Source organism: Schistocerca nitens, chromosome 4 (genome assembly GCF_023898315.1).
Source record: "Schistocerca nitens isolate TAMUIC-IGC-003100 chromosome 4, iqSchNite1.1, whole genome shotgun sequence".
Classification (NCBI taxonomy): Eukaryota; Metazoa; Arthropoda; class Insecta; order Orthoptera; family Acrididae; genus Schistocerca; species Schistocerca nitens.
Window position 1 is genome coordinate 276,811,000 of NC_064617.1, and position 144,179 is coordinate 276,955,178.

General features: G+C 38.5%; 3 protein-coding genes across 3 annotated transcripts; all 3 read left to right on the forward strand.

The window, feature by feature from the left end:
• The first annotated feature begins 28,879 nt into the window (after nt 1-28,879).
• On the forward strand, nt 28,880-104,531 carry LOC126253069 (RNA-binding protein cabeza-like). Its single transcript, XM_049954159.1, has 11 exons — nt 28,880-29,010; nt 53,434-53,646; nt 63,216-63,515; nt 69,879-69,960; nt 82,424-82,452; nt 85,159-85,277; nt 85,350-85,479; nt 85,590-85,775; nt 94,839-94,967; nt 96,497-96,698; nt 104,254-104,531. Exons 1-11 carry the CDS (start codon nt 28,998-29,000, stop codon nt 104,285-104,287), a joined length of 1,437 nt encoding a protein of 478 aa, XP_049810116.1. The 5' UTR covers nt 28,880-28,997; the 3' UTR covers nt 104,288-104,531.
• LOC126253070 (uncharacterized) lies at nt 70,867-72,443 on the forward strand. The gene is made up of 2 exons (XM_049954160.1): nt 70,867-71,040; nt 71,077-72,443. The coding sequence occupies exon 2, from the start codon at nt 71,886-71,888 to the stop codon at nt 72,381-72,383; it is 498 nt and encodes a 165-aa protein (XP_049810117.1). The 5' UTR covers nt 70,867-71,040; nt 71,077-71,885; the 3' UTR covers nt 72,384-72,443.
• Nucleotides 104,532-131,906: 27,375 nt separating the features above from the next.
• Nucleotides 131,907-134,069, forward strand: LOC126251573 (protein FAM102A-like). The gene has a single exon (XM_049952098.1). It carries the CDS (start codon nt 132,450-132,452, stop codon nt 133,599-133,601), a length of 1,152 nt encoding a protein of 383 aa, XP_049808055.1. The 5' UTR covers nt 131,907-132,449; the 3' UTR covers nt 133,602-134,069.
• Nucleotides 134,070-144,179: the final 10,110 nt, after the last annotated feature.

Sequence of the window (144,179 nt, forward strand, 5' to 3'; positions counted from 1 at the left end):
GATCAAGGAAGGTCCGACTTACACTCGCAAATTCCGGGTGCAAATGGTGACAAGGTATACTGTACGTCACATATACCACCCTCTACGGACTCGCGGCTAAGCTGAGTAATAACAGTATCAGTTTAGAAGCGAGGGGATCTTGCAACGTCTTGCCTCTTGCGCTTCAGAAGACTGAGAGGACTTTTATCAAATGATTTACAGTTACAGCACACACATTTATCAGCATGTATTGTGATGTGTAACTTCACCTCATCCTGCTGCATCTTCATAATTTGTTGAAGTGTATTCGTCTTCACTGAATATCATTGCTATCGACAAAGTCCTCAGATGCATGGATACAGTTAATGTACTCGTTAAACTCCTCCCTCTCCAGCACAGACATCTCATCCACTGAAGACAGTAAACAATTACGTCCGTCCTGCCAGTCCAGCAGCTAGATGTAGACGGAGTCCTTTTCCCACCACTTTTCCCCACACTGCCATCTTGAATTACGTCATGGGAGGGGAGAGGGGGAGTGTGAGCATCTTCCTCTAGTGGCAGTGTTGTGAACTAGTTCAGTTGGACTGTGAACCTCACGGTGAACACACTGGACGGAGCTACTGTCTATGACAATATGACAACTCAAATTGTTTAAATAAACAATGCATACAAAATAAAAACTTATGTCCATCCTATCCAGCAGCCCAGCACAAACTGAGTCCTTTGCCCACCAATTTCCAGGTGGGGGAGGGGAGGGGAGCAATGCATACAAAATAAAGGCTTACATTTGTCCTATCCAGCAGCCCAGCACAGACTGAGGCCTGTTCCCACCATAATTTCCAGATGGGGGAGGGGAGCAGGGGGAGTGGAGAGGGGAGGGGAGGGGGAGAGGAGGTTGGGTAGATTAGGTAATATTGCCTAATTGACATACTCTCCCGCCAAAATTTGAACTTACCACCATGATGTCATTGCGATGTTGCCACGTCTATGGCCACCATCTTATATTACTATGGCAACAATGCAAAGTGTTGCCGCACTCCTGTTGCCCCATACTTCCATGCACGACAGTGTTTGACACCATTATGTTCCTTAAATACAATTTTTCAAAGAGTCATATCACAGTCTCTGTCGATCACAGAGATAAGGGATCAAGTATTTTGGAAAACCATTGACCTAACAATCATTTGTTATCTATCAGAAGAACACGTATTCTATAGATATCATACAATACATGGTCAAAATTCAAATATTACACATTTCCTCCTGCCCACGCAAATTTGACAAATCGGTTGGAGAGGTCTAAGGTGCGTCTTAGGCGACATATAAAAGCATTAGTTGTTCATGTTCAGTTCCTCAGAAAACCTCGGAAAAAAAACACGATTTTTAAGTACAAAATGTACCAGTTGTGGGGATGTCCACTTCTATAATTTCATCCATGGCAAATTGTCTGAATTTTTATCATATGTCTTAAGATGATATTCTCGGAGAATTTTTCAATATCAAAATTCTTTACTGAGATACAGACTTTCGAAGTTACCGCACTTATGCAGAAAACCGAAAAAGCTGGCTTTAATCATTTTGAATTCTGGGCTACAATTATCTAAATAACCAACCACAGAAAATGGTTCAAAATTGAACTGTATGTTCTATAGACATTTATCTAGAAACCTCATATTTCAGTTTTGGAAAATCTTTATCCGTTATCAAGATACACTCAAAAACCAGATATTTTCGGTAGCAAAAGTACCTATTGTGGGGTTGGCCACTTCTACAATTCCTATTCACGGCAAATCGTCGAAACTTTTACCATATGTTCTTAAGATGATTTGAAACTATTTCGATATTATTGTCTCTACCAAGATCCAGAGGTTCAAAGTTGTCATACTTACGTACCTAAAATATGCACATAATGTCCATTCTGAGGCATAAACATAGTTTTAACTTGTATAAAATGCATATTTGACCCATCAGCTGTTTTTATTTTACAGCCATCCATCTATCTGTTACAGTCTTGGGCGATCTTCACGGATGAAGGGTTGAAATGATTTAAGCCATTGTAATGCATTAGTCATTACTTAAAATGTATAGTGCATGCCATGAATATAAATATATGACACAGGACTTTAAAAGCAAACATACAAATACTAAATGTATACCAAACAGTACTCTGACAGGGAAGTAGGGAACAAGCTGTCTCAAGCTTCATTCCATCTTCCTCATCAAAAACTTTGGCATGCGAACACATACTCGCTTTTTGGTGCTGAAAGAGAGTAGCAGAGAGACAGTGGCAGTGGAAACGAGAGAAATCAGTGCTAGTGGGAGAGAAAGAGAGAGGAGACAGTGACATGGGAAAGAGGAACTGGCAGTGCGAGAGAAAAAGAACTGAATGGAGACAGTAGCTGTGGAAGCCAAAGAGAGAGGGATAGTGGTCTTCCTTGAGAGACAATGTTAGTAAAAGAGAAAAAAAGATGGTTAGAGACTTCAAATTGGTGCAAAGATGGGTAACTTGCTTTAAATGTTCAGAAATGTAAAATTTTGCACATCACAAAACGAAAAAAATGTAATATACTGTGACTATAATATCAATGAGTCACTGTTGGAATTGGCCAACTCACACAAATACCTGGGTGTAACACTTTGTAGGGATGCGAAATTGGATGAGCTCATAGTTTCAGTCGTGGATAAAGCTGGTCGTAGACTTTGATTTATTGGTAGATTATTGGGGAAGAGCAATTAAACTACCAGTTCAGAATATTGCTCAAGTGGGCGGGACACATACCATATAGGACTAAGAGGGGATATTAAATGTATACAGAGAAGGGTAACACGAATGGTCACAGGTACTGAAGGAACTGAACAGGAAGACCCTTGAAGGTAGATGTAAAGTATCCTGAGAAAGTCTACTAACGCAATTTCTAGAACTGGCTGTAAATGATTACTCTAGGAACATACTACAACCCCATATGCATCGCTCACATAGGGATCATGAGGATAAGATTAAAATAATGACTGCACGCACAGAGTCATACAAACAAGCATTCTCCCAGGTCTCGATACGCAAATGGAACAGGAAGGAACCCTAATAAATGGTACAATTGGAAGTACCCTCTGCCATGCACTTCACTGTGGTTTGCAGAGTATAGATGTAGATGTAGAGATAGTTGCAGTGGGAGCAAAAGAGGTGCAGACAATGTGAACGAAAACGAGAGATGAGTGGAGACTGTATGTACGCTTGGGATGTCTGGACTCCTTGTCCAGGCCAGAGAACTTTAATGCGAAAAAATTTGCCCATTTTCCCCCATCTCCTGTAAACATGTGTTAAAGTTTTCCAGTCTATGGGTCAAAACCCCTAACAAACCATCCCAACGAAATTTATGGAGAGGAGACTGTTGGTTGAAGGGAAAGATAGCAGACTGTAAGACAGCAACAATGGGAGAGAAAAGGAATAGGACAAAGACAATGGCAGTGGGACAGAGAGACAGTAAAAGTGGCAGAGAAGGAGATTGTGATAAGGAAGAGGGAGAGAAAGGGAAGCAGACTGACACTGGGAGAGACATATAGGAGAAAGTTCAACAGGAGAAAAAGTAGACAGTGGAAGAGAGAAATATCAAGACAGTGGCACTGAGAGCGAGATGTTTTGTATGAAGAAGACTTCACTAAATGGAGGTAGACTGGGTAAACGGATTTAGAGTGTTACAGAACAGAAGAGTGCAAATATGTTCGCATGCCAAAAGTTCTGGTGAGGAAGGGGGGATGAGGAAAGGGTTCCCCACTTATCTGTCAGAGTCTTTTAAAGAGGAGCATCTTCGTTTTTTTGTGCTGCAACAGGAGTATTTTTCATTTGGTTTCAGAATGAGAGCACTTAATGATTTGCAGCAAACTTTACAAATAATTTGAAACCTTTATGAAGCTTTTTATTTCTGACACCACCCACAAAATGATTAAAAAAATGTTCATCGCTTAGTACTTTTTTGCTGTTCGTACAATCAGATAAGTGCATAAGGTATGACTTCTTATTTCTTCTTTATTACTAACATGTATTCTAAACACGTTATGCACACAATATCTACATGTAGTACCGAATGTACAAGCAAAATTATTTCATTTTGCAACACATTTCAGGAGATATGAAGATTTAAACATTGAGATGCTTGGAAAACTAGTCTTTGCTCAAAAGAGGGTAAAATTTACCCATCGTTTGAATTTAGTGATTTCTAACAAACCTTGAACGTAAGTTCAAACCTTTTCTAAACTTTTTCTCGTTATCACACTCAGTGTCAAATATTTAACACTTTAACTCTTTTGTAAAATAATCAGAAGTTTGGAGCTTATACGTGACTGGTAGGTTCTTTAAAGAACACTGAGTGTTATTGTGCCCAGAAGTTAGCACATTCAATTGATTTAACCTTCATCTGAAGAAATGTCAGTTATAACATGAGTTTGAAGCATTCGAAATGCTGTAATAACGCTGTTGTTGACACTCTGAGGCCAATGGACGACATGGAGGTTTCCAAGAATTTTTAATCTTGCCAAACTATATCTGTAAGCTGTATGGATTCTATACTCTGTTTTGTGTCATACAATAACAAACAGTTGTGGTAATATCAGTATAAATTTTCTAACGGATTCTTACAAGAACAATTATCTTGAAATCCTACTCCTACAGTTTGATCTTAATAATTAGCTTTCCAGTATGTGTGGAAGAAGACTGTAGAACTCTGACCGATAACATTTTATTTGATATGGCTTAAAGCAAGAAAATAACTGCTAATGCAATACCAAATGCTGTCTCTGATCATGTAGCACAGTTAATAATGATATATAATACAGTGCCTTATAGTACATATTTCCCTCAGAGGAAATCAGAGTATTTAATGATTCCAGGACAAACACTTTTACGATTATTTTAAAACAAATGGCATGGGATTAAGTTTATAGTAAACCAAAAGCTGACATAAAATTTAATCTATTACGTGACAAACTGATATCAGTATGTGAAAATAGCTTTCCACACAAACGAATCAGAAATGACATTAAACAGCCATGTAAAAGCCTTGGGTTACTAAAGAACCTCTAGTATCTTGCAAAAGGAAATGGGAAATGTAGGCTATCTATAAGAATGCTCCTGCAGTTGTTACCACAAAAAATACTCATAATTACCAAGAAGAGTTGTTAAAAAATCGAGAAATGTTCACATTTTGTTGTGGTTTCTAGTAAAAAAATTTATCTACTTCGCACCACGCAAATGAAGCTACCAAGAATGTACATATAACGTTTTAATAATTGTTCAATGGAAACAGTAAACAGATATGGATAAAAGACTAATTATTCCAGTGTGTATCTGTGTCCCTTTCAGCCAAATATTATTCCCTCCTGAGTAATAACACTGACATATTTCTTTGGGAAGTGCATTGTACTACCAGAATGTGTAGCGCATTCGGTTGGTTGATGACACTGGTGTTTTGGTGACTGGAGCTGGTTGTTTAAATGGAGCTGGCATACATGACGCAGAATTCATATTCTTCAGTAAGGAGGTCAGCGTGAGTGTATTGTAGAGAAGGAGATTAGTGTTTAACGTCCCACCAACAATGAGGTCATTACAGATGGTGCACAAGCTCGGATTAGGGAAGAACAGCGAAGGAAATTGGATGTGCCCTTTCAAAGGAACCATCCCAGATTGACAGAAGCAATTAAGAGAAATCATAGAAAACCTCAATCAAAATGGCCAGATGCAGGTTTTAACCATCATCCTCCTGAATGTGAGTCCAATATGCTAACCACTGCACTACCTCACTCGGTGTGGGTCAGTGGAGATGGTCTTCTGATCATGAAGTGTCTCAATAACAAAATGTTTTTCGGAGTGTTAATGTGCCAGATATGGTCCATCATATATAGGACGTAGAGATTTCCTTTGTGCATCACATCTTATGAATACATGTGAAGAGGTCATGAATTCAGGATTGATAAAGACAGAATTTGTAGCATGATGTCGTGAAGTCGAACATTAATTGGTTTAAAGGATGCCATGTGCTGTTTCAATTTGAAAATGCAAGTTAGAATGTAACTTTCCACTGGTGTAGTATCTAACAAATCGACTGAACATCTAGTTGTCATGCCATAAGTCATTTCTGCGGTGGTCGTTATATTCTGGAATCACTTAGGTACAGAGACACATTAACATTGTTGGTAAGCTATCAGTCAAATCACTGGAAAGTCAGGCCCTTAATGCTGTCTTGATGTTGCAATGCTACCATTCAGCTTCACCTTTCAATGCTGGGTAGTAAACAGTGGTTTTGATATGTATATCTAAGATCTTTGTGAGGTAACTGAACAATTGACACTCAAACTACCGTCTTCTGTAAGTGATGATGATTTTTGTGACTTCAAAACGTGCGATCCACGATAACAATAGGATGTTTTCTGCATGGTCGTCTTTCAATGGAACTGCCTCTGGCCAACATGTAAACCTGTCGATCACTGTGAAGAGATAGGTGAAGCCTTGAGAACGAGGTAATGCTCCCACTAGACCAACATGTATATGTAAGAAAGACAGTCAACTTCACTGAAAGCACCATAGACACTCCTCATACATTTTGAAGTTTTGGTCACTGACAATGAACACACATTTTTGTCCATAGCTTTAGATCTTGTCTCAGTGAAGGCCAAATACAGTACTATCGAATCATGTCTATTTGATGCCATGGTGAACCCAGTCACGTTCTGCACGGAAGACATGTTATCAGTAGGATGCAGTAAGATATGGCCAGAGCTTACCCGCAGAATTATCACAAAATAGCTGTGATCCATCAGGTAACGATATTTACTGAGGAACAGAAGTCAAATGGTTCAAATTGCTCTGGGCACTGTGGGAATTAACATCTGATGTCATCAGTACCCTAGACCTTAGAACTACTTAAACCTAACTAACCTAAGGACATCACACACATCCATTCCCAGGGCAGGATTCGAACCTGCGGCCTTAGCAGTCGCGCGGTTCTAGACTGAAGCGCCTAAACTGCTCGACCATTGTGCCTTTACAATGCTTTCATGTGAAATGCTGGCTGGTAACATGATGTCCATAACTGTGGAACATCAGCAGGAATGTTCTTCCTCGAGAAAGGTATTGAATGACTGTGGTGAACTGACTGAAAAGTTCCAAATGATGCCATTGCCTAGGTGATGCTTTTTCTTGGCTCTCTTTAAATGCAAATGTTGATTGCTTGTGTCTGTAAAAATTGTGAACTCTCGGCCTTCCAAACAATAAAGAAATTATTTGACTGCCGAATATGATGCCTACAATTCATGGTCGTACATATTACAAACATGACATTAATACATCTTCCATAGATCATGAATACGACATTTCATAACAATGCGGAATGTGTCAGATTAACACAAGTTTTCTTTATACAACATAATTAACGTTTTTTTACAGTTACTACTTCATATCTAAAAATTCATCTACTGAGTAGATGGAGTTGTCATTCAGAAATTCTTTTAATTTGTTTTTAAATGTTGGTTGGCTATTTATCAGACTTTTGATGCTATTTGGCAAATGACCAGAGATTTTTCTGGCAGCATAATTCACCCCTTTCTGTACCAAAGTCAGATTTAACCCTGAATAGTGAAGATCATCCTTTCTTCTAGTGTTATAGCTATGCACTTCGTTATTATTTTTCAATTGAGATGGGTTACTAATAACAAATTTCATAAGTGAATGTATGTATTGCAGAGGTGCCATGAATACCCCATGTTCCTTAAATAAATGTCTGCGAGGTTATCTCAGGTGGGCTGCAGCTATTATTCTGATTACACACTTTTGTGCAATGAATACTTTTTCTCTTAATGATGAATTACCAAAAAAAGATGCCATATGAAAGCAGTGAATGAAAATTGGCATAGGAGGCTAATTTACTGATTTGTTTATCACTATAAGAAGGGGTTCAGTCTGTGTTGTTGCCCTGGATGATGATTACACGAATATTTTCTCAGGATTTGTAAGCGGTGGTTCCTTGAGGTACAGCAATACACAAACACGCGAAGTAAGTTTAAACAGTTTTATTAACAAAGGCGGATTACAAAACACGCACGCATCACTGTGTCTGACATCCTAACACCGGCTAATTACGGTCGTATCGAAAGGCTCCATGGTGGGCTAACAAAAGAGACATATTCGCGCCCCCGGCCGCGCTCGTTGATACTGACCGCTGCAGACGGCGGACAGTCGCGTACTCTCCGTCGCAGTGTGGCCGGACGCGCGTCTACTGACCAAGCGAATCGTCAGCATTCCAGAGAGGTCGGCTGGCGAGCGCGTGTTAACGTCCTGCACAGCTGCGTGCAACCCGTAGACCCTTACATCACCAAAATTTGCAGTAACTCTTATACCATAAGCAGCTGAATCTAATCATTTCAGCAGAACATCAATGTGTTTCTTCCAATTCAATTTCTCGTCAATGCACAGACCGAAAAATTGGAATATTCTGCCTTAGTAACAGACTTCTGTTCAAAGTCTATATTAATCAATGATGTTATGCCGTTTACTGTGTAGAATTGTATGTTCTGTGTTTTTTCAACATTTAACGAGAGTCCATTTGCAGAGAACCACTTAATAATTTTCTGAAATACGTTATTTACAATTTCCTCATCTGATTTTTATTTGTTTGCTATGATTACTATTCTTGTATCATCAACAAAAAGAACTAGGAACTTCCTGGCAGATTAAAACTGTGTGCTGGACCGAGACTCCAAATCGATACCTTTGCCTTTCGCAAGCAAGTGCTCTACCAACTAATCAACCCAAGCCCGATTCACAACCCGTCCTCACAGCTTCAATTGTACCAGTACCTCGTCTCCTCCCTTCCAAACTTCACAGTAGCTCTTCTGCGAACCTTGCAGAACTAGCACTTCTCGAGGAAAGGATATTGTGGAGAAATGTCTCAGTCACAGCCTGGGGGAAGTTTCCAGAATGAGATTTTAACTCTGTGGCAGCGTGTGCGCTGATATGAAACTTCCTGGCAGATTAAAACTGTGTACTGGACCGAGACTCGAACTCGGGACCTTAGCCTTTTGGGGGCAAGCGCTCTAACAACTGAGCTACCCAAACACAATCCATGACCCATCCTCACAGCTTCAATTCTGCCAGTTTAGTTTTAACTACATTCAAACACACCCACATAAACGTATTATAAAATTTCTACAGTTTTAAAAAATCCTATTAAGAAGTTGTCAAGCAAAGAAATGGGTTCATCTTCATGTTTTTGCGGCCTGAAGACTGTTCCACAAAATTTCGGGCGTGTAGCCGCATAAATTAAGCTTCTTCTTTTAATATTTCGGCTGAATACCGTCCAGCCATTTTCAGAGTTAGCCGAGGTGACTAACGCTCCAGCACTTGCTCCGTCCTCAAGTTTACAAGCACTTACTCCGTTCTTTTAAAGCGGAGTACGGAGTAAGTGCTGGGGTGTTAGTCAGCTCAGTTCACTCTGAGTATGGCTGGACGGTATTCAGCGCATATATTAAAAAAAGAAGCTGAATTTATGCGGCTGCACGCCCGAAATTTTATAAACAATGAGTTCAGTTTGTGTTTGAAGTTAAGTCTATTATCCATTAGATTCTTCACTTCAAACAATGGACATGGACATATTGTTAGATTCTTAACTTTGATGATGAAGTTCTGAAAGACTTTAGTGGCAAAATATCTTATTCATTTCTGTACCCAGCATTGTGGATCATTGATTAGCGTAAAGAATTTCTCTTGTAATGATGAATGCTAGCCTACTGTTGTTTTCGAACTTCAATGGATCGTTGAAAACAATTGTGTAACGAGCTGCCTTCAACAAGTTCTAGAGTAGACATTACGTAATATCCCTGTAACAAGTTTCTGTGTGACAAACATTTTCTTCCTTTAGGACAAGTTACCAAAAGCTATGATGCTATAGCAAATTAGTGAACGAAAGTAGAAAAATTAAGTCAGCTTTTTGAAATTGCAACTGCATTTCTGCTGTTACCCATAATGGGGTAAGTTGCAGAGGTTGGACGCTAAAGTTTTGTGACCTGCGAATTTCGTTTTCTGTTTTTATCTACAGGCGACTGTGTATTACAGTTTTACTTATAACCACACCAAAATGACAAATATTGTGAGCAGTCTCGATGGCCTTCTCGCTGGACAATCGTCTGTTTGAGAAAAGTTGTACTTGAAGTGTTCACAAAGCTGTGTCGGTTGTTCTTGCCTTTCAACATTACACAGAGTAAAGCTGTTGAGCACCTGATGCAGCACGTCAACATTTGAATTAAGATTTCGCTCATACAGATGACTGATCGAATCAGTTATAAAATTTATTGTGTTCCTCACAGATTTGAATGTGTAATAGGAGGCACGGTACACAAATGAATCTCATTCTTCTCAGCACTGACACGGTTTGGCAATGCGGACTTTGTTTGCCTGTCTCTGGCGCCACGCTAACACAAATCTCATCCTTGCTACCCTGCCCTACTGCTCCGTCTCTATGTGCAGAAACGCAACCCTGCGTGACACCGGCTATAGCTGTGCATCATGATCAGAAAGAACATTCTTAACTGGAAAAGTTTTATTTGGTTAAATTTATCTTGGTCTATAAAAACATTATCTATCAGTGTGTTACTTTCCTGTACCACCTGTGAAGGAAAATCAATAATTGACACCGAATTGAAAGAACCAAGTAATAATTCAATATCAAACTTTCTACTGGACTCTTTCAGAAAATCTAAATTGAAATCCCTGCAAACAATAACTTGCTTTCCCCTATCCAACAGATTGCTCAACAAAGAATCCAAGTTTTTCAAAAATAGCTGAAAATTTCCCAATGGGGCTTATACACGGCTACAATTATAAAAGTACCATTATTTAGTTTACGCCTACATGAACATACTTCTATATGTTGCTCTACACAAAATTTTTTAGTTTCTGAATTTTTCACACTATGACAGATTTTAACATATATGGCAACTCCACCTCTCTCCATAGTGTTCCTACTTACATATTGCTGAGAGCTCATATCCACCTACATTTACTTTTTCCATATCTGTGACCATATGAAGTAGTTAAGTTGCGTATCAGTGAGAGACTTGGAGAAAAACACAAGTGGTTCAGGTGTTCCTTAATGCAATTCGTGAAAAGAAGCACCTATAGCTTAGTCTGAAGCATAAACCATCAAAATTGAGAGACGATCTGTTGAGGGACAAGCAACCTGAGTTCTTCTTTTAACTTCTTGAACAATTTGTTTGTTTGGTCAGTGCATGTAACAGGGCGATTATCATTCCTCTTGGTGTTCGTGCACAAGTTAAATGATGGTTGTTGGATTTCTGCAGTAGGTTGTAGCATACATCTCCAGAAATTCACCAGTCCTAAAAAGCGATGTAGTTCTGCCACTGTTTTAGGATGAGGGAAGTCCTTGATTATTTTAACTTTTTCTTCCAATGGTGAAATTCTTTAATGTGACACACGATAACCTGAGAATGATATCTCTTTCTCTCCAAAAAAGCATTTTCCCATATCAGTGTTAACATGGAATTTATCCAGCCATTGAAGAAGCTCTTGGAGGTGCATTATATTCTTCATCTGATGCTGAAGGGACAAGAAAACCATCTTAACAGGAATACACAAGAGTCACATGATTCAAAATGCTATGCATAAGTCGCTGAAATATTTGTACTGCAATGTGTAAAGCAAATGGCATCTCAGAAAATTCGAAAAGTACAAATGCTGACATAACAGCTGTTTTAGGTACATCTTCTGTCACAACAGGAATGTGGTGATATACTCAGAAAAGTTCAATTTTAGAGAATATCTTTTAGTTGGAGAGTAAAGTTAGCAGTTTAAATCTTGTAAATACAGTATTGGATAGTGGTCTTGCACCATGACAGCATTTAAGGCTATACGGTCTGCACAGGATCGCCAAGTGCCATGTTTCTTTGCACCAAGATGGAGAGGATTGAGCAGCAACTTTTAGAAGGATGACATAGTTTATCCCAGGGTTGATCATCTCCTGAAATTCAAGTTTTGCTTTCGCTAATTTTTTTGGTGACAGGCGTCTCGCTCATGCATCCACAGGAGATCTTGTTTTTGTGATTGTATGTCGCACATTAACGTCAGAAAAATGGTAATTAGGTTTCCTCGTGACAGTTTTAGGATATCTCATTAGCAAGTCACCATATTTATGCCATGGTCAACCAAAAACACTTAACTGCCATTAGGTACACTGCTAGAGCCTGAACTAGCGATTAACCAAAAGACAATGACGTCTCAAGAAATCGGCATCAGTAATTGGCTGGCGAATATGTGCGATAAAAATGGCCATAGAGATCTTAGTTGAAGGCCTGTTTCGAGGTTCAGTAGTCTTTCACCATAAGTGTGTTATACCGAATCTTTTACAGTGTAGAATTGGCGTTTATGAACATTTTTGTAATCTAATACGTCTGCTCAAGACTTGATCAAGGATCGAAGTGATGTGTTGTCATATGTTATGAACAGATGGCGGGATAATTAATTGTTAGCCTCCGCACTCTGTGCCACACCAAATGATGAGCATCCTAGTTTTCCATCTGAGAGTTCACAGACTATTCTGAAATAAGTGACCATAGGGATGCGCATTTCTTCACCTTCTAAAACCAAGAGATGGAATGTTTCTGTGCATGCTCCGATGATTTCGGTCTGCTTCTCGATCATGTCCCAGTTCGTAGTTCCTCAATCTGGGTCGTTGGCTCAGAAAGCTGTCTTTGCAGATGGGAAAGTCTGTCATCTTGAGATGGAGACAAAACAGTTTCTGTTTTATATACGAATTGGCTGGGGTCGTAACCTCAACGATTCTGTCGGCCATAGAAACCATTGCTTCGAGATTTACATCCTGACTAGCTGCTGGTATAGATGGCGCATTAGTTGTTAGCAGGATAAGAAACTTAGTTCTTAAAAAATCATCAGTTACCTGCGATCCAGCAGGTGTGTTCTAGTTCTACTTTGGATAGCAATTTTTTAACATTCTGTGATTCTGATTCCTTAAATCCTGCTGTAAGACGCGTTTTTAAGTCCGTATATGGGAACCTGGTAATGGTTGGGACATGAAATCTGAAATCAACTCAGTAATATCGTTATCAAGCGATTACAAAATCTAATCATAATTTATGAATTCGTTACAAATATTTGCGGTAGTAAATTGGGACTTCATTTGCAAAAACCATATCCTTACGTTTCTATGCCAGAAATGTGGTATTTTCACTGTCACACACGATAATTCCACACTGGTATCGTTTGATGAGAGTTTTCCATTGAAAAACATATTTAAACTGCCACAGTAAAATTGAAATAACAATTGGAGAGATTCTTCTGCAGTCACTATCACGTCAGGGTTATCAGTTGTGGTTTCTTATAAACATAATTATCTATTTCGCATAACACAAATGAAACTACCAAGAACACATATACACATATAACTTCTTAATAACACATAGCCGGCCATTGTGGTCGAGCAGTTCTAGGCGCTTCAGTCTAGAAACGCGCGACCACTATGGTCACAGGTTCGAATCCTGCCTTGGGCATGGGTGTGTGTGATGTCCTTAGGTTAGTTAGGTTTAAGTAGTTCTAAGTTCTAGTGGACTGATGACCTCAGATGTTAAACCCCAAAGTGCTCAAAGCCATTTGAACCATTTTTTTAATACGAGGGCAGTTCAATAAGTAACGCAACACATTTTTTTTCTCGGTCAATTTTGGTTGAAAAACCCGGAAATTTCTTGTGGAATATTTCCAAACATTCCCGCTTCGTCTCGTATAGTTTCATTGACTTCCGACAGGTGGCAGCGCTGTACGGAGCTGTTAAAATGGCGTCTGTAACAGATGTGCATTGCAAACAATGGGCAGTGATCGAGTTTCTTTTGGCGGAAAACCAGGGCATCTCAGATATTCATAGGCGCTTGCAGAATGTCTATGGTGATCTGGCAGTGGACAAAAGCACGGTGAGTCGTTGGGCAAAGCGTGTGTCATCATCGCCGCAAGGTCAAGCAAGACTGTCTGATCTCCCGCGTGCGGGCCGGCCATGCACAGCTGTGACTCCTGCAATGGCGGAGCGTGCGAACACACTCGTTCGAGATGATCGATGGATCACCATCAAACAACTCAGTGCTCAACTTGACATCTCTGTTGGTAGTGCTGTCACAATTGTTCACCAGTTGGGATATTCAAAGGTTTGTTCCCGCTGGGTCCCTCGTTGTCTAACCGAACACCATAAAGAGCAAAGGAGAACCATCTGTGCGGAATTGCTTGCTCGTCATGTGGCTGAGGGTGACAATTTCTTGTCAAAGATTGTTACAGGCGATGAAACATGGGTTCATCACTTCGAACCTGAAACAAAACGGCAATCAATGGAGTGGCGCCACACCCACTCCCCTACCAAGAAAAAGTTTAAAGCCATACCCTCAGCCGGTAAAGTCATGGTTACAGTCTTCTGGGACGCTGAAGGGGTTATTCTGTTGGATGTCCTTCCCCATGGTCAAACGATCAACTCTGAAGTGTATTGTGCTACTCTTCAGAAATTGAAGAAACGACTTCAGCGTGTTCGTAGGCACAAAAATCAGAACGAACTTCTCCTTCTTCATGACAACGCAAGACCTCACACAAGTCTTCGCACCCGAGAGGAGCTCACAAAACTTCAGTGGACTGTTCTTCCTCATGCACCCTACAGCCCCGATCTCGCACCGTCGGATTTCCATATGTTTGGCCCAATGAAGGACGCAGTCCATGGGACGCACTACGCGGATGATGAAGAAGTTATTGATGCAGTACGACGTTGGCTCCGACATCCACCAGTGGAATGGTACCGTGCAGGCATACAGGCCCTCATTTCAAGGTGGCGTAAGGCCATAGCATTGAATGGAGATTACGTTGAAAAATAGTGTTGTGTAGATAAAAGATTGGGGAATAACCTGGTGTATTTCAATGCTGAATGAAACAACCCCTGTTTCAGAAAAAAAATGTGTTGCATTACTTATTGAACTGCCCTCGTAACACATACAATGGAAACAATAAACAGAGATAAACAAAAACCTAATTATTTCAATGTGTAGCTATAATCACAGAGTTCACATTTCACTCTGTCTCTTACAGCCACAATGTCATAGATCAGTGATTCTGACCACAGAGTCAATTCAGTGTCAAATATAAAGATATGAGAGATGGGAGAACAGGTCACAGAACAGGATAATATAAAGCTCATAGATAGCAGATATCTTAAATAATCATTTACAAAAAGTGGGAGATGTTGGGACAGTCAGTTCAAGAGAAAAATCAAAATAGTGTGTTAAAAACAGTTCTCATAAAACAAAATGTGTATCTTTCTCACTACCCTTTCTGAAATTCAGAAAATTATATATTTTCCTGAAACTAACGGCACCCTGGGATTTTATGGTGTTTCCAATAGTGCAATGAAGTATTGTTTCCACATAATAAGCACTGTTTCTTCTGAAATATGTAATGCACCATTAACTAACTGCTTAGTCTCCCAGAGAAATTGAAGTGTGACAATCTAAGCCCATCCATAACAAAGGTGTTAGGAGAGATATTAATAAATACTGACATATTCCACTATTTACATAATTTTCCAATTTTTTTTAGAAAGTGATTTATCCCAGAATAATACTCTTCCTCTGAAACAATGATCCTTAACAAATTAGTTCAGGTTTCAGGATAATTGCTCAATTTAGTTATCAAATTTTATAAGCAAATAAATAAAAATAGTACATATCAAAGGCATTTGACTGTGTGAATCACAGTTTCCTCCTAGATAAACTTATGTTTTTGGAATGTGAGATCTTACCAACAAATGGATAATGTCAACCTAACCGAAAGAATGTAGAAAGTTTTACATAATAATTCATCCAAATAAGGAAGGGAGATTCTTAATTCTGATAAAAATCACTTATGGGGGCCAGAAGGCTCAATCTTAGGACCATAATTGTTTCTCAGATATGTAAATGACATTTGATACAAAACACAAAATGTGGGATTATTTGGTTTTTGCAGATGACACTACTATTGTCATGAATGTAATCATATATACAGCAACAGAAACAATGGTGAACAATGTTCTTAAAAATATTATTGAGTGGGCTTCTGCAAATGGTCTCAAACTCAATTACAAAAAGACGCAACTTACTTACTTCTGTCCATCTATATGTGCTACACCAGTGATAAATGAAACACTAGATGGGAAATTTCAAAATTCTGAAGTAACCATAGTGATGAGAAATAAAGTTTTCATTGCTGAGATTACACTGTAAGAATGATATATGGTGTTCACCTACAATATTATTTTACATATATGTTAAGGAATTTGACATTTTGACTACAGCTTCATGGTATATGTATTCCCTCATGATATCTGCTGTACACAAACGAACTATGTTGCACACAGTTACCATACCAGAAGTAATTTGACAGATGTTGTTACAAGCACAAAAAGTGGTGTACTATGCTGCCAAAAATTTTTTGGTCTCTTACACAATGGTATAAAATGTCTGACAAAATCCATAGTTAAATTTGAAAAGAAAAAAAAATTTCTCCTTGACAAATCCTTTTATTCCAAACAAGAATTTCTATTACATAATATGTAAAACCCGATAGGCAGAAATTACTAATTCTTATATACATTAAAAGGAAGCTTGTAAATGTTCAACATGTAGCCATGTAAACATCTGAGTTTGTATATGAAAATAAAATGATTGTTTCTACATCATTGTGGTACATTAATATATGGAACAGTAAATTAATTTGAAACATCTGTAAATGTAAATTAGGCCATTTTTTTCTTGTTCTTAAATTGTAATACTATGAAATGTTCAATACCTTTATAAAAGAGATCCAGGAATAAAAGAAATCGCTACTATTAGTACTACAATCATCTCTAGAAGCCACAGTTACTAGAATATGTGGTACATATCACATGCAAATTTCCTGTAAGCAGTGATGTAACACTTGATTAATTCACACAAAACTGTGATTATGTTCAGGATATTTCATGCTATAGAGTATTACAATGATTAAATTATTTATTTGTTAAATAAACAAACAAAAATGCCTTTTAAATATTTTTCTCTGTGTAATACTTTGTTTAAGGTAGTTTGTTTTCTAACATTCATCTATGTTATTTTTCTGTGATTGGTGAAATGCTAGTATAAAAGCCTCTGAAGAATGTCAACCAATTTCACCATTGAAGGTAAAATCTTTTGGGATGTTAGGCCATGTTATGTTCTGTTTCTTCTCAATAATCCACATTTCGAGCCCTCTTTAGGGATCCCAGCACAGGAGTAGAAGTGTCAATGGTGTGGAAGAAATCTAGATTTTGACCTTCAATCACAATATCCATGAAAGCCCGTAAACTTTTATATCTTTCACCATCTTGGGGGACAGATTATCAGTAATATTTATAACAATGATACAAATGGTGTTTTCTAATTACACATTAAAAACATTAATTATATTAATGGGCTTTCCTTTCTTTATTCTAGAAAGACATGTTGTAGCTTTTCTAATAGTGAATGTTTTTCTTGCTAGTAATTTCTGAAGTCGTTGGTAATATATCCACTGCTAAAATCTCTTCCACTTCTTTATGGTAACTTCGATTTTGTACCAGGTTTTTCTGTCATTATTAAGCTCATTACTACGCCCTGCTTCAATGCGGGGTCAGCCTTTTTACTATGGCTTTGGCAGTGTTAATTGCAGAGGGTGGAAGGATGCCCTTTCTGTCGCCACCCCGAACCCCATGGTATGGAATTAGTGTACCCCAGCTGTCGACATCTAGTGTAAGCCATGAAATAGTGCGAACGTTTTTTAAATGTCTGCGAGTTGTGTAACTGAGGTGGAATGTGTGGACTAGCCTGGTATTCACCTAGTGGGATGTGTAAAACCGTCTAAAAACAACATACAGGCTGGCTGGCATACCGGCTCTCGTCGTTAATCCTCCGGGCAGATTCAAACCGGGTCCAGTGCGCCTACCGAGTCCAGGAAGCAGCGCATTAGTGCTCTCAACTACCCTGGCTGGTTACTACTCCCAAAATCAAGTCTGGAAAATGCGAAATAGAGAGGTTTAACAGCATCATCTTTCAACTTGCATTTTTCAGAAGGATTCAACAGTTCCTTTTTCAAGCCTCTCTCATAATTTTACAGAAGGATTCCACAGTTCCCTTTTCAAGTTTCTTTCATAATACGAACCAGAAAAATATACTGAACACCTGTAAGCACCATCAACTGAATACAAATCAGCATTTTTACAGTATTTATCAATTTTTGTGTTGTTACTTTGTTCTTAAGAAATATATGAAACTTGATTCCTAAATTTTATTGTTGTATGCAGTGGTTAGTACAACTGGCCATCACACAACAAAATTGTTTTTCACTGTAAAGAATTAAAACAACACAATGCATAATGGAAGTGGTAGGCTACTGAATGGTGACAGAATGAGCTGTGCCGTCAACTAACAGCTTGCAATTGTGCATGCTCCCCATGAATGTATGTTCTAATAACCATAACAGATCAGGGTTCCCATCATTGTTGCCATACTCTCTACAAGCAAGAGTAATAGAAGCTAGTTCACAAATATTTGGATTCATTCAACTGTAGGACATTACAAATTTACTATCCATTGAAAAAATTTTCTAATGTCAAAGTTATAGACAGTCTGGTACTTATTTCTCTTAAGCTGTAGGACAGCACAGAACGTTTTCTAATACTTTATTTATATTTGTTTACTTTTTTCGTCCATCTTTAAGCATTGCATTTGCCTACAATTGGTATCATTATGAGTAATGTACAATAGCTTTCGTAAAATATGACTGGCATGTTTAAAACCTACTTATGTACACTATGATACTACACATGAAATGAAATGATCATATGCCATTAGCAGCTGCGAGATAGCAGCTAGGGTTGTCCAGCCATCTAGAGCAAGTCTTTTTATTTGACGCCACTTCAGTGAGTTGTGCCTGAGTTATAATGAAATGACATCAGGACAATGCAACATCAAGCCTGAAAACGGATTAAATCTCCAACCTAGCTGGGATTCGAGACCAAGACCTCTGCATGCACTCAGCTACACTGACCACTCAGCTATGGAGGCAGACGTAGTACACGTAATTAAAGTATGTTAAATAACAGAATATACATAATGTAACAATATAGATGATACACAAAGATTTCCATATGTGATTAATAGATATATATGGAACAAAACGTTGTTAAGATACTTACTAAAGTACAGACAATAAAAAAGAAGGCATACAAAAAAAATTCCCATTATGGTTCACAGTAAAATACTAGCCAAACATTATTTAGTGTCATGCATATTTATTATGTGCATAAGGCAAGATACCAGAAGAAACAAAAATGCATAGAAACAAGGTACAACCAAACAGTATTATGAGTTATTTGGCGAATCAAGTGAACTTTTAAACAGTTATGAAATCATTTAAAAGTGTTAAACGCTTTATTTTTCAGCCATTTTTGGTCTTATCTTTAGGGAAACAGAGAGAGGTAGTATTTGCCTAGACAGGTAATATGTTGAGGTATTTTATACACACATATTTTTAACTCCTTAGTGTTTCTTAAAACTGAATGGCAGGTATATCACTTTTAATTTTCCACAATTATTATGATTATGAACAGACTACTTTTATTTAGAAAAGGCACTTATATATAAGAAGAGGTAGGACTGTCATTATATATAATTCTTTGAAAGAAGGACTATATGATATGTTACTATTGGTAACACCAGAGATGCTCCCACTCACTTTATTTTTTCACATAAAAATTTTCCTGGCCCCTCGGAAATAATCATATGGGAGAATGCTATATCTTAGGTGATAATGAAAAACTTTTAAATAGTAGGTTTTCAGCAACAAATTTGCATACTTTTTTCGGTAGATAGATAACTTGTGAAAGCTTTTGGGATATGTAGCCTGTGTCACTCTCTCTAGTTATTTTGGTCTTTACATATATGCCAAGGAGTCTGATTGCAGTGGCCTCAACATCAACATTGGAAAAGCTGAAAGAAATGTTTATAGTCTGATCATAGTTAATAGGTAACTCACTGCCTTCAAGCCACATATGTGAATACATTAGGTAAATCTTCATTCTGCTCCCTCAGTTCGCTTATGCCCTTTACAGAACTGGTGGAAGTTCTGTTAGCTTCATAATGTACAGATTTACAAGGCATGATTCTGGTCAGGTCATTTACAAATATTATAAACATTACTGGTGGAAGCGCTGATTCTCGTGGGACACTTCCAGTAAAATTTAGAAGCTGTGACTTTTGATCATATTAGCTTACACTTTGTTTGCTGTTACTGAGAAAGAATTTAATGAGGCAGAGTTCCAGGTTCCTAAAGCCACAACACCATAGTTTCTACAGTAATATTTGGTGATTTACAGAACCAAATGCCTTCATCATGTCCACTATTGTGCTTTCAGCAGATACTTTTGATTCAGAAGAGCACTGCACAAAATAAATAATATTCTCAACAGCTTTTGCTGTTGGTAGCTGGGACTTAAAACTATATTGAGACTTAGTCAATAGATTTTTTTGTTTTAGAAACATACAGGCAAATTTTCTTTTATAAACAATATTCAAATATTGTGCAGAAAATGTGTACCAGAGAAACTGGGCGATAATTATTAGGATTTATCACACATTTTTGTGTTCTAGAATGATTACTCTCTGTTTTAGACATTCTGGAAGAATATCATTAACAATCTTTCAGTTTATAAGTGTGTAAAGAAGGAATGATATTAATTCCATTATATTCTTAGTCACAAAAATTTGAGTCGCCATAAACATAGTTCCTGACAAATGGAATTCAAAATTAAACTGTGAGAAATTCATTGAGTTACATTCTACAGTGAGTGCCATATGTAGCAAAAAGTGTATTGTTATATTTACTGTAGATTAAACTACAATTGCAATGCAAATTTTTATCGTGTGCCTGCAGATTATAATTCCATTTTTTTAGCTTCCTCATGTTTCCTAAGGCACTATGTTTTTAAATAAGGTGTGACTCATTACAGAAGGTCTTTGAAAATTTTAAGAAGTTCTGTATGACATGTTTCAGAACAAAGTGGAAGTATGTTACACACATCTACTCCTGGAAACTGTCATCACATTCTGGGTAAAGTTATCTTCTCTTTGTATTCTCTCATACTGACACCATCTAGAGACTTTTATTATCATATAAGGGCAGAAATCTGTTCTAGGAAAAATTTTGATGCTTTTCAGCATTGATTAACATGGAATCATAATAATTCCACTAAACAATAAAACATACTCCTGAGCTATTGGGCTGTTCAAACTAAACAAAAATGGCTCTGAGCAGTATGGGACTTAACTAAACTAAACAGAACCCATAAGGAGAAAGGTTGGAATAATATACTGTCTGCTAAAAGAACAGGACATGGAAAACGCCTCCAATTTCAGGGAGAATAAAATTAATTTTGGGTGTCCTGTATAATTATTCTTGAGAGATGAGTATTTTTTGCAGTATCACTTAATCCTTTTATGGTTCTGCTTTTGACACATAAATAAAAATTGCTCTCTAATTCTGTAGCAGTAGTAATACAGGAATATAAAAATGGTGAACTGGAGATAAATTTGAAGTTCTTTCAGCATTACTGTTCATTGCTCCCATTTTATTTACAAAATAGAACTACTCTTACAGAGATGTGACATGAATGTTTGAAGTAAGAAAAAAAATTAATCCCAGTTAATGTCATGTGTTACAAATATAGTAAAGAATGGAATTATGCTGAGACACAGGTGCAGCTCACCAGTCAATCACATGCTAAAATTTCTTACTTGCAAGATTAAAATGACTGGATACAGCAACCTTTGGCAGGTGAGATCCATTTATAAATTCAGGTTCAATATGTTCTTTGAAATAATGTGTCTATTTTTGATTTTCATTTCCTTTTCCAGTCTGCCATTAAGATCCATAAAATCTCATCACCACTGTATGATTCTACAGTTATTTTTTTATGCTCAACAAACTTATTCTTCTGATCGCCTGTCTAACCCAACCCAAAGTCGTCAAACAGCGTATTTCGAGTTTATATTTTAGTTAGATACTATTCCATGCTGGTACAATGTAGATCCCACACTGTTTCGAGAATAAAGGTTAACCAACAGTTTGTGCAACTGGTTCAAAGTAACATATGACTGTTTTACTGAATTCATTGTATTTTTCATTGATACCGAGATTGTTGTGTACCTCTTTCCAGCTTTTATTTACCAAATACTTCTGTAATACCTCAATTCGCAATTCGTTTTTCATTTACAACCCCATCAGTTTAATTCCTCTTATTTATGTCACACACACTGATTTTAAACATTTGTAGTTCTTACAATTCTTGTTGAAAATTATGTGTGCAGAGTTAGATGAAATGAAATGACAAAAAGTTGAAGTATAACACTAGAATAGGCATACACTAAAAATTTGAAATTACAATCTCAGTTTAATGCCACCTCACTTTACTTAAAAGTTAACAAGCTTTGTAATGGATCAGGCTGCTTAATAAATAATTAAAAATTGTTGTATGACCCATATTATTTTATGTGCACATCTGTGTCTGCTGCACAATCTCCAAAATGCTGGTTTCTGTGAAATCTGCCAGTTTCTTCGTAATCGTTCTTGATGCAAGTGAAAGCTGCTATTTTTCCCAAGTTTAAGATACAGTGACCAGATGCCTCGATAATATATCAATCCATGTTCAATATTCCTATGTCAGTGGTCAAAAAATGCTCAGAAACACATTTTACATCAGCATGACCTGCAAGCTTCAATTCATTTAAACATATCACAAGTTCATTGACATTATTTTTTTATCACACAATATTTTCATGCATTAATTTTACTGTAACCACCTTTTTATCTTCACAGATTTAAGGATTAAAATTTTCTATTATGTTTACCACTTTTAATACTATTAGCTTGAATCTGAGTTTCCCTAAAAAGGTCCTGCATTTTGCAAACTGATTACTATTACTGAGAGTGCCAATCTTATCAATTTCCCTTTCCCATTTCACTGACATATAGTCCAAGTCTTGTAAAACAGCAATAGTAATATCATCAAAAGCAGCCAGAGCTATATGTACTGTGGTGAAAAAGTCAGATCTTAAATATGAGTATTGCATCCTGTGTACATACTCCAAACACTATCTTAACACTACATTTGTACTACACATGAAAAACGATTGAAAATTTAATATCCATTTGTCAGTTTAAATGAATTTCACATATGAAAAAACCATTACACTCTCGCAATCGCCTTTGACATGACAGTATTTTATAATATGTTTCACTGATGCCTTGAGTATTTATTGTATTTTGTGCGAAATTTATCTAGCCATATTGTATCTTTGATCAGTCCTGACAGTTCATAGCTTTACTATTTTCAACAGATGCTGCAGTCTAATATTTTAAACATTCACTAATGACCTGAAAGGCAACGGCCTTGCTGCAGTGGATACACCATTTCCCAGGAGATCACCGAAGTTAAGCGCTGTTGGGCGTGGTCGGCGCTTGGATGGGTGACCATCCAGCCACCATGCCCTATTGCCTTTTTTCGAGGTGCACTAAGCCTCATGATGCCAATTGAGGAGCTACTCGACCGAATAGTAGCGGCTTCAGTCAATAATACCATCATAGCGATCGGGAGAGCGCTGTGCTGACCCCAGGCCCCTCCCATCTGCATCCTCCTCTGGGGATGACTCGGCCGTCGGATGGTCCCGGTAGTCCACTCATGGCCTGAAGACGGGGTGAGTACTGATGAGTCAAAACATTATCACCACTTGCTTAACAGCTGGCTTGTCTGTCTCTGGAACGAAATACATCATCACTGAAACTGCGTATCGGGGATCTGATAGTTTGGTAGTAGGTTTGTGGAGGTATGTGGCATTGAATGTCTACACTCAGGTCATGTAATTCACATAAACAATGGGCCACTGATTTGCGTACTAGATGGTGGCGTTCGATAGCGATACGGATATGTTCCATATGATTTACAACAGGCGAATTTTGTCGCCGAGACATCAACATGAGTTCAAATGTTGCTTCTCAGATCAATTATGCATGGTTCTGGCATTTAGCCAAAGACAATTATACTGCTGAGAGATGATATCGCCATAGGGGAAGACATCAAGCATGACGGGATGCAAGTGGTTGCAGCTGTCAGTGTGTCTTCGACTGCTACCACAGATCTTACGCAAGTGGAGGAGAATGTCTCCCACTGCATGATATTATTTCCACCATCCTGCATCCGTGGCACACTGTACGTTTTGAGTCATCTTTCACTTCAGTGATGGCATTTGTCTAGACTGTCATTGACCTAGTGTAGCAAAAATATGATTCACCCAAAAAGCCTAAACGTTTCCATTGATTGACGGTCAGATCCTGATAGTACTGTGCCCACTGCAATCGTAATTGACTCTGTCGTTGGGTGGTCTGCTGCAGAGCTCCATGTTCGACAATGTATGGTGAACGGTGTGCTCCAAAACACTTGTGCATGTACCAGCATTGTGCCCTTTTGGCAGATATGCCACAGATCACTATCTATCCTGCTTTACAGAGCAGACAAGCCTCTGGACCGTATGTTCTGTGAAAAGTCACTGATGTCGAACCATTTGGCGCCTAGTGATAGCTTCATTATCCTTCTACCTCTTGTAGAAGATGCGCAGGACAACAGCATGTGAATATTTGACCAATTTCGCCGTTTTCGAGATACTCGTTCACAAGCTCTGCGTAATAATAACCTGCCTTTGTCAAAGTCGCTTATCTCAATGGATTTCCCATTTGCAGCAAATATCTTCGTTAGGGTGATCCCCTTCCAATATCCGCTCTGCTTGCATGCTTTTGTTACTGCATCACATGCCCATAACGCCACCAGGTGACATCCAACAGCACAGTGGGCAGTGGTCATAATGCTTTCGCTTATCAGTGTATGTATGATAATGTTATGTGTCTGAGTAAAACAGTGAAAATTGTAGTGTTTGATAGTGAATTAGCTTGCTAAAATAATAAGTGGGCTAAAATGCAAATTTTTTCAGTTTATCCTCATGTTGCTCCTGTATTTACTGTGATGTTTCACTGTCAACCATGGTTTTTAAGCAGCTCTGACCCACACAACATTTACTGTTTTACATCACAGTCACCTCACATCTGTTTCATGCATTTTGAGTCAGTCCCTTCTCTTTGGTTTTAATTTTTTTTCTCGTTCTCTCAGAATTCACAAGCAACAGTCTCTCTGAGTAAACACCTGCCCACAACACATTTGCACTGAGAGATATAAATCACTATCACAATATTAAAAGTAAAACATTTCGTATGGACTCTGAATCCTTATCTAGAGCTGCGAATAGAGTTTTATATTCTGATGCCAAGACTTATTATGCATGCTAATAGCATTCAGTCAAAAAATTGCAAATTCCCATATTTTCAGAAATAAAATGAAAGATAGCACTCTCATATAATTTGTTAGAATATATGTAGTTCAAAATATGTTTAAAATATAAAAACGTTATCTGTAACTTGTAACAACTGATGTATTATGTAATTCCAATGCTTTGTCTTCGTGAAATACTTATTCAGCATAGTTATATAGCTTCTCATGCATCAGGCATTGTTTGCTAGTGCTTGTCTGGAAATCGCTGTTAAAAATTCCAAGTGACTTCTTTTTGTTGATAGCAATCGCAATGTCGCTACCAATCTTTGAAGTGACGAAATTATCCTACTCAGACAAGTGTTTTTCCACATTACATGAGGAGTTGAGAGCATCATTAGATAATTAAGGTGGATTCACACTTGACAAAACGTCGCCATCACGTCCGTTACGTCAAAAGATTCTCCTCTGTTGTTCAAATGGTGGCATTTACACACTCCATCAATGGAACGTCATCGACACGTCACATTATGTGAGCGTCACGACAAGGTTTCTCAGGAAGAATATTGTGACAGGTCATAGTGCAGCCCACTTGCCGAGCAGCTGTGTGAACTAATACGATGTAGTTCCCACTGACTGTTAAGGCGAAAAGGTCTTAATCTGTACTGGAAGACAGTACTAAGCTAAATTATTTTATTTTATACACTGAAGGAATCCACTGCAAAGTAAACGATATACATCTTGTTCAATGTGCTTTACTCACGGTTTTTCCTGTGGAATGTCGAAAAGAAAACCTGGGAATGAAGCTGATGTGGCATGTGGAAGTTTAAAATAAGAACTGTAATAAATTGATGACGAACAACAGGTAGTAGAAATATATGTAAACATTGTTGAGGTACACAAAACTGTCCATCTTTACATATTGTAGGCAAACCATTGGCATCTGTCGAGGTGATACTGGACGCCTAAATTTTGAATTTCCCTTCGTCATTTTTATTTGTATCTTGCTTGACAGGTAAAAAAACTGTTATTTAGACATTCTGAAATATTTATAGAACGGTGACTCCTCTTCTAGCAGTACCTTGTAACGAGTGTGGAACTCCCATTCACAGTCTCGATTTTTTAACATTTTTATAACCCAGTCACATTTTGCTCTCTGCTCCTAATCATCAAGTGCAATAGCAATCGTTGCAAACTGCTTAAACTAAATTTGACATTTTATGACGATCTACCATGGATTACGAAATAGCGCCTCTGGTGACTATGCAATGAATCAGCTGCAGCGTCACGACATTCTTCGACTTTGACGTGCCTTGTAATGTGAATGCTCAGGAGTTCCTCAGACCATCGACGTTAATAAACGTGATGGATACGTGGCGGTGACGTTAGAGCAAGTATGAGTCCACCTTTATGTGCCTCCATGTTCATTTGCAAATAATTTAGCCAATCGTTGGTCTTGTTTTGTAACCCACAAAGTAATTAATATGTGAAAACTGCCATGACTTAAGGAACTACTGTCTTGACTATTTACATTGTCTTTTCTGCCTCTAACAATTTACTTAGATTTTTAGGGTTAGTTGTGAACACAAACCACAGAAGAAATTTTTACATTATCAGGTAATTTCCTGAAAAGAACTGTCCCTCACAACAGAGTAACTGCATACAAGTGAAAATTGTTTAGTAGACCAACTGTTTGTGTGCTAGCTTTAGACTGAAACTGTATTGTGTAAACACACGAGATTTTCAGTGATTTATTGCATGCACAGACATTTCTACAGATATTTGAACAGGCAGGTCGTTTAGTGTGGCCAGGCCTTAAGTACTTGAAAGTTCTATTTTTTCCTATATATATTTGTTCATCTTATTTCTAATCTTAATCCTGCATTTAACCTGAATTTCAGGTCTGTGACAATTTTACTAACGTAGATGTCTTACTCATCTCAGTCGTGTTGCAAGGGTATGATTTCTAGAGTCCGCATACTGGTTTCGTGTTGCATCCAGTGATCTCTGCTGCATCCATCGGGAAATGCTCTCTAAGGAAAAAGAAAACGACAAATCACGAATGAGTTATCTGAATGGGATGGGAATGTGTAGATATCATGTACATATATGGTACAGGTAAACAAATAATTACAATTTCAGAGGAGTTGACGATTTATTCAAGAGAAACGGCTTTAAAAATTAATGAGGCAATAACGAATTGGTCCATATCGGATCCTTATGCAAGTAGTTACTTGGCTTGTCATTAATTGATAGAGTTATTGAATGTTCTGCTGAGTGATTTCGTGCCATACTCTGTCCAACTGACCTGTTAGACAGGTAAAATCCTGAGCTGGTTAGCGGGAGCTGCCCATAATGTTCTATACTTTCCGATGGGGAGAGATCCTGCGACTTGGGTGGCCAAGGTAGGGGTTGGCAAGCATGAAGCAACTCTATTCGTGAGTAGGTGGACATTATGTTGGTGAAAGATAAGTTTAGGATGATTTACCATGCATGGTAACAAAATGGGGCATAGAATGTTGTCGACACACCATTGTGCTGATAAGGTGGCGTGGGTTACAAGCTATGTGGTCTTGCTATGAAAAGAAAGAGCACCACAGACCATTACCCATTACTCCTGGTTGTTGGGCCATATGGCAGATGACAATCAGATTGGCATTCCACCACTGTATGGGGCTCAAGTCGAAGCAGGACTTATCACTGAAGACAATTTTATTCCAGTTAATGAGATTTCAAACCGAATGTGCAAGACACAAATGCAAAAAAGCTAGTTGGTGCACAGCGGTAAGGTTACTTTGCATAAAGGGCATCGTGAGCTCATCCTGCTTTCTGTGAGCCGCCTATTAACGGTCCTTGTAGTATCTGACCACCAGTTGCATGTCGGATGAATGATAAGGATGAATCTGGGGCTCTGAATTCCTCCCCCTCTAACGATTGCACAGTCCTATCGTTCTAACGTGTCTCTAGGTCGACTGCTTCCTTTTCAACACTGTGTTCGGTCATGGACCAGTTTTCTTGCCAATATCGTCGAATAGTAGCATCGCTCCTGTTCAGATGTCGAGCGACTTTCCGATTACTCCAACCGGTTTCTTTGAGTCCAACTACATGTCCTGTCTCAAGTGCTGACATCTGCGAATATTTTTCAGGCGCCTATCTACGAGTTACTGTCCAGCTGAGTACACGGAATGAAATGCTCAATGCCCTCGTATCGACATGTCCCCTGTTTACTATCCTTGCCAGCTACATGGTGAAATTACGCTGCAGCATCGCCCAGTGACCCATCGGCCCCCTAAGATCATAATTTTACATTTTCCGTCGATGCCTGTATGAATATCAATTTGTGAACAATTTGGTAACTCCTTCATGGTGCGTCCATTTTTTTCTATCTTTAAGTACATTCCCTATGTCAGAAGGAAGAAATCGCGTGTCTTGTAGTATTTCCACTGAGCAGAAAATTTGTACTCTACGAGTATTTCGATACAGGGTTTCGATTCCCTTTGCTTCTTCCGGTCAGAGACTAATGAAGTGAAGCCCTTACACTGACGCTTCCCGCCTGTGGAAGGACGCCATTCTGTAAAGATGGGTGATAATCGTAAGTAAAATTTGATCATTAATAAAATTTAGATAAATTTACTTTGAAAAGAGTTTGTATATGTGTATGTCATTCAGAAATATTTTGCTAAGCGTGGAATGTGGTAAACTAGCAATGTGTGTATTTAAGTTCTTGTGTTAACAACGTATTCCGAAATAATACTTTACAACAAAATGGACGCAGTTTTGAGTATATTTAACATTAGGATGTAATTAAAAGTTGCGCTGGAATGTTTGTATATTTGTCTGGTTGCTGGAAAGTTTTGTCCAAATTTAAATGTTATGATCAATATCAAGACAGCCGGTATTAAGGTGTGGTGTCCGTTCACCTTGCTTGTTGAACTTTATGTATTGATGGGAGAGAAAATTGGTGTAGTTCCCGAAAAGAAAGGAGTCTATACAATTTTTAACAGTTGCGTATTTTCTTAAAACTACGCTTATTCCTGGTATATGTTCGTCTGAAAGCAGTTCACTTATTTTGATGACTTGGTAACTTTTGCAGTTTCATTGAGTAAAACTGCAGACTTATTTTTCATAATTTTGCAAGTAAATCGTATTTTCCATTTATTTGTATGTTATTGATGTAAGTAAGTTAAACGGAAAGCCTGTGTCATGAGTAGTTTGCTGGGTGATTGTTCTCAAGATGATTAAAAGTTTTGGCGAAAGGTATTTGAAGTAATGGCTTTGTATGTATTAGTGGTATAGTCTTACAGATTTGATTATACGTTTTATCTTTTAATGCATCCTTTTCGTCACCTAACGTGTAAGAAAGGTGTAGGGAAGGTTGTAATGTTTCACTGCGTATATGTGGTTTGGGACAACAAATTTCTGGCTGCAACAGATAGGGAGGCATGTACATTACCTTCAGTGGCAAGTTGAAGCCCTTTGTGTCTAAAATACTTTTGATTATTTAGGCACATTGAAGTGATTTCAAGTGCATATTATATACACGTAGTCTTGTACTTGGTGTGCTATGTTATGTTGGATAGTAATATATTTGTGTGTGGTGCCGCATGGTAGTTCTAGACTGTTTAATCAGTAAGAAAACTGCATTTGATGTTGTGGTTTCTGTAACTTTATTAAGGTCTCGTCGTCACTTTGGCAAATGTGGTACTGCTAATGGTGTAAAGACACTAAAAAGCAGTTCTAGTCAACCAGAGGGGTCCTTTTTCTCCTGCCTTAATGGAAGATTCATTTTCAAGACTAGTAAGCTTTTCCTGTTTCAAAGCTAGCAAAATCTCAAGTAGTAGACGACGTTATGGGGCATTTATGTAAGCCATGGAGAATTAAGTATCTTTGTAAAAAAAAAAAAAAAAAAAAAAAAATTGTGTACTATTTGGTAACAAAGCAGAAATGAGCCAAAGTGCACTTCTGGTGGTGTAGCTTTTTTTGTGTGCTGCTGTTGACAGTTTGTCACTCATAGCCAAATATGTGATAGCATATGGTAGCCAGTGAGAAACAATCTAGGCTAATACTTCCCCCCCCCCCCCCCCCTTCCATGAATATGGCTCATTTGGGATCAGGGAACCCATATGAGTGAAACAAACAGCTAGGCCTATATCATCATCATATTGGTTGTTTCTGTGTAATATATCCAGGTTTATGAGGTTGTGATTAGGGTGGAACCTAGTGGCACAGCTTATATTGTTGCAGGTGAAACCATATAAGCCTATACTTTGTTGGTGAAATTGTGTGTGTGTGTGTGCGCTTCTGCTACAGAAAGTTAGTATGAATATTGTTTACATGTTTTTTAATGTGGCACATGTGTCAGCTATTGGTGAGTGGTTGCCTTTCCTTCATTTTATTTATTCTCGGTTCTTTGAAATCTGCACTGAGAAAATGTCATGAATCAGTCACATACTTAAACATGACCAGGTACACTAACCAGTATATTATACTGTTTCCTAATATGGATGAAGTTGGTCTGCTAAGCCAAGAAATAAAATCCAAGAGACTGTGAAAATTGATACAAACTCTCATCAGACAGGAATAAAAGAAATGGGCTATGAAAATTTAAGGACAGTTAAGTGCCCCAAATGAAATGAAACATTTTATTAGTACACTTACTTACCACATTTTCTATTTGCTGAGGAACACTTGAAGTGCCCCATACCTATATTTGGGTCGACAGAAGCGTCCGATCCCACGCGTCGGCTTTGACCCGTGATGTAAGGGTGTTGTGTGTGACGTCATGACGACGCGGAGTTTGGGTTGTGTGTGTGTGTGTGTGTGTGTGTGTGTGGCATGTTTGTAGATTTCATCGTGTTGTGGTTTGTTGTGCTCTCTGGTGGTATGTTCAGGGTTTTCGTTTATGTGGTGTAAAGGGCTCAGTTCGCTTTTGCTCATTATCCAGAATTGTTAGTGTCGGCTGTGTTTGTAGTTGAATTCGTTTCAGTGAGTTAACGATTTTGTGTGAAGGTTAATTTAGTGTTTTCCGCTGTACATCATGTGGTAATTTTAGTAAAATTAATTGGTTGTTGTTTTGTTCAGGAATGGGTATGACGGATAAAATTAAGTGCGCAGGTCAAGGGAAGTGTTCGGTCCCAATGTGTGGCTGTGTATGTTGATATTGGTATCAGGAGATGTTTTTGAGCTCTATAGGCCAAGGGAAATGTTTGATCCAAATTTATGGGATCGGGAGCTGCTGTTGAGCTATATAGGTCAAGGGAAGTGTCCGATTCCAGATGATATTGTGTTTAGTGGTATTTGGGGAGTTTTGTGATGTCGGTTTTTTTTTCGTGTCGTTTTGTGTGGTTTTGTATGGGGGTGGGTGTCTAAATTTGATTATATTTAGTTTGCCCTCACCCAAAAACACCCCATTTCCCATGCTTGTCCCGTTAGTGTCATTAGGCTTTTTGTGGAAAGTGTGTGTGTTTGTTTTTCGATGTATTTTCGTCCTCATAATGTGTACGTACCGACTTTATATGCGCCATATTGGAATCGTGGTTTATGGTTGTTTCCGCCATATTTGTGAGGTCATGGGTCAAAGCAGACGGGTGGGATCGAATGTTTCCTTATGAGCAGCTTTCGTAGGGATAAGTTTAATCAAATATAGGTGCTTCACTCATTTTACTAAGGTTTGTGTGAGATTTTACTTCATTGTCAAGTATCGTGTAAATAATGGTGAAACTCATAGCAGTCTCTTGACCCCCTGCCTTTTTGTTTCTGAAAGGATAAATGATACATGTTATGTAGAATTTTCAGCGATTCTTTATTGTGCAATGTTATTGATGCGCTTATTTAATTCCAGTTTATAGTAGGCATATAGTGTGTTTTGTGTTTGCATAATTTGCGTTTGCTTTAGCCACTGCAGGTTTCTTTCAAAGTGAGAACGAGCATGTCCGTCGCCATAGAGGCCTTGCCCCATAGCTGTACAGCAGCAGCCACATGGTTTCTGTAAGCCAGTTTCCAAAGCCTGTTTAGGGTTTCTTTACACAGGATCCCAAGCTTGGTATCAGAGGCCAAAGCTAGAAGAGGTTTCCTCTGATCTGAAGTTTATATTTACTTGAAGTACTTAGAATTTTTTACAGGTTTCATTAATGTGCTGTAGAATGTGAGGAAAACTGTACAGCCTGCCAGACCATGTCACTGATGGCGCTAGAATAACTGTAATAATGTGCTGTTTAGGAACCCAGCACCTTTCATCCCTTGATAGCCAGTAAAGTGAATTTTCTGGGCTATTTGGTTGCATCAAGCTTATTGAAGCACCCTTCTGTTCAATAGAAGTCTGATATTTCCAATCCACCACACACATTTTTTTTAATTTATTTTTTTAATACACATCGTATTGTGCTGGTTTGAGGTCAGGCATTAATATACACCCTAATTAATACACACTAATTTTGACCAGGAAAGGTGATGCATCATTCGAAATCAGAGGCAATCGTCTGCTCGTGTACAGTAGCAACCGGCAACAGATCACTATATTTGTAAAGACCTGATATATTTCTGATATGCATCCTTATTTCCAACACAACAAAAAATAAAATAATGCTTGTTTGGTATCTTAAATTGGGCAACATCTATTCTGAGAAACAAAAACTGCCAGTGTATTGCAGACATCATTTTGTATACTGTAATATGTATGCACAGATTGAATTCTAGGTATGTACTTTCTTTGGAATTAATATTTGGTAATGCCGCCATATTAAAATTTCAAAACTTAGTGTGGATTAATTTTGTTATGCCAGTATGTAAAAGTGCAAACTGCACACTCCAAACGTGTAGCTGAATCTGTTTGTGCTGCATCTCTATGTGGATAATGGTAAAACTCCACTGACGTCACTCTCGTCGCTATTACAGGCACTAGAAGTTTCGCTGGAACTGTTGTTGTTGTCTTCAGTCCTGAGACTGGTTTGATGCAGCTCTCCATGCTACTCTATCCTGTGCAAGCTTCATCTCCCAGTACTTACTGCAGTCTACATCCTTCTGAATCTTAGTGTATTCATCTCTTGGTCTCCCTCTACGATTTTTACCCTCCACACTGCCCTCCAATACTAAATTGGTGATCCCTCGATGTCTCCCGCTGGCACTATTGTCATTTAAAGTGATAATCATCTCTTCCACTGAAGTCTCCAAAGCACCTTCATCCTGCCATGCTCTTTCCATAATGGTGTTTGTGTGTGTGTGTGTGTGTGTGACGGCTTTCTTCCAGTCTTCAGAGGGAATGTGAGTAATAATAGCTTCTTTAGTGCGTGCTTCTACTGCGGAGAACGTAAATATTTGGTTGTTCCTGGCAACGTAAATTTTAATTTGGGCCCATATCAACTCTATAGGGTGGAAGTGGCAGTGGTATGGTGACATCCTGAAGATTGTAAGCCCATATTTTTTTTGCCAGTTCGTCGACTTCTTATTTTGGAAATTGCTGTTTATGGAAATTTACTTTTCCCATAAGCTCGACCTTCTTAATGTCACGAGATACATTTATGTTACGACGCTCAAGCCAGTGAATCATTTCCTCCTTTCGCTTTGCCGTGGTAGGTGCTTCATCAACAACTGAATGATATGGAGCATCGTCTAAAACAATTGTTGACGGTTTATCTAGATTGGGTATTAGAGCTTCTACGAACTACTTTGTGAGTGTAATGTGGTTCATATCTAAATGATGATCTGTCTTCTTCGATTTAAAGAGAAGACAGTTTTGTACGAAACCTTGTGAGGTGCCTGCATGCAGTAGAATCAATCTGCCCCACTTACCAGATGGCATCTGCATTGTTCTTTTATTTTTTCCCTGTTTGTTCCCTGATTAACTATGTGACCAGAATTAACCCACGTTTCATGGAGCCAAATGACTTCATTAACATTTATGCTAAATATTTGTCTTAAAATTTGCCATCGCCATGCAGCAATATCCTCCCTTTCCATCAATAGCTTACGGCCCCAAAATTGTTCGTAGTAAAATCTATGTTGTGCAGAACTGTGAATAACGATGTTCGATTGCCCTGAAAAAGCTGATTCTTTAAGTGTCACCGATAACTTTGGGGGTGTGGGATATTCCTTTCTGCACTAATAATTGTAAACATGGCGATGAATTGCATCCTCTGCAAATGAATCTAAATTCGTAACACACTTATCCATAGAACGTTTCTTCGCGGGAGTACGAAGTTGGATGGGTCTCCAACCTCCTTTTGTCTCAAACAGTTCCTTTCAAATTTTTACGACCGTGTTCTTGTTTATATTCAGGGCTGCTGCTGTTCTGTCTATCACCTTGCTAATGGAGAGTGGGCCACCATTAAGTTTTTCACTCTCAAAGTAGGCTCTTAACGAACAAACCATTTCTCTACACTGCTCTTGTAAAGCAACCCCCTGTCCACGAGAATGGTGTTTAACTTTTCCACTTCTAACTTTTGGTGTACTTTCTTCTGAGATGTTAAATAAGACACAACAAATAGCTGTCACAGAAACATTACGGTAACTCCTAAACTGCAATGAAACAAACACAGCACGCAGCAATCGCACAGACATACTGCAACTAAATCATGGCACAAGCGGTAGTGTTGTGGACTGAGATTTGGCAACTCAGGGTGTACGTGGCTGCTGGCCTGCGGCTACAGACATCACGGGATTGGCTGAATCCGAGCCGTGCCTCCGGCGTGACCTTCTCCCTTTCCGTTCCAGCTGTTAGTACTAAAGTAATTTTGAATTGAGTATACAGCAGATTTATGAAACCTGTAAAAAAAATTAAACCACCCTTACGTAAACATAAGCTTGGGATTCTAAGAAACCTATTCTACTTTTGGCCTGACACTTCAAGAATTGTATCATTCAACTTTGGATCCTGTGTAGAGAAGCCCTGATCAATATCTGGGGTTAAGAAACCTATCTTTAGCTGCTTCTGAACTGCTATTGGGCAATGTCCCTATGGCAATGGAGATGCTGGTTTTCTCACATTTAAAGAAATCTGCAGTGCAAAAGCCACCATGGACCATTGGCGTATAGCAATAGATTTATACGATTTTTCATCAGTACACAAATCTTCCGCACAAACTATGCAAGCTCCAAAATGTGCAGTACTTCAAACTGGAATTAAACTAGCACATTGATAGCTTTGAACAGTAAAGAGTTCGAAAATTCTCTGTAACATGAATCCGTTCCAAAAATAAGTCAGGCAGACTGCTGTGAACTACTCCAAAATTTGCATAACATGATAGTGGTGTAAAACTTCAACTTGTGTTGTTCATGTATATGTGTTACTGCTGTTATGCAGCAATTTTACTATTGTGATCTCTGGTGTCTTGGTAGTACATAGTTAAATTTTGAACTTTATAATCACTTTTATCCTGTGGTATAGCATAAAAGCAGGCTGAAAAGTCATTACAAGTTGCGGCAAAGGACACCCCTGTTTTGAATTTAGTTCTGACTCACTTCCTAATCAGAGCTTCTGATTTAACTTTCCTTGGAAAGCTCTAAACAATCGTAGACCATAAAAGATGTCAGAATTAAGAGTTTAAGCAGAATCTTGGCACATTTTCAATGACTCTACCTTGTCGTTCATTTCTACTTCCCTATATGCTCATATTGCAGAACCAAATAGTTCATGGTTTGGAACCTGATGAAATGTTTTAAAAGATTTTACAGAAGACTCTTCTGCAAAAGTGGGCTAAGAATATCAATTTTGACATTTTACAAAAATCTTTAACTTTGGACTCAATTCGCTAACTATTGGAAAGGACTGAGAGATTGATATTTTACATTCTGGGACCTTGTCTTGGAAAGTTAGCATGTGAAAAGTATCAGATTTATCCTGCAGTTACTTCTGGAGATATAAAAAGCCAAACTTATCATTTTTGAATTATTTATTTTTAATCCAAGTTTTGTTTCAAATTACCCATTTGAGATTATTCATGGAATCTTTTTGTATTATATCACTAAAGAGAGTGGTGAAAGTTGTACAAGATGGAGTTTTTTAAGACAATATTGCTGGAGATACTATGTCTCCAAAGTTGCTGAAAACCCAGGGGTGCCCTGTTGAAGGTTGTGCTATGAGATCCAACAAATGAACATATCTTGGAAATTAATATTTTGAGGAAAAATTAAAACTTTACTCATACTCACTGGGAACATGGGCAAATGTTAACATACAATTTCAGCAAAGCCTGTGATAAGTTGTGTGTAGGAACTTTTCTAAAATTAGACCACTTGGCATGGAATGGCCCAATAGGAACCTGAAGGAATATGCTGAAAACTTTTTGAGAGACATTTAAAAAGATAAGTGTATGAAGGAAACTAGAAACTGTTTCATTTTGCAGGATTGCATCATTTAAGATGGCAGGTAACTGTGATTAACAGCAGAGAACATATGGTGCAAGAATGTGGAGTTTTCTTCAAATTTTCATTGGTTAAGTCAGAAATGACAAATATTTAGTAACAAATGACAGAAGATTCAGTTATATAGAGGGAATGGGTGTATTTCATATCACAGGTAAATGTTCTTCACGTACACCTATCTCTCATAACTTTGACCACTTCCATTTCTTTCTCTGTTGGTCCATAATGGGCAGGGGCCATCAGTTGGTAAGTAATTTTGAATGTCAATAAAATTCACCAACAGCCATATACTTAAAGATATTTTATTTTATTCTGAAAGCAACCAGTTCCAGCATTTTGTTTGGCTATCTTCAGTCCCTATACATGTCTATCAAAATAAACTAACTTCTTGTTTAGCACCATAAATCACTGGATATCATGAATTCCAACTTCATATTTTTAAGTTACATGGTGCATGAGAGTCTAGCAGCACATTGATACAGCCACACTTCCGTATATAATTTTCCTGCATTGTTCAACTCCTGGTCAGTTATCTTCAGACACAAAGTACAAATGTTGCCAACTTTTAGAACTTGTCCCACGTCTCCCCAAGTTTTGTAGTTAATCTTAATTTCCATTCATGTTAGTTGTTTCTAATTGTGTTAAGTATGAGACTGTGAAATCAGAAACAGTATAAGTGTGCAAATCTTAATTTTTGCAATCAAAAGTAGTTATTTGCTCATTTGTGGACTGGGATTTTTGCATACGGAAACAATGCGTCAGGTGTGTCAATTTTAATCATTATTTTCACTGAACAAAAACGTAAGTAACACAGATCATAACCTTTGAAGCTAACATGAGCAATTAGAATGTCAAAACAAAATAAAATGATAACTGATCTTAGTGATAAGAAGGTGCATTTGTTATAAAACAGTTCTACACCCCTTCATAGTCAACATATCAACATAAGAAACTGGTCAAGCCTTGAGAAAGATTCACCGTAGTCACTGAAGAAATTCGAATCGCGAAGTTATTTCAGTTGAAGCATGACATCTGACCTTCCGGAAAGAAAGGTACAGATTCCGATCAGAACATCCATATACTAATTTCAATATGATTGTGTTTGAATGTTCGGTTAGTTTCGTTCTTTTGATGCTGTTTAACAGTGTTTCTAAATACTGCATTGTGCCTTGATTGTGTTATGCTTTGAAATATAAAGTTTTTGCAGTACTCTGGAAAATCAATTTTGTGAAGTGGTATTTCAGTAATCATGAAAACACAGTTTTTAGGTACTTTCATATCATATGCTACAGTATAGCTGGGTCAAATGGAATGTGCAGTATTAATCGTCAGCTTTGACCCTTATGTAACCAGGGTTGCCACAACAGGCTGTGTACAATGTGGGAAAAACCCGGGAAATTTTCGGAATTCCAGGAATTTTTCATTGTTTACGGTTTTCAATTAAATTAACTGGTAAGAATTGAGTCTCTAGCAAAGCTGCTGGAGAATGATACTGCAGCAATAAAATATAAACGAGAGGTGAAAAAATAATAAAACTTCAGTGGCAAAGGAAATGTGCCATTTGCAATAACAAAACAGCGTGCATGCACAAGCGTCTGCAAACAGCAAAAACATGTCAAACGCCTTAGGGCGAAGACTATGTAATACTTCGTAACAATAAACTGCTTTCTATGAGCGTGATGTCTCAACTATTTACATTAGGCTAGTTAACTAGTTGCCATCGGGCTCATGCGCATGGACAGTTGACTCGCATTTGAGCAGTACCTTCTGTCGCTTCCTGCTAGTTGAAGTGTGGCTGTTAGCTATATCAGCAGTAGCAGCCAGATGCCAACAAGAAACATTTTTCTCATGCGCTCTAGCTGCTAGATTCACGCATGCACAGGGTTGTCTTGAGTTGTAGTGGGGAGGGGGTTAGTCTCCACGTGACCCGTGTCTGCGTTAAGTGATTTCGCTGTTTCTTCTTTGTTTACAGCTCCCACGTCAAATGAAAACAAAACGGATTTCTGTGGCCAGTAGCGATCAAGTGAATTAAAGTACATTCACGTAATTACAGAGGGCAAAAATATATTACTGGTTTCAGTTTCCCGATTTTATTTTATTTCCAAGTTATTAGCAGTCAAGTATTAATCGCCTTGCAGAACTCTGAAGTTATTTTTGTCAGTTTGCTAAAGAAATTTGGCTTTATTAATTTTTCGGCTGAGGCAATCAATTTATTTCAAACGAAGTGTTTCATTCCACAGTATTGGCTAGTTCCAACTGTTCGCTAAATTTCAAGTGCACGTTTTCATCTTCTGCCGTGTATGGCATTATGCCATGATAAAGAACCAAATATGAGTTAGTACATTATTGGTACTCCCAGAAAATTTACGTCCCAAAAACCATACTGAAAAGCTTATGTAGATGTAGATCATATAGGACCTACTTCATTGTGAATTTGGAAAAAACCAATGTGCACTTAAAGCCAAATTATGCATTTTAGTGTGTTTACAAAATTCCGATACTCTTAGAGTATCCTCTAATGTCATGTTTCTTTTATGGCGTAATGTAAACTTTCTTAGTGCTTTATACATATGAACAAGCGGGCTTCCCACACCACTGCAGCTGCTCACGCGCAATAGCACCTGTTTTCTGGCGTGTTCTGGCAACTGTTAAATCGAACCTATTTCTAACAGTCTTGGGATAGTGTCTGAAACGGTGGTTGGAAAAGCGTCACTTTCAAAGTAAATTTCTTTTTAAGCAACATAAATCGTGTTACGCGTGAGAAAGTGGGATAGATTTCTTAAATCAGAGAGTTTAAAACTTAACGCTTTGAAGACCAGCCACTTACAAGAATTTCGAGCCCAGAAGACCATACATGTATGCCTCTATTTTAAATTTACTGGCACTTTTGTGTGCAAAAAATATCAATATTACATGTGAAAGCTTAGCAGTTCTTGTTGCTATACCCTGTATATTAATGTGAACCATAAACTTTTCCTCTTTGTGTGTTTGTGCTACGTAACAGCGATCTTGCTGTTGGCTGACTGTAACATGTGTCTTATGCTCTGAATATCTGCTGTCATCAGCTGGCGAAATCACGTTGCTTGAGATAAGACTGGCTTACAAAAGGACATCGTAATCTCGATTTCAACGCTCCAGAAACTAACGTCATGTGTTTGCTGCAATTCGAATTTATACTTTCGTAATACGAAAATATGCAGCTTATATGTTGCTGCACATAAAGTCTTTCCAAAACTTCTCTCCTTTTTCTTCATCATAAGTATTTCCAAAACTTCTCTTCCCCCTCCCCTTTTCCGGGAAGTTCTACGCCAGCGTATAAAACATTAACCATTCAAAGGATTGATAAGTTTTACAGTTGCAGGGAATAATCTGTGGAAAACCTACTGTCACTTAGTACGGAAAAAGTGTATTTTCGCCCAGGAAAAAGTATATTTTTTTGAAATGGGATATCTGGGAAAAATCCGGGAATTTTTTTTTCCTTGTCCGCGTATACACCCTGCACGAGTTCTGGAAATCTGGGAATGTCTGGAAAATTTGAGGAAAACACTGGTAAAATCTCGTTTTTGTCTCTCTAAATGAAATGGTTTGTTTACTGAAATGTATTGCATCGTTGCTGGCTGGGCACAGATGAGTATGTGTGTGCTGCTTCCCTACTCCCTCATTCTTATTGCTTCTCCCCTTCCTACCATTCCCCTCAGCTTGCAGTCAGTGCTGCCACCATTTCTTGCCACTGGCATAGCAGGTGCCGACGAGAGGCAGGGAGATCTTGAGGAGTGATGTGTTGAAATCGATTCTCGGAGGTTGTTGACACGGTGGCCAGACAGTGTGCATGAGTTATCTGTGTGTGTGTGTGTGTGTGTGTGTGTGTGTGTGTGTGTGTGTGTGTGTACACATGCGTTTTCTGACAAAGGCTGCGGCTGAAAATGTAGTTGAGTGTGATTGTCATTTCTGTTTGCCTATTGGTGGCTCAGCGATCATCTTTTCGATAAGTTGCTACCTATTCTCATTAGTATTGCCTATTAGAGTGTTTGCGCAAGTTATCCGTTGCATGGGTTGATCACCGTGGACTTGTTTCATCAACGTGGTGTCTGTGACGTGGATAGCTGGTCACGTGATTGGACTTCCATGGCTCGCTAAAACTGCAGGCCATTTCTGCAGATATCTTTAATGGATTGGGCCTTCTGATCTGAAGCCTGTCATTTCCCACTAATGTGCAAGCCCTGCCCATCAGATCTAGTCTCACCAATCTGCCTCCGTCCAGGTCTGTTTGTGTGTGGCATAATGCAGCGGATTTTAGTGGTGTATCCAAGGACCCAGGACTGCACGCCAGAGGCTACAGGTGATGGATTTCAGGAATTGCAACTGTCTCACCACCAAGTACATTGTACAATGTGTTGTTTTATAGACATTTTATTTGTTCTAGTACATTTTGGCACATCAAAATAATTTAATATTTTAGAAAGTATGGATAATAATAAGAAAATTTTGACAGTCACTGGTGGTTTGTACGCTACATACTCATATTTCTCAAAAGGAAAATTGCACAATACCTGTAAAACAATAAGACGTAACACAGTGGCTAATAACTGACAATAACTGTCAATAATGAACATAGTGGAACCAACATTTTATTGGGGTCATCTATAGTGTTGGCTTGCACACATCTTCCTTGCCTTATATACACTTCTTTCTAGAGGCCTACTTTTTTCTGAGGTTATTTCTGAAATCAGTGAATGTATTTTACACACATCTTGCAACTCCAAGGAAAAGTGTATTTTTGTCACCAAATGTGTGTTGCTTTATTGACGTACAATAATAACAGTTGTCTTCATGAAATGCATATACCATTTTGCTTACTTTCTCCATCTAAAACAGTACATTACGAAAGATGTTGATGTTATTACTTAAGATTTTAGCTCACATGGGGATAAATACACAAGGCCTTACATTTTGTCGCCTTACGTTTTTACTTACACTTGAGATTTCAAAATTTGCAGGTGAAAAAAATTTGTCTGAAAATCAGGGAATTTCACTTAGGAAAACTTGCGACAAACCTGGTAATTGTTTTACGTGACTTCCTGATTGGGCGTACTTGAAATTTACTGTGTTTGAAGAGTGTGTTTTGTAGTCTTTATTTATGTAGTAGCTTTCTCTGGTGTATATTTCGGATTAGCTTTTGAATAGTGTTAGTGTGATTGGTCTGGTGGAGTGTTGTTACATGTTGTATATGACTTATGTGCTTCATATAGGAATTGAAGTTTGGAGCTTTGTTAATGTTATTGCAGTGCCAGTAGCTATTGGTAACAGATTTTATTCCTGGATTTGAAATTGTTTGTTCAGCGTATTGTTATACCTTTCGCTGCTACAGACATGCTCTGTGCATTGTGTGCTGATTGCAGCTTTGTTGTGACTACTGTTCACCAAATGCTGAAACCTGTGCTGAAATCTGATGATCCAACTACTATGAAATACTAACCATCTGATTTCAAGAAAAGTATTAGCTGAAAAATTAATTTGTGCACTTCTTATGGTCTGATACCTTTGCATGATAAAGGGCTGAATTTCCTTTCATTACATATGTTACTGTGCTGCGTCAAATGAAGCAGAACACTGCACCAAACTTAGAGACCTCGAAGAGGTAAAAACAAATTGTGTCCAGTTTCTGTGTGGTTGCAATATATGAAATGTAAATATCAGAAATTGTGTGATCCGAGCAATCGTCACATTTTATAAGCTGTTAAAGATATCAAAACAGTTTTTTTGCAAGTGATACGATGCAAAGAGGTACATGTGTTGTATGATAAAGACTCGAAACTTTACATTTCACCAGAATATGGAAGTAACTTGTCCGCAGCAGTGAGAGGTTGGTGTCTCAGGACGCGTACAGATGTCAGTAGCACTGTAGGTAAACCCAAGACATTCACAGCACGTGAGGAATGTTGCAATAACAATGTGTATACATGTCCACAACAGTGAAAGTGTTAATGGTTGGAGGTTTAATTTTTGCTTTTATTTGTTTTGATAAAATTCACTAGAATGCCATTGCTTCTCAATGGGTGAAGATTTGGCAACAAAGACAAAAGATTCTCCAGTTGTATGGCATGGAGGCAGAGTATGTAGTGTTATGGCTGCGTAGAAATTGAGCTTAATCAAGTTACTATGTTTTAGATCTGGGGGTGGGGTGGGGGGTGGCCATACCCTTTACAGTGTTCAGCGATCTGTTCGGATTGGTACCTGGGCTGAGAAGTGTAGGCTGGCTATTCATGATTTCGTTACATTTACTTACGATGGTTTTTGTTTTGTTTCTTAGTGAATGTGCATGTCAGCTGATTTTGGTTGGAGAGTTATTATTATTTTTGAAGAAGTATAATTTTCGTTTTGTTTCAGAAACTGATTTTAATGATTTTTTAGTTTATTTGTTATTAGTTGCAGTTACTAAGTTGGGTTTCTGAGAAGTTAGATTGGGCCATTATCTAGTTGTGAACTGAGATTTTGTGTACTGTTTTTGTATCTAATATTGTGAACTTCGGCCAGTTTTTATTGCTTTATATACATTCTGTTGGTAGCAATTGCTGAAAGTTTGATGCAATGTGTTACTTCAAAGCAAACTGGAAAATTTTGAAAATTGGCTGCAGTTTTTAAACAGAAAATGGTATGCTGACAGTTTTTTCCTGAATATTCTTTCGTATATGTTGTTTCTGAAAATGTTGGAATTGTCCAATTAAATTTTTGTAAATTAATTTTATTTAATTTTATTGTTAAATTAGAAAAAAATATTTTGGACGATTGCCCCTCTAGAAAAAACTGAAAAAATTGGAAAGTGATCTACGAATAATAAATTTTCATCACACAAAAATCAGTTTTGAGAAATGAATGGCACTGGGGGGGAAAAATTTATATCCTGGAGAGAAATGAAAGTACTACCCAAGAGACATTAAGAACTTGAGTACACATAACAATATCCAAATTGAACAAAAATTGCAGTATATGAGACAAAATTACACATTATAAAATATAGGGCAATTTGTATATTACATGGCATATGAACACTTTCTTACCTCTAGCATAACCAAATTAAGTCAGTGTAAGAAAATTTTTGTCTAATATTTATGGCTTTTGTCAAAAGTCAATACTGTCAACACTTCACAAAATGCTGGTGCTGCAATCTGCATTAAAGTTGATTTGGAACCACACGTGACGAGGCTCTTTGATGCTTCAATAATATTTTTTGTATGAGAACCACTTTTTTTCCATCATCTTTGAGGACTCGTTTGTCAGAGAATAAGTATGGCTTGCTGCTGTGGTGATATCAACTTCACAGATTATGAGAGAAAGAAATATCATTATCTGGCTAATAGGAGGATGGAGGGTCCATGAGGATGCATGAACATCTCCTTTGCAGTTCAACTTCTCAACAATTCCCAAATAGCAATAAGAGATATGCACATTAAACAAAGCATTTGTGCTGCACAGTGCATTCTAGCATTTGTGGCGGAAGTGCATCTGCACTGTACTAAAATCCATACCACAGCTCAGCATTTTTGCTCCAATCTTGGTTGGTGATACTGGTACATTGTGATGCCAAGATCGGTTCCAGGAATTGTTTTTGCACTAGGGAAGTGCTGAAAAAGATAATGTCTGACTTGTACCATTTCAGCTTTTGAAACGAAGAGAACTGAAATGCTTTGCTGGTTCTCATGACAGAATTCAAATACCTGTGGAGCTGGAAGTATTTGATCTTTATAAACTCTTTGCAAACTTGTTTTTGTGCCAAGTCCTAACAGTGCCACCAATACCATCACAGGGGGATTTGTCATGGCGGGTAGCAAAAAAGGACCAGCTGCGCTTTATATTGAAGTCTTGTTCATCGTAGCAGATATTTCTGAAATTCTTAAAATTTTTATATTGTGCAACACAACGTACGAAAGATGAATTTCTGGAAATTCACACTTTTAAAATTCGGTACTGTCTTGAGTCTGGTACACCAAGGCGGCAACATGTTCTAGATCATCAGAAACAATACAAATACTTTTTGCATGCAACTGTTTGTCATGTGTGTGTGTGTGTGTGTGTGTGTGTGTGTGTGTGTGTGTGTGTGTGTGTGTGTGTGAGGGAAACATTCCACGTGGGAAAAATATATATCTAAAAACACAGATGATGTGACTTACCAAACGAAGCGCTGGCAGGTCGATACACACACAAACATCCACACAAAATTCTAGCTTTCGCAACCCACGGTTGCTTCGTCAGGAAAGAGGGAAGGAGAGGGAAAGACGAAAGGATGTGGGTTTTAAGGGAGAGGGTAAGGAGTCATTCCAATCCCGGGAGTGGAAAGACTTACCTTAGGGGGGGGAAAAAGGATGGGTATACACTCTCTCAAGCACGCGCGCGCGCACACACACACACACACACATATCCATCCACACATATACAGACACAAGCAGACATATTCAAAGACAAAGAGTTTGGGCAGAGATGTCAGTCGAGGCGGAAGTGCAGAGGCAAAGATGTTGTTGAATGACAGGTGAGGTATGAGTGGTGGCAACTTGAAATTAGTGGAGATTGGGGCCTGTTTGGTAACGGGAAGAGAGGATATATTGAAGAGCAAGTTCCCATCTCCGGAGTTCGGATAGGTTGGTGTTAGTCGGAAGTATCCAGATAACCCGGACGGTGTAACACTGTGCCAAGATGTGCTGGCCGTGCACCAAGGCATGTTTAGCCACAGGGTGATCCTCATTACCAACAAACACTGTCTGCCTGTGTCCATTCATGCGAATGGACAGTTTGTTGCTGGTCATTCCCACATAGAATGCGTCACAGTGTAGGCAGGTCAGTTGGTAAATCACGTGGGTGCTTTCACACGTGGCTCTGCCTTTGATCGTGTACACCTTCCGGGTTACAGGACTGGAGTAGGTGGTGGTGGGAGGGTCCATGGGACAGGTTTTACACTGGGGGCGGTTACAAGGGTAGAAGCCAGAGGGTAGGGAAGGTGGTTTGGGGATTTTATAGGGATGAACTAACAGGTTACGAAGGCTAGGTGGACGGCGGAAAGACACTCTTGGTGGAGTGGGGAGGATTTCATGAAAGAGATCCATCCTTCATGAAATCCTCCCCACTCCACAAAGAGTGTCTTTCCGCCGTCCACTTAACCTTCGTAACCTGTTAGTTCATACCTATGAAATCCCAAACCACCTTCCCTACCCTCTGGCTCCTACCCTTGTAACCGCCCCCAGTGTAAAAGCTGTCCCATGCACGCTCCCACCACCACCTACTCCAGTCCTGTAACCCGGAAGGTGTACACGATCAAAGGCAGAGCCACGTGTGAAAGCACCCACGTGATTTACCAACTGACCTGCCTACACTGTGACGCATTCTATGTGGGAATGACCAGCAACAAACTGTCCATTCGCATGAATGGACACAGGCAGACAGTGTTTGTTGGTAATGAGGATCACCCTGTGGCTAAACATGCCTTGGTGCACGGCCAGTACATCTTGGCACAGTGTTACACCGTCCGGGTTATCTGGATACTTCCCACTAACACCAACCTATCCGAACTCTGGAGATGGGAACTTGCTCTTCAATATATCCTCTCTTCCCGTTACCCACCAGGCCTCAATCTCCGTTAATTTCAAGTTGCCGCCACTCGTACCTCACTTGTCATTCAACAACATCTTTGCCTCTGCACTTCCGCCTCGACTGCCATCTCTGCCCAAACTCTTTGTCTTTGAATATGTCTGCTTGTCTGTATATGTGTGTGTGTGTGTGTGTGTGTGTGTGTGTGTGTGTGTGTGTGTGTGTGTGCGTGCGTGTGTGTGTGTGTGCGTGCGTGTGCGCGCGCGCGCGTGCGTGCGTGCGAGTGTATACCTGTCCTTTTTTTCCCCCAAGGTAAGTCTTTCCGCTCCCGGGATTGGAATGACTCCTTACACTCTCCCTTAAAACCCACATCCTTTCGTCTTTCCCTCTCCTTCCCCTCTTTCCTGATGAGGCAACAGTTTGTTGTGAAAGCTTGAATTTTGTGTGTGTGTTTGTGTTTGTTTGTGTGTGTATCGACCTGCCAGCGCTTTCGTTTGGTAAGTCACATAATCTTTGTTTTTACATATATTTTTCCCACGTGGAATGTTTCCCATATATATATATATATATATATATATATATATATATATATATATATAGAGAGAGAGAGAGAGAGAGAGAGAGAGAGAGAGAGAGAGAGAGAGTGTGCAGAGTGCAGCTGCCATTGTTTCAATGGTACCCCTGTACTTATCTTGAAAAACAAAATTGAGATTTTCAGATAATCAGATTGAGTGAGGAATAGCAGTGTGGAGTAGGTTTTTCAATTTTCTTAGTGTGTCAGAATTCTGATAAAGAAGTGATTTGAACACACAGTCATTCTTTCAGTTGATAACCATTGACTGTACTGAACCATCTCAACGGGATCATAGTCATAGTGGGTTTATTTCGGGATCATAGTCATAGTGGGTTTGAAGCAATGAAGTAGTGGGGCATTTTTCACACAGAGGAAGCATACAGGCTTGGTTATTTATTTCACATGTTGTTATGTTTCTTTAGTAGAAATTGAATTTAAAAGCACTTCAACTTTTTGGTAGTAAATGTACACACCATACGGTATGTGTTCTTGTTGATCCTGCAAGTATACACTGTTTTGGTCAAAGAAAAGCAAATGTTGAGAATCCAACTTTGTATTCAGGATGCTTTTTTTATAGAGAGAATACAGTTCATTTAAATTACTTCAAACAAAATGTTTTTGTTCATAGATATTTTGCTGGTCCTCACTTGTCTTTTTTTTCCCAGGATTATTGTGTTTTTGTCATCCATGTAAACTCTTTACTTTTTGCACTGTATCATGTGGCAACGTCTTTCCTCTTTTCTGCTCAGTCAGTGATAATATACCCTTCTCCATTAAAAGAGCTCTTGCTTGTTCTACCAAATATTCAGAAACCTGAAATTTGGAACTGACTTTCTGTCGAGGTCAAGTGGACTGCACAAAAGTAACTGAATTTCTTCATGATTATTTGCATATTAAGTTTTCTGTTTGATTTTGTGTGTGAGTTTATGATGAGGATCTGCCTTTTCTTCCAGTTCTGTTAAATCACTGTCAGGGATAGTGCTTGCATCAGCAGCCAGCTCAACTCCTGTATGTGAAATTTTAGTTTTCAGAGCCCCAGCTGCTGGTTCCAATTTTTGTTTGGCTGCTGCATACCGACTATGCTGAGCAACTAAATGCAGCTTTGCAGGAGATACTCCTAAGCTAGTATTGAGCACAGATTTTTCAGGAGTCTGCATCTTCACATTTCTGTCATTTATATAGTCTGTTGCTGAGTCGTCACTTCCTTGTTTTTCACTAATAAGTTGGGCTGATTTTCTCCCGAATAATAATGCTAAAGCCTCTCATGTTGAAGGTCTTTGCCTTTTCTAAACTAATTTCGCGAATTCCAGATGAAACTGATTGTTTATGGCGCTTGAAGGGATCACAGCAAATTTTCTTATGTAGAGGGAATCTGGAAAGGTACCTGTCTTTTTGTTTTACACACACACACACACACACACACACACACACACACAACACTTAAATCATAGTATGAATGACTGTTACTTCACCATAATAAAAGCCCTTGTTCTTCACTGGTCAGTTCATTGACACAGGGCATTATCATATATATCTTGCCGATACTGTCCAAGAAAACACTGCCTACTTGTACTTTCCATACTGCTTCAGTCATAGAACCAAACGTTTCTGTAAATAATTCAAAAGATGATTGGATAATGAAAAATTATTCTGTCCCTTTGTTTCATTACAAAAGTATTTCACATTATTATTGAAACATCAGGGGACTTAATTTTGTTTTGGAATGAGTAGTTAAAACTGCAACAATTGAATTTTTATCCAATAATTGACTGTACACAACTCAGTACAAGAGCTCAGAACTGCATGCTCAGTGAACACAGGACTCAAAACAAGGAACTGGATGATGCAATACATGCAGTGGCAATAAAATAGTGTTCTCAGATATGATTTGTTCCTAGGGAAGTCCAGTGTAGCCAGCTTCAGCAATTTAGTGAAGACAATGGTAATCATGAATTAGCGACTTCAATATTTCTTTTATAATGACATTGTTTTTCACACTTCCCATTATTTCTACAAACTGATTCTTTTTGTGTGACATAATGGAATATGTAAATTTTTCAAAGGTATCTATGAGGGGGCAATACCTTTAAAAAATTGTAATGTCCTTGCATGGATTTTGTTTAAAAGAAATTATTTACAATTTTTTCTGAGATGTAGATGATTGATATTCACTACAAGAAGCATGACTATAAAAATATAAACCTTCCTCTTTAAGTTAAAAAAAATCAAGCTTCCAAACTATTGCATTCTTAAATGATAAAGGATCTTGTCTATGAAACCCTGAATTCCTGACTATACAACTTCTTTTTAACATAGGTGAAAAAGTAATTGACCTGCAACATTTGTTTTGGAAATGTGAATATATCTAGGTAAACTTCCACTACCCAAAAATTTCAAGGATTTGCATGACAATATGTGTCATTTCCTAAAATTTGTGGGTGATGTGACATAGAATGACCCCTAACTGTTGTGGTTAGTGAGGCTTTTGATGACTTGGAGAGAGAATTTTGATCTTGCAGAGTTTGTTCTAGCCATAAAAGTGAAGTGAAGTTTCGGATATCGACTTTCGGAGCAAGTTGTTGTACTGTACTCTTCATTTGAACTATTTAGTTAAAGTGAAATTTCCATTACCAATGTTGTGTAATAACAGTTTATTGGATTTTTGACCAAGTTTTGTTCTGTTATGTTAGGAATGTCATTTTGTTTGTCCCAGTCAAAACCCACTGATTCCCCCATGGCCTTCCTTTAGTACCATGTTATTTTTCGAATTATTTTGGTTATATTTTGTATAGCTGGTTTGTTTTTGTCTGTTTGCTTCTTAAATGAGTGACGTGGTAGCCAGATTGTATAAGGCTGAAATGGCAGTGTTCAGTATTTTGATAATGTCACAGGTCAAAGCGGACAAACCAGTATCAGATGCTTGTTATTCCAAACAGCTGGTGTACTCCCCATTTTGAGGATGTGGCCCTGGTAAACTACCAATAACAATCATGTTTTTCAAAAAGCTTGTACACCTCTGGAAAAGAATGAAGCAACTGCAAGGTTCTTGCTATGGGTTTGACCTCTAGGCAACCAAGCCAACCAGAATAGTAGAATAATTTGTGGTGTGTGTCTTAGATTTATCCAACTCTGTCATATCATGCCTTCAGTGTGTACTGTAGCAGAATGTTGTCAATTGATATTTTACAAAATCCAAAGAACATCTAAGGCTTCTTGTCGTTTGTAAAGGCTGCTAGTGGCACCAAAGTCCTTAGCGAATGAGACAGGAACTGAAATTGAGGGTTGCAAAGAAAAAACTGAAATGCTTTACTTAGTTTTCAAATGTTCCTTTACAAAGGAAATCTCAAGAGTTGCCCCAATTTCTCATACCACTGAAAAGATGAATGAAATCGGTATTAGTGTCAGTGGTATTGAGAAACGCTGAAATCATTGAAATTGAACAAAACTTGAGGCCATGATGGAATCCCTGTCAGATTCTATACTGAATTTGCAAGTGAGTTAGCCCCTCTTCTAACTATAATCTATTATAGAACCCTTGAACAAAAAACTGTGTCCAGTTCTTGGAAAAAAGCACAGGTCACATCTGTCTACAAGAAGGGTAGTAAAAGTGACCCACAAAACAACTGTCCAATATCCTTAACATTGATTTGTTGGAGGATCTTAGAACATATTCTGAGCTCAAACACAATGAGGTATCTCCTCAATGCCAACTAGCTTGGATTTTGAAAATATTGTGTGAAACCCAACTCAGGCAACCAGGTAGATACAGTGTATCTTGATTTCCAAAAAGCATTTTATCAGTACCGCACCTACACTTACTGCCCAAAGTACAATCATATGGGGTATCAAGTGAAATTTGTGACTGGATTGAGGATCCTTTGGTAAGGAGGACACAGCATGTTATCTTGACTGAAGAGTAATCGTCAGATGCAGAAGTAACTTCAGGTGTGCCTCATTGAAGTGTTGGAACCCTTGCTGTTCATGTCATATGCATGACAGTGCAGACAGTATTAATTGTAAAATCAGGCTTTTTGCAGATGATGCCATTAGTAATGAAGTATCATCAGGTAGAAGTTGCATAAATATTCAGTCATATTTACAATACCAGTGAGTTGCTGTTGGATTTGGCCAACTCGTACAGAAGTGTGGGTGCAACACTTAGTAGGGATATGAAATGGAATGCACATAGATTCAGTCATGGGCACAGCAAGTGTGGTTTATTGGTAGAATAGTGGAAAGTGCACTCAGCATACTAGAGAGATTGCTTACTAATCACTCGTGTGATCGGTTCTACAATATAGCTCAAGTGTATGGGACCTGCATACAGAGGACAGCATGGATGGTCACAGGTTTGTTTAAACCATTGGAGAGAGTCACAAAGATACTGCAGGAACTGAACTGGCGGACTTTGAAGACAGACATAAACTGTTCCGACAAAGTCTTAACAAAGTTTCAAGAAGTAGCTTTAAATGTTCACTCTAGGGGTATACTACAGCTCACTACATATCACTGACAGGGATTGTGAGGATAAGATTAGAGTAATTACTGCACACACAGTGGCATTCAGTCAGTCGTTCTTCCCACACTCTTTACGTGAATGGAACAGTAAGAAATCCTAACAACTGGTACAGTGGGGTGTACCTCTGCCATGCTCCTCACAGTGGTATGCAGAGTATATAGGTATAGTCATGAATAAAGGGAATTATGTTGTCCTGTATAATGTGACATGAAACATTAATATCCAGTTGGGTGAAGGATAGTGGAGGATGTCTTAAATTGTGTGAGGCAATTTATATTGTAATTGATAAAGCTAACCTATAGCAGGTGCACTTACCAGAGGAAGCAACTTACCACAGTAATTAGAAAACTGACTGATGGTGTAGCAAAACTGGGAAGAATGCTTGGGGAAGTACTCATGAATTAACACATTTGACATTCTCATATAGGTAAGATTTAAGTTTTATTTGGATTATTTTATTAGGGCATACCATGTATTAGGTGTACTGTTATGTTCTTGTGCAACCCAAGCCCGTGTCAAATGTGAGATGATCAATATAGTTTTCTGAATTGTGATGCATTTAAGATAAAGAAATATATTTTGGTTTGGTTGGCACAGCATATGAAGAGCGGAAATGGAAAGCATTCTAAGTTGCATAATGTTTGTTTGTTTGTTTTTTTTCCCCACAGAATGCATTTTCAGTGCTACTGTGTTTTTTGTACACTGTTGTACATCCCTGGAGTTTGATGTAGGTGCCAAATCGTGGAGAAAGTCCTTCAGACATTGTATAGGATGGCACAGTTAAAAGTAACCTCCCCTTTGAATGCGAATGCAATATTTAGACTTATAAAATAAACAACTATGACAATGGGCAGTTTTATACAATAATTGTTAGTGTTCTTCTGTCAGCAGTTCAGTTTATTTCATCATTCAAGTTAGACATTTCTCTTTGTGGTGTGCAAAATGACTTTCGTGTTAGAAGAAATAATTGAAATTGTGAAAGCATATGTGAAAACAGGTTCAGTTAAGGAAACTCCCATTACATCATGAAGCATAGTTTTATTTTTCTGATCATGTGAATTCACAGAACATAGTCACTTTCAACCTCTTGCATAAATATATTTTTCATTGTAAATAAATAAGTCCATTCCAGCTCTTCATTTCTGTAATTTCACTGCATTTCCTTTATACTTAAAGACTACTTCTATCTGTGCCACCCTGTATTAGCAGATGGCACATGATCTTTGCCAAACCGTGCTTGCCTCGGAGACATGAGGGTGGTTCTTGTTGACTACTGTTGTACTAATAAAAACCAAATGCATGCTGTGTTGCTGTACTTAATTATTTTTATATTATCATAAATAGTCAAACACAATGCTTTAGTATTAACGCCACTTGGATAAAAACTTTTCGCTGTTTTGTTGAAAACTGGTGTTTCGAGATTGATTCTTGCAAAGAAGAAAATGGCAACTGGCCACTGTTTTCACACAGAGCCCTGTTACTCATATTGAAATGTCAGGTTCATATTCTGACAACTGTTTACATTTATATTACAATTTTTTTTACGTTAGTTATTGGAATAAAACCTACAACTAATCAAGACAATAAATAAGCATCCATGTACAGCTGTCGGAAGTTGAATGTCACAGTACTTTACAAGAATCAACTCGTAAAACTTTCTTATTGGCACTTTGAACTGGTCAGTTTCTGGTATGGCATTTAGAATGTTCTTAATAAAGTATTTACTTTGTAGTTTATCTTACATTTTGTGATGATGGGGTGAGCAGCATAGTTAAATGATATCAAGAATACAAATCATTAATGTGCAAACAATATGCATATAATTTTTTTCTTCCGGCATGTCAGATTTTGAACTAAAAACGTTTTCCATTTCCACTCTTTGTAAGTTTATAGTCCATTGCTTCTTTTATTAAACATTATGAAGGCATTATACTGAATATTTGAAAAAGGATGTGTACTTATTAAAACAAAACACTTTCTTTGTGCAGAATACGGAGGCTATGGGGGTGGTGGCTCATACGGCGGCTACACACAGGCTGCCCCTCCACCTGCTGCAGGTGGAGGTAATGCTCCAGGCTACCAACCTCCTGGGCAAGGTTACGACCAGGGTGCATACGGCAATCAAGGATCATGGGGTGGTGGGGGTGGGGGTGGTGGTGGGGGAGGCGGTCAGCAGCAAGGTTATGGAAATTACGGATCAGGTAAGCAGAGATTACTAAAATTTATGTATCAGTACTGGTCATATTATTTGTACTGTACTTAAGGGCAGTAGTTACTGTAATCAAGACTATCCCGTTTTGTAGTTGTCTTTGGATTGTTAGGCATAGGTTGAAAAGATTGTGTAGAAATCTTTTTAGTGGAGTTTCATTGGCCATCAAAAACATATAGACTGCTGAAGGTGAACAGCTAGTAAATAATACAAAACTCATTGTGATAACTGATGTATAATGTATAGATTGAAACTTTCATGGGGGTTCAGAAACATCATATATTTAATCAGACTTACCAAGGGAAGTTAGAAAAGTGTTCTAGAATTGCTGATAAAGGAAATCAGTGATGAAGCCAGCAGATGGCTATAGTTGAGATGCTATAAGACACGGTGTACACAACCCGGGAGATCTGGGAAAAACCCGGGAATATTTTAGAATTCCGGGAATTTTTCGTTGTTTTAGTTTTTGGTTAAATTTTTGTGACTTGTTGACTGGTAGCAATCAATACTCCAACAAAGAATATTACTGTATCTCTCTACTGCTGAATAATACTGCGCCAATAAAACACGAACAAGATAAAAAAAGGAAAATAAAACTTAAGTTGCAGAGGAAATGCACCATATACAAGAGTAAAACACAGTGCTCATACAAGCGTCTGCCAACAGAAAAATGTCAAAGGCTTTAGGAAGACTATGCAATGTTTCATAAAAACAAATTGCCTCTTATGAGTGTGATGTCGTAACTGTTTGCATTACATTCCTTCGAGCGGTTGTGAGCGAGCTTGTGCGCATGCAGGTGAGTCGCATATGAGTGGTACCTTCTCCCGCTTCTGGCTGGATTCACGTATCCACAACAGGCCCGGAACTAGGGGGTGGGGGGCAAACTGGGGTATCTGTCCCGGGCGGCAGTTCCATTGGGGGGGGGGGGCAAATTCATATTATTGAGGAAAAAGACCTTGTTTCACAGTGCCTAGCATCCAGTGCACATTGGTCTGTTGATTACTCAATTACTCATATGATTTTGATCGCATCCCTGTTAGTTTTTGAACTTTTTGATCAAATTCTAAGTGGATTTCTGAATGAATCATAAGTTGATTTTTGAATGCACGCATATAGTGTACACGATGTGTCTGCCAGGGGAATCCCTGTCGCATCTAGAAATAAAACTTTCCTGCAGACTGAAGGGGACGGGTCTATAAGAGCTGAGCAAATAAAGCCAAAATGATGAATGAATGACAATCGCTGTTTATGTGGTTGACTGGGTTTGCAAATGATCTGTGTTATAATTACTAGCAAATTCCATAGTTTCAGACTAGCAGAGTGGAAATAAACGACTAACAGGAATAACAGCAACAAAGATTACATATTGCCTTCTCTGTGTATTAAAGAAAATGAAACTTTGACAGAAAATTTTTGGCCTGTCCGCTACACTACTAAGGGCCAGTTACACAGTTCCCGGCTAGCAGCCGCTTAAGTTCTATTCTGGGAGTAGCGCGGAAAACGCATTGTACGAACAGCTAATAACGCCTAAACGGAGAATAAATGCGGGATAACTGAACTGGTGATAGTGGCAGTGTTAGTTAAGTTAACCAGAGACTAAGTTTTGGCACTGACAGGAATAGTTACAGAATTAGTGATGACAAGGTTGTTTGTTAGAACGAGGAAGGAGAAGAAACGGGGACTCTCACAAATTACGGAAGAATACGATGGTTCCAAATTTATATAAAAATTTTGTACTACTACTTTGATTTCATGCTTCAGAAGCTAGAGTAAGAATGAAATGTGGAACTATTTCCTAACATAAAACTTTTTGCTTGTAGGAGGCCCAATAGGCATTTGATATTGACACTTCGTGAATTATGTTCTGTTGTGTTATAAAAATGACCATTTGTACCAAAACAGTCTTGTTTATTTGGTGTGTTTAACAATTGGTGCAACATTAGGCAGGCAAGCAGACTGAGGAACCACACCAGTCTTGGGTACTATTTGTATTAACAGCTTTTCTAGTATTAGAGAATGACATTTCGTTTTTTCATGTAGCAAAATGTTGACTAACTTTGAGGTAATAGATTCTTTCCCAGAAAGGAAAGTACGTCATATAAAGCTGTGACAAGATTAGAGGGGGGGAAAAAAGCTAGGACTTAAGGCTTAAAGAAATGTATACTGTCTTGTTTGTCTCTTGTCTTTAATCTTTTTGTGTATCCTATATTTAATTTTATGTCACACAAAACCGCAAGTTATTAGCTAATAGGTAGTAAAGAGAGGGGCAGGATGTCTAACCGGCCAACTGGGAGCAGGAGAGGCACCACAGGACATTTTAATTTCCACTGGCCTGAATATAGTTTGATGGCACCCATTACAAAATATTAAACGTTTAAATTCCAGAGAGCGAAATACAGAGATGTGCAATGGAAGAATTGTGTGTGAAGAGGCATGGCACTTCACTGGAGACCAAAGAAAATGTCTTATATTCCTCGAACATATGTTTTGTGTATCGGACTCTTCAGAAAGACGTGTGCTACAAATGATATTTTTGAAAAGTCGATTTTTTAAATTTTTCGCATCCTACCTCAAACGTTCGAGGGAGGGGGAGTGCCACTACCTACTATAGCCATGGTTCGGAAATATTGTAGATCTGGACCTGATGCACAGAGCAGTCCGATTTGTAGTGGGGAGGTGGCAGTCTCCATGTGACCCGTGTTGACGTTAAGTGAATTTGCCGTTTCCACTTTGTTTATTGCTCTCTCGTCAAATGGAAACAAAACGGATTTCTGTGGCCAGGAGCTATCAAGTGAATTAAGATACATTCACATAATTACGGAAGGCTAAAATATGTTATTAGTTTCAGATTTTATTCTGTTTCTACCTTTCTGGCAGACAAGCGTTAATTGCATTGCAGAACAATGAAGTTATTTTTGTCGGTTTGTTAAATAAATTTGACTTTCATTAATCTTTCCTGCTGAGGCAGTCAATTTATTTGAAAAGACGTACTTAATTCCACATTATTGGCTAGTTTCAACTGTTCGCTGCATTTAAAGTTCATGTTTTCGTCTTCTAGCACGTATGCCATTTTGCCATAATAAAGAACCAAACATGAGATAATACGGTACTGGTACTCCAAGAAAATTTACGTCTGAATCTGGTCATACGAATGTGCACTTCAAGCTGAATTATGCATTTTAGTACGGTTTATAAAATTCCCATGCTCTTGGGGTATCCTCTAATGTCTTGTTTTTTTGACATAATGTAATATCTATTAATGTTTTACACGTATGGAGTCCGCTTCCTGCGTCATCGTAGCTGCGCAAGTGCGGTGATGCCGGTCATCTGGCGCAACTGCTGAAACGAATCTATTTGTAACAGGTCGCGGGAAAATATTCTGAATTGTTTGAAAAGCGTTACTTTAATTGAAAGTAAATTTCCTTTTACACAAGATGAACTACTCTGTGCGCGAATGTCCAATGAATTTCATAAATCAGTGTGTTTGACTCTCATTCAAAAATCAAATATTTGAGGACAACCATTTAGAATATTTTCGAGCCCAGAAGATAAATTTTAGGTCATTGCTAAAAATTTTACTGGCACATTTGTGTGATGTATCTTAGAGTGTATCACGCGCAAAAAAGGTTAACATTATATGTGGAATCTTAACTTCTCTTCCAGCTTATTAACCTTGCAGACCAGTATTATAAATGAATGCTATGTATATTAATTTAAACCATTAACTTTTCGTATTTGTGTGTTCACGCTACTTAAGAGTGATCTTACTATTGGCTGACTATATCACGTGTCCTGTGCTGTCAACTGGCGAGATCATGTGACATGAGCTATGACTGGTCTACAAAAGTGCATCATAATCTGGATTTCAATGCTTCGGAAAGTGACATTCAATGTTTGGCAGAATTCAAATTTATACCTTCGTAATACAAACATATGTAGTTTACATGTTGCTGCACATCAAGAGTCTTAAAAAACATGTCTCGTCCCCCCTCCCGTGCTTCGTTTTCTAAAGTGCCGGGAAAATCTATGTCAGTATATAAAACCATAAACATTCAAAGGATTGATGAGTTTTACAGTGCCGAGGAATAACTTAACATGGAAAAGTGTATTTTCACCTGGGAGAAAGTGTATTTTTAACTGGGAAATCCGGGAATTTTTTTTTCCTTGTCCATGTATACACCCTGTGTAACACGCACAAAAAAGATCAACATTATGTGTGAAAGCTTAGCGTCTCTTGCAGGTTATTAATCTTAAGAGACCAATATTATAGGTGAAAGCTTTTCTTTTCTTGTAGTTACACTGTGTATATTAATTAAAACCATTACCGTTTTCACACTACTTAAGTGATGTTGCTGTTGGCTGACTACATCACGTGTCCTATGTTCTGAATATCTGTTGTCATTGGCTGGTGAGATCGCTTGACATGAGCTACGACTGGCTTATAAAAGCGCATCTCGATTTCAGTCCTTTGGAAAGTAACATGCAGTGTTTGGTGGCATTCGAATTTACACTTTGGTAATACGAAAATACGCAGTGTGCATGCTGCTGCATGTCAGACATCTTTACCAAACGTGTTTCTCCCCTGAGTTGGGTTTTCTAAAGTACCGGGAAATTTTACACTGGTGTATAAAACCACAACCATTGAAAGGATTTGTAAATTTTAAAGTTTAGAGGAAAAGTATACTGTTACTTAACAAGGAAAAAAGTTTATTTTCATCCGGGAGAAAGCATATTTTTAACCGGAAAATCTGGGAATTCCCCCCCCCCCCTTGTCGACATATACACTCTGTAAGACGATCACTGACAGCTCGCAGCACTGTCAGCTTTCAGCTGTGAAGTGCTAATGGTTGCTGGTGAAAACAGTAGTTGTCTGCAGATACGTGAAAGCACTGAGGTATTGTCATAGAGGTGTTTACAAAATCATGTTGCATTATTCGTTGAGGGAGCCATGCAAAGCTACCGTGCCCAGCCTGCTGCAGGTGTCTGGTCAACTTAACATGAACTCGAGCATAGAAGCATGTCACAGGGCAGGGATTGTGAATGTTTGACAGTTGTGTGTTTTTGGTTATGAGCTTCACAAAGTACATGGGGCACTTGGTTAAGACATCTCATTAATTGCTTATATACAGTCTCTCAATATATTAGGTAGGAAATAAAGGCCCTACAAATTGGAGAATCCAGAGCGCACTACACACAGTTGTTTGTTGTTCATTTTTGCCAACATTACAGTGAGCTAGAAGCGTATGCAAGACATTTATTCCACTCAGAGGAAATGGAATAATTGTCAGTATGACTGCCAGACATTTATGATAACAATGTCCTGCATTGTATTCTTGACATCTCCAGTCCTAAATTGGAGTGGAGTGATTGGGCTGTGTTTAAACTCCAGTTACAGCATGCTCTAAGAAACCTTCCTTCCATTAGCAAAGTAATTCCATAGAAACCCTTGCCATATTGGATCGTATGAAATCAGTGCAGTAGTATTTTAACCAATGTTTCTCCCTTAATGACAATCTGCACATGCTTACTCCTGTAACTAGGTAGCGGGTAAGTGATCATGTTGGTGGTAATCATTAAAGTGTGGAACAAGTTGAGTTGCAGATTGGTACAGCAGAAAGACTGTCAAACAATAGCCTTTCACCCAAAGAGGCCTTAATCAGAATTGGACAACATACACATACACTCTCTCACAAATATAACTCACTCTGACAACAGTGTCTGGTTGCTGAGGCCACAGTGTCTGTTGTTGAGGGGGGGGGGGGCGCTATGCTTCTGAAGAAAGGCTTGTTGACCGAAAGCTTATTTGTTTGTTCCACAGTATTTTTTTGTACCTATCTGCAACTCAACATCTCCGCTATATGGTGGGTAGCATTCTATTCTTTTCATAATATTGTAATTCAATCCTTGATTTTTCTTTGTGTCGAATAAGGTTGCACAAATCTTAAGATTTCTTTAAAATGAATGTGACATCCTACTAGCTATTTACAGTTAACTGACATCTTTATCCCACCTGGTTACTTTTTTGGCAGGGTGTAACTGATTTTAAGAGTATTCATGATGTCTGTGTCATTTTTATATCCTTGGGCAATCTGCATGTGCTTTGCTATGAGCAAAGGATAATTGAGAAATGTGGTTTGCATTGTTTGCTGCTCTTTCATAATTTACACAAATACGGCAAAATTTCAGACTGTGGAAAATTGTAAAAAGTTCTACATCTGCATATGTACGCTGCAGCCACTGCATAGAGTGTGTTTGAAGATACCTTGTATCACTGTATTTCTCATTGCCTTTTCTGTTTCACCAACAAATGGAGCAATAAATAAGACTATCCATATGCCTCTTTATGAGCTCTAATTTCTCTTATCTTTGTGGTCCTTGTGTGAAAATGTAGAATCATTCTGAACTGGCTACAAATGCTGGTCTTTAAATTTTCTCAGTGATGCTTAGCAAAAAGAAGCCATCTTCTCTCCAGGGATTTCCATTTGAATTTACAAAGCTTCTCTGTAATACTTGTGTGCTGGTCACACCTACCAGTGACAAATCCAGCAGCCCACCTCTGAATTTCTTTGATCTCTTCCTTTAGTCGACCTGATAGGATCTCCTACACCTCTAGCAATACTCAAGAATGGGTTACACTAGAGTTTTTTACACTGTCTCCTTTATAGATAAGCTAAATTTTTCTAAAATTCTTCCAATAAACCAAAGTCTGCTATTTGCATTCCCTACTACCTTTCTTATGTGCTTCATTCATTTCATAACACTTTGATACTTTACACCTAGATAATTAATGTGACTGTCTAGTAGCATAGTAGTAATGTTGTGTTCTAACATTGCAAGAGTGTTTTTCCTACTCACCAACAATAACTTACATGTTGCTGTATTTAGAGCAAGCTGCCATTTGTCACACAAATTAGAAATTCTGTCAATCATCTTGTATCATCCTACAGTCCCTTAACGACAACATCTTCCCGTGAACCACAGTGTCGTTAGTGAACAGTTGCAAATTGCCACTTACTATGTCCATATCATTTATGTACACAGATAGTAAGAATACCCCAATCACATTTCTATGGGGCAACGTGGCAATACCTTTGTATCTAATGAACTCACTGTCAAGGACAACATACAGGGTTATATCACTTAAGACTTCGAGCCACTCCCGTATCTGGGAACAGGATTGATATTCTTCGACCTTGATTAACAATATTTGCGGTTACATACTCTCCGAATACGACCATTAAGTGCTGCTAAAAGAGCAGCTACTCACAGAGGTCCAGTGTGGGCTATAATTAATTGAATGGCAGCAAAACTTGGTAGATATACTGTTTGGGTAAGGTGGCACTGATTCATGTTGGAGAACAATTAGTTCCAGTTTTGGCCTCCAGGTGCAAATCTGGCACTGTGAACGTGAGAGAGGTGTATAGTAAAGTTTCCATATCTAGTTGATTAGGAATGTGATGAGGGCAGAATAGGTCAAACAAGTGAGAAAGGCATAATGTTAAAATTATTATTAACTGGCACCTACACAATTTGTTCAATATGATCACTGGAGACATTGACGACATACTGCATCCACAAAACAGTGTGATGAACAATGCCTGAGATGCATCTGGTGGTCAAAATTTGAACTAATTTTTTCCACTGGATACGGGTTCCCAATGAATGTGTTAGCATATCTACAATCTTGCTGTGATACAATACTTACAACCCACATAAGAGCTCTGTGAGTAGCTGCACATTAATTATAACCACCTGGTACGATACAGGGTTGATGTGGCAAATATGATGCTGTACAGTCAGCAGACCCAATTTTGTCATCACATTGGCATACAAGATACGGAAATTGCTGCCTCAATGAACTAGTGTGTTGCAAATACTTACCACATGAAATCTTTACTCGTTTGCTGAATGGGTTTAATATTTAACAAAAGTGGTTGCTACTCTGTACTGGTATGGAGGTGTTGTCTCTTACCTGTTTGCAGAATAAGACAATAAGCTAATTAGGGTAAACATTCATGGATAGAATCTAGTGTTTCTATTAATTGCTGCAGATGAAATGTAAAAGTTTTCTGGTGCCTGTACACCAATAAAGTCATATGGTGACATGTAGTGCTTGGAGTTCATTAGATTATAACTCACTCAAATGCTCTGAAGATGGCTATATGTAGCATAAAATCTGGATATGCGAGAATAATGAAAAACCAATGGGATTGCAACTTATTGCTGTATACCTGTCCTTCTTTAGAATAATATATAGACACGGTGGACAAAGGGTTTCACATGGAGTCAGAGTTGGTGCTGCAAAACACTGCTAGACATGAAACCAGTTGCTGAAAATAAATATTTGCTGTTCCTCAGATCTTAAATCTTTGTAAGGACATTGCTGTGTGAGGAAACGTTACAAACCTGCTACCTCTGAACATTTTTTATTTGCCCACTGTATTACATAGCCTTCACTTCCACTTTCAGATGCTAAAAATTTTATCTTATGATGACATTAATGTTGACATCTGTATTGCCTTCACTTTACTTGTAGCATACAACATATATGAAGTGACAGAATTCATAACAATACATTTTGAAACTGATATTATTGGTTCCACAGTAAATATGAGGTGATTAATGTTCCAGGATGTTTGGTTATGTCAGATCAGCTGAACTTAACCAATACCTGGATGTCCCGTAATGTAATGATGTCGTGTGAAGTCATACGTGTGAATACAGAAAGACAATAAAAAGTGGATAATATTTCTTTTGTGTTTGTATTACTTTTAGAAATATAGTTTGTGCTGACAGACTATAGAGCATATCTCGAAGTCTAGGTTAGGTTGCGAAATGGCTATTTGCTTGGAAGTTTGGCAAAACCAATGAATTTGGTGTGGCAACTTTGAACTGTAGTATAGATGTCTGTAGAGATCTATGTTAGGTTGAAAGATGGCTATGATTGTGAGTTGGTGAAACACTGTCAGATGCTTCAGGTAATCCATCATTTCTGCAGTTGCTTTTGCATTAGCACATTTTTATTTTGTCCCTGTAATTGTTTCCACTAGTTGATTTGTGTGTCTTCAGTGCATTGTGTCTGCACTTTTTTGGTGGGAGGAGGTGTTTGTTGGAGATTTGTGTTGTGCAGTTAGTATTGAGTTAAACTGTTTGAACCAGACACATTCATGGTTTTCTGCATGTGTTAAGAAACAGATTGCTCCAGTGACCCCTTCCTCTGTTGCAAAAATTTTACTTCTTGGTAACTGCCTTAGTTCCTTGGCAGTGAAATTATTAGTCTTTGAACAATTAACTCCTCTGACAGGTGTGTTTCAGGATTCTCACCAGCTTTTCAATATTATTTCCTGTTGCTGACGTATTGGATTGAATGAAAACATTTTTAAAGGTGTGGCTGTTATGTGGGTTCTTCTGTTAATTAGGAGCAGTAATTCAGTTGCATGTTTCTTCCTGGAAGTTGATTCACTTTGTAATTTGATTCCACTTAGATAAAAGCTTAGCACAATTTTCATACAGCCAGATGGTGAGAACAGTTTGTAGCTTCTGCATCTGATGATGTTACAGGTGGCAGCTATCCGTCTTATGACCAATCAGGGGGATATGGTTCAGGACCGGCTTCCCAACCAGGCGGTGGAGGCAGTGGTGGAGGTGGTTACCAGCAAGGTGGCTATGGTTCACAGCCGCCCCCTTATGACAGTGCAGGAAGTGGAAGTGGAGGAGGAAGTGGTGGGGGTGTGCAGTATCCCAATTACAGCCAGCAGTCCAGTGGTTACAACCAGCCATCTGGTGGTGGAAGTGGTGGTTATGGTGGAAGTGGGGGCGGTGGCAGCAGTTACGGAGGTGGAGGTGGAAGTTATGGAGGAGGTAGGGCTAATCTCTGAACTTAAGTACATTTAATCACCTGTAAACTCCTCTTCAGGTGGATTTCGCTGTCAAGTCTGTAGTAATGCTGTGCTTTCTATATTCAAATACTAGATAATAATTAACTCTGAAACTGCCACTGTTAAATCCCATGAACCTATGTGATAATAGTGAATGCCTACAAAACTCAGAACTTCGGGCAATGTTTTGCATACTCCTGCTACTGGCATTTTTCCCTGTGTTAGGGTCGATGAAGTTATTGTATTGCAGTCCACAGGCTTTCAGCCTTGGCAGCACAGGAAATCTTACTACAGAGCATAATTGCACAACAGTTGAAGGAAATTTTAATTGGTGTACATGGACTGTGAAATAGGCTTTTGATGTGTGGTAGGAAGAGGTACATTATAAAACATAGTATTGCATTTGACAGTGGTAGTTGCCTGGAAAATCTAAAAAAAAAAAAAAAAAAAAAAAAAAAAAACATTTTTACGTGGAAAGGTTGAAATTTTCAGCTGCTTCTTTAATGAAATAGTAATGTCATTGTTTCAAATTACTGAGAAATTCTCCATTTTAGAACAGTTTGTAGAGAGGAGATAATGCAGTGGTCCTACTGTTAGTGTTTGCCTTTGACTTGCTTGCCAACCTCGAACATTTTGTTATAGTTGATGGGTTATTGTGCTGCCGTGCATGTCTCCCATGAGAGAGTAAGTTTGCGATTCCTCTGAAAGGGCTGAGCAAGTGTTCTTCCTCTGTCTATCCAACCCCAAACTTGTGCCCGATCTCAAATGATAAACCATGTACTTTTGTTGTTCCATTCATGATTGAGAGAGCTGTATATAAGTCCAATATATCTCGCATCATCCACGTACAAACAAATCTGAGGTCATTGAGTCATTTAATCTTTTATTTCATTGTACATATAGCTATATATGTTTTGTAGATCAACATTGAGAAATCTAGATTTGTGTTTTTTAATTTGCTAATTCCACTTCAAACGAGGACTTCACCAACTTCATTGTAATGTCATATTTCCAGAGAACAATGATGTTTGGAGCAAGATCTAGCACTGTGAAATGGCAGTTTGTGACATGTTTCTGTGGGGATTTGTCATTCAGTTAAGGTCATTAACATACTGGCAGGTTGGTCCAAAGCAGTGATGGCCGGCAGTAGGATTGGATCTCCTAAATGTGACAGAGTGAAGAAGCTTACCACAGACATAATTGTTGATAAAAATGTGGATAAATGTTGGCAGCAATCATCACAGTGTGTTCAGATTTGTGTCGTTACACAATGATTACTAGGGATAGTTGGGATGTCTTCCCATAACCAGACTATAGACAACAAGGCTTTAAAACAAAAAAAGAAAAAGAAAGAAAACAGAACAAGGTGGTGTAGTGGTTAGCACACTGTACTCTCATCTGGGAGGACGATGGTTCATATGCACGTCCGGCCATTCTGATGTAGGTTTTCCGCGATTTCCCTAAATTGCTTCTGGAAAATGTCAGGATGGTTACTTTGAAAGAGCATGGCAGACTTCCTTCTCTATCCTTCCCTAATCCAATGGGACCAATGACCTTGCTGTTTGGTCCCCTTCCCCAAATCAACAAACCAGAAAAAGAAAAAAACTGAAATAATTAATTGTGAGGGTAATAGATTGCATACATTCCTCTTGAAAGAAATATTTGATCACTTGTAATAGATTACAAGGATAGTTGATTGCTCGATTAATTGCCAATCCCAAGTCGGAATATTGATGATGTATTTGTTGCCATTATGTAAGAGAGCAGTGTTTAATCTGTTAAGAGAGCTATTGGAGCATAATTGTGTTAAGATTGTAGGGGAAACCTATTTCTTTGCATAAGCTTTCAATAATAACATTAGTGGCACATCTAAGCATGAAATAGGGACCTGTGGCTTAGTTCTGTATAAAGAAATTGGAATTCTCATCCAGGAAGTTCCAGTCTTGGGTTTTTGATGTTTATTAGCTCTAGAACCTGTATTATGCCATTCAGTTCTTGTTTGTTTTGAAAGATGAGATCCTCATGAACTTACATCCTAGTGAAACTTAGTCATCTTCGATTCGCTCATCACTTGATTTGAAGAAAATGGTATAATCTGTAATGCAATGTTTTCAGTATGTAACTGTGTGCAACAGGCCTCAAACAAATATGATTGAAAGTAGTTGAGCACACTTGTCACTGCATATTTACTTACATAATACAACACAACTGATCTTCACAAAGAGGCAGAACATTTGGCCAGTACTTGACCCTTGTGAGGTGAATACCCTAATAGAGGGTGTGGCAGAATAAATTTAGCAGTTTTGAGGAGTTACAAAAAATAATTTGGGATACATAGAGAAAAATTTTTAATATTTTTGAAGTTAGTAGTTGATGGATTTTCTATCCTTTCAGTGTTTAAAATGTCAAGATGGCAGCTAGTAGCAGCATAAACTTTTGGAGACACTGTCAAGTTCTGAACAGCTCATTTGTATTGCAGGATATGGCCTTTATGTATCTAATAATCAGCTCCCATAGCTTAACAATAGCTGTCTTTCCTTCCATCGATGTGGAGGTGATGTTAAAACACCCTTTCCTATAGATATGGTCAAAAGTCACAAATACTCAAATCTGCTGACTGCACAGGTCACCTACATCAACCCTCAGAGCCCAGAAATATTCTCTCAAAACAACATACGAATGTTGGGCTTTGGCCCTGTTCTGTTGGAGCCACAAGTCCCCCAATATCTCTGCTTCGACAATCTCTCCGATTGTGGACTGCAGAAAATTTTGCAATGTTCAAACATAATGTCTGGAATTGGTCATGCTTCCTTTCTCAAAGAAGAGTGAACCTATCATGCCAAATTGTGATGTGGCACATCATTCCATTAGTTTAGGGGAGTGTAGCAATCTTAGTGAATAATTTTGGAGTTATTTTCATCCCAGTAAGGTATCTTAACTGAGGGGTTTACAACTGAAGACACCTAAGAAAGTAGGTTGGTGTAGCCACAATTACTGACATAGTACAATCTGGAACCAGATAGGCTTCCTTTCTGCTGACAATTAGATGAACCAGAACTAGATTTACCAGTGCTACATTCCAGATCTTTGAAACTCTGTAATGTACTATTTGATTGCACAAATGAGTGTCATGTGAATTGTAATTATTTAATGTAACTAAAACAGTTTTCTTTGAAACATTTACCACATTCCAAAAAGTCCCTGTAAGGTCCAAAATTATCACCAGTCATTCAGACTGGGATACAGTAAGGTTCTAGATTCTGAATGCCAGTCATTTAGCATGTGGTATATGCTATGAATCTAGATCTTGGAGATGCACTTTTGGTTATGCCAGCACTCTTGGATACGCAAGGAAAGGTATTGCAGTTCCAGTAGCATATATGCTACAACAAACAGTGAAATGTGCCTCTTTCTGTGGCAGTTTAGGACACTTCCCTTGAATCCTTTTCAGCAATAATTTTGCAAGCATTGTATTTACCTCCTCTTATCCTCATAACTGGGCATCTATCCTGCTACGGTCTGAGTAACCTGCACTTCCTTTTGAGATAATACTTTTCGATAACAGTGGTATTGAGTTACAAAAGTTAGTGTTTTTACTGCCTTGTAAGACATATGGAATCTGTAACTGTCCACAAAGTCCCTTAAAAATTGCTTCATTGAGAACTTAGTGCTACATGAATAACTTTCCATCTTCTGTGGAAATGAATTCTAGATGAAAAAAATGGGATTTACATATATGTGATTGTTTCCAGTGTCATCTGTTTGCCTCTCTACTATGTTTTCACAATGAAAACTGTTTATTATAAACATTTTAAATATTCTCTGTTGGCTTTGCTTCAAAGTTTAACTAGTCTTTCTAAAGCAGTAAAAAATTTGGTTAGGCGTGTTAATGTGAAGTTTTGTGTGATTACTAAGGGATGTGCTAACTCAGGAAAATTATTTGACTGAACGTTGGTATAGTCAGTCGGTGCTTACAATAAACAAGGGCAATATTTACTCTTCTGGCCGTGCCATGGCGTTTTGCTTCTATCAAGAAGCTATTGGCATCTGCTAAACCTATACTAAGCTTCTGAAGATCGCAGATTAATTTGATGAAACCATAAATCATAACGACATATTTGCATCTGAATGAATTTTATTGTGAAAAGAAAAGAAAAAAAAAATAAGTAGGTACAAAATGGAAGCATTTCAACTGAACAGCAGATGACATAATGGTTAAACATGTAAATAGATCTGATCATTTGGCAATGTAGTATGTAAAATTTATGTGCTTTACTGAGGACTGAACCTGCAACCTTGTCTTTTGCAGTTATAGTTCAATTCTTTTATCTTGGCGGCTCGCGCATGCCCGCCCAGACGCGGGAGATTGCTGCGTTGCCAGTTGCACACGACACACGCCAAGAGAAGCAGCGCCATAGTATAGTTCGCAAGCTTACGTTTAGGGGGGAGCGCGCAGTTTCAAGAAGTAAAGCCACCACGGCCGCATTAACCCCTTCGCTGCTACAGAGATGTGCTCCCCGCATTCTGCGCTATGCGCAATTTTGTCACTGCACTGCTCGCCTGTGCTGACACGTGGTGTTCAGACTGCTTTGACACACTTATCATTAGATTCCACAAAAACTATTTGACCCAAAAATTAGATTTTTACACATTTTCTTGATTGATACCTTCCCTCCATAAATGACATAATTTTGTTTCGATGTTCTACGCAGTTATTATGCAGCATTAAATATAGTAAACCATTGCACGAAATTTTGAAGAGTTTGCAGAGGTAAAAGTCCGTATGGTCGATTTTAGTTGTCACATCGTTGAGAATGAATTGTGGATAAGATACCTACATTTCATATAAAATTTGATTGATTGAAGTGCTTTAAAATAAAGCCAAACGTGCCCGGTGTAAATAAAACTTTTATTACAGTCGCGAAAGACGGAATATTTCTCAACAATGTGGCAACTAAAATCGACCATACGGAAAGTATACTCTATGGACTTTTACCTCTGCAAACTCTTCAAAATTTCGTGCAATGGTTTACTATGTTTAATGCTGCACAATAACTGGGTTGAGCATCGAAACAAAATTAAGTCATTTATGGGGGGAAGGTATCAGTCAAGAAGGTGTGTAAATAATTTTTGGGCCAAATAGTTTTTGTGAAATCGAATAAGTCTGTCAAAGCAGTGGGAACACCATGTGTCTGCACAGGTGAGCAGTGCAGTGAAGACAAAATCGCGCACAGCGCGGAATGCGGAGAGCACGTGTCTGCAGCAGCGAAAGGGTTAATGAAGAGAAAGCACTAGAAATTTCAAAAAATTGCATTCAAACGAATAAAATTCTTGACGTAAGACACTTCGATATTGTTTTCAAATAAAGAAAATATTAAGCCCCACACAAGGTTTGAACTCTCCACCTTCCGCTTACTAATCCAACGCATTAACCGTTACGCTACCGCAGCTCGTCCTACGATGCAGCTCCATGAGGAGTCTAACACGTCACGCAAAATACTGACAAACACTGTTGGTATGACTATGAATTACTCACACTTCGTCGAAGTACAATAGGAAATATACAATTACCGCTGTTCTTTATTGCGAAAAAGCGGTTCGTGAGATTGATAGAAACACCTTTCCTTGCTATCGCCTGAATTAAGGGTCTTATTGCTTGTTTGGTTTAATTAATTAATAGAATATGAAGCAATTGGTATAAAGAATGCTTTTTCCAAACTTTCTATAAAAGAAAGTATGCTATCAAGAATTTTTTTTTGTTCTATTACTTTATTTATGACTGAACATTTCTAAAACTGAAGACACTCGTCCGTGCCCTGCTCTGCAGTCGAGATCTGGGAATGTCGTTCTCTGTTCATTGGCTGATTGTGTTTTGTGACGTCAGATGCGCAGAACGAACCTAAACTCGGCTGCCTACATAAATGACGCGCACTTTAATACTCTTGCAGACTGAGCCAGTCTGGTGCTACTCATAACACACCCTTATAACCACAGTTATATCAGTACAGGGTTCCTACTTCCTGAACTTCATAAAAAGATGATCTCAGTGTTGACAGTGCATTAAACCCTAATCTTCCTTCATTTTCACAGAAAGGCAAGATCTTGGGTTCAATTCCTAATTTGGGAACATAGTTTTGTCAGGGAGTTGTTATAAATTAATAGAAAAGTTATACAGGTTGACTAAGAAGTGTATGATGTTAGTGAAGACTGATCAGGCTGTAAGCCTACTTCCACCATTCTGGTCAGTTCATAAAGCCAGTAGCTCATAACCAAAATAAATTCAGTAATTTAGTTGATAAAACTGAGTTGTGAAAATTGTATAACCAAACACACTGCTTTCTTTCAGGCCGTTCATCTGGTGGTGGTGGCAGTGGTGGTGGAGGTTATGGTGGTGGTGGCGGTGGTGGTGGCGGCCGTGGAAGCTATGGGTAAGTTCCAAAAATTTTGGATTTTAGTTTTACAGATTTAGTTGGGTTCTTACAGAACAATTTGTTTTACACATCATTTGGGAGTCCATCACACCTGTAAAATTTTTTAATCAGTTTCCTGTTGCTCCCTTTGTCTATGAGCCCCCCTTCTGTATACTATTGGTCTCATTTGCAGCTTCCATTATAGCATAAGAAATAGAAAACGTTTAGAATCTTCCTTGCTTTTTAAAAAGAAATCCTCAGTGGAAAAAGGTGCCCACATAACCATGTTACTCCATTTCAGTTTTTCTCCACTCGCCTAACATCAGTTTTTATTAACACAGTGCCATTCTTCTGTAATTTGCAACAGAATAATTTTACCAGTAGTGTAGTATATGTATTTGACAGTGTCTGTAAAGTTTGAAACATTGTTTCTTCAGACAGAATGCACATCCATCAGACCAAACAATGCCAACAATGTACAGCCAAGTGGATACATTTCCAGAATAATTTTAGTTAAATGTCCAAAAATAGTGGCAGTAGAGATAAAAGGGAGAGAAAATCTGAAGTACTTCTAGCCTATTGGCTTCAGATATTGAATAATTTATCAGTGAATATAACTGTCTGGCATGTATCGAAAAACCAGATATTGATGTAAAATATAACTTCTCACCATTGTATTCTAACATACTTCCTCTTGGGAAAAATGAATTGTTTGACATGCTGCTTATTTTGTTTTGTGTGGGCCCATTTGAAGTGCTTCTTATTTTTTGTGTGGGCCCGTTTTCCACTGAAACTAATAAGACTTCCTAAGTTAAACATCTGTTTTGGCTCAATAATTCGTGATTTTGTAGTAGCATCTTGTTTTGGATTTACTGGTTGATTCTATAAAAAATGACCACCCCCTTAGAAACAGGTCAGCATAAGCTTCAAAGTAAATAAGAAATTAAGTTTGTTGCTGTTGTTATAAACAAGTTTTTCATTACTGTGCAAGAGAAATAATTGTGATGCAGGCACTGCTCATAATGTTTTGGTAGTGACAACAAGTAGGAAACTCTAAGATTGGTTTTATGGATGAGATAGCTACTGCATTACGAGATGGTTTTATGGATGAGATAGCTACTGCATTACGAGAAGAGTAATGGAAAGAGCTGAATACATGAAAAGTCTGTATTGTTTGTGCTGTACACCTTATACTGCTGGTTAAGAGCTGTTGTTGGAAGCAGCTTGCAAAATGGAAATGGTAGACAAAAGATCCTTAATTTTTAACAGCTATAAAGACACTTTTTAGACATGATTTAAAAGCAAAGTGTGGGCAGTGGGCAGTAGCAACTAAACCTCTCTTCCGTCAGCGCTCTGTCCTGATAAGGGCTCTGTCCTGATAATCATCCTCTTTGCCATAGCCATTAACCCTATTATTGCCTGTCTCCCGCCAGCATCTCTAGCTCCCATTTCATCAGTGATTTTGCAATCTATTGCACTCCTTCACAGACTCCTTCATTACTGGTGGAGCATCAACAGTGGCTTTCGTTTTTCCACTGACAAAGCAGTTAGTATGAATTTCCGGTGGTGCAATGGGTTTTTTCCACTGTCTTTCCATGTTGGACCCGTTGCTCTTCCATTTGCTGAAACTATGAAATTCCGGGGGTCATGCTCGATAGAAAACTTCCTTGGTCCTCCCACATATCTCACCTGGTCCCTTAGTGTCCTACATGCCCTAAGTGGTATTTCATGGGGAGTGGATCAGACCACCTTCCTCTATTTTTACCGATCCCTTGTCTGTTGGAAGTTAGACTAAATGCTTTATTTATTCATGTACATGTCCGTCCATCTTATGAAGTCTAAATACAATCCACCATTGTGGAATCCGTTTGGCCACTGGCGCCTTTTATGCTGGCCGGGTTGAGAGTCTATGCAGAAGTTGCCGAACTACCAGTCATACTGACATGTTCTCCTCTTCTCGGTTACCTCCTGGAGTTAATTTCCGAGTATTTCTCAGGCAGCTTAATGTCGTGCTAGCTGCCACTTTCCCAATGGATGTGAACCTCTCACAACTTTGGCTTTGTGCGGCGGCCGGTGTTCACTTTGGACTTCATTTGCTTCTTTTGGAAACTACTCTAGATGCGATATATTGCTGTAAATTTCTTGACATTTGCACGGATCTTAGGAATAATAGCTTTTTGTACACTGATGGCAGTAGGTCTGATGGTGGTGTAGGGTGTGCCTTCATCATTGGCTCAGACGATTTTTGTTATTGGTTTCCGGAACACAGTTCCGATTCTGTGCCCTTCAAAGCTTGTTTGTGCTGTACATACCGTATTTACTCGAATCTAAGCTGCACTTTTTTTCCGGTTTTTGTAATCCAAAAAACCGCCTGCGGCTTAGAATCGAGTGCAAAGCAAGCGGAAGTTCTGAAAAATGTTGGTAGGTGCCGCCACAACTAACTTCTGCCGTCGAATATATGTAGCGCTACACAAGCATGCTTTGTGGGCACAAAGATAAATACTGGCGCCAAAACCTCTGCATCAGTAAATAAATTAAAAAAAAAAAGGTAGAAGACGAGTGTTTTTTTTTTTTCCTCCGCCCCGAGTTTCGACCACTGCATTTTCATACTTCATCCAACGAAGTAAATACAAATTCCGTATTGTTCATCTTCGAATGTAGCAGAATTTCAATGTACTACGAAAATCCGACTGGCAAGACTGTTAGGGATGTTTGTCAATATTGCCAACTCTACGTTCCGAGTTTTTTCCTACCTGTGAGAAGAGAGATGGTTTCTAATAGGAACCTGATGAAATGTGAATCACATGCACTATTCTCTTCACCATAAGAATAATACGGAAATAAACATTTTGCCATGTATTCTTTCGTGTTTGCTGCTATCTCATTTAAATCATGTCTGCCTAATAAACTACAAAACTAGAGTGAGACAACAGCAAATGTGGAACACAGTCAGAAATGAAGCATGGCAACTGACTAGATTTTAAATGTAAGATGACTAATTTCTGTGCAGAATTTGATGTACTAAAGAAGCGGCCGCAAAGATTTTCAAACAGAGAAAAATTTTCGCTAAACTATCGTCCAGAACATGTTGTATCATACGCAGTCTATTATTTGGTTCTTGTTGATCATTATCAAAGAAAGCAGCAGTGCAAGTAACAACAAATAGCAGTCTCTTGCCATTGTTTCGCTAATGAGACGATTCCTCTTTTTTTTTAAGCGGCGGTAGCGCGCACAAAAGCAAGTCATGCCGCGAGCGGCGACAGGTTGTAAACACGCACTATCAAAATGCGACAAACAATGCATGACACAGTACAGTAACGCATTTTCAGCTTAGAGTGACAAACACCTATAACAAAGAAAACGGCACTTATCAGATCAAAGCAAAATAAGCAATCGATTCAAACCAGATGAAGCACGTGAAAAAGGAAGGGTACCCGTATAAATACGGACGGAGCGCCTGACGCATAGCAATGGATACCTGGTAAAGCTTAACTGCTAAGCTTACGACTCGAACCAAACCACTGTAGCTGTATCGTCTTTCATTCGACCTAAATTGTGTCTCATATTACAATGGACCAACTTTGTTTCGATTTGGAGGTGCGGCCTAAAACTTTTCTCTCCCCTTGAATTTCGAGTCTCAAATTTCAGGTGCGGCTTAGATTCGGGAAATTTTTTTTCCTTTATTTCGAATCTCATTTTTCAGGTGCGGCTTAGATTCGAGTGTGGCTTAGATTCGAGTAAATAAGGTAGGCCATCCCATAGTGCAACGGGTCCAAGAAAGCTCCCACTTGCTCACTCTTGAGGGAGCCACTGTGATGTTTGTGGGTCCCTGGTAACATTGGTCTGATGGGAAATGAGGCTACTGGCGGTGCTGCTAGGAAATGAGGCTACTGATGGTGCTGCTACCTCCGCCTGCTAGTTCATCCATACCATCAGGTAATCTCCGTGTCACTGTGGCATCACCACTGGTCTTCCCTTTATGGGAATACGCTGCAGTATTAAATGTCTCCCAGTGACTTGGCCCGACCTATCGTCATCTTGCCGCAAGAAAATCATTTTAGCAATGTTGCGTGTTAGGTATTGTCGTTTTAGCCATAGCCATTTAAGTGGTGATCTCCCACCACATTGTGCTTATTGTTGTCAGTTCTCATTGTCATCAGCTGTTGATAGTTCACCATTTCCTGACCGAACACCTGTTTTTAACCTCTTACTTTGTAGTATATGTTTGCCATCTTGAGTTATCGGCCGTTTTAGCGAACGGAGCGCGAAGTGTTGTCAGCGTTCTACTTTTTGTCTGTCGTAGCAATATGGTGAAGGACATTTAGTCTTTACTTCGGACCCTAAATTGTCTCTACTGTGTTTTCGGTGGCCCTTCCTCCAAGAGGAAGTCATTGTTCTTAGCTGTCTTTCCTTCCATCAATTGGGCTCAAACTTGTACTTGATTTTGACTCCTTTTTCATATCAGTGTTCTCTGATTCTGACATTGGTACGTATGACCTTAGTTGTTTTTGCACTCTGGAGCAAAACAAAATAAAAGAATCTTCTATTCGTGTGTTTTTTTTTTTTGGGGGGGGGGGGGGGTAGGACGTCAAATGGACCGACTTAGAGCAGGAAAGACATCACAGGACATTTTAATTTCCAGTGTCTATACTTTTACAAATAAATTCATAAAACTTGGTCAGCATCACCAGGAAGGATTCAGGATTCACGCCCATGCAGTGGAAGTTTGAAAACATAAAAAATAAATTTTTTTTACGTGTGAAATTTCATTATTTTTTCACTTACTAATGGCAGCATTTGTTGTTATAGATACACTTTTCTTCACAAGTTAGAGAGATTCTTCGACGAATTTTGCACAGCATACATACCATACTCACAGGTGTATGAAACTCTAGAATTTATTTAATTTGTGAAAAATTGAATGAACTGTTATATTTTAAACTTCATGTTCAGAAAAACACAAATTTTATAGTTAATTACCTCAATTTTTACCACGGTTTTTAATAGATTTGGAAAATTCTAGAGTTTCATACACCTTCAAGTATGGTTTGTGTGCTGTGCAAAATTCATCGAAGAATCTCTCTTATGAAGAAAAGTGTACCTATAGCAACAAATGCTGCCATTAGTAAGTGAAAAAAATGATGAAATATCACATGTAAAAAAAAATTACTTCGTTATGTTTTCGAACTTCCACTGCAATGAGTGTGAATTCTGTGAATCCTTCCTGGTCATGCTGACTAAAGTTTTATGAATTTATTTGTAAAAGTATAGACAGTGGAAATTAAAATGTCCTGTGGTGCCTCTTCTGCTGCAGGTTGGCCCATTTGGCGTCCTACCCCCCTTAATGCACTATGTGCGTTCCCAATGCTCCCTAATAATAGGCATCACGTATTTTGAGTGTGTGTACTTTGATTTTGACTTGGGAAAAATCCCATAGAATCTTTAATCCAAAATGGGAAAATATTCTTGTTTTCCACACAACTGAAAGTATTGAAAATTGTGAATTTTTCTTAATGTATTGTGTTGTTACACAGTATTTTGTACTCTTGTGAAGATGATAGTACTTGGCCATTATGTTATACATGTTGTTAATGCAAAACAAAAAAAAAACCTGCGTCCTAGGGTTTAACAGTGATGATTTTAATTTGTTATGTAAGTTTTGGCCAGGGCACTGATGATAAACTGGACCCAAGTTTGTAAATTTTCTTGCTGCTGAGAAATTTTATTTACGTATTTTTAAATGTTTACGTTAATATACCAGTTTAATTAAGAGGTTCCAATTATTGCATCCTGTGTTCATGATTTACTATGCTGAGGAGCAATATCGTTTTTAATTTGAAATTTAAACAGTGAGATAAGGTCATTCACATTAGTTACTGTCAATGCTTCTGTAAATTTTTCTGTGATTGTTTTAATTACTGGTGCATTGAAATGTCCAAGGCGTAGAAATAAAGTAAAAACTGGTTCATGCATTTAAATTTAATGAGTGTGGCCATTCTTTATGGAATCAACCTATATTTTATAAAAAAAAGTAATTTGCATTAGAAGCTTTTGGTGCTGGACAGAATTAAGGTTCTTTAGTTAAGCTATAGTAGAATATAGTTCTCATTTAAGTTTGTGAACAAGTTACTGTGCCTCTTCATAAATTTGAGGTGTGTGTTTCTTTATATTTGCTTTCAGATCATCTTGTTTCATTGATTCTGTTCATTTTTCCACATGAAAGCGTACTTTTTTGCCATATGACAAATGATTACATAGAGTATGTCTAAAAGTGCTACATGTCTCGGTGATTTCGCTTATTGTGAATGGCATAGCTAAAGTGTTGGTTGGTCATAATAGTTTGAGGTCATTGATAAGTGTTTCACTTTTGGTAGCTGAGTGTAGCAGTCCCTCATACATTCAAAATTGTTACTATGAGAAATCTTTAACTGATACTTGTTGGGTACTCCAAAGATGTGTTTTTGAGATGTAAGTTACTGAATTTTGTATTTACAAGTGCAGTAACATTTGAACTGCTTGTACTGCTTTGAAAAAAATGTTAAATGTTTTACTGCTGCTTTATCCATGATGTTTTGTTAGGGGCTTTTATATTGGTTTAAATGACACGCATTCTGCTACAGGTTCTAAACGATGGAATAAGTGCAAAATTTTTGACTGCTAAAATGAGGATTAAGCAGACACTGTGTTGAAAGTAAAGAGAGAATTCTTAAGCTTGGCAGGGCAATGTGTTTAATTTTGTAAATCAGTTGGTCTGTTTTTTCAAATGGGTATAGGAATAATTCTGGAAGGTCTGCAAAATTACCCTAACAAAGGCGACAACATATTCATTGGACTCTGCAGTTCTAAGTCGTAAATTTCTTTAGATTTGAGTGTAGATGGCAGTCAACAGGAAACACTCCCAATGAATAACGTAACTTTCCAACAATCAGCATTTAAAATCCCTTTTTTCACCCACAGTTTTGTTTGTAGATGTGTTATTTTACACCATGAGGTTTTTTCCTGGCTGCACACGTGCCTCTTGTTGTATACCTTTCATCCAAAAGGGCCCAGATATGCTGCTGTACCTTGTGAGTTACGCTTTGCAAAATTATTTATGTGAATAATCCCTTTTGCATTCCAGTAAATTCTGGTCATAACCTTTCCTGTCACTGTAATATTTTTGATTCAGGACTGCACTTGTTCATCTACATCTACATTCATACTCCGCAAGCCACCCAACGGTGTGTGGCGGAGGGCACTTGACGTGCCACTGTCATTACCTCCCTTTCCTGTTCCAGTCGCGTATGGTTCGCGGGAAGAACGACTGTCTGAAAGCCTCCGTGCGCGCTCTAATCTCTCTAATTTTACATTCGTGATCTCCTCGGGAGGTATAAGTAGGGGGAAGCAATATACTCGATACCTCATCCAGAAATGCACCCTCTCGAAACCTGGCGAGCAAGCTACACCGCGATGCAGAGCGCCTCTCTTCCAGAGTCTGCCACTTGAGTTTGCTAAACATCTCCGTAACGCTATCACGGTTACCAAATAACCCTGTTCTCACATTGTATATTGTTTTGTATGACAACATGGACCATTGTCACTCATTAAAAGTAACAGATGGCACACAGTCATTGGGATATATTAAAAGGTCCATGCATTAATATTGGAATTGAAGTTATGCTGGTCAGCATTCAGCAAATGTGGTGTACCTGTTGCGTATAATTTCTCTAGCTTGATATTTCATGTAAGGTGTACTATAACCCATTTCCTGATAATGTCATTGGCTAATTGTTTGACAATTGTCCAGTTCAATTCCGTGCCCTTTGATCTTCTCACCCGTTGGCAGTTTCGGCACATTCAACACATGTATGAGGACAGAGGAACACAGTGTCATTGACTGCAGTAACCCTTTCCTGAACTGTGGATGTTTGTCAGTGTTTGATAACAACTGACTAAAACAAGGAATGTTAACAGAAGTATGTTCTTGTTTGGTTGAAACACCTACAGTGCCAGTATTTAAAATAGGTATACGGATTTTTCTGTAGATACTATTTACTTACATTATTAAATAATATTTGTCAACTTTTTAACGTGGATGCTATCCCTGTGAGAGGCAAATAAATTTTTCCTGTGTGTGTGTGTGTGTGTGTGTGTGTGTGTGTGTGTGTGTGTGTGTGTGTGTGTGTGTAATATACCTAATTGGCAAGATATGAAATATTTTTTAGTGGAATGGCATGATGGTGTATCACTCCTTTCAAACATTTGCGTAAATTTTGCTTGCAGTGATACGTTGTTTAGCAGGAAACTGCTGCAAGGCCAATCCTATACATTGACATTTCTATGTATCATGAAAGTTGGAGTTGTTTGACTTCAGTGGCTTGCTTCCATCCAGTTGTTTGGTCATAAATGAATGGCCATAATGGTGCTCACCTGTAATTGAAATACCTTGCCCTTGGCCTGCCTGTTTTTAGTATAAATTAGTCCCAATTTAGTGTTAATGCAGTCATGGGAAGGGTGGTGCCACATGCAAGATGTAGAGAACAGAGAAAATAAGTTTTAAGGTGTAGTGGAGATTGAAATGGTTCTTATATGTCTAAATATAGGTGATCAAGTGTGGTAGCAAAATCTATCTTCATTTAAATGTGTTGTTGAATAGAGCGTGGATAATAAAACACATTGCTAGTTTGCCATGCAACATGGACACAAAGCAAGCTATATTAAATATTGTCAGATAGCATCTAGTAATGCTATGCAAGAATTCAGATAAACAACCACAAAAATCAGAGTAAAATAATGTTTGTAAGTGGCTTTCAGTTGAATAAAACTTCAGTTTTCTACAGGTGTCAGTTTCTGTTGTATGGAATATTATTACTGAAGTCAATGGGTGTTGTTAAATTTCTCACATCTTGTGAAGAAAAAAAATCAGGCACACAAGCATCAAAGAATGGGGAGAACACTCTTGAAAGTTATCAATCACTGAGGAAATCCCTTTCTGTGGGAAATTGCCTGATTTACTACCTATGTATACTTACATGCTTTGCTCAGGTTTCTGGTGCAATGTTGTAAAAGATGTTGGGGCTTTGCAAACTTGTAATTGCTAAAAGCACTTAATGGGGAAGCTGCACTGAGAGTATAGAGTACAAAGTAGCTTGTTAAGTTCCTTCACTCATTTCTGTTCATACCACAATCTTGGAACAAGGAGTAAAGCTGAAGCGGAAGCTGAACTAGGATAGACATGTTTAGTCACCTAGATTGTGTGTAATGTTCTTCGGAACATCATATGGATTATATTGTGTGTCGAACATTTTCATCTGTCTTGCAGATAAAAATTGTTGTGCACTAAGTTAATATTGCTGAACACACTGTTGGAATTCCACAATTGTGAAGTAGATGTGTGTGAAAAATTATCAGTCTAGTCAGCATGTTTTGATGCATTTCAAATTTTTCTGCCCTATATTGACTTGGCAGTGCTGTAAGGCAAGAGTGAGTGAATAATATTTTACACCCCCCCCCCTACACACACACACACACACACACACACACACACACACACAAAATTCTCGTACTATCATATCATAACATGACAAACTGTCATAGCGCTTGCCATTGTGTTACTGTATCTGCTCTGATACCTCACTCATTCTTCATATTTTGTCACTTTGTGGTCATAACATGTGGCTTCCTCTCATCTGTGGTCTTGATTGACCTGCTGAGTGTACTCAGCTTTTGTTGAATGTCTCTGTACAGTGTGTGTGTGTGTGTGTGTGTGTGTGTGTGTGTGTGTGTGTTTTTTTTGTTTTTTTTTTGTTTTTTGTTTTTTTGTTTTTTTTTTTTTTTTTGGGGGGGGGGGTAGTATGCAGCTTTGTGCATACACCTGATACTGTTAATAACTAAAGGAATCCAGGTTTCATGCACATATGTTTGCTTAAAAATTGAAAATGTGATGGAAGTATGAGCTTTTCTGCCTTAGTCTCCTTTCTTGTGTGAGAGGAGTCTGTTGTGTGATCAGCCTGTTTAAAAAATATCTGTGCGATCCATAGTGGTTGTTTTTACATCTGCGATGTATGTCAGTTGTCAAGAAAATGCTGGAGTTACTCGAGGAGTAAAATCTTTTTCAGAGGTTCAGTTCACTGGGGCAACCTTGTAAAATGGGCTGAAGATATACCACAGAGAAACTGTCTGATAAACCAAAACATCTTGTGTGTAGATTGAAATTTTAAATAACGTCCTTGACATGGAAAACTGTAAAAGTGAAATGACAAATTTTGTCAGTTTATCTGCCAAAGAGCCTGACCACCTTTAATTTAAGTGAAGTTCTCATTAGCATTAAGTTAATAAGTAACTGTATTTTTTGCAAATCTGAAAATACTTACACAAAACAATTGCATTGCATGAGATGCAATCATTTGTAACTAGTGTATTGTTTCTCTGCTCACACCATATGTGCATGCTTTATTTTGTTAGGTAACTGACAGTTCTGAGCATTATCCATAAAGGACACTTTGATTATTGAAAAATTTAGTACATGAATTGGTATCACTCTGTAGATGTGTTGACTTTATAGTTATCTTTTTCACTACTACTGATCCTACACTTTCACTTGGCCCCTGAGCAGAACAAGCTGGGAGCAGAAGCTCACGATCAGTTCATAGTAGATTTGCTGCACTCACTGTGCATGACACTGCACATGGATCAACACTATATTGACAATGGCAACCTAATGTTATGGTGCACAACAATGTTACATAGCTAAGGTTGGCAAAGTGCATAAATGTTATGGAATGGCGTGGATGCAGTCAGCCGACTTCCACTGGTAACGGAGGGGTGAAGATAAATTGTGTGATTAAGTATTTGGGGCATAATAGGTGGTACCACACGATACATATGGATGTGTGTGTGCATGCGTGCATTTATGCACACATGGGCATTAACTGTAAATTTCACACATTTAAACTTTTAAGGCATAGAATCAGCATATTGATTATATTGGCTTCATGTTGTAAATTTCATTTTGTTACTGTGGATCATACCATCCAATTACTCAAGCTGTTCTTTGTTCTCCACTCTTTTAAGAGGAAAATATATAATGAATGTATTGTTGACCTGGGCTTGTGATGGGTGTGATTCTAATTACACACAGCTATATAGTTATGACTGAGTAATCCACATGTCTGTTGTGTTAGCTAATTCATTTAGCTGTGTGTGGAATGTTTGTGACAGTTGTTTGGTGTGATTCTCAGCTGTAAGTTTTTGGAATGTACTCTGCTGCTAGCATTTATTCTATTTAAACCCCTGAGAAATAAAGTAGGGGTATATGTTCTGAAGACAAATACTAAACGGCGTTCTGCTGAGTTCAGTGTATATTGCTTCTGTTCTTTCATTCCTTTGTGTTGTGTAGTAAGAATGGTTGTGGAGAGTTGTGCTACATAAGGAATTTTGTCCCAGTTTGTCTGAAAATTGTCAGATATGCACCATGGAAATTTCTTCATTGCGACTTACACACATCTGTTCTGTGTGCTTTTTATGACTTTGTTTACATAAGGTAACTCATTTCAGCATTAGATTGATCGGTTTTGAAGTAAGACCGATTATTTGCAATTCCGATAGTACTTTTAAGTGTTAAATATAATACTTATTATACTGCAACCCAACTAAATCTGTCTTAAATTGTAAGTGGTATTTAAAATTGCCTTTTCTTGTTGTTGTAGTTATTAATACTAAATGGTGTTTCCTGAGTCTACAGGTTGTCTACGTAATCTTTCAATCTAAAGACGAAAGACCAGAGTTTGAGAATCCATACCATAGTGTATTTGGTGTTGATGCACATGCAGGGTAATTTCAGGATGTGTATTTATGAGTATAATTTCTTTCAACTGAAAGCAAATAAAATTCTAAATAATGGAATAACTATGATTGTTGAGCTCAGTTTACATATAAAGAAAGTAAAGTTCTAAAATGAGGTTGAATGTTTCAATAACTTATATTATGTACTAAATTAGAAGGTAAAAATGTGATGGTTGTAATATCTCTGGTATTTTTTGAAAGGAATTGTAATTCATATAATGGTGACAACTGTAAATTTTTTGTTGGGTGTTTACCAGATATGATGTACATAACTGACTGACAGACTCACTGAATGACAGGAGCTGAGCCACACAAACAAGTAGGCAGCTTTATTATAATGGCTTTCAATGTTTTTGGTTCCTGGTAATACTGATTATAATATTACACAGGTATTAAAAACAAAACTGTACTGATGCTTGTTATTAAAATAGTATGCATATCTGGAAATGATGCTTTTACATAGTTTTATGCGATGAGTAAAGTTAATTGTTTTGTGATGGCTCAGTACCTAACAGACATTTATGTTATGAATATACAAGCTGGACATAGTAAAACAGGTATTACCTTGGAGTGCAAGCAATTGGATGTTGGCCCTCCTCTACGCTTGAAGCAAGTGATCGCAACTCGTACTGATACAGTCTTTATGCTTCTGTTATAGCAGTGGCGGCAGGGGTGGTTTTATCAAAGGTAAAAGCACCAGGACATCAACCTGGTGCTATTCATTTGTTTTATTTTGTTATTGAGTACGTATTAATTGGTTGCTGGTGTTTGGTTACTTGATATTTAAAATGGTTATAAGTGTGTTTTGGCATAAAGAGCGAATCATTGTCATCTCCGTCCTGCATTGTCAGACACGTATATTCTTTCTTAAAAAAGTAGAACCAAGCACCAGTAAGGTATAACTTATATGGAAAGGCTGCTTAAGTAATATTGATAGTGCTACAGTTGCACTGATATTGGTTTTTGCAGCCATTTCATATTTACTTACTTAATTTGTGTGTTTGTCAAACCACCATTAGCCCATTCTCACAGCAGCTAAGCAGACCCATACACAGTATTTCTTTCACTGTGAGGGATGTTGCATTGTGGTACCATGATACTTCGTACATTGCCTCTAATCAGCCATCAGGCACTGGTTCCGTTCAAAATACTGTATTAAAATGGAGATGCATTTCACATTATAATGCTATGTATATGGTTATCTTAAAATTTTACAACATGTAAGGTGTATGTGGGTCTTAAAATTGTGGTTCAAAGGCTTTAAACTTGCACATGCTCATACATCTGGTATTTTATATTGCCTATGGATGAAGCTCTAGAGACTGGTAGCCCTTCTTCCAAATACTCTTTACGTTTAAGTTCCTAGGCGTGGTTGTATTGCACATATGACAAATAGTTAAAGGTTTTTGCCCTGATAATGTGTTATGAGTAGATGTGCTATTTGTTTATAGCGCAGAGGTTGGTCTTAAAATGCTCATTGGTATGTCAAATGACATGTGGCATTTAAAACTTGTGTTACCAGCGGCTATGTGGTTCAGATGGAATGGACTATTTGTTTTGTTGCCATGGTAAACTTTGTTATACAAGAAAAGCTGCCTGCGAAGAACTGAAGAAAGTGAATTGTTCTCTTTACTGCATTGTCAAAGGGTTATTTTACATCTTTGGTGACATGGTCAGTGTTTAAAAGATGTTTCCAAGTGCTAGGTTGTCTGGCCTTTTGGTGGATTTGTTTATAGCATAGTATTTGCATGATAGTAGATTTTTAGCAAATCAACAGAGGAAACTCATTTCAGTAATGAAACGATTTGTCATATGCAAATCTGGCAGGATTTTTACTGTATTGGATTCTATTGGTACTGCAGGTAGTATCTTAAACTGTCAAACTGGGCACACACAGTGTTGAGGGAAGCATACAGAATGCCTGAAGGTCATCATAATTAATTATAATATTCTTGTTTTGAAAGTGCCTACAAACATCACATAAGTGTGTTCTGCGATGTGTTTTGGTCATTATTGATTGGGCGTGAAATAAATCTTGGTATACTTTGGATGTTCTTTTATTCTAAAAAGAAAGAGATAAAGAAACAGTGAATGTGGTGTATGATGTATAAATTAAACTTCCACTAAGGGGCTTGGGTGAAAGTCTTTCATATGTGGTAATGTTTATTACATTGTTAAGAGTGCAGTGCTGAAATGAGTTTCTCTAATAATTTATCTGTGTAAGATGTGTTTACAGTAAGGTAGTAATTAACTGAAATAGTTAAGCTTCTGAAATTTTTATTGATGCAACATGTGTATAAATTGATATTTGCTACCCTATGTTAGGGATGGGACGATGATTCTGAAACACTTTGATAGCATGTTTTCTTGTCTTCTTCAGTGCTGTAGTCTGTACTGATGTAGGTCAGTGGCACAATGCAGATGTTTCTAGCTTTTCTGTGTTGGGTGTCAAAGATGACAAAACCAGCAAAATTAATGCTGACAAAATTGTGTAATATGTGGTTTGCACGAGGTGGTGATAGTGGTGACAGATTTTCGCAACATTATAAGATGTCCTGTCATGGTTTGAGAATTTAATTTCTTATGGTGTGGTTCTTTACAGATATTGGTTGAAGTGCACTCCCACACTGAGGTATTTGTTATTGAACTTCTGAAAAATTTAGTTTATAGTATTATCGGCATTTATGAGTAAACTGTGTGTGAAAGAAAATTACCAAGAGATGTGATGTCATAGATTTCTGGTTATCGACTGTCGGTTGGTTGCATTGAATACCAGTGGTGGTAAAATAAAACCTTGAAAGAGGCCTAACTACTGGCATTGGAAGTAAACTACTTTGGTATTGGTTATGATACAGTGGAAGCAGAAGCAGCTGAACTTAGTGTCTGTAGACTACCAGGTCTTTTATTCATTGTCTGGTGTATGGTGAAATGTGATTAAATGAGGAGTATTACATGCATGGTACATTCTCAAGGAGTTTGGTGTATAGTTTACAAAAAGTGTGTAATATGCCATTCGACTGTAATTGCCACATGGTTCATGGGACTGGTAAAGAGTACTGTAATATAGCTGTATTTACATTAAGAAATAGGTTTCATTGACTACAAAGTATCTACGGAAGAACAACATATGCATCATTATCTTGCCAGTGGTATGGCACGACTGTATCAATGGTGTCATCAGCTTGCATTTTGAAAGTCTGGATAACGACTATTGCAGGTGATGCTTGTAGGAACCACTGAAACATCCCAGGTTCGTCCCATCTCTAGGCTCACAGAAACTTCAGCTATCCCTGTTTATAAGTGTTCTTGTGTAGTTAATCACCTGTAGAATAGTGATGTTACAAAATTTTATAGTATCTTAATGAGTGAGTCCTAATAAATTTTGAATTACAGGCTACGGTGACCGTGGTGATATGATTGTACAAGAGGACACAATATTTGTGTCTGGAATGAGCCCTGCATTGACAGAGATTGATATAGAGGAGCATTTTGGTTCAATTGGAGTCATAAAGGTAACTATCTTCAAGATGTTAATTTGTATATGCCATATAGCATTCCATGCGTTAATGTTCTGATTATTACAGATTGACAGGAAAACTGGGAAGCCAAAAATATGGATGTACAAGGACAAACTCACTGGAAAGTCGAAAGGAGAAGCAACTGTAACCTATGATGATTCAAATGCTGCTAGATCAGCCATAAGCTGGTTTGACGGTGTGTGTTCTTCATTGCAACTGGTTTTCATAATCTCCGACAGTTTAAATTTATATAGGACATATATTTTAAATTTTGCACCGTAACGTAAATATTTTTCTTAATCACAGGAAAGGACATGAAAGGAACCACCATTAAGGTGCAGATGGCACAGCACAAAAACAACTATGCTGGTGGGCGTGGGCGCGGTGGCGGTGGTGGTTCAAGTCGTGGAGGTGGCATGGATCGTGGACCACGTGGTGGTGATGGTGGTGGTGGTTCTCGTGATGGACCACCACGAGGTGGAGGTGGGGGAGGTACTGGTATTGTCAGATCTAGATATTCTTGCTTTGCAATTACTGTATTACCTAACTAAAAGACAGCTTCCCCCTTTCTTAAGAGGCTATTTGAGGTGTTTTTAACGTATTATGAATAATCTAAATTACAAACTATTTTATTGATACAAAGTACCTGCCAAAGAAAGAGGCATACTTACTCTAAAAATATGAATTTTGGTGACAAAAACAGAAATTTAAAAAAGAAATGGTTTACTTCAATTTTTTTCTTCTGTTCCTATTTTGCTTCTTATCTAAGTGAGCAGTCAGCAGCACTACTATTTTTAATTGTTATATGTATCTTCATTCTTAAGCCTTGTCCTTCTTCCTGGAGCACCTCCCAACTGTGAAGATGATGTAATGATGTCATCTTCTGAGCCATCTGTAGCATTGGATATGCAGCAGGTTTTCAATCCTGTCATTAGAGATTCAGTTGAGATTTTGCCCCAGGCAATAAGCCTCCAGTGGCCCAGTGCAGATACTTCGGGTTTCGTTAAGTTACCTTTGGAATAGGAACTTTGTCTTCTTGAAGAATTCACTGTCATAGATGTATTGCAAGAATTATATTCACAACATCCACTACTTGGAGTTTAGGTCATCCCAGAAGGAATGATTTCCAGGGATGTATTGTTTGATATCGTATCCTTCACTTTCTGCGTGAGCCGTCCCTGAAAGAATCCAGCCTAAACATTTTCTTTCTGTTAAGGGTACTAGTCTATGAATACCAGGGGAAACTTGGAAAAAAAACTGTTTTCTAAACAGTGCAACTTGAGAATAAGGAATAAGATTTGTAAGCCCTTATTATGCTTACCTACTTCTAAGAACATTTTTATGAATCAACCACACTTTACTTAAATTGTATTTTTTTGTTGCAAGTGAAATGAAACCATGCTGATTGTGTACATGATAGGTACACATTACTCAGAATACAAACAAAGAAGGTGGTTTATTTTTATCCTGTAAGTTCTTTACACTATTATCTTTAAAGCAGACTATTGAAAAATGGTGCTGTCACAAATTGTGGTGTAAAAAATTTTTAAATATTATTTTCAAAAATTTTGGAAATGAATTCAGGGCTTTTCTTCAATAAGCATTTTATTTTCAAAGTTACAAGTGTAGTCTACTTTGAGTTAAGCACATTTTAAGATACTGTACAAAATTTCAGCTCTCTATCTTTAATAGTTCTTATTCAAAGTGCACCAGAACATGAAATAATTTAACTTTCAGGAAATGCAAGTTAAAACTTGCTTCTTCTATTAAACTTGCATGGCATGAATGCATCCCAAGTCCATATTCATTTTGTTTCCTGTGTTGGTTTTCCTTCTTTTTCACACTACTGCTTCTTATTCTTGCTTCTTTGGTGGCTTCCAATGTTGATTTTTCTGCTTCAGAGTGTCCTTCAGTCAGTGACTATTAGAGCTCTATGCGTATTTGGTCCCGTAGGCACTCCCATCAGTCTCATAACATTAAGCCCTGACAATGAACTGTCATTGAAACATAGAACAGCATCTAGCACACAAATTGTCTAAGTATTTAGTCCTACTAGAACAGTTTTTGGTATAAGTTTTACAACTTCAATTATAATAAACGGCAAAGAATGTTCATGGTTGTAGGTCTCACCTTGAGTAACAGCCCTCTGGTAGCCACACAGTGAATCATTGCGGAGTGTGACATAGGGTCATCTGTGGAGGATTTATGAAAGAAGGTAGCCCATACTGCCTTTTTCATTCCCTCAAGGTCATTTCTGTCTTATGGTTTGTCCATAATAATACTGCAACCTGTCTTTCTTCGTCTGCAAGCCGAACACGTCCACTAATGCACTTACCACCAGTTAATTTCTTTTGCTTTAAATTCCTCTTAAAGTTCAGTCTTGTACGTAACCTTTTCTGGATGTGTCCAACACATACCATTTTTTCAATTTTTCTGTCAGTGTAAGGTTTGGAGTTGCAAAGATCTGATACCCTATTGAGTCTCCATCTCTTAGGTAAGATGTATAAATCACACCAGATATCTCCACTGACCTGTGAAATATCTTCACACCACTTTCAGATTCTTCCTCCACTACAAACACTAAAATGTTCGATTAATTTAGGATTTTCAGCTCCACTAGTGCAGCCATGACAGTACTTCGTAATACATACCACATCAGTGACTTCACCATTGTCCAAGGAGGTAGCTGTCACTACACCGTTTAAAGTACTATGGCCTCTTCATTGCCATGATGCATCCAGGCCTGCAAACAAACGTGTATTCCTGTCATTCATGTCTACACTTTCCTGAACAGTATTTTTTGTACTATCATTTGCTACTTCTTCTAAATCAGCAGAATAATTTTATTGTACCTGTCAAACCTTGTAGAGGGAGGTAAGTCCATAATAGCACCGAAAATTCAAGCAGTTCTGTACCCTTTGCCTATCACCTCTTAGTGTAAGCAAGTTTAATATTTGTTAAACTCTCTCTGTTTAGTTACGCAACAAGTATAACCACATTCCATTAATTCACAGAAATTGTAAAAAATTCTTAATTTTGATGCACAACCTCTTCTAGGACATATCTACTCAACTATGTTAACGCACTATTGCCACTTTCCTTACACTGCAAAGCTGTATTAGTTCAGATAGAGCAGTGTGTTCAACAATAACACTACTTGAATCAATAGTTGGCGTCTGTGTTATCAGCATTAATAATGTCAAGCCTGTTGTCCAAATATTTCAGTATTAGCGGAGTTCATCTGATGAACAGATTTCAATCATAAAATTTACATAGCTTAATACCGAACTTCTTAATTCTTCCCGTTGCTTTCAAGTGGAATAAGAAACTCGCACACTCAATTACTTCACTTTAAACACAATATTTGTGCCAAAACAACAGCAAACAATGACTAACTCTCTGTATAAACGATAGATAAGCGACTGTAAAGCTCTCGCAGGTTAGCCAATTTACAGGACTACAAAGCCATAAAAACGAAACAAATGAGAGCAAAACTTTTTTAACAGAGCTGGCTGTGTGCCATGAGGATGTTGTGGTGCGTGCAGCCACTTTTGAATTCCTCTAATTTTGGTGCTCATTTTCCGGGAAGTAAACTTTTTCGCTCAGAAAACTACAGAGAATTTTTAATACAAAAATTAAAAAAAATCAATTTTTTGGCAGTTATTCATGTACAAGTCCCCTTATGGAAAGAGCCTGGCATTATGTTCCAAACAGCCATCAACCATTGTTTGTCATCCACCCTTTCTCTTGGTGTCCAAAGAAAACCCATGCAGGCAGTTTTTATTTTAGTATGGTCTTACTTGTGAAGAATTTCGTTTGAGGAGCTTCCTTTCATGTACTACAGCAGGCAGCATTACTCTTCTCTGGCCTTCTCATTACCAGAGTTTCTTACAGGAACACTTTTAACACCTGTCTTGTAAACGGTTAACATTTGATGGCATATCAGATTGGAGGCGTATGATCAGTGTTGCCCGTGTGGTGTAGCAAATTGTGCCATTTTCTTGGGTTCATTATATTGCATCGATATGCAAGTAGTTTTTTGTCAAATGCCGCAGGAAGTCTCTTAGCTAACAGTGTTCTGTGTAAGATTTCCAGAGTACATGAAGTTGGAAAATTCCTCTTTAACTTCAGCACCTTCATTCGGATAATTTCTTGAGTAATCGAGAAGCTGTCATTGTGTTTCTGTTGTGTGTAGTGAGCAATTTTCCCTGCTTTGTTCCCCTGAAAGTTAGGTGTGTAGAACTGGCATTCTTTAATTTTGTCTATATATGATTACACCAAAATTTCTTCCTGCGGCATAGTTGTTTGTGGCCTCTGCTTCTCGCATCATTGCTGACTTAAAATTAGTGTCATATTGTCTGTGTGAACTAATTGCAAACTGTGAACTCTTAGCTCCAAATTTCTTAAGTCATGGTTGTAAATTGAACCCATTATCGATTGCTTTCATTTACGTTGCTTACAGCGCACACAAACTGACCATGGCAGTATCTTGTCCTCTTGGCTACTTAACAGCTGAACCAATAGAAATTGTAACACTTCTGATTAACACTGTAGCCATCCCACTCTCCAGAAACGCAATGTAAAAATATTAGCTAGAGGAACAATTGTTTAATCTGCAAATGTAAGAGGACCCTGTATTTTTCAAGTGACAGATTTGGAGAAAATTTGAATGTTTTAAAAATATTTGGCAGTTGAAAATTTTGCTTAACTGGGGCTCTTACCCTTTCCCAACATTACCTTAAGGATTCCTTATACTAACTGCTGTAGTTGAAATGGCATTTATTGGTGCCTTTCAATCACAGGTTCTTGGTATAGAGTTGGGCCATTTCACTCACATTGGCATTCTTGTTTATCCATACCATTAAGGTGGTTTGGGTCCTGAAAGGGGTTGTAAGATGAACAGAAAGAAGGCTAATGAAGTGTAGCCTAATGTGTTTCTGAGAGAATTCTTTGGAAATGGTGCTAATGTAGAAACTTTGGTGTTTGGCCAGCAAAGCAACTGGTAGTGGCTGAAGTACAGAGGATATAAAATGTTGGCTGAAAGTAGCAATATTAACCACATTTGAAAAAGTTAAATTTGTTCACATTAAATATAAATTTGTGCTGGGAAGTCCTTTCTGAGACAGTTTGTCTGGAGTGTAACATATGTAGATGCTTAACAGTATATACAGAAACAGATGGAAGCTTTTGCATTGTTGTTACAAAAGTATACTGTAGGTAGATTGTATATTTAAATAAGCACTGAATCAGATGGAGAGAAAAACTTTATGGCACCATAAGTGATACGTTGACAGGATAATCTGATTCATCAAGGAGTAGTTGATTTGGTTATGGTGGGATATTTGGGGGGGGGGGCAGTGAAAACTTCATGTGAGTGCTGTAAACAGTTTCAGATAGATGTAAATTGCAGTAGTTACAAAGACTTGCAGAGAATAAACTAATGTGGAGAGTTGCATCAAACCGGTCTTAGAACTGAAGACAAGAACAGCCATCATCACCTAACCAAAGTCCACATCAGAGCCATCACATTGAGGTGGGTTGATAGCAGAAGTTGCTACCCTGGGTATAGTAGTCAGCTTTTTGGACCTGCCACTGGAAGTGAACCCTATGTCATGTACAAACAGCAAATCAACCGGAGCATAACCTAATTAAAGAGCTGTCTCAAGAAATATGGAAATTGGCCATTGAGCCCCTCCCCAGTAACCTGATTATCTTCTATGCAGTAAATGAAATTAATGGGTCAATGGGAGTGAATCAATGAAATGAACTACAAACTGTTTAGATGTGCTGAAACTGCCAAGTAATTATTATGAAACGTCACATTGAAAGTTTGTATCAGGCCAGAAGGCATGCTCATATAGCTAAATTCGTGAAACTACTGCCTGCAGTAAGCAAGAAATAAAGAATTTGAGTACCTGTATGGTAGAACGTCAAAAGTGTCACTCCATATTAAGTGATTTCATCCCTTCTACCCATTTATTTCAAGTCAGGTGCCAGCAACACTTCGCGATCTTTTGGTAGGTTGTGAGTGATTATTTGGTAGTTTGTGTGAGTACTCAGTGTAAAAAAATTGTTGCGAAAAATGACAATTATTTTTTGTAGCACTGAAAATGTGTGCTCAGTTAGTCACAAGTTTCTTTTATTTGTCATCTAGCATGTAGAAGTGCTACCAACATGTCTTGAACATCTAAAACTGTTTGTTGTACCTGTTCATGTTTCTTGCATTAGTTCAGTCAATTGCTGCACAACTGATTTTTCAATTCAATTATGAGTCCAGTGATGCAACAGGCACTATTCAGTTGCCAGATTTTGTAAGGACGACTATTAATAATATGAAGAACTTTTGAAAGTAATTTCTTTGAAAGGTCATGCAAGAGGAGAAGATACATTTATTGCTGTGAAGCAGCTCCTCCTATAGGAGAAAGTACTTTTCCATAAGCTAAGCTTCAGCACAAATGGAGCTCCAGGCGTAAGTCATTCTGAAAATGGTTGTCTTGCTCGGGGCTGAAGAGATGAGTTTCCACAGTTTTTAACATATTACATTGTTTTATGTCAGCTGTCTGTCTAGAAAGTTCTTAAATTTGAATGCAAATATCAAACATTTTCTGAAGATGTCAACAGAATTAGAATGTCTTCAAAGACTTCCAAAGATGTGACTGATGAACTGGAACTGCAATGTGGGGATTCACATCTCCATTCAGAAGTAAGTTCAGTAAGGAAAAAGTTAATGGTTCCCACAATCTCTAACACATGCAAAGAAACCAACAAAATGTCACTGGACATAATCAGCACTATTGTCCCACAGCCTTTACTCACCTGTTATAGTTAAGAATGATAAGAGAATTTATTAATAATGTAATACTGTCACAAAAGTATGCAGTACCGTTTACAGTGCAGTCATCATTAAACAACATGTATGCAGCTCACCAGTAAAACAGAACAAACATTTTCAAAGATTGAAACTGTCTGGAGAACCCACCCACCAGTGGGAGCACATATGCCGGCTCACAATTACATGCAACAAAATGTAAAAGAATTGTCATTGGACATAATCAGTGTATTTGTTACACCTAACATTTTTTCATATGAGCTACAGATGAATGAATGAATTGTAATGAGGAAGGAGAGTATTAAAATACCTACTACATTAAGTAATTAATGTTATAGTTATGCACTGCAGTTGATAATAAAAACACCAGGTCTGAAGTCCACCAGTGAATAAAGCTTCCATTTATACTTACTCAGTTGCATCTGTGGCTCATACAGTTGGATGATAAAACGATATTAGTGCTATGTCCAGTGACATTTATTTTTCTATTTTGTTGTATATTACAGTAAGTGTGTAGGGGGGGGGGGGGGAGGAGATTGTGCAGGCAGAACCAGTCCACTATAAAATCTTTGCTTTACTTCAGTAGAAAACTGCAAATTTTGGATTGTGTATTTTATGTAATTTGGAAATATAGCAATACAGTAAATCACTCTCTCCGTATGTTTATTATTTTTAAGACTGAAGATGATCATTGACTAAAATTAGTTAAGTGATTAATAAACTTTGGTTCACCATGGCTGGATTTATAATAAAATAAAATTGTTCCATTGAAACTGTTTTTGCTATATGCGGCTGTTGTTGAACTTGAAATCATATTCTTAACAGAAAAAATGGTTTGTGACTTTAGTGTTGCAGAATGCAAAAACTGTTGACCTCTGATATTTCAGGAGAAATACCCTATATTACAGTGAAATCTCTTTTCAACAAATCTCTGGGGGACCTAAATATTTCTTCCCTTATTAAGGGGATTTCCTTAAATAAGTGTTTTGCCAGAGTAGGAGTGATGCAGAATCATAATCAAGCATGTATAGGTGACACAGGTACTATTTATTTACAAAATTTCAAATGTGCTGTCCTGCAGCTGCTGTTCCCCCCTCCCCCTCCTCTCCTTTTGCAGCAGTCTTCCTACACAAGCATTTTACACATTTCTCGTGCATTGGTTTAATGTGTGGTGTGGGAGGCAGGTTTTTCAGCCTCACAACAAAGTACAAGGATGACACTTTTTCAGGATTATCAGTGATCCTACTCCTTTCTTCTTCTGGAACTATGCTGTTTTCAACGGCAACTGATGTACCACAGGCTGCCTTTGTGAAACAGTTTAACACAGTCTGTCGTATTACAGAATTCCAGATGGCAGCAAACATGCGTAGCCTGTACAATACTGAGTCTCGTCACTTCCTCTCAGGGAATTAAATTGAGTTTTCCACAATTACTTCTTTGTGTGTTGGCTTCATTGGAGTGTATTATGCCTACGTTCTGGAGCTGCAGCAGACTTAGTGCAGTTCAGAGGAAGGAAAAAAACATTTTCATTCCATTTGCTGTTAAATGAGGGTTTGTTAATTTGGGGTCTTACTGTACTTAATGTTTTACTTGCACTAAAGACCATGTTTGCTGCCCTCTTGCCTCTGTTAGTCACTGTTTTCAAATATGAATTTTATTGATAACAACCACAGCACAAGGCTGACTGGTGAACAGTTGGACAACTGTCTGTGTTTGACAAGTTATACATCAGATACCAAGTTCTTTTTTAACAGAACATCAACTCAAGTTTCACGTCAAATGTGAGACAATTCTTGGGTTATGAATATATTTCTAAAATTACAAAATATAATTTTTGTTTTGAGCAAATACTGAAGATGTTAAGCTTTTATTATTAAACAGTTGTTTTACAGTATTTGAAGATTAAAAATTATTGCATCTTTTAAACGAGTAGATTACTTAGGTTGGTATGGAATAGTAGATTGATGTTCCTGGTTGCCTATCCCTGATTTCTTTTTATGCACAAGGTTAAATAAAAGGCTACCTCTCTTGGGTGTCCAGGTATAAACTGAAAGATTGATAAGTCTCTTTTAATACATGTCACTGGTATAGAAGAATTAGCCGTGTTTTGATTTCTGCACAGGTTAAGAATTGTCAGGAAATGAGGAGATAACAGATTTAAGATTAAAAGTTGAGGTCACCCTCTTTGAGTATTAGTATTTTGCACTATTGTATTCAGGCAGTATGAAGTGTTGCTCTCCAGATTTGAAGTCAGTGAAACTTACTTCCTTAAATAAATTTTTTTTCTTCAATGACTGTCATTGTATAGTTGCTTGACTCAGTTCCTCTTAGTGTTAAAGGTTCACAGTTCACTTCATATCAGCATTTTATACTTATTATAGTAAAGCAATGGAAAGTGAGAAAGGTGGCTTTTCTGCACTAACGAAAATAAAATGGTACTCATAAAGTTCAGTGGCTTATGTGCAGAAGAACATAAACCTCTAAAATGCCTTAAACACACATTTTTAATGGAATGAAATTGGAGAACAACACAATTCTATAAATAAATATTTAAAATTTTTCTCTGAATAGACTGATACCTAAAAGAGAATGTATCTGGAATTTTGCTTGTTAATTCAGAACATTGTTCAAACACAGCCTGAGAAATCAATTGAATGGAATGATGACTACAGGTGTAAAGACATCTTTGTCAAGCTTTAGTTTTGAAATTTGTTTTTATGTTCAAGGCTTCGGCCGTGATGGTGACTGGAAATGCCCCAACCCTGATTGTGGGAACACCAACTTCTCATGGCGCACAGGATGCAATCGTTGCCATCAGCCAAGACCTGAAGGGGTTGGTGGGGGTGAGCCACCAGGTAAATATTAGAAATTTTCATTCAGCATTGTGATTTCACATGTTTATATTCATCGATTAGTTTCTGCGTGCAAAATTTAAAAAAGTGAGACCACTCATAATACAAGGTTATTCATAGTAGGGACCAGAAAATGTAGCAACTATTTTCGGCAAAATTCATGTCTAATTTTTAGAAAAATTTATCTATTTTTATTGAAATTTTCTATTTTATTATTTTTTTAGATGCACTAATTTAAAATGTTGTTACGCTACATGTTTAGACAAAGCCTTATTGCTTTCAAACTGATTGTTAAAAAAAAGTGCTGATTAGAAACTGAAACTTTTTGACTGTAATGTTTGTTTTTGCAAAATGTTTTCTTTCGAAATGAATTTTTTTGGCTGTATTTAAGCTTCCAAAAATTGTTCTGAATGTGTCAGATTTAAGGTGATTTTGGATGGTATTTGTCTTTCCTGCCCAGTGGTTAAGAATACTGCACACGGTTAATTTCGACATTTCTTGGGAATCCATAGTTGTGTAACCCATGCTTGAGAACACTACAGATAGGACTGACATACAGCAACTCTGGTTTAGTGTTAGGGAAAGAACTTCAGTGCAGTTGAAACAGTTATTTTGTTTCCCAATTGCTATAGCACAGCCAGGGCACTATTACCATAGGCCAGGCACTATGGGATATAGTTGTGGATGGCTGCAAGCATAAACAAACTAGAATTTTAACTGCCAGAGGTGACGGGAGCTGTGCAACAAAACAGCCCTGCCTCCCTTTCATAGGGCAGCAGCCTACAGGAGAACTGACACTTCGTTAGAGATCATCAATCTCTTTTGGTACAGTGAGTGTCATAATTGAAGTTCATGATGGACCAGGATTGGTCGCTTCAATTACTTCAAAAATAAGAAATGAAAACAACGAGCAATGCAAAACACAATGCATTCGGGGATGGCTACTGCACAATTTTCTATTGAGGTTAGGGGGTTATTGTTAATGACATAGTTCAAGCTCTGCCTCTAATGGTATTCACTGCAAGCACGGTTCAGGACTTGAGACCTAATTTGCCATCTTGAAAGGATCCACATTAAACCATATTTTGAGCTTTAGCTAACAAACAAATGTACACTTCGCTTTGTTATAAAATGCTAGGTCCCACGGCTGAGTACTACATTGCATTATGCAGCATGTATCTTAAATAAACCATTCAGCCGCCCCCATTTGGCATGGTACCAGATCATTGAATGCATGATTATGTTCGTACATTTATCGCAGAACGTTAACTATTCCATCCCTTACTCATAAGGTAATTTTATCGCAGGCTTTGCAGTTACTAAATCGCAGTACAGCTGCAAAATGTAGTAATTGGTAAATTTGCTGACAGCTTTTATTATTATTATTATAAGTGATTGGTTTAAATCAGTCAGATTATTTTGTCCCTTATTTAAGTTACCATTAATTTGATAAATCTGCTAATGCTGAACTCACAAATTATTGGAGTCCAGGTGAAAACTTCACATTTCTCTGAATTTGGTGTGCTTTTCAGGAGGCCGAGGTGGTCCTAGAGGTGGAGGTGGTGGAAGAGGTGGTGGCGACTACCGTGGTGGCGGTGGTGGTGGTTTCAGAGGAAGCAGGGGTGGTGGCGACTACCGTGGTGGTGGCGGTAGCCGTGGAAGTTACAGTGGTGGTAGAGGTGGAGGTATGGATCGTGGAGGACGTGGAAGAGGTGGACCAATGAGAGGTGGTGGGTGAGTATTCATCAAAATGCTAATATTGTGTAATTCAGTTTTATTTTGTCAGTGAAGTGACATTTTTCTGTGTATCCAGTTGAATAGTGTCTTGTCAGTTAGAGGTATGTGAAATGTTTTATTATATCCCTTCCTTTTTTATAAATGAAACCTGGGTCAAAGTGTTTTACTGCCATATAAAGGATTCTCTGATTAATCTTTAGTATCTCAGAACTAGTTCTTTGGCTTTTTGTTGCCTAGCTTTTCTTGTGTAATATGGACACTTTATTTCTGTAATTTGCTTCTTATAAAGCAAGTGATAAGAAATGACTGGATTCCAGAATTTTCTTTGTGGCATTCCTCTATTTCGTCCAGCCTGTCCCTACCCCCTTAACCCCCCCCCCCCCCCCCCCGCCCCCCAAATTATGTAGCTTTTGCTTTTCTATAACAGGCACAGTGAAGAGTGTGAATGTATGGTATTGCTTATTTTGTAACCCATGTCCTGGATTTTTCCATAAACATTGATTCTGTTAATCGGGACCTTTTTTGTGCTGTCTTTAGTTCTTACACGACATGTAAGCTGTGTTAGTTAACAAGTTCCTAGTTTCGACTATCATTCATTTACACCATTTACCTAGATCTTTTGGGTAGATACAGTGTGTAGGATAGGGATAAAGTTACTTCTCTGATCTTAAGATTGTCACATTTTTCCAACTGCTTCAATAGAACCTCCAATTTAATTGATTGATCATTTTGCTGTGCTTGTCCTGCTCTTAAGTTTATTATTGCTGAGAAATGAAAGAGTAAGAACTGAACATCAAAAAATCAGTATTTGTCACAAGTAATTGTTGACCCTATAGTTACAAAATTTATTAATATATCACCGTCAGAAGTCTCTTCTGTATTCTAAATCTGAAGATTGGTTGACAGTTTTTTCTCCACTTCACTCTGTGTTCCTTTGTAATCAGTTGATTTCCTTGTACAAACCTGCACTTATGATACCTCTGATCCATGTGGAATATTCCTGTTAATCTTACCTTCCATTACAGGGTTCTCCACCTGTCTTCGTGCTGTGCTATCCTTTTATCTCTAGAGGTGTATATACATAAAATTTCTCTGTCCAAGTATCTCCTCTAGGTTTCTCCCACGTCTGTGCTTGTATTTATTCCCATTTTTGTTTAATATGCTGTTACAGTGTCCATTACTTTTTAATTACTATTGGGAATTTTAAAAAGTCTAAATTCTATAGAGCTGAGTATTGTTTCTTAAAGCACAGTTAGTAAAGCTATCCTTAACCTGAACGTTAGTTTGGACGCCTTATTAATGTACTAGTCACATTTTTTGTTAGAGGTGGTATACAGTTGCCTTCTGTTGACATTTGAACTAACTTACCCAGCCAACTACACGAAGACTAATAACTAAATAGGGACCCCAAACCATTATGCAACTTAGCAGTTTTGACATTAGCAAATCATTGCTAGAGGTGAGAGAGATATTGACAGAAAATATCCTAAGACAGTGCAAGAACCCCCCTGTGGGCTCGAGGTATTCCTGCCTGTCGTGAGAAGCAACTGAAAGGAGTCCCACACATTTCGGCTTTTGTGTGATGGTCTCCTGTAGGGTTTGATCTCCATTTTTTAATATTTTGGGGAAGGGTGCCTTACATGGTGCATTGTGTCATCGTGTATTGAGATCTTTAGCCCAATTTCTCGTCGTCGCATTTCAGTCCCTCTCATTCTCCATTTCTTGTGAGAGGACACCTTCCTGGGTGTGTTTTCCACCATGCACTATGTGGTGTCGCTATGTGCGTCGATGATGGCCATGGACTTCTTTACACCTGATAGCCAGCCAGTCTGTCATCGTGGGGCCGCCACGTACCCTGTTAGTTGTAGCCCCCTGACCACACAGGGATCACTCCTCTGATGCCTGCGTCATTAACTTCCACATATGCCAAGGGGTAGACGCCATCCCCCTGGAGCATCGGGACACCCGGCAATGGCCATCCTGCCAGGTGGCCTTTGCTGCGGCTGGGTGGTGCCCGTGGGGAGGGCCCCTGGTTGGAGTGGGTGGCATCAGGGTGGATGACATGTGATTAAGTGTAGTCCATAATCTCTTGCTTGTGGTGAAACATCAGCAGTATCTTAAGTGTTCATGGGGTCAATTCAACGCACAGAAGTTCAACCCCAAATCGTTACCCTCCATGGCCACACCATGGTAGGAACGTCAGGCTAAGGATGGCAGTGGATCTTATTCTCCCCAGTACCTCGTATGTTAGAGAACTGATGGGGAATCTTTCATGATGATGAAGCCTCAGTTTCTTGTTGAACATTTAGGGGACAAGTTTGGGGAGATGGAGGGTTTGTCCAAAATGAGATCTGGGTCAGTCTTGATCAAAACGGCATCCTCTGCCCAGTCACGGACATTACTCGCTTGTGAAACTGGGGCCATGTTTCTGTAACCATCACGCCCCACACGAGCTTAAAAATGGTGCAGGGTATCATATTTCACAGGGACCTTCTTTTGCAGTCTGATGATGAGCTGCGCACAAATTTAGATTGGCAAGGTGTACGTTTTGTCCGGCGTGTCCACCAGGATCCGAAGGATAGTCAGGTTGCCACTGGTGCCTTCACCTTGGGCTTCGAGGGTGATATATTGCCCAAGAATCTCAAGGTGAATGTCTACTGCTGTGATGTAAAGCCCTATATCCCTCCCCCGATGCTGTGCTTTAAGTGCTGGAAGTTCGGCCATATGTATTCCTGCTGTACTTCCAGCATCACTTGACGAGATTGTGGACATCCATTACATCCCAGTATTCTTTGTTTCCCGCCTCTCATATGTGTCAACCATGGAGAGCACCATTCACCTTGTTCGCCAGAGTGTAGGATTCTCCTGAAAGAAAGGAAAATCATGGAGTAAACGACCCTGAACTGACTGACCTACACTGGGGCTAAGAGAAAATTTGAATTCCTGCATCCTGTATGTATGACATCGTCTTACGCCGCCGCAACAACAGTTCTGGTACCATCAGCTCTGCCAACCCCAATCACCTTTCAGAGCCGGAAGACTACACCCGCCCCCTTGATGGTGGAGGGCATTTCCCTCCCTGTTGCTCCTGCACCACCTAGTTCAGGAGCAACACCCCCCAATAATCGGGGATATCTGTCCCCACTTCTAAGCCTGAGAAGCGTAAGTCTACTGTGGCTTCTCTCGTTCGGAAGGTGTCCCTTGGGTAAATGACTTCCCAGGTTTCTGCTTATGGGAAAGATGACACCCACCAGTGACTGAAGAGCTCAAAAGCAGCTGGTCGGAGGGCTTCATGCTCATCCTCAGTCCTGGAGACTGAGCCAGTGAAGCCCTCCCAGCAAGGGAAACATAAGGAGCAGCAAGAGAAATCCAAAAAGACCACTCCTAAGACAAAGGAAACTTGAGGTGTCATCCACACCACCGCTTCCTACAAGCTCTGTCTGAGGATGGGGTGCAGGTTCTGGCATCCACTGTGGACCTAGATCTCGCCAGACCCTCAGACACATTGGTTACAGGCAATAATTCGGTGGCAGCAGGTGACTCTGAGTCGTAAACTACCTCATTGAATGTTCCATGCCTTCCCAGTCTCACGATGACGTCATCCTCCGATGGAATTGTGATGGTTTTTTCTTGCTGAGCTACGGCAACTGTTAAGCCTTACACGTTCTATCTGCATTGCCCTCCAGGAAACCTGGTTCCCAGCAATGCGGACCTCTGCCCTCTGCAGCTGTAAGGGATATTACAAGAACCATAGTGACTATAATCATGTGTCAGGCGGAGTTCGTGTTTATGTCCTAAACTCTGTCTGTAGTGAAACTGTACCCCATCAAACTCTTCTCGAAGCTGTGGCTTTCAGGATACGGATGATCCTGGAAATAACTGTCTGCAACTTAAATCTCCCTCCAGATGGTGCAGTACCCCTGAATGTATTGGCTGCACTGATTGATCAACTTCCTAAACCTTTCTTACTTTTTGGAGATTTTAACACACATAACGCCTTGTGGGTTGGCAACATGCTTACTGGCTGAGACGAGATGTCGAAACTTTAGTGTCTTAGTTCGACCTCTGCCTCTTAAACACTGGAGCCACCACACATTTTAGTATGGCTCATGGTAGTTCTGTGGCCATTGATTTATCAATTTGCAGCCCAGGACTTCTCCCGTCTATCTACTGAAGAGCACATGATAACCTGTGTGGTAGTGACCATTTCACCATCTTCCTGTCACTGCCCTGGCATCAGGCCCACGGACGTGTGCCCAGATGGGCTTTAAACAATGCGGACTGGGAAACTTTCACCTCTGCTGTCACCGTTGAATCTCCCCAACACGGTAACATCAATGTGCTCAAAACAATTGTTTCTTCAGCAGGAAATGCGATCCCTCGCTCTTCAGGGTGCCCCCAGTGTAAAACAGTCCCTTGGTGGTCGCCGGAAGTCGCTGAAGCAATTACGGAGCATCGGTGAGCTCTACAGCGGCACACTTCCCTGGATCACCTCATAGCCTTTGAATGGCTCACCCTTGAACGGCTCCGTGCCCGCATTTGCCAACTCTTATCAAACAATGGAAGCAGGAGTGTTGGAAGTGATATGTCTCGACCATTGGGTGCCATATGTCACCTTCCCAAGTCTGGGCAAAGATCAAACGTCTTCTCAGGTACCAGACCCCAACAGCTGTTCCCGATGTTACCATAAATGGCGTGTTATCTACCTACGTAAACGTGATTGCCGAGCAGTTTGCTCGAGCCTCTCATTTACATAGTGGGAGCTCCTCAGCGCCCTTGCACATTGTCCCGACACAGTTCCTGGACCTAATCAGATCCACAGCCACGTGATTAAACATCTGTCATCTGACTAAAAGCGACATCTCCTCATTTTCAACAGGATCTGGTGCAATAGTGTCCTTCCATCGCAATGGTGGGAGAGCACCACCATTCTGGTGCTCAAACCCAGTAAAAACCCACTTGATGTGGACAGCTATCGGCCCATCAGCCTCACCAATGTTCTTTGTAAGCTTCTGGAGTGAATGGTGTGTCGGTGGTTGGGTTGTGTCCTGGAGTCATGTGGCTTACTGGCTCCATGTCTGGGCGGCTTCTGCCAGGGTTGCTCTACCACTGATAAGATCTTGTGTCCCTAGAGTCTGCCATCCAAACAGCCTTCTCCAGATGCCAACATCTGGTTGCCGTCTTTTTTGACTTACGTAAAGCATACGACATGACCTGGCGACATCATATCCTTGCCACATTGTGTGAGTGGGGTCTCCGGGGGCCTGCTCCCGATTTTTATCCAAAACTTCCTGTCGCTCCATACTTTCCATGTCCAAGTTGGTGCCTCCCATAGTTCCATCCATATCCAGGAGAATGGAGTCCCACGGGGCTCTGTATTGTGTGTGTGTGTGTCTATTTTCAGTGGCCATTAACAGTCTAGCAGCAGCTGTAATGCCCACGGTCTCACCTCCTCTGTATGCAGACGACTTCGGCATTTCGTACTGCTGCTCCAGTACTGGTGTTGCTGAGCGGCACCTACAGGGAGCCGTCTAAAAGGCACAGTCATGGGCTCTAGCCCATGGCTTCGTTTTCAGCCGCAAAGTCGTGTGTCATGCACTTCTGTCGGTGTCGTACCATTCATTCGGACTGAGAACTTTTACTTTCAAGAGCATCCACTCACTGTAGTGGAGACATATCGATTCTTAGGTCTGCTATTCGACGCTCGATTGATGTGGCTTCTTCATCTTCGTCAGCTTAAGCGGTAGTGCTGGCAGCACCTCAATGATCTATTGCCTGAGCAACACCAGTTGGGGTGCAGATCGCTCTACGCTGCTGCAGCTCTACAGAGCCCTTGTCCAATCACAAATTGACTGTGGGAGTGTGGTTTATGGTTCGGCAGCACCCTCAGCGTTGTATTTACTCGGCTCTGTGCTCCACTGCAGGGTTCGACTAGTGACAGGAGTTAAGGACAAGTCCGGTGACCAGCCTACTGGTGGAGGCTTGGGTACCTCCATTGCAGATCAGACGTGCGCAACTGCTCACCAGTGATGCTGCACACATTTGTAGTTCTCCTGAGCATCCGAATTACTGTCTCCTTTTCCTGCCTGTGGCGGTCCATCTCCCGCATCAGCGGCCCAGGTCTGGGCTAACGATTGCTATTCCCATGCAGTCCCTTCTGTCTGAACTGGAGTCCTTCCCTTTACCACCTCCATGGTGTACGCATTCGGCCGCAGCTTCGTCTTGACCTTTTGCATGGCCCTAAGGACTCTGTTAACCCCGCCACTCTCCGCTGTCACTTCCTCTAGATTCTTGACATGGTCTACACCGATGGCTGATGGTCACATAGGCTTTGAGTTTTTTCGTGGAGGACATATTGAACAGCACTCCTCGGCAGATGGCTGCAGTGTTTTCACTGCAGAGCTGGCGGCCATATCTCATGCTCTTGAGCATATCCACTCATGCGCTTGTGCGTCATTTCTCCTGTGTACTAATTCGTTGAGCAGTCTACAAGCTATCAACCAGTGCTACCCTCGCCATCCTCTGGTAGCTAACATCCAGGAGTCCATGTATGCCCTGAACGGTTCCGTCGTTCAGTGGTGTTTGTGTGGACCCCAGGACACGTCAGAATCACAAACTTGCCGACAGGCTGGCCAAACAGGCGATGCAGAAACCGCTTCTGGAGATGGGCATCTCCGAAGCTGACCTATGTTCTGTCTTCGCTGTAGGGTTTTCAGGCTTTGGGAGATGGAATGGTATAACAGGATGCACAACAAGCTGTGTCATTAAGGAGATGACAAATCTGTGGAATTCTTGCATGCCGCCCTCTTGCAGGGAAACGCCGCTCTTCGGTGGACTTTTAACTTTACCAGCTTCCTACCTTCGGTGTTGGGTGATGCCTCAGCAGCAGCTTTAGTGTTACATTTCATATGTGAGTGTGGGTTTTATACTTCTATGTAGGTTTTAGCACATGTCCTTTGTCCCTCTGTGTCCTCCACCCTAGTGCTTTTTGGGTGGATGTTTTAATGTGTTGCAGAGTGACTGTTTTTTCCTTTTTATTCTCGTGTTGGCCAGCCACTGTAATCTGCTTTCTAGTTTAACTCTCTTCTGTTTCTAGCATGTCTCTGTTGTATTCTTGTCCTCTTTTGTTCCTTTTAGTGTTTGTTGCCTTTCCTTCGTACTCGTGGTTTTTCCTTTCTTTCCAGTTTGTGTTATATGTCTCATCCATTTTATACTCTCACTTGTGGCCCTTCAGGCTAATTGTAACCTACCAATTACACTATGTATAAATGTTTCGTTCAGAAACAATCTCTCTCTCTCTCTCTCTCTCTCTCTCTCTCTCTCTCTGTGTGTGTGTGTGTGTGTGTGTGTGTGTGTGTGTGTAAGCGAAGAAGAGTGATTATAGTTAGTTAGGCAGTCCTCTATTTTAATGCTTTTCAGACTCTTTAATGTTGAATTTAGTTGATGGTAATGAGAGAGAGAGAGAGAGAGAGAGAGAGAGAGAGAGAGAGAGAGAACCCAGAGGGGGAAAATGTGAAAATTGTCTTATGAAAAGGTCAAATTATGCTTTCAGGGACAGAGGACGTGACCGCCCAAAGCCATACTGAGGTGCTGCATGAAACTACAGATAATACAGTTCATATAAGTTACTTCAATTGTGTGTGTCTGTGTAACAATGTTCATTTTTTATTAAATATCACTGAGTTGCTATTCAACTCTTTTACTGTCTTTCAGAGAAAATTAAGTTGTTGACTCTTAATTTTTTGACATTTGTATTGATGTAGGGAACCTGTTTCTGTATCCCCTGAGAAAGGATGTCTATGGATGAAATAAATGTGTGATATGTCTTTATTTCTGTCTCATTACTCTCCTCCCTCCCCTATTTTCCTATAAATAAAATTATGCACTTATGTATATCCTTACTTGTGAGACTTGACTGATACAGCATAACAAAAATCATAAAGGATTTGCAGGATTACAGTATAACCCAACCCCCACTTTCACATTCCCGGAACTAATGTTTTCCTGCAGTTTGACATTTTTTATTGTTCCTGTCAAATTTCTTATGTTTACAATGTTAATTAGTACCCACACTTACGTTAACATATCAGTAATTTTTCTGCAATTAACATTGTATGAAACAATTTTCACGGGAAAAATACTGGTTTGATTGACCAAAAATGACTCACACTGTTTTTGCCTTCAAGTAGTGTTTACAAAAGTTACGCGATTAACGTTCTTGGCACCAGGGTGCTGTACCCAGCAGATTTGAATCGGTAAAAGTCTGAGCAAATCACGATTCATATACTGCCGCTGCCAACCACTACTACTCGTTGTGGTTGGTGGGAGTAACTGTTTTGATAGAAGCCAGAACAAAGTGCGACTTCTGAGGAACATTTATTTGTTTAGAGTCGATATCAACTTCGTCTTACAGTACTGTGTGTTACAATAAGTAGTATCTTTACATTATTGTAGCCACATTGTTTCGGGATTAACTTCACCCTCTGGTAATGGTCATATACAGAGAATGTGCACTTCCCACAATCTGTAGCTTGATAATACGTAGTAGTTTCCTTCAAGGTTTGTATAAGCATGATACGTAGTGTCGTTTGTTAGCCAAGGTTGGCACCATTGGCAATGCTGATAAACCTGTTGCTAAAACTGCAGTGAGACAATTCAAATCGATACAGCTACTCTCGACAACTGCCAAGAGTTTGTGTGTACTGTGTAGCATGTTCGTAACCTTTTGTCAAGTGGTTGAAGTGTGTTTTTAGTTGTTTCTTGCACATTGTTGTTTTCTGTCGCAGTTGTAAGATAGGAAATGCAGATATTGCCAAACGAAACGGGAAAACCTTTTCTGTGGGGAAAAAATGGAAAAATTCTGAAAAAGTTGAAGCTCACTGTGGAACACGCATTGCATTAGCACAGAGTATAAGAATACCCTTGTCCGTGTTGAACACTATCTTGAAAAGGAGAGACTATTTTGGAAACTGCAAATAACAGTGGGCCAATTTCCTAAAAAAAAAAAAAGACAGTTACTCAAAATATACGGGCTAGAAGAGATTATGAAGAACTTGTTTCAGGCAGCATTTGCGTCAAACATTCCAGTAAATAGTGATGTTAAGCAAAAAGGCACTGAAAGTCATCGATGTGCTTGAGATCGAGGACTTAACTGAGTTAAGAAGCGGTACGATGTAGTGTATAAAACTGTATGTGGCAAAGAAAACAGTTAGAATATAGTGTCAGAAAATTCTCTTGTAATGGATTGTTGCCCTGCACATCCCAGAAACATAAATTTACATAACGTTCAATTAGTTTTCTGCCACGAAACTGCACAAGCAAATTATAGCCTTTGGATTTGGGTATTATCTATGCCTCCAGGCCATACTACAGGAAGGCGATTGTGCAGAAGGCATTAACTTTGATGGAGGCTGGGAAAGACCCAGCCTCCTTTTGCGTTATATTGTGAAGGCATGGACAGAAGTTACAGTGGCCACCATCACCAATTGCTTCTGAAAAGCGGGATTGATTGAATCAGACGAAGGAAATAGATCTGACACACCAGGCCTGAGGGTTAATGACGATTGTGAAAAACTGCTTGGATCATTGTGGGAAAATCTGCAGCTGCAGCAACAGGTTTACGATTTCGTACACATTGACGACAATGTCACTGTGGAAAGTGTTTCTGTTGATGATATGATCAACTTTCACACACAAGAAAACACTGAAAGTTGTAGTGATGACAGTGAGGTTCCCTCAATTACAGTTGTAAATGCACCAGTGAAAACAATTGGCATAATCTGTATCACTTCAGGCAGGGGTGTTACCTTCATAGTCTCGGATGTAATTGAATTTAGCATATGGTAAAATTCAGGACTAAATAAGAAACATGTATTTTTTTGTGTACTCCTAAAAAATTCTTGCCCTGAGACACAGGCCTCCAAAGATGACACTGCAAACACCATTTTGAAGATGCAAAGTTCAGAATTTTTTTTTTAATTCTGGATCTCTATAATAGTTCTAGATGTTTTGTTTTTTCTTTTTTTTTAATTTGAAAGATAATTGCTTTATGATTACAGTGGTATCCTCTGTTTGGACATATCAGTTCTTTTACTGTAGCCTTTTGAATTTTTTATAATTTCCAGAAATTTTTTTTATAAAATGCAAATCCAGAAAAGTTACATTTTTCTGTTGATTAGTATCATGTAGTACTATATTATCTGTGAAGGAGAGCTTCCACTTTTTAAGGTAGACAGGTTTTATTTTTAAAAATATTTTTTAAACTTTCAAGGTAATCTACGTCTTCACTGAAGTTGTTTCTTACTAATTTCTTTGCTACAGTGTTTATTTCTATTGTCTGTGCTGCAGTTATTTCTTATCACTTTCTGTGCTGCAGTTATTTCTTATCACTTTCTGTGTTGCAGTTATTTCTTTTCACTTTCATGTTCTTGTTGTTGTTGTTGTTGTGGTCTTCAGTCCTGAGACTGGTTTGATGCAGCTCTCCATGCTACTCTATCCTGTGCAAGCTTCTTCTTCTCCCAGTACCTACTGCTACCTACATCCTTCTGAATCTGCTTAGTGTATTGATCTCTTGGTCTCCCTCTACGATTTTTACCCTCCACGCTGCCCTCCAATGCTAAATTTGTGATCCCTTGATGCCTCAAAACATGTCCTACCAACCGATCCCTTCTTCTAGTCAGGTTGTGCCACAAACTTCTCTTCTCCCCAATCCTATTCAATGCCTCCTCATTAGTTACGTGATCTACCCACCTTATCTTCAGCATTCTTCTGTAGCACCACATTTCGAAAGCTTCTATTCTCTTCTTGTCCAAACTGGTTATTGTCCATGTTTCACATCCATACATGGCTACACTCCATACAAATACTTTCAGAAACGACTTCCTGACACTTAAATCTATACTCGATGTTAACAAATTTCTCTTCTTCAGAAACGATTTCCTTGCCATTGCCAGTCTACATTTTATACCCTCTCTACTTCGACCATCATCAGTTATTTTACTCCCTAAATAGCAAAAGTCCTTTACTACTTTAAGTGTCTCATTTCCTAATCTAATCCCCTCAGCATCACCCGATTTAATTTGACTACATTCCATTATCCTCGTTTTGCTTTTGTTGATGTTCATCTTATATCCTCCTTTCAAGACACTGTCCATTCCGTTCAACTGCTCTTCAAAGTCTTTTGCTGTCTCTGACAGAATTACAATGTCATCGGCGAACCTCAAAGTTTTTACTTCTTCTCCATGAATTTTAATACCTACTCCGAATTTTTCTTTTGTTTACTGCTTGCTCAATATACAGATTGAATAACATCGGGGAGAGGCTACAACCCTGTCTCACTCCTTTTCCAACCACTGCTTCCCTTTCATGCCCCTCGACTCTTATAACTGCCATCTGGTTTCTGTACAAATTGTAAATAGCCTTTCGCTCCCTGTATTTTACCCCTGCCACCTTCAGAATTTGAAAGAGAGTATTCCAGTTAACGTTGTCAAAAGCTTTCTCTAAGTCTACAAATATTAGAAACGTAGGTTTGCGTTTTCTTAATCTTTCTTCTAAGATAAGTCGTAAGGTTAGTATTGCCTCACGTGTTCCAACATTTCTACGGAATCCAAACTGATCTTCCCCGAGGTCCGCTTCTACCAGTTTTTCCATTCGTCTGTAAAGAATTCGCGTTAGCATTTTGCAGCTGTGACTTATTCAACTGATAGTTCGGTAATTTTCACATCTGTCAACACCTGCTTTCTTTGGGATTGGAATTATTATATTCTTCTTGAAGTCTGAGGCTATTTCGCCTGTCTCATACATCTTGCTCACCAGATGGTAGAGTTTTGTCATGACTGGCTCTCCCATGGCCATCATTAGTTCTAATGGAATGTTGTCTACTCCCGGGGCCTTGTTTCGACTCAGGTCTTTCATTGCTGCACATATTTCTTAAACTTTGTTGTAGTTTCTTGTCAGTTTCTTTGCCGTGGTTGTTTGTTGCAGGTTTCTGCATTGTAATTGCTCAGTGCTAGTTTGTTTACTGAACTGGCTTTTAAGAAATCTGAGACCACCCAGTGAGTTCTGTGTTTTCGTGAGGAATTTACCAGATGATACAGTTGCAGTATGTATTGTGAAACTGTTTCAAATGCCTTCAGACTGGAGCCACAAGAGAGGGAAGTGTGGTGACTATTTGCATATCCATAAAAGAGTGATATATAAGCCAAACAAAAAACAGACTTTGTTCAGGTTGGGAATAAGTGTTCTCATTTGAAGACTTTCAAGGTGAAGAGGTTTTCAGTGACAACTTTTTGTGTTCTAAATGTTTTGGCAGAATAACAACAGTGATAGTTTCTGAACAAGATGAAGCCTCCCATGGTGCTGATTTTGCATCAGTAGAGGAAGAATTAAATACCCTGAATCAGTCAGCTATAGAGGTATGTGTTAGTCCTATTAAGAATCTGTGGTCAGTGGAGTCTAGTCATAAGCTCTTTGCATCAAGAAAGTGCAGAGAAATTACTAAAGCTGTGGGATGAATGCACTACAGCAAAACTGACAACACTCTTCAAAGTAGAAATTTCATCTTCAGAAGAAAATTAACCAAAGCACTCTTACCAGGATTTTTTTACAAATATCAATTCAACTGTTGAATATTGTGCATCCTACAGTGAAAAGGTGCAAGTTTTAACTATTATTCCTTTGAATGTAGGAGCTGCGGATAATTGGTTATCAAAGTATTTGTAATGTGGGAATTACAAATTAGCTAAACTGTGGGGAGGGGGGGGGTGAAAGGAGGAGGAAGATGCAGTAGCATCATTAGATGTCTTATTTTAGTGGTATTTTCAGCTGACAAGATAAATTTTCACTCTGAAAAAATGCTAACCAAACATAAAATTAGTTATTAAAACAAATCTATAAATTGGAATTTTGGCATATTAAGACTATTTTGTAAGATAAAATGTGTTCTAAAGTAAAATAACCAATCTAAGACAGCTTAACGCAATATATTATGCAGAAAATATTGTAAAATAACACAGGTTGGACAAAAATTTGGTAACACCACATGAAATGTGTGCTGGAACATAAATGCAAATGCTAGCCAAGCCCAAAGATTGTGCCATTGTATTTCACCACAAGTGGCACCTATGCAATATTCTCAATATACAGCAAGTGGTCAGAAAAGTGATCTGTGTAGCTTAGTGCATTATGTCGAAGATAGTGAATTCAAACATGGGAAGATTGGGTACGCATGTAGTGGGTGCTTCCATAACCAAGGGAACTGAAGTGCTAGGTGTTTAAAGAGGCACCATATTGAAGATTTATACTACATATAGGGAAAGTCTAAGTAACAACATGGACAAAAGTGTGTAGAGTGATCATGACACAATCATGGGACAGGATTGTGATGAGACATAAAGAGAACAACAGCTGCACAAATCACTGCAGAACTGAATGTTGCAGTTACAAATCCTGTCAACACAAAAACAACAAAAAGAGAGCTGCGTTAACAGGCAGGAATTCCAAAACCACTCATCAATGATGCAAATGCCCATTACAAGACAACATGATGCTGAAGCCATAAGACCTGAGCTGCATGGTAATGGGAGTCATTTGATATTCATGTTCCACACTGTTTCCAATTACTAGCCAAATTTATGTCCGAAGGGTGAAATGGAGGAGGGGAGGGGAGTCAGAGATAATTCAGGCAGCCATAATATCGTGATATTCCATGGGCCCCATGGTCACTCTGCAACGTCGCATTACTACCGAGGATCATGTAACTATTTTGACTGATCAGATCCATCCTATAGTATGTTTTTGCACCAATGGTGATGCCATGTTTCAAGACGACAGAGCCTCTCTTCACACAGCTTGCATCATTCAAGACCAGTTTTGTCAACATGAAATGAATTGTTGGATCTCCCATGGTCAAGACAGCCGCCAGAACTCGATATTATTGAAACTTAGTGATCTACTTTGGAGAGAAGGATGCATGCTGACTATCCACCTCCACCATTGTGCCACTATTTTGCAAGAAGAATGGTATGACATTCCCTTGAAAACTGTATAGGACCTGTATTTATCCATCCAGGGACAACTGGAAACTGTTTTGAATGCCAGTGAGTTTCTTACACCGTATTAAGGATGGTAATATGTGGTGTTCCCGTATTTTTGTCTATCCTCTGCAAATCGTAACAAAGTGCATAGTAACTTAAGACCGTGAACTTAGTCTGAGAAACTGTAAATATGAGAGTCGCGTTGCCATGTGGTCTTTTTGGTCATCGTCGTCATCATCGTTCTTGTCATGTCATTGACTCTATTATGACTTTGGGCTAATGTGGTGTAAATTTATAATTTGTTGCGTTGCAGATTAAGTTTGACTGCTACAGACATACCCGCTGCATCTCGTGTTGAATGCAGCTTTGTCATCACCCTATACCTGTGCTAAGAGACCGCACTTTAGCCACTACCTTTGTACTGTTTTGCTGCAGGATCCGACTTAACTGTGCTGCATATTCGTGGAGCATTGGGCGTGACAATTTTGTGTGCTACTGCTTTTCACCACCCGTGATACATTATAAATACACTTACCCCAACAACTTAAATTTTTCTTTTTAAAACTCCTCTAGAAGTGACCCACTATATAGCCAAACGCACAGGTATGTCGATATTGTGACATATTAAGAATTACATCATTCTGGGAGTTTTACTTACGATGTTCGAAGCTTATGTCAAAAGCGACGTGTCATTTCAGATTAATCTCGCTAACTTGGTGTTCCTTCAGAATTACTCTACGTCCTACACATACTCATAACTATAATAACTCAAGTAAAGAATGAATTTATCAGTGATACCACTCAGATATATTGAGGGTCGTTGGTACCCACAGTAATACTTTTTTGCTCCATGTTCGTTGATTCCATTCGCAGATTTTCATAAGTGGTTGAATGGATACCGCTAACGAAGTACTCAACATCAGATTTTAAGAAAACTGTTTGGTGATAAAATTTATTTCACATCTTACACTGTTATCTACACCCGATAAAGGACTCCTTTGTTTTTGTCTTAGTTGCTGTGCTGCATCCAATTAAACAAAGCATTGCACAGAACTTAAAATTTTTACAGAGGTAAAAAAACATTGCATAGACATTGCGTATGTTTGCTTTAGGACACTGATTGCTGTGTATGAAATGTAGGTAACATTGAAATTGTATTTAAAGTTGAGAGCAGAGTGATATATATATATATTACTATTCTCTAGATACTGGTTTTATATCTATAGTAGGGCTGCGTCCATTGTTGTGTCCATGCGCAACATGAATTGTGTGGTCATAACCACATTCACATTCTGTAAACAGTTCAAGATATTGAAACGAGATTTTTCACAGATGAAAGCATGCAAAGAGATGTGTAGATTGCTATATAACTAATACTCAAAACTTTTATCTATTGAAATATAGATGGATCCAATTTTTTTCAATGGAATGATATACTTTTGGTAACAGCATTTAGTATCTGGTCAAAAAAGAATACTGTGGCTTTGCACACATTTATATTTATGATATTCTATGTGGGATACTCAACTTTAATCAAAACCTGTGTTTGTGATGTCACAATATGTAATCACTAAGCAACTAAATGTTTTAATTATTTCAGTTTCCATCAAAGCCTTTTGTATTTTTACAACATTTAAAATGCTTTATACCTACATGTATTGATAAAAAGCTTGCCAACTAATCTCTCCAACAATGCTGTTGTAGTGGTCTTTACATGGAGGTGTCTGACACTCTTCAGCTTCTTTCATCCTGTGATACCAAGTACAAGGTATTATTGCCCTGTCGCCATCTCCATGATTTCTTCTGTTGCACAACCATTTTCTCAGTAAAAAACAAAGTTGAAAATGGCGACACGAATAAGATTACAGTAGCAACAGCTCACAGACTGAACGGTGGAAAGCTCCTGAGCACTCAGGATGGAAACATGGCTACCTGGCTGCTAAGTGGCTTGCATGTTAATGCATACGGAACACACATGTACCCGAGTGGCCGTTTGTATTAACACATAGAGAGCACAAGGGCACAAGAAATGGAGCGTAAGTTTAAACATCTAGAGCACCTAACAGAAAAATGAAAGGTGCCCAAAAAAGGAACCAAAACACCCCTGGACAGTAGCAGCGGTGACATCCAGAGCAGTAAGTGGGTTAAATTACAAAATGTATTGAGAAGTGTCCTCTTCAGCTATTCTGTGTACCAACACATTCTGATACATAAGGTAAGTATTTCAGAATTACCTGCTATATTTCTGCCCCATCACCTTCATTTGTGCCAAAACTCACCTTGATGAATAAATTATTTTGAAAATTACTAATTTTTGGATATACACAACCTGACAAAGTGAAGCATCCAGAAGGGGAAGAGGATACTGATGCAGAAACAATCTGTGGGACACTGTTGCATTGTCAGAGTTCCCTCAATCACTGCCAAGTGTGATCTGAAATCATAAATGATGGCGCCCATACAGTGATGCCATGAGCAACACTGCTGTGTGTCCAAAATATTGATAGACTGGGAGCTCTCCCCAGATCACCATATTACTTGCCGATAATGATTATCTGGGGTAGTGCAGAACTGAGATTCATTGCTGAACACCATGTGATGCCATTCATCAGCAGTCTGTGGTTTTTGGCTACAGCACCACTCCAAAAACAGTTGTTTGTGTTGTGTTAATGACAGCCTCCACATAGGACAGTAAACAGTTCTGCTGCTGCCAGTCTCTGACCAATGAAGCGGCATGTCAGTATTGCAGGCAGTCCATTACTTTTTCTTGGATGACAGGTGCAGATGTGAAGGGGCCATGATATGCTTGGTACACAATATGTTGATCCTCTCTTGTGCTTGGAACCTTGACAACAAGTATGCTTGCAGTCACATTCCCATGCAGTCCAACATTGGGCCACTGTCACAACCAAATGTCGCTTATTTACCCTACCAGGCCTAGTAAAAACACTAACGTACTCTGATGCACACTCTACCTATCGTTTACAACCCTGTCAATGGTGTGCACATGTACAACTGAGTCTTGTGAGTGCTTCACCTTTTTTGTTAGGCAATATGTATTTGCATCAGGGTAGTGGTACAACATGTTATAACATTACCCATAAAGTCTGTGTCCCTTTGTGTAGTTCCACAGGCATGTTGTAGTATCTGTTGAAGGTCGATGCCAGAAATCTCTCCTCCATAAACTGGAAATTTTAGATGGCTTCCTTAAAAATAAAACAGCAAATTGCCTGGCAGTCTGTTACAGGGCCCCATGATCAACTGTATTTTGAATGTTCAGTAGGCGTCCAGTGTGATGCAGAAGTGAATGGAAATGACACTACATGTTGACTACAATTTTATATGATAGTCTGTTAATTTCAGTCGTCCGCAGCTCGTGGTCGTGCGGTTGCGTTCTCGCTTCCCGCGCCCGGGTTCGATTCCCGGCGGGGTCAGGGATTTTCTCTGCCTCGTGATGACTGGGTGTTGTGTGATGTCCTTGGGTTAGTTAGGTTTAAGTAGTTCTAAGTTCTAGGGGACTGATGACCATAGATGTTAAGTCCCATAGTGCTCAGAGCCATTAATTTCAGCCATAAAGTATGCTGGAAATGCAAATATCACTCTCCCTTTAGTTTTGGTGATTACATAGGTGAGATAACAATTGATAGTGCGACACCAGATTTTGGAGTCATACTTTGGTGGTACCTTTATACTTGGGTGCTGTGGGAATTTTCTACTGCCTACTCATACGTACTATTAAAATTCGATAACCTTCCTCTTCAAATAGGCTTTGTCTATGAAAAGGACTGTTCTTTCAAAGTTACTGGTTTGTCTGATGACTCATAATGAAGTCCAGTCTCTCTTGGTAGTCTCATGGGAACAACCTTTGTGCAATCTGCATGTGAAATTGATGGAAATGTTTTATTTGCATAGTAGAGCTTTGTGTTCCTTTTAATGTAGTACCATGAGACCTGATGCTTATTCTTCAATTCCCCACAATAGTTTGCAATAACTTCTGTTTGGTACCTTGATATGGTTATCTTGCAACTCCCAGTCTTCCATATGTAAGCACATAGAGGAGTGCATGTTGACCTATTCATTTGTGAAATTTGCTATGGAAGTAACTGTTGGTGCAGTGTGTGTACACTGAAGTGAACTACACATATACTCTTTCTGTTTACAGTTCTGACTCCAGTTGACATGAGCCTATACACTCTGTTGGTGTTGGCAACGTGTTTTCCAGTTTTTATATTATTGTTCTTGTTGTGGTGATGGTACCCGCAACTCCAGAGAGTACCGCACCACAGCTCATAACACCCATAGCGCAGCAGCTGTATGGGGTGGCAGTACGGACTAGACTTAGGTCCGCCAGGGGCCGCAGCTGCCAACCAATGGACATCACATGTGTGGATAGCAATTGGTCGATGCCTCGTTAAATACCGGAGCACTGAGCTACAGCGGACAGTTCTCTTTGCTGCGCCAAGTCGCATGGTCTCCAGTTACTGCCAAGTCCACAAGTGCAGTGTTCATCTGTTGTCTCCGAGTCTTAGGCTCCAGAGGCATTGTAGGCCAGCTCTGGACTCCTACATAGGTATACACAGAGGCACAGTAACAGAACTTTAATATTTTAGAGGACTTGTAATAATTTCAAACATCTAATAGTGCTGGACATTTCACAAGAATAAGTGTCAATTGAGTATTTATTCATATTTAATTAATATCATTTTATTACTAGTTGTTGGAAATCTTTCTGATTGAAGATAATCTATGCAGTCTCCCTATATTCCCAACACATATTATACAATGTTTTTCTCCATACCTTCTCATTGCAGGCTGATTCAAATTGGGAGAATTGTGTCATGTGGTTTCTTCAGTGTCTCATTAAATGTTTCTTTTTAGTTTGGTAATCAGTAAGTACAGGAGGAAAACAATATAACTGTTTCTTGACTTGTTCTTAGCAACAGGTGGTGCTTGAATATTATTCCTCATCTACAACTTGTACTATATAAGTAAAGAAAATGCACACACATTTCCATATAGATTTGTGCTCTCTTAGAAGACACTTGATGCAGTGGCTGATAGGGACTAGAGGAAATAATAAAAACTGTAGTGGACTGGCACTGACAAATTTCCTCACAGCCAACCTAGCCTTTCTTTGTTAGCTAAACTAAGGAATTTTAGCATATTGTGTTCATTTGTGTGCGAGGTGACACCGTTGGCAGTTTTCACTGCATTGTATGCAGGGCTAATTCAGTCTTATGACTTCTTTTTATTTTGCTATTCCTGGCAGCCATCACAATGAGTGTACTTCTTATATTACAGCCTAACCAAGGAAATATGTATGAATTTCTTTTTAAACTGCCAACATTTTATAATGGGTTGCTGTTTCTGTTGAACATCTGTGAGCTTGTGCAGTTAGTTCTTTGATGAAGTTCTTATTAAACTGTCAAAGTTTTATCTGCAACTATGTTACTGCTGTCAGTGATCTAACAACCCAGCAAATCAGTGTGGCCAAAGTTGTTTGCAGCTGGACAGGATGGCATGCTGCTCTACTAGTAGTGTGTGGCCAGCTCTCAATGTGATTGTAGCTATATGATATGGTTTTGTTTCCCACACTATACTGGATTTTAAAATTTTTCCCATGCTTTGGTTAACAAGTCCAGGGTTATGGAAGCAATAGCCTCTTTAATTCTGTGTCTCAGCTCTGACAAATCATTAAGTAGTGGCGGAACATAGACACAATCTTTTATAAAACCCCAAAGGGTAAAAACCACGTAGCATGAGGTCAGATGAACATAGGAGACCAGCAGAAAAGAGCTCTGTCGTATTGACCATTATGACCAATCCAATAGACAGTCACTTTGATATTCAACCACTCTCGTACAAAGAGTTGCCAATGCATAGGGGCACCATCTTGCTACCATCTTTTTCAGGTTCACCTTCTAATTGGGGAAGGAGCAATTCTTGCAACATATCCAGATAAGCCACTCGTATTACAGTAGCTTCAGTGAAAAATATGCTCCATACACTTGACATCGGGACACAGTGCAGAAAACATTTAATTTTGGGGAGTCTCTTTGATATTGTACAGGTTCATGGGGATGATATGACCACCAGATGACAAACATTAAGAGTATTTACCTTCCCAATTACATAAAAAAATTGCCTCATTATGGAATACCACATGATCAAGAAAGTCATTTTCCCACTGCAACAATTCGCTTGCAAAGTTATAACATACATCATAATCATCTGGCTTTACAGCATGTAACAATTGAAAACTGTGTTGATGCATGTGTAAACATTTTCTTAAAACCTTCCACACTGACGTCTTTAGCAGCCAAAGTCCAGGACTTGTTTTCCGAACAGACTTTTTAGAGCTATGAAGGTAAAATGCACTGACATGGTCAACATCCTTTTTGGAGCCTTTTGGTTGTTCTGTTCTTTTCCCTTTGCACACATCCAGTCATTTCAAATTGCCTATACCATTGGCACAAACTTTAAATAAAATGCATGTTAAACTGAAATTACAGATTCCCTCTTAGCAGACTGCAGAACACACAACTCTTTATGCTCAGGAGTCGCCATTTTACATATGTGGCACTGCAAGTGGGGAAACAACAAAGCAGTACTTGTGCATGCATTTATCTAAAACTGTTTGAGTTACTTTTTCATTGTGAGGATGAGCCAACACTGCAATGCTTACAGTTGATACTAGTAACATTTATAACTGGGACATTCTTTTATTGGTACCCAATATTTTTTATTCCGACTTGAAATCTGGGTTTGGTTGTTCTGTATCACATAAGATTTTCATACAAATCATGTCAGAAGTTGTAGCTGAAATCTTTTTTTTCTAACAGGAATTTTTGTGAAACTTCCTGGCAGATTAAAACTGTATGCCGGGCCGAGACTCGAACTCAGGACCTCTGCCTTTCGTGGACAAGTGCTCTACCAACTCAGCTACCCAAGCACGACTCACATCCCGTCCTCACAGCTTTAATTCCACTGGTTTCATATCAGCGCACACTGCTGTAGAGTGAAAATCTCATCAGGAATTTTTGTAATTGCATTAAAAATAAAGTATTTCTTTTGTAACATATAGAACTATGGTTATCCCAAGCATCAGCAGTAAGAACCATGTTAGTATCTTCTGTAAAATTTTCCGGAGATAAAATAGTCCCCCAATTGGATCTCCAGATGGGGACTGCAAAGGATACAGACAATGTGAACGAAAACAATCCCAATTTTAACATAGCCACTTGGAATGTTAGAACACTGCTTCAGTGTAGCAAGCTAGAAAATGTAAAACTTGAAATGGAACGACTGGAAATCTATATCCTAGGCATATCGGAGATGAGATGGCCCCAGCCAGGTAATTTCTGGTCTGGAGAATACAGAGTCATTCACACCAGAACTGACCAAGACAGACCAGGAATGGGAGGAGCTGCAATAATTTTGAGGAAAAACTATGGCTCATGTGTGAAGGGATATGTGCAATATAGCTCTCGAATAATACTAGTCAAACTTGAAACTAAACCAAAGGACACTGTGATCATACAAATATACATGCCAACATCCAAAGAAGAAGATGCAGTCATTGATGAAATATACGAAGAAATAAGTAATGCGATGAGAAATGTTAAGGGAGGTGAAAACCTGATTGCCATGGGGGAGTGGAACGCGATTGTGGGAGAAGAACCGGAGGAAGGAATTGTTGGCAAATATTGACTTGGAAGAAGAAATGAAAGAGGAGATTGGCTTATTGAGTTTCGAGGAACCAATTAGTTGTTCCATCTGCAGAGTTATCTAGTGATCATAACCTGGTCCTGATGAAAAGTTCACTGAGATTCAAACGTTTGAAGAAGAAGCCAGTAAAACTTAAATGGGAACTAGAAAAACTGAAAACTGAGGTACTGGCAAAGCGCTATGCTCATGAAACAGATAACCTAGCCAAGATTTTTCAACGTGGTGGAGTAAATGAAGACTGGGATCAAATTAAATCTGGTATATACAAAGCAGCACAAAAGATAGTTGGAAGAACTGAACCCAAAAACAAGAGGAAATGGATTACAGCAGATATTATTGAGCGTATAGAAAACAGGAGATTATACAAAAATGCAACTGATGAACAAGGAAAAGCTGAATGCAGAAGACTAAGGAATTTATTTAACAGAGAAGCTAGGGAAGCAAAAGAAAATTTTCTTGAAGAAATGTGCAGAGAAGTGAAAGAAAATATTCAAAATGGAAGAACCGATTTAGCCTACAGATCAGCAAATCAATTTTTTAACAAACGTAATGAAAAGATGGAAAGAATACATAGAGGAGTTGTATGCCGGAACACCTCTTTCGGAGGAAGTAATAGGAAGAGAAGAGCAAGTAGACGAAGATGACAAGGGAGATGACATTGTGCAAGAAGAATCTGACAGAGCTCTAAAAGAACTACGGGACAACAAAGCAATGGGTATTGATGACATCTGTGCAGAACTAATAAAGAATGCTGGCGACAGCATGAAAATGATGCTGCTTAAACTTGTTAGGTCCATCTATAACACAGGACAGATACCGACAGACTTCCAGAAATGTATCATTGTTCCTATACCAAAGAAGGCAGCAGCTACAAAATGCGAACAGTACCGAACTCTAAGCCTAATATCACATGCATCAAAAATTCTCATAAAAACAGTTCTGAAGAGAATTGAAGAGAAGGTGGAGGATATGCTGAGTGAAGATCAGTTTGGCTTCAGAAGGGGCCTGGGAACAAGAGAGGCGATTCTGGCACTGAGACTCGTTATCGAAAAGCATTACAGAAAAATAAACCAACTTATATTGCCTTTGTACACATGGAAAGGGCACTTGATAATGTTATCTGGCAAGAGATGTTCAGTGTGCTGAGAAAAAGTGGAATAAAGTACAAAGACATCCGTGTGATACTCAGCTTCTATAAGAATGATGTGGCGGTGATTAGGAACTGTCACCATGAACAAGAAGCAAATATTAGAAAAGGGGTAAGGCAAGGATGTGCTCTCTCCCCTCTTATATTCAATGGTTACATCCAGGAAGCTATAGACCAAGTTTGAAAAACTACTGAGGTGGGGATCAAAATTAATGGGCAGAAGATAGATATGCTACATTATGCAGATGATATTGCTATAGTCATGGAGATAAAAGAAGATCTAGAGGAATCCTCAGAACAATGGGAAAAATTCTATGCAGTCAGTATGGAATGAGAATAAACAAGAAAAAGACTAAAGTGATGGCATGCAGCACAGGAGCAAAATATGAGCCTTTGAGAATGAGAATTGGAAGAGAGGAGCTGGAAGTGATAGAGGAATTTACTTACCTGGGAAGCAAAATCAGAAGAGATGGTAGAAGCCAGAAAGAAATTGCCACCAGAATGCAAAAGGCCAAAATTGCATTTAATCAGAGAAGGAACTTACTCATCAGCAACAACATCAGTCTGGAAATAAGGAAACATATCATGAAAGATTTGATTTGGAGTGTGGCCCTATATGGATGTGAAACTTGGATGATTGGAAGAGAAGAGAGAAGACGGCTAGAGGCCCTGGAGATGTGTTGCTATAGAAGGATGATGAAGATCAGCTGGAGAGACAAAGTAACAAATGAACAGGTGCTTAGAAGAGTACAGAAAACCAGATCTCTGTGGAGGCACATCCAAACAAGAAGAGACAAACTTGTAGGGCACATCCTACGACACAACATCATTGGAACAATAGCAGAAGGAGGTATTGAGGGAAGGAATCGACGGGGGCGACCAAGGATATCATACATGCAATGTTAACTGTACAAAAACAGCAATCATATACATGATTTTGCAGCTCCCTCCAAACCATCAGATTTGCTAGTAGCATTGATTTCCTCTTCTCATTTTTCCATGGTCTTGGTCTCTCAACACATGTACGGCATACTTCATGCAGAGCCCAGCTTTTGTCTTGACCACCAAGTCTTTCACTAAAGAATGTGTAGCAGATATTTCACAGAATTATTAATTTCTGTATTTGGTTAATAATTATGTAGCTATCACAAACATCACAAAATACTTGGGTTATTCAGACACTTCAGGAAATCATTTCTAAGAAATTGCAAAACTATATTTAACTGGACAAATGTAAACTCGCAGAACTGTAGCATGTCAACAATGAACTAAAGTTTCCAACCTAACAGCCAGATGGTGTGACAAGGGTGGACAAGTATTCCATCATACTAAAATAAAATTTCCTTTACTTGCAATAAAATTTCTCTCTCTGGAACTAAGGTTTAAGTGAAAACTGAGTTTACTTTACTTGTGAGAAAACTGCACATGATAGAAAAAAAACTAACAACAGATCTTAAATCCGCACAAAAAAAATACTTCAAGGAGAGTGAAAACTACACAAACATAACAAATCATGTTGCATATAGTTATTTGTGAGTTTTTGTGTTTCTGCGAAGTATTTTTCTGTTATCATTGACTTATATACGTAGAAATTTATTATAAGAACTAGGGAGAGCCCTGCTGTGTGACAGAAAAGAAGTAGGAAAGGACTATGATGTTCAGATGACAGCAAATGTTTTTTGCACCACTGTAGAATTATAACACACTGTGTAAGTTTTTTATCTTTATTTCTAATTAATTAACACAAGATGTATATAGAATTCAGTGTGTGTAATCCAACTGCCATGACAGTACCATCATCTACAAACCAATCTTCAAATACATTTCTGTATTGTGAACATAACCTAGGCCTCCATATTAATTGTAGTATATCCTCATGAACTGAAGGATATTCATACAGTGTATCTAGAAATTGTATACAATCTAGGTTTTGTACACAGACGTTTGCCAGTACTAGTTGTCAAATGTCTTCAAGGAGTGCACGAACCGTGTACGGAAATGATTTTTCTTTTACACAGTGAGAGTCATACATGACGAGCATATAAAATCACGATCTGTTGCCAAACACAATTAAGAACAATTGTTATTTTTTTCCTTCTGTAATTATAGATTACAAAACTGAGAAAGTTAACCATTTAACGAGCCATTGAAGAACCTCAATATTTGACTCATCCTGCACTGAGAAGATATGGGGAAAATTTCGGCTTTATAGGATATGAAGAACACATTGCCAACAATGATGTAGTGTATAGTCTTGGGAGTCAATTTAAGTCAGAAATTTAAATGGAAAGAGCAGCTGCACTGTTTCTTCTAGCAGATACGTCGTGAACAAGCAGCTGCTAATGGATGGTTTGTAAAGGTTATAGCAAAATCTGCCTACATGCCAAAGGCCTTTGCAAAATCCTCCAGTTACTTGGAGTTATCCCAAATATGTACCTATGAAACATCTGGCTGAACAATGACAATTAGTTCCCCCAACCCTGTACTAAATCATAGACCAATGTATGGACAAATTATTCTATGAAATTGTGAAAATACTTCATCAGCAACAATACATAAGGCACTGGTATTTTGTTTATGTCTAAAATATGACTGGCTCTAGGAATGTCCATGTTATTTGACAGATTTTCCTTACAGAACACTGATTATTAAAATACTGAGTCAGCACATTAACCAAATGTTCCTGCAGTTTCAGTGACAAATTTATAGTTTGCACTGCAGCCATTACAAGGCTAGAGAAGCATTTATTACAGTTAAAGAACACTGGTGCACTGTTTACTAATTTAATGAACTGCAAATTCTTTCCATCAACTGCATCAAAACAGTTTGGGCTAGTCAGTTGTTATTGGTTGGGTGTACAAACAGTTCTCATTGAGGGTGATACTGATAATGGTTGCATTTGTATGTCAACCATCCATGTTGTAATGTGAGGGTACACACCAGAAAAAAGGCCTACACTACAAAAAGTAAAAATAGGAAGTATTTGTTTCATACAATGGTGTGAGGGCTTTCATATAATTGTAAAAGACACAGACTTAATTATTTTGTGAGGGCTTATCTAGCTGACTTTTTCAGTGACTGTCTGATGTGAGTTAAGACAACATTCAGCCCTCAGATTCCCAGCTACCTTGTGTCAAATTCCCAGTGACATCTAGCCAAATGTACAGCATTTCAGTTGGCAAAAAAACAAAGATGAGAACAAAATTTCTAACATAGACATTCTCATGTGAAACATTCTGAGTTTGCTCCTGAGAAAGCCAAATGGAGATGATCAACAAAGGCTTGAGTATTTACTCTGAATAAACATAGCAAGCAAACAGAATATTCTGTACAAACATAATATTCTGTACAAAATAACAATTTTGGCAGTTTGAGTTTGTTTAGTGGAAAACTGATTTCTTCTGTGCCTCATTTTACCCGAACAGGTCCATAACACTTTTTAGTTCCTGTTGCCAGACATGGGTTCTTGAGACCTTGATGTTGGTGTAAACCATTTTCAGGTAACTTTATTTGTTAATGATGTACTAATGGCAACATAATTGTCAGTATGCCTATTACTGTATAATGAAGACTGAGTTTTGTGTTGACATGAATCTCAAATTCCTGGCCCGATATTCTTTTCTTTTTGCTGCAGTGACGTTAATAAATCATATCAAAGATTTCAATTATCTTCATTTTTAAATCATGTCAGTTCATTAATCATAAATTATAGAGCAAAATTTAATGCAATTAAATATTAAATTTGTGTTTTAGGCTTTTAATTTGAAAAATGTTCTAAAATGGTATATACCTGAAATGCAATATTTTATGATTTATCATAAAATTTCCACTGCTAGGAGCCACAAAATAGCTTCAGCCAGTTGGTCTATAGCCTTGATCCAGATTCATGAACAAACACTTCTAAAAAGTTGTCTTGATTGTTGCTACTTCAAGTCAAAAAGTGTAATGCAGATCAATGAATGTACTTCCGTTTGCTGGGTATCTGAAAGGGAGAAGATGCTAAATTCACCCAGGTTAAATTTCAGGTAATTTTCTTCTGAGCACAATTTTTTGAAATTTGTTGCTAAGATAATCTAATGAGCACAGATATTCCTACCTTTGTCGAAAAAATTAGTCTTTTGCCCATCAATTTCTACCACAGTTCAGTACTCCCTTATACATGTAAATAACTATGTTGTGTAACTACTGGTTTCATAACAGCTTGTGTCATGCCAACCACACATTGCTTTTAAAACTGTGTGACATAAATTACGTGTGTTGTAACCCAAGTATGTGCATTTAACAGGATGTTTTACACTTTAGAATAGCTACACAGCTGAAACTACATAATAGTGAACAAAATGAAAGGAAAGGAATGTTAAATCCTGACAGTAACAACAATTTGATATCAGTCAAGGAATGGACCACATTGCAACTAAAATATTAACAAAAAAGTTTGATAGTCATGCCAGAGTTCTCACAAGCAAACAATATATGGCCCGGTTAGTGCAGATTTCCCTTGCTATCTCTCCTTGTATCACCGACAAATTGGTAGCCACTGTGAACAAGTCACTGACCAGTATTCATACCTGATATCGTTTAGGCCTTGAAAATCTCCACCACATTCCCAGCCATGCCATGACTTCTAATTGTGACATGAAATGAAAGGGGCCCTGTCTAAAACCCTTCCTTAATCACCCAAGGTGGAGTAGTATTCAGTCATCCAGCAGAGTTACGCAAGGATGTCAAAGGAAACACCTTTCAGCCATCAAATTTCCAAATTTATTTTATTTGGCTATCAGTTTCGGCAATTTACTAAGCCATCTTCAGACCCCATACCAATGTACAGGAAGATTCCACCTCGGTTCTTGTCAAAACAGGGGCCAGCATTCGAATACTGGCATTTGTAGATTTCTGCTCGTTATAGCAATCACTTCAACCATCATAATGGTTGAAGTGATCACTATAGCAAGCAGAAATCTACTTCAGCCATCATGATGGTAGAAGTGATCGCTATACCAAGCAGAAATCTACAGATACCAATATTTGAATGCTGGCCCCTGTTTTGACAATAACCGAGGTGGAGTCTTCCTATACATCAGTCAGGGGCCTGAAGATGGGGTAGTAAATTACCGAAACTGATCGCCAAATAAAATAAGTTTGGAAATTAAAAGGCTGAACACTATTTGATTTGACATCCTGTAGCGAACAGCCAAATCCCACAACCTTCTCTGAGAAGATGGACATACAGAGACAAGCTATGCAGTGTCCCAGTTGAAGCCTATGCCAACCCTATTCCCATTCTGCTCCACAAAGATAATTACCCAGTGGCCAACCCAGTTGGAAGACTTCTGTGCACCCTTCTACCATTTCCTACCCCATAAAAGGTAGAACCACAATAAAAGCAGCCATGTTATGAACGTGATGCACACAACACTGATGACATTAGTAGCTACTTCTGCACCCATGCCATTTCTGTTGACTCCCACGTCCCCTACCCTGTACCAACTCCTCTGAACTGTGCAGAAGGGAATGTTTCTCCAGATATCTTTCATTCTCACAGTGCCCCTGGTGTAAACTTCTGTTAGTCTCTTACCTGTGTTCTCATTTTTGCTCTCTTGTCAGTTTTCACGCTACCCCTTCCCTATCCAAACCCCAAACTTCACTTCCTCCTCAAACCCCACTCTACTCACTCTCTCTCTCTCTCTCTCTGTTTTGTGAATGCCACTTTTTGAGTTCTCATTTTGCTGCTTCTGTTGAGAGCCACAAATCTCCTTCTCCTTAATGGCTCACATTACCTACTGACTCTTCTCTTGTCCTTTACATTTGACCTCTTCCCAGTTAGCATGCATCTTTCCTCCCTCCGCCCCCCCCCCCCCCTTTCATTGCTGTTAACCACCGAACTTCAAATTGAACATTCTTGAAGTTAAGTACTCAACTGGTTTCTGTAATAAAATGTATTATAACCATGGGTGCATTTTGTGTTGTAGTGAGAGGAAACCAGTCACCCACCTATCATACCAGCCTCTCCTCATCCAGCCAGGAACCACAAAACATGACAGCCACAACAGACAGCATGGGAAATATGCAGTCTCGCATTATCTTGTTGAAAGATAAGACCACAGAGACCTCGAAGATGGGCCACAACCATTGGCCTTGTATGTATTGCTTGTGGTCCAGCTATGTGAATCAGAGGTGATGGTGTTGTGTACTCAGTGGCATCCCAGTACACATCACACCATGTGCTGAGTCCATATGATGGTGACAAATTCAGTCTGACAATGTTCATTTTTCTTGGATATATCCACCGTGATGCTGTATGCAAAACTGGGACTCATCGAAAAAGATGACATACTGTCACTCCAGTGCCCAGTTTTGTTGTTGGTGAGCCTCTCTGCTGTCATGTCAAATGGAGCTACAACACTCACTGTCATGCTGGGAGTCCACAGTTTTTCATACATCATCACACTATTGGTGTGGATATTTGTCTTACTGCAAATAGCAAATTTTCTTTTTCAAGGTACATGGCTGTACAATCCTGTATGGCTGGGCAAACAACATGGCTGTCCTCTTGGATGCTATTCTCACAGGAGACAGACAGCAGGACTGTGGAATGATAAAACACTCAAAAAAAAAAAAAAAAAAAAAAAAAACACACACACACACACACACGCCTTACGTATCCAAGCCTGTAGTACATATCAGGCTAACATCATATATGTTACATGGTGGAATTGCGCTGAAATCTAATCATTTACATATCAAAGCATGCAGTACAAATCATTCTGACTTTATTTGTATTACATGTCAGTTTCATTGTGTTGCAGTTTTAATGGTCAGCAGTGTAAATAAAGCTTCACAACTGCCTTAAATTCCTGGCAATTTACTGAACAACCTTGAAAACAAGCTATTTTTTTCTGTACAAATTAGCCATCTCCAGGCCGAAGAAACAATGTCATAACTACTAGAGGTGGTTTCCTATTGTGTCATTTTACGATGTATGCAACTGGAATGCCTTCACTGTAAATCTTACACAATGCACATTTCAAACACTTGATATTCTTTTGATTTTTCTTTATGTGGCTGTATAATAGCAAACACCACTCGAGATTTATCTTACGTTATATGAAGGAATAATCAGAAAAACTTAATTGAGAGAAACTTTCATGTATTGATTTCTATGCATCAGTACCTGTTCCATGGAAAAGGTAAGATAGGTTACTTATTGGAGATATAGGTCTTTCACACATATAGTGTTTCAAGTTTGTTATTAAAGTATATAGAATGTCTCATCCTTTAATTTTCTAAGTTTCCTATCTTTCTATCAATGAAAGAGTTTTAAATAACGAAACCTGGAAATTTGTGCATGTTTTAAATTTGTGTTCTGGAACAGTTGTTTGTATTCATAACTAGTAAGAAGATGCTGCTTTTGTGTTGTGCATAACCAAAACAAAACTAGTCCACACAGTGTTGTTGGCATTCATGACAACACAATATAAGCAGCAAAGAGATCACTATAAAATTATCCAAAGTAAGTCCAAACACCAGGAAACATTTCTAAAGTGAAGACAACTTTTAGAAAAGTGAAGTATTATTATAGAGCATGTGGATCTTTATCTTTACAAATTTTATATGGTGCTTAAATTACAGCTTTCCAGACCAACATGTGTGAATTCAGTCCTGCCAGTGATTTCTGAATGAATAGGTATCAGGATACCTGCATCCTCGATTTTTCATTTCTTCAGATGATACCTGTTTCAGCCTTTTCCAAGAATGTGAACTCATAAAATACCACTATTATACATCAGAAAATCCTCATCAGTATGCTGAACAGTATGAACCTAGATACCTGTCTTATATGGGCCTAGTATCACCAGTTGTATTAACCAAGGCCGAATTATACAGCGTGTATTCTACAAAGGAGAGCAGAAGGCCTATTCAAGAATGATTTGTATGACAGATACTTGTGTGGTCTCCCCAATATGTATTCTGGGTGGATTTCACCACGGGAGTGAAATTCTGTTAACATACTCAAGTGTAAACATTCACAGCTCTAGGCAAAAATGCCAGATTTCATTTCACATCAATATGTCACCCCACACACGCAAAAAAAAAATTTGACAAATTTTTGTTTTCTTGTTTACATTTTGAAATGGCTGCAATTCAATATGCAGAAAAGCTTCATGTGTGTGATTGAATTTTCCACTACTGATATGCCTTTGCATATTGTAGCACTGGAAATTAACAGCTTGATATATCTTTAGTTATTTATTGGAGACAACAGCCAATTCAATAGTCGAGGGCAATTTTAATCACTTTTTAAAAATCAAGAATCACAAATATTCACTGGGTCACTGTCCAAATAACATTCAGTACCCTGCATTGAAATATGTTGATTAAATTTCTGAGGAACAATCATTTTCTAAATCAAGTGTGTTTTTAATTAGTATTCCATTCTCATGAGAAGTCATAGTACTTGAGATTTATGTATGCATTAGTATTCTGTGTCTACCAGTAACTGACATGTAATTCGTAACACATTTTTTGCACCTCAATGGAAGTGCCCGGACACACTTCCAATCTTTTTGCATTATGTGAAAGACACAATAAACAGAAGCTGTGTATTGTTAACACTTATGATGTATACACAAAATTCCATCAGATCAATATGCTCTCTTCATTTCAGTTTATTTAGTTGATGTATACATGGTAAAAGGGGGCATACAATATCTTTTTCGTAAATAATCTTTTAACACACAACTTAGAATTTTAGCTTTTATTTCAGCGACCCTACTTGGTCATTCTCTAACAAGCAACTCCTGTTTGTGGAGATCAGAAGTGTGTGTGTGTGTGTGTGTGTGTGTGTGTGTGTGTGTGTGTGTGTGCGCGCGCGCGCGTAAGTGTGTGTGTGTGTGTGTGTGTGTGTGTGTGTGTGTGTGCGCGCGCGCGCGCATGTGTGTTGAAAAGGGGGGGGGGGGGTGAGTGAGAGAGATGACAGATTAGTGATACTGTGCAAACCTGGTTTAACATGGGTTACAAACAAAATTGAACACAGGTTCACTGAAAGAACCATCCCCACATTCACACGAAATGATGCAGTAAACAACAGAAAATGTCAGTTGAATGTGATCAGATAGGTAATAATTTTATCATAATGCGGGGCCACAGTCATAATATATTTCTTTAAAATCAGTATTGTCATTAGACTGTTGTTTATTTGCAGTGTTACATTTACACTTGCAGTATCATGATTTCGGCTTCAAAGTGCAATTATCAAGTGTTTTAAGTGTTATACAGTATGCCATCTTAGGATTTAAAACACTTGATAGTGGTACTTTGAAGCCAAAATCATGATAGTGTAAGCGTAAATGTAACACTGCAAATAAACAACAGTCTAATGGTGGTCAGATCTGAACCCTATCTGTTCCCAGTACATGCATGGTTACTTTCCACTGTGCTGTCTCACTGGTCCTCACAGCTCAAGTAAGTAATAGTAGTAGTGGTAGTAGTAGTTTTATTTATCTGTAATTCCCTTTTATAAGGATATTGGGCATGACTTGTTATTATTACATTTAAGAACAACAAAAAGTATTCACATATAGAGACTTACATGTCTAGAATGACAAGGATGGGACATGTAGTCAGCAGTGGCCTTATAGCAGGAACCATCCAAGCATTTGCATAAAATAATTTAGGGAAACCACGGTAAATCTTTGGAGCCTTCGCCCCCATGAATACAATATCATTCTGTTTAGAACAGTGCTACCTCATTCAGTTTACCCCTAGTGTGCAATACCATTTTACAAATAAGTTTTTTGACAATGGTAAAAGGTTAGTGCCACACTGTTCATTCATTTCTCACTCCCAGTAACTGCACACACTTTGTCTCATAACACTACCAGCTGATGTCAAAACTATTTTGTGCATTGCACCATTCTCTAGCCTACAAAATTGAGTCTGCATCCCTCTATGACAAGTGCGATTTTGAGCTCAGAAAGAAGATAAGGTGTTAGCATTATACATTGCATAGCTTTGGGAGTATGTTGTTTCCAGAAGACGGAAACAAGAAGGGCAAACTATAGTGTGAAATAATTATGTGAAATGTTACATGTTTCATTATCGTTGTTATTTGTGTTACATTTTTTGCCTAAACCCTACTCAACAGTACATTGTTTTTTCATTATCCTGCTAAAGGTAAGATTTGGCAGTTGAACATCTCAAATTTCCACTCGTCATTTGTTTAATTGCCAGTGAGAATGGGTGCATCTCAACACTGCCTGTGATAATTATGTGAGGAGGCAGGTGTGGGTTAGTCAGTGCCATGTTTCATAGATCATTTATTCAACTTTCTACTGAAATTGTATGGAATCAATCAGTTTACAAGATATTTACAGGCTTGAGTGTAATAGTGGATCCAACACCAACGGTTTTCATGAAAGACTGCTTTTATACAAACAAATTGTTTGTAAAATAGAAGGTGTCCAGAACAAACAAGTTGAAATTAGATTTAAATTTGTTATATTGTTTGGTAAATAATTAAAGATTTTGTAGCTGCATATTGGATATCTTTCTGGTCTGCCGAAAGCTTCAGTAATAAAGGTCGTTTTTTTTCTTCTTGTTTTGTTTCTGTCAATGTAACTGTTCTCAAATTGTGATGGATTATTTATGATGAATACAATTAGCAAATTTATATATCTCTTGCTGCCTGCCAAGAAACTAGCTTAAAACTCGTAACTTTCTAGCAAAGTATCCTCTAAATGAACCATTATTGAATGGGTACGGCTTATGCCTTCATTAATGAAGAATAAACAGCGACAGCTTGGTATTAAAATACTGCATTATACTGTATTAGTGTCTGGATGACAGCGCTACACTGTCATTTGGCAATGAACACCTGTGAATCATGTCACACTGGTGACATTCTACACTTTACTTTATGGTATTGTAGAGAGGTATCACTTCTTTATAATGGGATTGTATCTGTGTTCCAGTGGAAGGCTCATCTCCTCCACATTGATCAGTTGGATTTCAGAGAAATTTATCCTTAATATTGAGTAAATTGTTAGTCATTGACAAGGAAGTTATTGAACAGGTCAATGAGACTAAATTCCTGGGGCTCTGGATAGCCTACACGCTACAGTGGAATACCCTCAGAGGTAAACTACTGTGTAAACTCAATGGCCTCTGCTGTGTCTGTAGAGTTCTCAGTCAAAGGTGTGACTTGACTATCATTAAAAGTATGTACTTTGCACTAGTTTACTCAGTCATCTCATATGGCATTCTTTTCAGGGGACCAATACACAAGCAAATTTTGTTATGCAAAAACAAATAGTCAAGACCATGATTCATGTGCCACCATGTGCACCTATAAATTTATTCTTATTTATAAATAAGATTCTCCATCTCTTTAAACCAAACACCAATGGTGATTGAAGCACTCATCTGACAAATATGAGACTGAGTAAACACCGTGACAGTATGAGGCACATATGCAGCATACTCGATAATTAATTACCTTGCTAAGTCAAAAATAATAAAAACTCAGAAAGAATGTTACATGTGTCATGCTGCAGCACTGTTTTTATTCTTTTGATGAATTTATGGAAGCTAACTTATGTCACTTGTAACATTAATTCTGTCCACAACTATTAACCACGATTGTGAAGGTGGTTAAATAATATTAACTCTCAAGTTGACTATTGTAAATGACGCATGATTTCATGGATTAATAAATAAATAATAACTTCGCAAATGGATATTTATGCTAGGTTACACACATGATGGAATAGCTGCGCCAAGTGTTACGCGAGCAAGTTCCTTTATTGAATCATGACGCTGTATTATACAACCTTATAATCAAACCGTGTGCACCTTATTGTTGGACTCTGCGACATGTGGTATCATTTTATCTTACGTAATTTTAGAATATGCTACGCGACAATTGGAACAGCAACTGTTACGATAACGAAAAATCTGCACGGATGTTTTCCGTTGCGCACGAGATTTTGAGAACCCTTCTTTTTTGTGGTGTAACTACAAGCTTCAGCGGCTTAATACAATCTGTAACCTGTTTTATTTTGTATGTGTGTGTGGAAGGAGCACAAGTTATTTGACATGGGGTAACAGAACTGTCGGTTTAATGAACTTGTTTGCAAACCAGCCGCCGTTGCTGACGTCTCCTTCTGAGAGGATGCAAAAATATTAAGTATAAACATTTTCATTGTACGTCGCATTTTTGTCATGTATTGTTGCAGTTGCAAGCAAACTCCTCGAGACCTTTCGTGAACAGTTGTATCTTTGGCCGCAGATAAAAATGTATGTCTCATAAAATTAGAGACTTCGTAATTTAGTGTGCAGCATTTCATTCAATAATTGACATACAATACATTCTCTTGAATACACATTTTGTGTTTCACGTAAATTAGCACATTCTGTGACGTGTACCTGCAGTGAGGATATCTTCGGCCTTTAAAATGGAAGTTATCTCAGATATAAAAAAGTTACGAAGCCACAGGTGTATGTCAAACACCAGTTACAGAAGCGCCTCTGATAAAATGTGTTAAAACTGGTGTGTACGTAGCTCGAGATTGAGTGACGTCGCTGCCAAGGTGTTAATTATTACGTTAAGCGTGATACGCGTGATCGGCTGTCTCTGCGGAGCTGCTGTCGGATGTGTTAGTCGTGTGTCATTGCGTTATTTGAGGTATATGATCAGCTGTTTGGAGTTTCCTGTCATCGGTTTTGTTAGCTTCGTATACCTGTTACGTCGTATTACGTGTGTGTTTGTATGCTGTTGTCCACTGTTTTTCGAGTTTGACTGATCACAGTGCACTTGATAGTACTCCAGGTGACATCAATGAAATGGCATTTATGCTGCAAAGGAAAAAATATTACAAGTTTCAGGTAGAAATATGTGTAGAAGAACTGACTGCAGTACCTTTCATCAACGCAGTACTGTTCGCTAAAGTGAGACTACTAAATGGGGGAGGCTTCACCGAAACTTCTAGCAGGGAGGAAGTACGTGAACATACTGTGCAGTGGGCTGCAAAATTTCAGTTTGACTGTAAAATGACAGCTAACGCATCTACTGGCGTGCTTAACCCGTGTATCCTTCGAATATCTGTTCGCAGAGAAGTGAAAGGTGGTCGCTCATTTCAAAAGCTTGGTTTTTGTAATGTAAATCTTGCAGAATTTGCAGGCTGTGGTGAAATTGCAAGGCGGTATCTACTGGAAGGATATGGTACACACCAGAGACAAGATAATTCAGTGCTTGGTGTTTCCATCAAAATGAATTTGCTTTCAGGTGATATTCTGTTCAAGGTACCATCTGCATCAGCAAAACCCAGTCCTGTTACAAAACAAGACAACAATGAAGCTGACAGCTGTGAAAGAGGAGCTACTCTTTCAAGTGGCCCCACAGCTAAGTCAGTAACAGGTGTAACACCAGCTAGTGGCAGCTTATCCAGAAAAAGACTGGGATTAACTTCATGTGAAATTGCTCCAAATGTTGAGCCTGTAGTTAAAGAAGGGGACAGGCAGATAGAGATTGTATCGAGCACTGAAAATAGTGAATACTCTACAGCTCGTCTTGAAAGTGGTCCAACATCAAGCAGTGTGAACAATAATACTAACTTGCATACTGTCAATGGCTACAGCCATCATCGATGGCACAGCAGCCCCAAGATATATAGACATGCAAGAAATTCCAGCACTGGTTTTTGTTTCAATGAAACTTCAGGACTTGACGAGACATCATCTTTAGATAGGCGGAAGAAGGCGGAGCATGGAAGTATTCGTGACAGTAATTCAGGTAGTGGAATTGATGCTGATAGTTTGATTGATGAACTTATTAGGTCAACCATACATGATCAGCCAAATGAAAATGATGAAAATTTGGGGTTGCAACTTTTTATAGCTAAAGATGGTTCAACTACCCTGGGAACTCCTAAAACCAGAAGTCAGGTACTTTCAGGAAGTTTGAAAGAAGTTGTAGTGAAGTCTAATCAAAATTAGTCTTAAAAACTGATAAATGTATTTGAACAGTGTTTCATTAAGTGCCTTATAATGTGTGCAACACATTTTCACAAATGTGAAGTGTATTTTTGGAAATGTGAACCATATTTCAGCTTGTAGATATTGTCATATAGTTCCTTAATGAAAAGTGATTTCGCTGTTTTCTGCCTTTGCTGTTATTTTGTTGAATGTGATTTGTACAGTTAGTACTTCCTTCCAGAAAATGTACCAAATTACATTTTGTGGTTCTAAGTAAGTCTCAGTAACAGAAAATATTCCTGTCCTGTACTTTCCCAGCATGAAGAATGTTCTGGGAGATATGTTTTGAAGCGGAATGAAGACATTTAGACTTTACTGTTAAAATGTCAGACTCTGTTTTAACAAATATTTATTGTCAAAATTCTGTGCAGTATTATCAATTATTTATGGTCTGTTTTTATTAAGTAACTTTTGTTACAGAATGTTCATTTAGGTGAAAAATATTAAAATGTTCCTATTTCATACACTAGGTGTTTGGTTTGACTTTGTTTTGGCATATTTTGTAGATACCTTTTTATAGATTGCAGCTATAGTTTTCTTTCAGCTAATAATGAAGTGAAATGAATGCATTGTTGATCCAGGTATTTTAATCGCAAAAGATTGTTTGTATCTTGAGGATCATCATATTTGTTTTGTTTAAAGTGAGAAAGATTGAGTTTCTGGGTCAGCGAATTTCTCAAATCAGTAAGTGTGAACATGCCATAGGTTGCACATATACAAAGCTTATTTGTTCACAAAACAACGATGATTTAAATACTTGTGTGATACTGTTACCTAAGTAGAACTGTGAAAATCATCTGGTCTGGAGTAGGAACCAACCTACGCCCTCATTCTTTGTGTATTCAGTAGCCTATTTGGTTGTTATGCCAATGACTAGGTAAGCAGAGACAGTTGAAGGATATTTTTCCACATGAGCGACTTGTCATTTTTGGCTCCGTACCCTACCCCATCTCAGTTTTTCCTAACTGTGCAATGACTCATGTCATACCTAAGAAATCACGGGCAGGTAATCAGTTGCATTGATTACTTTAATTACAGTTCCAGAATTTAAGACCTGTTAATGTATGGAAATCTTTAAGATTTCCACAAAATTTATGAATGTCTGTTTTGTGAATTTGGGAGTGTCTGGTGCCTGTGATTTACTGACAGTGCGCTTTTCAGCTGTGAGTCATTGTGAAGCTTACAGAAGGTTGCACTGCTGTTTGAAGGTGATAATATCTTATTTATGAAAGGAGTGAAAATCTTCTCTATGGCCTATGCTGCTGCGTTGATGTTCAGCACTCCTGTTTGGTGAGTTGTCAGTCACTCTCATGTACAGAGTTATGTTTCATATTAGATCGTCAGACAATTTCATTTTTAGGAATTATTTTCCAATGGCTATTGCCTTTAAGCTGTGGTTGTTTTCACTATATATTGTTTAACACATACATACTTGTGAGCTTCAGAAACTAAATGGTAGTTAAAGAAGAAACAAGTACTACATGTAGTTGAAACTCAAGCTTTTGGTAGAAGTTAAAGTAAATACTAGGAAAACTGAAAACATAACTTGGAGAAGCCACATAAAATCAAAATACATGGTAGAGAATGTGAGGAAACAATGAAAAATGCATTTTCTTCCACTTACATTTTTCGTGTGGCTTCTCAGATAGTGTTAGATCCGAGAGGTGTTTTGTCTTTGTGCTTCCTTCAGTTATCTCTGACAACATCCTCTACTACTACTCCTTTGGTACCCAACAGTAGCTGTTGCCGGCTTTGATAAGTACCCTAGTATATGTAAAGTTTCCCTCTCCAGTTCCATGTAGTTCATGTTGTAATCCATTAGCCTTAAGTTCTCTTTGGTACAGGTGAATACTAATGAGACATATCGCTTTCAATTATCTATAGGGTGACACTTATTGAAGTACATGAAATAAAATCGTAACTTATGAATGGTTTGCGTTAGGATGTTCAAACTGCACGGTTGGCCATGGAGCATGATGGGAATTAGTACGTGCATGTATGGTTTGGTTAGCAATGAAGCCCACTTTCATTCGAATGAGTTCGTCAATAATCAAAAATTGGAAGACTGAGAATCCGCATCTCATGATCAAGAAGGCTCTTCACCCTCAACACGTGGCTGTGTGGTGTGTGATTTCCTGTCACGGAATAATCGGTGCAATATTCCTTGATGGCACGGTGACTACCAAATAGTACGTGAAAGTTTTGTTAGATGATTTCATCCCCATTATCCAAAGTGACAAGATGTGGTTCTTGCAAGATTGGGCTCGACTCCATCAAAGCAGGAGAGTGTTTTTGTCCTGGAGGAGCACTTTGGGGATGGCATTCTGTCTCTAGGGTACCCAGAGGTCACTGGCAAGGGCCTCGTTTGCCTGCTGTACTCTCCAGATATGAACACATGTGTCTACTTTTTGTGGGGAAGGTGTACAGCAATAACCCCAAAACCATTGCTGAGCTCAAAACAACCATTCAGAAGGTCATCGACAGCATCAATGTTCCAACTCTTCAGTGGGTCATGCAGAATTTCACTATTTGTCTGCACCACATCATCGCCAATTATGGCAGGCATATCAAACATGTCATAACCTAAATCTGAATATCTGTAGTGATATTGACGTGTTGAATGAAGTGTGTGCATGCTGTAGTTAGTAACTAATTTACGCTTTCTTTCATATGATTCAATAATAGTTACCCTGTAAATCCTGTACACCTTATAAATTGTACCCAGCAGTGATATTACAGCCTAGAGCAATAGTTACTAACCTGGGATTAAATACCCCCTAAGGGGTAAACAAAAATTTTCCAAAGAGTAAAAACAAAAGGGTTCAGTATTCCAAAGACTTAACACTAATTACATGTATTAACGATACTTAAATTTTTCCAAACACTGGTGGTTACAGCATGTGAAACAAATGCATGAACATATTCCTCAGCCCCAATTGGAGCTGCATTTTGCTGTTTTATAAGCACACATTTACCAGAGTATTTTATACCCTTGCATTATTGTCTTCAGTAACTTGTGTTGCTGTATATCACAGTTCTTTCTTACTAAGAGTGAAAATATGATAAAAATATTTTCTTTGGCATGGAAAGGAATGAGAAAGTTAGCAATGGAAGATTGTATTGGCTAGAGACTATTATTGGAGCAGAGAGGGGATCTAAGTTAATGTAGTAGATTTGAGAAAGGTATAGAAGGTGGATGAACAACTTCTTGTTGAAATACATGTTGATGGTTTGTGATATATCCTCAAGCCACCAAATGTGAATGCCAGTTTAATTACTTCAGAGAGCCCCTTTGTGTAATTCCTTCTCACAGACTTTTCAGCTGGGCTTTTCTGCACAATGTTATTTGTGACTGATCTATCTAGGCATGTCTCTCCACCTTAGTTTCTCTGCGTGTTGTATACTTAGGGTAGTTAGATTCAGTTTGTCTAAAACTGTCTCCCTTAGTGTTATTATACAAGGATCCACAATCAAAGGAAGACTAGAATGAAAATTTTACTGTGCAGCAGAGTGTGCGCTGATGTGAAACTTCCTGGCAGATTAAAACTGTGTGTCAGTCCGAGACTCGAACTCGGGACCTTTGCCTTTTGCAGGCAAGTGCCCTACCATCTGAGCTACCCAAGTATTACTCATGACCCGTCCTCACAGCTTTCATTCTGCCAGTATCATGTCTCCTACCTTCCAAATTTCACAGAATCTCTCTTGCAAACCTAGCAGAAAGGCAAAGGTCTTGAGTTCGAGTCTCTGTCCGGCACAGTTTTACTCTGCTAGGAAGTTTGATATCAGTACACACTCTATTGCAGAGTCAATATTTCATTTTGGAAACATTCTTCAGGGTATGGCTAAGCCATGTCTCCATCATATCCTGTCCTCCAGAAGTGCTAGTTCTGCAAGGTGTCGTGCTTGGGTAGCTCAGATGGGAGAGCACTTGCCCGTGAAAGGCAAAGTCCTGAGTTCAAGTCTCGGTCTGGCACACAGTTTTAGTCTGGCAGGAAGTTTCAAAAGAGGACCAGTTTATTCTGGTTCTGTGCATCTGATGTAATGCCCTTACCAATAGCCAGTGAGTGTTCAGTTGCATACAGTGTGTTCTACTTTTAAGATCGTTATCAATATGGCCTTTGATCATGATTACTAGGTAATTAGTAAGTTATTCTCTATAAGGTTATTGTGTAGACATAGCTTGCAATGGCAATTAGCCACTGCCATATATCATTAACGAATATACATGATACTTAAAAATAGAAGATGCTGGTCCAATTACAGATGTTGTCTGGTCTGAGTGCCATGTAACAGCTTCATACTTGCATTACTGTTATTAAGAATGTAACCACACTACTCTGCATTTACTACAATATTGTTAATTATATCAATAGCTTGTTTCTTTTTATGAGATGTGGTCCTCTTTTCTCGGTTTATAATATCAATCATAGGCATAGTAAAATTTTAAATAGAGCACCACAGAAATGCTCACCACCCTCCAGTGGAAGAAACAACAAATAGGTTTCTGCAGATTGAGAACCTTACTTTCAAAATTATGAGAACCCAAATTCCAGTATAAAGAAATCTAGTACTTTTGCAACATAAATCTTGCAAGACTGTGAAATTAGAAGAATCTGGAGTTATACACAATGGAATTGAAAACCTTTCTTCCCATGCAAAAAAATGAAGGGAAATTGATGTTGCACTAAGTACACTATTCCATACATGATATGGTGGCTTGTGGAGTGTAAATGTACATGTAGATGATCACTACAGCTGTATTATTTCAATGAAATCATGCGAATTAATGATAACTTTCAGAAACACGTGCTCCTCTTTGCAAAAGAGAGGAAATGGTTGGATGGGAAGAAATGCTAACAAGCCTATGATCAGTTAATACATTTCTCTTTTAAGCTTTTACCGTTTAAATGCTCTGTTCTCTGCTTATAAACCAGGTCATTAAGACAATGTATAAAAATGCTTTGGTGAGCTGTATGCTCACTTATGTCATTGTTGTTCCATTGTGGCACAAAATTTGGCAACAGTCTTTCACCCGCTGCCAAAGGCTGCATTATGAACAGCACAGTATGCAATGAAATTTCACCAGAATTACAGTTTACTTGTTTAAGTCTCTGTGGTATAACAATGAACCATTCCTAAAATGTAACAGTGTTTGGCTAGAAAAGCTCTTAAGTATTTTGTCAAAAAATTAGAAGAAATTTCATTATTTAATGATATATATAGTAAATGGTATGATAAGGTAAAGCTGTTAGTACCTTGAATGTTGGTGTGAACACCACAGAGCTTTATTAGGCATGGTGCTGTTAGAGTGGTAAGCCCTTGCTCTCCACAGATCTGTGAATGAACTTAACATGGACTCCAAACTATGGTGTAACTTGGTAGCTTTCACATTAGCATACATTGATATGTGACAAAATCATGACTGACTAGTATCAAACCCCATACCTTTAGATCTGTAGCTTGGCACTTCATTGCTGAACCACACTACAGGACGTGAGCATTTGATTATGAGTTGCTGAAACAACGGAAACTGTATCAAATAAGACATACATGTAACCTGCAAAAACGTGTTTTCATATCTAACATTTATAGCCTTTCTGTGAAGGCTGCTCATGAGGAGGAGGAGACATGTTCAGGTGCTGGAGGGAAGAGAAGCTTATCCAGAGTCTTGTATTAACAGATCTGTGGAATGCTGGAAAGGTGTTAGTGATAATTGTTTCATTTCTAATACTAACTAGCCCCTTGAGCACGGCATTTGCCTGGAATTACATGAGACACCTAATTTAGGATGGCTAGTGCTGGATTAGATACTACGACTAAGTCCTCTATAGGTGAACATATTTTCATACTTTTCAAAGCATGTTAGCAAGTTACAACTACCATAATTCAAGTAGACTTAGAAGACAAAAAATTTTTACATTTATTTTAATCAATTACCCTTCCATAACACAATTATTGGGAATAGGAGTGTGGTTGGAAATATGTGGTTTTTGTTTATCAGCCTTCAACTCGTGTGGAAACTCACCGAAAGTGTGTGTTATTGAGTGTTACGCATCTTATTTTGGACAGTATTGTAAGTGCTTGCAATATCAAGAATGTTCCTCTGAATTGTATTAACTGAATTATGCTTCTGGTCCCTTTAAACAGTTAATTTGGTCAGCTTCAAATCTCATTAACAATTGAATGTATTGGAATGTCAATGCAAAAATCACGTAATGAGCTTCATGATTTGATGGTGCAGATGGGCCTGATGGTTTGCTTACAGGTTAAAATGAGTCTTGATCTGAACTAAGTTGCCCTTAAATATAATCCTATGTGACATCAAGAAAAAAAAGTGTGTGAAGCAAACAAGTTTCAATTACATCACTGGTACTGGCTGTTAATATTCTAAACAAAGGTAAGTAGATAGTCCTTTTCTACCTTAAACCATATTAATATAATAGAGGGAAACATTCAATTTGGGAAAAATATATCTAAAAACAAAGATGATGTGACTTACCGAACGAAAGTGCTGGCAGGTCGATAGACACACAAACATACACACGAAATTTGAGCTTTCGCAACAAACGGTTGCTTCATCAGGAAAGAGGGGAAGACGAAAGGATGTGGGTTTTAATGGAGAGGGTAAGGAGTCATTCCAATCCCGGGAGCGGAAAGACTTACCTTAGGGGGGAAAAAACGACAGGCGCGCGCGCACGCACGCACGCACGCACGCACGCACGCACGCACCCACCCACCCACCCACACACACACACACACACACACACACACACACACACACACACACACACACACTTGGTCTGCTTGTGTGTGTGTGCGAGTGTATACCTGTCGTTTTTTCCCCCTAAGGTAAGTCTTTCCGCTCCCTAAGGTAAGTCTTTCCGCTCCCGGGATTGGAATGACTCCTTACCCTCTCCCTTAAAACCCACATCCTTTCGTCTTTCCCTCTCCTTCCCTCTTTCCTGATGAAGCAACCGTTTGTTGCGAAAGCTTGAATTTTGTGTGTATGTATGTGTTTGTTTGTGAATCTATCGACCTGCCAGTGCTTTCGTATGGTAAGTCACATCATCTTTGTTTTTAGATATATTTAACCATATTAAGATTGATTTATTATTTTATTTTAGTTATTTGAGACCACAGGGTCTTCCTCTTGTGATAAAATGTAAGTACATGGTTTTGTATTATCCATGTATAAATAAATTGGTCAAATAATATTTATTCGAAAACTAGGAACTTAACCCTTGGCGTATGATCTATACAAGCTGATTACTACTGTTGGTACAAGGTATTAGAAAAAAAATTTTTTTGGGAAGATATGCAAATTGTGAAGGCAAAGTTAAATTTAATGCTCAAAAGAAGCAGAGGGTTAAAAGGTTTGATGAAACTATAACATGTTCCATTTCAGTCAGAGCAAGTGGAATGATTTAGACCATTTGGTGTGATAATTGATGATTTATGGAGGTTGATGGGGGAAAAAAGAACTTTCATACTTGGTTGCGTGCTGCACAGAGTGAAAGCTTATTTTAATAAGATGAATGCATCACATTTAGCACATGAAACTAAGGAAGTTTTGGTTAGAGCAATAACTTGTTCATACCTTGAGAATGTGACAAATGAGACGTAACACGAAATTCCAGATTTTCATTTCCTTAGCTTAGAAGGTATTTGTAAACTCAGATTATTGGAAGTGATTTTCTTCATATTAATTGGTATTGTTTGAAAGGAACAGGAGAAATATAAGCAAATAAAAAATGTTACCTGACTCTTCCGCCACTTCTTAGTAGAACAATATATTAATAGGTGAAAATCACTATATTTTGTATGTTTTACAGGATTACTTACTGGTTTTTTGTTTGTAAGCCAAAAACCGTTTAACTTGAATAATTGAATCCTGTAGAACATAAAAAAAGACCTTTCTGAATATTTACTTGAGAAATGTTAACTCCTTTAGTGAAAGTGTTGTTAAGAACATAATTTTTTGTATAATACATGTAAACATTACAGAGCAGTCAAAGAATTTGCATAAGATAAACTTTGTGAAATTTTGTCTCTAAGATAGGAACTGCCCGTATGAACCATGGACCTTTTGAGGTGGGGTGACGTGTATGCCTCAGTGACACAGATAACTGTACCTAAGTGCAACCAAAATGAAGAGGTATCTCTCAAGAAACCACATCAACCCATGGATCCTGAATAGAGGCAACAGCCTTTCAGTAGGTGCAGTGGATGACTGATCTGGTCTTGTAACATTACCAAATGTTTGGCTATGCTGGTACTGTGAATGGCTGAAAACAAAGGGAAACTAAAGCCATTGTTTTTTGCCCCCTGATGACGTGCAGCTCTACTGCATGGCTTAATGTTGACTCCATCCTCTTGGTTGAAATGTTCTAGAGGTAAAATATTTCTCCATTTGGATCTCTAGGTGGAGACTACTCAGGAGGATGTCTTCATCAGGAAACACAAAATATGTTTCATGGGTCAGTGTGTGGAATATTAGATCCATTAATCTGATAGTTAAGTTAGAGAATAGCAGTAATTAGTGAAATGTGGTGGTAGCAAGAACAAGACTTATGGTGAGGTCAGTATAGTGTTATCAACACACAATCAAATAGGGACAGTCCAGGAGTAGGCCTACTCATGAAAAGAATATAGGAATATGAGTAAATTACCACAAACAGCATAGTGAAAGCATTATCATAGTGTAAATACATGAAGTGAACATCCACCACAGTACTAAAAGTTTATATGCTAAGTGGTTATGCTAATTATGAGGAGATTGAAGTAATGCATGATGACGTAAATTAAATTATTGGTAGTTAAGGGAGATGGAAAGTATAACTGTGATAGGTTATTGAAACTTGATATTATGAAAAGATGGAAAATAGTAGGAGTACATAGACTGGAGGAAAGGAATGAAAGAGGAAGGCATCTGGTAGAATTTTGTACAAACATAATTTAAACATCGCTAATACTTGGTTGAAATACTGTGAAAGAATTTTGTATATTAGGAGGGCACACGAGAACACTGGAAGGTTTCAGATAGGTTATATTGGTAAGACAGAGATTTAGAAAGCAAATATAAAGCTGTAAGACATTTTTAGGAGCAGATGTGGACTCGGCCGTAAATTATTTATTGTGAACTGCATATGAAAGCTGAAGAAATTGCAAGAAAATAGGAAATTAATGAGATGGGACCTGGATAAATTGAAAAAAAAAAAACAGCTCAGGTAGTTCAGATTTTCAGAAGGATCATTAGCCAATTTTGGACTTGAAAGAAATAAAATAGAAGACAATCGGGTATCTTTGAGAGATGAAACAGTGAAGGAAAGAGAGGATCACATAGGTAGAAAGACAAGGCCTAGTTTAAATACTTGGATAATGCAGGATATACTGAATTTAATTGACAGGAGAAGAAAATATAAAAATGAAGCAGGCAAGATATACAAGACAGGAATAATATCCTGCAGCAAATGGAGCAGGCAAGATATACAAGACAGGAATAATATCCCTGGATTGGAAGAAGAGTGTAATAATTCCAATTCCAGAATACGTTTGGATTATTCAAACACTTGGGGATGATAACAGGTGTGAAAACTACTGAAACATCAGTTTAATTAGTCATGGATGCAAATTATTTGCAGAAGAATGGAAAAACTGGCAGAAACCAGCCTCTGGGAAGGTCAGTTTGTGTTACAGAGAAATATAAGAAATGGAAAGCAATACTGACTCATTGTCTAATCTTAGAAGAAGGTTGAAGAAAGGTGACCCTGCATTTATAGCATTTGTACATTTAGAAAAATATTTTGATAGTGTTGTGTGGAGTACACTATTTGAAATTTTGAGGGTAGCAGGGATAAAATATGGGAGTGAAAGGTCATTCACAATATATTTAGAAACCATCCTGCAGTTAAGAGTTGAAGACGTAAAAGTGAAGCAGCAATTGAGAAAGGAGTGAGACAGTGTTGTAGCCTATCCATAGCGTTAATAGGCCTGTATACTTAGCAAGCACCAAAGGAAACCAAGGACAAATTTGGAAAGAGAATTAAGGTCTGGGGAGAAGAAATAAAGACTTTGAAGTTTATCATTGACACTGTAACTCTGTCAGACAGCAGAGAATTTGGAAGAGCAGTTGAATGGAGTGGACAGTGTTTTGAAAAGAAGTCATAAGATGAACATCAACAAAAGTAAAACAAGGGCTGTGGAATCTAATCAAGTTAAAATCAGGGGATACTGAGGGAATGAGACAAGGAAATGAGACACTAAAATTATTGTATGAGTTTTACTATTTGTACAGAAAAATAACTTTACAGCAGTTGAAGCAGAAAGAATATGAAATGCAGGGTGGCTATAGCAAGAAAATGGTTCCTTAAAAAGGATGAATTTGTTAATATGTAAAATCAATTTAAGTGTTAAGAAGTCTTTTCCAAAAGGTATTGAGTGGAAGTGAAACAAGGGCAACAAGCTGTTCAAGGAAGAAGAAAATAGAAGCTTTTAAAATGTGGTGCTATAGAAGAATGCTGAAGATTTGTTGATCAAACA

What these genes read in the sequence shown, in the direction of transcription:
- LOC126251573 (XM_049952098.1), top strand. Translation starts at nt 132,450, where the DNA reads ATGGCATTTATGCTGCAAAGGAAAAAATATTACAAGTTTCAGGTAGAA.
- LOC126253070 (XM_049954160.1), top strand. Translation starts at nt 71,886, where the DNA reads ATGTTCTCCTCTTCTCGGTTACCTCCTGGAGTTAATTTCCGAGTATTT.
- LOC126253069 (XM_049954159.1), top strand. An exon ending in GGCGGCCGTGGAAGCTATGG is followed by an intron (nt 69,961 to 82,423) that starts GTAAGTTCCAAA and finishes CTTCTGTTATAG; the next exon opens with CAGTGGCGGCAGGGGTGGTT. An exon ending in GTTCAATTGGAGTCATAAAG is followed by an intron (nt 85,278 to 85,349) that starts GTAACTATCTTC and finishes TGATTATTACAG; the next exon opens with ATTGACAGGAAAACTGGGAA.